Raw genomic sequence first — 122,301 nt, 5'->3', positions numbered from 1 at the left:
TGCCCCAGCCCAGTGCCACACAGCTTCAGGATGCTGCTGATTGCTCATTAAGACTCATTACAGCCCTAACCGGTTTGGCTCAGTGGCTAGAGCATCGGCCTGCAGACTGAAGGGTCCCAGGTTCAATTGCGGTCAAGGGCATGTACCTTGGTTGCGGGCACATCCCCATTGGGGAGTGTGCAGGAGGCAGCCTGTCAATGTTTCTCTCTCATCGATGTTTCTAACTCTCTATCCCTCTCCCTTCCTCCCTGTAGAAAAACAATAAAATATATTTTTTTTTTTAAAAAAAGACTCATTACAGGAACCTGGCCTCCGCTGTGGGCACAACCATCTTGTGTTACGGAATCCCTGCTTCCACTATGGGCCCAGCCATCTTGGCCGCTATGGCATGACAGTCAATTTGCATATTTTCTCTTTATTACATAAGATACCTTCTACCATCTTTTACTTTCAATCTACTTGTGTCTTTTAATATACAGCATGTCTTCTGTGGACAAAATATAGTTGGATCATGGCAGTTTACCCATTGTGCCAATCTGTTTTTTTATTAGCATGTTTAATCCTTGTCTGTTTAACATAATTACCGATAAGATAGGATTTCTGTCTGCCGTTTTTGTATTTGTTTTCTGTGTCTTACGTTTTTTGTCGCTCTATTACCCCAATATTGCCTTCTTCTATGTTAAATAGATATCGTCTAGGGTAGCATTTTCATTATCTTGTCAAATCTTTTATTCTAGCTTTTGAGTTATTTTTTTAGTGGTTCCCTTGAAGAACATATTTAAAATCTCAACTGATAGTAATAGAGTTAGAATTTGTACCAGCCTAATACAAAATTTGGCTCCTATATAGCTGCACTACCACCCTCTCCTTTGTACTACCATTGTCATACATATTGCTTTTTATACATTGTATGCCCATCAACATAGATTTACAATGATTGCCTTATGCAGTTGTCTTTTAAACCATACAGGGGGGAAGAGTTACAAACAAGAAAATGTCTATCTGAACTGTCTTTTATCTCTACCTATACAATTACCTTTACTGCTGATCTTCACTTCTATTGTGGATTGAAGCTACTGTCTAGTGTCTTTTCGTTTCAGCCTGAAGGACTCACTTTCGTATTTTTGTAGGAATATCTGCTAGTGAGAAATTCTTACCATTTTGCTTATCTGCAAATGTCTGTGTTTCTCCTTTATTTTTGAAAGATAGTTTTTCCAGATAGAAACTTCTTGGTTTATAGGCTTTTTCTTCCAGCACTTTGAAGGTCAGCCCACTGTCTTCTGAGGATAAATGGCTGTTAATCTTATTGAGGAAACGTTCTATGTGATAAATGGTTTATCTCTTGCTCTTTCCAATAGTCCCCGTCTTTGATTTTCAATAGTTTCAATATGATGTGTCTAGGATAAGTTCTAAGGTAAGTTCTTATTTTACTTAGAGTTCATTGAACTTCTTGGATGTGTAGATTAATATTTTTATCAAACTTGGGATGTTTGGGGGCATTATTTCTTCAAAGTCTTCCTCTCTCTCTCTCTCTCTCTCTCTCTCTCTCTCTCTTTCTCTCTCTCTCTCTTCAGTGGGACTCAAATTATATTAGAATGCTTGCTGATGTCCAACAGGTATCTAAGGAACTGTATTTTCTTCATTTTTTTTCTTTCTATTCCACAGACTAGATCATCTCAATTGACCTACCCTTAAGTTTGCTGATCCTTTTTTGAGCCAACTCACATCAGCTCTTAAGCTCTTCTGGTGAATTTTTTATTTCACTTATTTTACTTTCAGTTGCAGAATTCCTATTTGAATCTTTTAATTTTTTATTTTTTTATTTTTTTAATCTTCACCCAAGGACATTTTTCCATTGATTTTTAGAGAGAGTGGAAGAGAGAGAGAGAGAAAGACAAATATCAACTGGTTGCCTCCTGCACAAGCCCTGACCAGGGCCCGGGCCGGGAAGGAGCCTGCAACTGTGGCACATGCCCTCTACCAGAATCGAACGCAGGACCCTTCGGTCTGCAGGCGGACACTCTAGCCACTGAGCCAAACCGATTAGGGCTGTTTCTTTTTAAATAATTTCTACCTCTTTGTTGATATTCTCTATCAACGAAGATGGTGAGACATCAGGGTCATACTTTTCTTTAGTTCTTTAGACATGGTTTTCTTTAGTTCTTTAAGCATATATTAAATAACTAGTTTAAAGTCCTTGTCTACTAAGTCCAACGTCTGGGTTTCTTTAGGGATAGTTCCTACTAATTGCTTTTTCTTTTCCTGTAAATGGACCATACTTTCTTGTTTCTTTGCATGTTTCATAGTTTTTATACCCACCTGCATATCTATGATAATAAAAGCATAATATGCTAATTAGACCAGACAACCTTCTGGACGAAGCCGGAGCTGTGAGGGAAGCCCAGGTCCCAAGTGTCTGCCGGTGGCCAGAGGGAAGCCGGTGCCGGCAGCCGGGGGAAGGAAGGCCTACTCTTGCATCCGGCCTCTAGTTTTAAATAATGTGACAACTGTGAAACCAGATCCTTGTGCCCTAGGGGTTACTGTTGTTACTGGGTTTTGTTCCTGCTGCACTTTGTTTAGTGGCCGTCCTAAACTAATGCTATAGAGTTTGTACTTTTTGTTGTGTGTGGCCACTGAAGTCTCTGCTTGGTAGTGGTCAGCTAATAATTGGCAGAGGTTCCCTTAGACGCCTGGAGCCAGTAAGTCTCTCAGTGTTTGCTGAGGGCTTGTGTGTGCACGTTGGGGAAGTCCTTCAATGCGTAGGCAGGCAGGCAGTTTACAACTCTGCCCTAGCCTTCACTTTCTGATTGCACAGAGCCTCAAGGTCAGCCAGGACTGAAAACCTGGAGCTTTTCCGGGTCTTTCCTGGGCATGTGCACCGCTTTATACATGTGAGTGGCCTTTTAGATTCCCAGGAATAGGCCAGAGTTTTTCAAAGCCCACTGTGGACAGCTCCTTCACCAGCTATTCCTTTCAAGATTTTTCCTCCGTGTCTTATTTGCCCCAGAAGTTATCCCTGCCTTAAGCAACTTCCATGTTATACAATTACCATTGATTTTTTTTTTCAACAAATATCTCCCAATAAAAGGCTATTCGCATTATGCAAGCTTCCAGTCAGGTTAAATAAACACAACCTTTAAAATGAGGTCTTCTCGCACTGGCTAGTTTAGCTCAGTGGATAGTGTCGGCCTGCAGACTGAAGGGTCCCGGGTTCAATTCCAGACAAGGGCACGCACCTCGGTTGCAGGCTCGATCTGGGCCTGTGAGGGAGGCAGGCAGTTGATGTGTCACTCTCGCATCCATGTTTCTCTCCCTCTGTCTCTCCCTCTCCCTTCCACTATGATCGGAGACGAATTTGTTACGAAATTGAGTGCAATTTCCTTATCTAACGACACTGTCAGCAGAAGAATAGATGACATGTCTGCTAATATTCTTGATCAGGTAATCCAGGAAATTAAATCTGCTCCACTTCCAATAGTTAGTATCCAGCTTGATGGATCTACAGATGTTGCAAACTGTTCAGTTACTGGTTTACGTGAGGTATATTAATGATGGCGACTTTAAAGATGAGTTTCTTTTTTGCAAACCTCTTGAAACGACAACTACATGATGTATTTGACACAGTTGGTTCATTTCTGAAAGAGCATAAGATCTCTTGGGAAAAGGTTTGTGGTGTTTGCACAGATGGTGCTCCAGCTATGCTAGGATGTCAATCTGGATTTCAACGTTTGGTACTGAGTGAGTCACCAAAAGTCATCAGAACTCACTGTATGATTCATTGGCAAATATTAGCAATGAAGACGCTGCCACAAGAGTTACAAGAAGTAATGAAAAGTGTCATAAGTTGTGTCAATTTTGTAAAGGCGAGCACTTTAAATAGTCGACTGTTTTCGCAACTGTGCAACGAGTTGGATGCACCAAACAATGCTCTGCTATTTCACACTGAAGTGAGATGGTTGTCAAGAGGAAAAATTTTAAAACGTGTTTTTGAGCTTCGTGATGAACTCAAAACATTTTTTAATCAGAAAGCAAGACCGCAGTTCGAAGCACTTTTCGGCAATAAAAGTGAACTGCAGAAAATAGCTTACTTGGTTAACATCTTTGCCATCTTGAATGAGTTAAATTTATCACTGCAAGGACTAAATGCAACATGCCTCCATTTGTCTGAAAAGATCCGATCATTCCAAATGAAACTTCAGCTTTGGCAAAAAAAAAAAAACTGGATGAAAATAAAATGTACATGTTGCCTACCTTATCTGCTTTCTTTGAGGAACATGACATTGAACCAGACAAAAGGATTACGATGATCATTTCTGTGAAAGAACACTTGCACATGCTTGCAGACGAAATTTCATCGTACTTTCCAAATCTAGCTGACACCCCATTTGCACTTGCCAGAAGCCCATTCACAGTCAAAGTTGAAGATGTTCCTGAGACAGCACAAGAGTTCATTGAACTTATTAACAACGATGCAGCGAGAACCGATTTCTCTACAATGCCAGTTACAAAATTCTGGATCAAGTGTTTGCAGTCATAACCTGTTCTGTCTGAGACTGTGTTGCGCCTTCTTCTTCCAGTTCCAACAACATATCTTTGTGAAACAGGGTTTTCCAGCTTGTTGGTTATCAAGTCTAAATACAGAAGTAGACTTGTTGTGGAAGATGATCTTCGTTGTGCTCTTGCAAAGACTGCCCCGAGAATTTCTGATCTGGTGAGAAAGAAGCAATCTCAACCTTCGCACTGACGTTGGCTTTTTTGCATACTGTCGCAAAATGTAGCGATGTGGTTTCCTGTTGTTATATTAAGACTGTTACCCATGCTACACCATGCTTCAAGACAAAATTTCTTTTATTTGTAATTAGAAATAAATATTTCACAATATATAATTACATACTGTTCTTGAGATTAATCACTATGCTTTACTTATGTTCAATTTGTAACAATGAAAATACATCCTGCATATCAGATATCTACATTACGATACATAACAGTAGCAAAATTACAGTTATGAAGTAGCAACGAAAACAATTTTATGGTTGGGGTCACCACCACATGAGGAACTGTATGAAAGGGTCGCGGCGTTAGGAAGGTGGAGAACCATTGGTCTAGGGCCTCAGCGGGTGAGGACACGTCCAAGCCTCCTTCAGTAACTGTTCATTCTGGACTCTGCCTCCTGCCCTGCTTCCGCCATCCCTCCCGGACTGTGGAAGGGGGTGGGTCTCAGGCTGGGGAACTCCAGCTCCATCTGGGGCTCTCATAGGGGCATGTGTGCTAGCGATGGGGCCAGAATAAAGGGAAACATCTCTCAGAGTCTTAAATAAGGGAACCTGAGAGGTCCTTTGTCCAACCCTATGCATTTATTTTATGGATGAACAAATAAAGGACTAGTGGGGTGAGGGGGCACGGTATGGGCCAGGGCTAGAGAGCTAGGATTGGAGGTTCTAGGACCCCCAGCCAGGGCTGTGCCCATTGCCCAACCCCACTAAAGGTGATTTGATGTCCCTGAGCAGACACCTGTTGATCTGTGGTTGTTGAGTGGTTTCACCTGTAAGCTGTCCCCTTTGGCAACTGTTCGTACACGCAGAACCACGGAGGAGCCCCAAGACAGAAAATCTACCTCTGTAAGCGGAGTCTTGGAAGAGAGAGATCAAAGAAAGAAGCAGGCCACTCCAATCTGGGAACTAAGAGTTGATTAAGGGAAACTTACATCCGAGGTGTGTTGGGGATTGCAAGACCAAATGATGTGCCAGCCCCTTCGCAGGTGGCAAAGAATTGTAGGGCAGTGGTTGGCAAACTCATTAGTCAACAGAGCCAAATATCAACAGTACAACGATTGAAATTTCTTTTGAGAGCCAAAGTTTTTAAACTTAAACTATACAGGTAGGTACATTGTTATTAACTTAATTAGGGTACTCCTAAGGCAGTGATGGCGAACCTTTTCAGCATTTTGAAAAACCCTAACTTAACTCTGGTGCCGTGTCACATGTAGAAATTTTTTGATATTTGCAACCATAGTAAAACAAAGATTTATATTTTTGAGATTTGTTTTATATATTTAAATGCCATTTAACAAAGAAAAATCAACCAAAAAAATGAGTTCGTGTGTCACCACTGACATGCGTGTCATATGTTTGCCATCACTGTCCTAAGGCTTAGGAAGAGCCACACTCAAGGGGCCAAAGAGCCGCATGTGGCTCGCGAGCCGCAACTTGCCGACCATGGGTATAGGGTAAAGGGGTACTAGCACCTGAATGCTACCAGGTACGGGAAATTACTCTACCTGTTTCAGGAACCAGCACATTGCAGGAAGCAAGGGAAGGGGTGCTGATTTATGTCAAAATGAAGATCAATTACAGTCAGCCAATCTCTAAGGGAGATCTGCAGAATGCAACCTAAATTCTGGCAGAGTGCAGCTTGTCCCCACCTCACTCTGCCCTGGCCCCACCCTACAATTATAAATTGTACCTCATCTGATCATTTCCCATGCCTGGAGAAGCTCATGTCAACTCATCATGTGATACTCAATTTGTACAATAAATTATGAACTCAAAAAAAAAAGAATATAATAGCAAGAGGTAACCTTCTTGAAAGGTCTGATGATGGATGTTTTAAATAGATATCCCGCCCACAGGCCCGGTCATCCTGATGCCCTCCTCCTTCCCTCCTCCACCCTTTAGTATCATTTGTCTACCTTTCTCTGCACAGATCTGTATGTTTGCCCTCTGCTCCCTGCAGTCTGTATGTCATTCTCTACACACGTCTGTCTGTCCACACACGTCTGTCTGGCTCACTAGCCTCCCGCCTCTCTTGGCCTCCCCAAAACGCCCTGTGGGTGGGTGAGGCTGGCGAGGCGCATAGCCACTTGGGGAGCTTGGCCGGGGGGGGGGGGGGGGGCGGCCTGCGGGCGAGATTGCGGCAAGACTGGGCCAAACAGGGAAGCCCACGCGGCCTCCAGTGGGGAACACCTCCAGCAACTGGTCCACTCTGTCTGGCCCCGCCTCTCTCCCGCCTGTCCCGCCCCTGCACGCCGAGCTGGCCTTAGGAGCCCTGAGCCCAGCGACGCCACAGCGCAGAAGCCTCTGCGCGCGGGAACCAGAGCAGGAAGGAGCCAGAGCGGGAATCCGAGCTGAAGCCCGCGCGCACCAGGAGCCAAGGAAGCAGCCGAGCGAGTAAGGAGCCTGGGGCGGCGCTGCGCAGAGGGGTCCCGGTCCCTTCCTCCCTCCCCCGTGTTCTGCGTGTTCTGCCGCAGCCCCGCGCCCCTACAAACACCTGGGGTAGTTCAGCGCTAGGAGGGCGGGCACAAGGTCTAAGCGGAGCCCAAGCGCGCCCCGAACGCGATCCCCGAGGATCCCAGACTCCTGGCCGGTGCCCCCGTGCACCCGGACCCGCGCGAGTCCACGCTGGTCCTGAGCACGCCATCGGGCCGCGGGAAAGGGGTCTGCCAGGTTCTTGCCCGAGTCCCAGACGGACATCCGCCCCGCGTTCGGAACATAATAGTTTCCCTGGCCCCTTGCCGTTGGTTTGGAGGATCCGTTAACATCCTACCAAGAAGGGGGAACCAGGGTGCACTTGGGGTCGGGCTAGAAGGGAAAAGGGGGTCTGGGCTTTGTGTGGAGTTGGAAGCTAGAACCCACTCCCCACCCTCGAGCCAGGAAGTTTAACCCTCCAACGACGTGCGGGTCACCCAGGCCATGCCCCGGCCTCTGTGCCTGCCGCCTCCGCTGGTGTATCTCGGTACGAAGGGTAGGAGAGGGGGCGTACGCGCGGCACCTTCTCCCGCTCTGGCTGCGCAAAGCCAAACCACGGAGCTGCTCCCCGACCGCCCTCAGGAGCTGAGTAATGCCCACCCCTCCCCCAAGAAGGGGGAACTAGGGTGCACTTGGGGTCGGGCTGGAAGAGAAACGGGGGTCTGGGCTTTGTGTGGAGTTGGAAGCTAGAACCCACTCCCCACCCTTGAGCCAGGAAGTGTAACCCTCCGACGACGTGCGGGTCACTCCCCACCCTTGGGTAAGGGGCAGAGAGGTAACGCTCTGCTCTCGGCCTCGGGAAGGGAGACACTCAAACCTGGAGAGCTTCTGGAACTGGACTACATCATGTGATTCTGGGCAGGAGGTTTATTTACCTCTCGTGCCTGAGTTGCCTCTGGAAAATGGGAACAATATTACCACCTCCCAGTGAAGTTATGAGAACTAAAGGAATATATAGATTTCCCCGCGACCTGATGACGGCCCTCTGATTTAGGTAGTATAACTGTCCCCACTTTACAGATACAGATACTGAGCTTAGAAAGGTTAAGGGCTATCTGACTTGGCGGCTATATTTAAAACAGCCCTGGCTGGTTTGGCTCAGTGGATAGAACATTGGCCGGCGGACTGAAGGGTCCCGGGGTTCGATTCCAGTCAAGGGCGCATGCCTGGGTTTGGGGCTCATCCCCAGTAGGGGGGTGCTGGAGGCAGCCGATCAATGGTTCTCTCTCATCATTGATGTTTCTATCTCTCTCCTCTCCCTTCCTCTCTGAAATCAATAAAATATATATATATATACTTTTAAAAAGAGCTGATTTAAAAATATATATTTAAAACCACTTTGACTCATAATTGAAGAGTTTGTACATATCTTAGATGATATGTAGTTAATTACATGACTGCAGTTGAGTGGGCATCATTGACGAGGCGTCTTCCACAGCTCTCGCCTTGCAGTGAGCTCCCCCCCCCCGCCCCCCGCCCCGCCAATACAAAACCCAGGCTGTCGCTGTCGCTGCCGCACATGCACACGCCGCGGGCGGGGTCGGCGGGGCGTGGGCGGTCTGCCCGGGCTTGCTCGCGCGCGCCGGCAGGCAGGCGCGCACCAGGCTTGCGCACCGGGCTTGCGCACCACCGGGATCGGCGGGCGGGGTCAGCGGGCACGGTTGGGTGCGCACCGGGCTTGCGCACCGCCGGGATCGGCGGGCGGGGTCAGCGGGCACGGTCGGGTGCGCACCGGGCTTGCGCACCGGGATGGGCGGGTTGGGTCGGCGGGCGCGGGCAGTCCGCCCAGGCTTGCGCACCTCCGGGATCGGCGGGCTGGACCGGCGGGCGCAGGCGGGTGTGCACTGGGCTTGCGCACCCGGATTGGGTGGGCCGGGTCGGTAGGCGCGGGTGGGGTCAGCGGGTGCGGGCGGAGTCGGCGGACTCTGGTGAGTCCGCCCAGGCTTGGTGGGTCCGCCGGGGCGTGGCGGCGAAGGCGAAGGCGAAAGCGAAGACGGCCTCAGCGCCCTGCGCCATCAATCACTCATACTGACCACAGGAAACCATACATACACGGGTTCTCGGTGCCGCCTGTCCCGGAAGCCCCTTCCCCCTCTTTCCCACACCCCACAGTCTGGGCCTTCATCTCAGAATCAGAGGACGCTGTGGGAAGAAAGAGGGGGCCTCTAGGTACACACGGATTTTTGGAAAGCATAGATCCCAGACCCTTAGAGAGTCCAAGTGCATTTCTGGCTTGAAGTCACACTTCCCCAAGCAGTCTACACACCAAGTTTCCCTACCAGGCCTGGGAGATGATATCTCCCCCGGATTCCCCCTGCCAAAAAGCCGTGGCTGAAAGGTCCGGCGCCCTCTTAAAGGGCCGACGCACATTCCCTGTGGAGCTAGCCAGCTTGGGCTCCAGCAGAGATAGTGTGAAATGGACTGGATCTGTGAGAGCAGAATCCAGGACAGGGGGTTCTGGGGTTAGAGCTCAGAAGGCAGACACCCCAAGTTTCCTGGGCTGAGTCATTCGCTCACAGCCGAAGACATCTTACACACACACACACACACACACACACACACACACAGACATTTGCCATGCCTGGGGGCAGTGTACCCACCCTGTTGGAAACACCTTGCCCTGAGGCCCCTTGAGAGATTAAAAGTAACAATTAGCCTGCAGGCAGAAGCTATCACCCTACACTGTTGAAAAAAACCTTGGGACACCAGAGGATGATTGGGGGGGGGGGGGGGGGGGATTCAAGTCAGAATCCTATCAGTATGTAAGCAGAAGCCATCTCTGGAGGCTTAAAGTTTTTGCCTGATCTAATTAGTCAGAAACAGCATTTAACACTGTCCTGCACTGGAGATTGAGAGGCATAGAAGATCTAATACACAGTCACAAACCAGAGAGCCAAAATGAGGAGAAAACAAATACCCAAATGAAAGAATTAGAGAATTCTCCAGATGAAGAGATAAATGAAGCAGAGATAAGAAATGTATTTGAAATGGAATTCAGTGTAATGATGATAAAGATGCTCCAACAGCATGAAAAAGGATATAGTAACTATGAAAAACGGAACAATCTGAAATAAAGAATGCCACAACACAAATAAAGAACACATTGGAAGGAATACACAGCAAATTAGGGGAAGTTGAGGATCAAATCAGTGAATTAGAAGACAGAGTTAAAAATATCATTCAATCAGAGAACCAGCTGGGGGGGGGGGGCTCACCCCACCCCATGTCCTTACCCCCCCCCACTGTCCGCATCCATAGGTGTAAGATTTTTTTCCAATCTCTTCCCGCACCCCCTTCCTCTGAAAATTGTCAGTCCACTCCCTTTCTATGCCCCTGATTCTATTATATTCACCAGTTTATTCTGTTCATCAGATTTTTTTATTCACTTGATTTTTAGATTCACTTGTTGATAGATATGTATTTGTTGTCACTTTGTTGTTCATAATTTTTATCTTTACCTTTTTCTTCCTCTTCTTAGAGAATACCCTTCAGCATTTCATATAATACCGGTTTGGTGGTGATGAACTCCTTTAGTTTTTCCTTATCTGTGAAGCTCTTTATCTGACCTTCAATTCTGAATGATAGCTTTGCTGGGTAGAGTAATCTTGGTTGTAGGTTCTTGCTATTCATCACTTTGTATATTTCTTGCCACTCCCATCTGACCTGCATGGTTTCTGTTGAGAAATCAGCTGAGTCGTATGGGTACTCCCTTGTAGGTAACTAACTGTTTTTCTCTTGCTGCTTTTAAGATTCTCTCTTTGTCTTTTGCCCTTGGCATTTTAATTATGATGTGTCTTGGTGTGGTCCTCTTTAGATTCCTCTTGTTTGGGGTTCTCTGCACTTCCTAGACTTGTAAGTCTATTTCTTGCACCAGGTAGGGGAAGTTTTCTGTCATGATTTCTTCAAATAGGTTTTCAATATCTTGCTCTCTCTCTTCTTCTGGCACCCCCATAATTCGGATGTTGGTACACTTGAAGCTGTCCCAGAGGTTCCTTACACTATCTTCATATTTTTGGATACTTTTTTCTTTTTGCTTTTCCGGTTGGGTGTTTTTTGCTTCTTTGCATTTCAAATCTTTGACTTGATTCTTGTGATCCTCTAGTCTGCTGTTGGATCTCTGCATATTATTCTTTATTTCAGTCGGTGGATGCTTAATTTCTGATTGGTCCTTTTTCATATCCTTGAGGGTCTCACTAAATTTCTTGGAGGTTTCTAGAAGATTCTTGAGTAACCTTATAATCATGGTTTTGAACTCTATATCCAGTATTTTTCTTTCCTCCATTTCTTTCATTTTTGACTTGTTTCTTTGTCTCTGTATTTTGGCTGCTTCCCTGTGTTTGTTTCTATGTACCAGGTAGCTGCTAAGACTCCTTGAGTTGATAGAGTAGCCTTGTGTGGTTGGTGTCCTATAGGGCCCAGTGGCTCAGCCTCCCCAGTCACCTGAGGTGGACGCTCTTGGTGCACCCCTTCGTGGGCTGTTTGCACAGTCTTGTGGTTAACTCTTGATTGCTGTTGGTATCACTGGGAGGAATTGACCTCCAGGCCAATTGGCTGTGATGATCAGCTGTGTCTATACTGGACGATCTGTTGCGCAGGAGACACCCTTATGGGGCAAGTCTTGCTTCGGTAGGGCTTTGGTGCTCACTGAGTCTGCGCCTTGAGTGTGTCTCTTATGGATGTGAAGGGTTGTGGTATGGTCTCACTCTGACCACTGGGTACACTGGCTCTTGGATCTCCAAAGAGGTGCAAGATCAGCTGCTGTCTAGGGCCGTCCAGCAGGAGCTACAGAGACATCTGCAGATCTTCCACTTTGTTTGGGGTTTGGAAGTGCCCAGATGAGGCCCAGCTGTGAAGCAAGGCCACTGCTGCTGCCAGGCAGTGGGCCTTCTTTTTGAATCTCTGGGACTCCCTGTGGGAGTGCACTGACCTCCAGAGGGCAGCTCCTGCATTGAGCATCTGCTTCCTGGTGGTCAGTGCGCATCATAGCAACCAGTCATTCCAGGTCATTCTGCCATTAGGGTCAACTTGCATATTGCCCTTTTATTATATAGGACTAGAGGCCCGGTGCATGAAATTCAGGCACCAGGTTGGGGGGGGGTGTCCCTCAGCCCAGCCTGCACCCTTTCCAATCTGGGACCCCTCTCACAATCCAGGACTGCTGGCTCCCAACCGTTCGCCTGCCTGCCTGCCTGATTGCCCCTAACCGCTTCTGCCTGCCAGCCTGGTCACCCCCAACCACTCCCCTGCCAGCCTGATCGATGCCTAACTGCTCCCCTGCCATCCCAATTGTCCCTAACTGCCCTCCCCTGCAGGCCTGGTTCCTCCCTGACTGCCCTCCCCTGCAGGCCTGGTCCCCCCACCCCCACCCCCGCCAGCTGCCCTCCCCTGCTGGCCATCTTGTGGCACCATCTTTTTTTTTTAGAGAATACTTTATTAGTTTCTGTAATTAAACCCATGTAGATTAAGACCTTACATATTTAATACAGTGTGTTACCCCTGTACAAATGGAAAAAAATTATGTTTAACATTTCTAGACCAATATGGCTGTTACTTTCTGTACAATGCCAACCCAACACAGTACAATTGGGATAGTTTTTCCAAAGTTGACAGCACAGCTAAAGTTTCCAAAAATTCAAATTATATATATGTATATATATTTATTTATTTATATAAAAAGACCAATAGCAGTATGTTACGCATCAATAGCAGCAACAGCTTTTCCAGGTTCTGCAGTCATCTGAACAAAATTATAGACATCCAGCACACTCCAATAAAAAAAAAAAAAAAAAAGTAAAAAACAAATCTCCAGAAATCAGCAAAGTTCTGTCACTGTTATGGTACCTGGCACCATTTTTTTTAAGCTTCTCCATCATCATCTGGAAAGAAAACATTCTAGGATAACATCATTAAAAACAGCTCTGATAAAGCACGGTCATTACTCTGTATCGTAAAGCAGGTACAGGTATTTTACATTCACAGAGGTATGATACTGTACTGCCCTACGTCTATAATACTGGAGATACAATTAAAAAGGCATTGTTTGAGACTTGATTCTGTTTTCCCAGCAGAGGCCCCAAGGGTGGGACGGCAGCTGTGGGAAGACGCACCTTCTCCGACAGGTTTTCCTCTCATTAGTGGCACAGTTCTAGGTACGGACTGCTCTTCACGAATATCACCTAAAAACCGTTTCAGAAAGACCAAAACGAACAAACAAAAACAATAATCCCCCTCCACACACCTCATTGGATTCATATAAAGATGACCAAGGGGAGGCAGGCAAGACCCGCCCCAACCAATACTCACCGAACCCGCTGTGTGAGCGGTCAGCGCTCCGCAGGAGAGAAGCCCGGCAACACTTCACAGCTGGGGCCACCCCAAAGCACGGCATCAATTCAAAAAGCAGCAGCCGGGCACTGCCCACCGGGCATGGTCAGGGTGCTGACACCACTATTTCACCACTATTGCGCGCTCATCCCGGAAGAAGGGAGATCAGTTACTATACTTTGTGTTCAACTCAATTACCATGTTATAAAAGCAATTACCAAGGCAGACGCAGGCTCCTCACTTGTGGCACCATCTTGTGTCCACATGAGGGCGGCCATCTTTGACCACATGGGGAGGCCATCTGTGTGGGAGGGATGGTCAATTTGCATATTACCTCTTTATTAGATAGGAGGATAGTACTGGAAATCCTAGCCACGGCACCCACACAAGAAGAAATAAAAGGCATTCAAACTGGAAAGAAGCAAGTAAAATTCTCATTATTTGCAAATGACAAGATATTGTACATAGAAAATCCTAAAGACTCCACCAAAAAGCTACTGGATATAATAAATGAATTTGGCAATGTAGCTAAATCAACACCCAGAAAATGATGGCTCTTTTATACACCAATAAAAGAATTCTTGAAAGCGCCCGCCTCCGGGCCCGCGCCGGTGTCTAAAGTGAGCAGGGAAGAGGCTTTGTAGGCGCTGCCTTCTCGTCTGCGGCACCAGACCCTTCCCAGCCCCTGCAGTGCCGAGGCCACTGCAAGGGGCAAGGAGTTGTAGGGGTTGAACCCTCCCAGAGCCAAGGGCTTGCGCTCTTCCGATCGCCCAGGCCCGCCCCACTTGAAGAAATGAGTGGTGGATTGGCCCCAAGTAAAAGTACAGTGTATGTTATCCAACTTGCCCTTTTCCCTGACCAACAATGACTTATACCAGATATTTTCCAAGTATGGCAACGTTGTAAAGGTTACTATAATTAAAGATACCAGGAAGAGTAAAGGTGTTGCATTTATTTTTAAAAAATATATTTTATTGATTTTTTTTACAGAGAGGAAGGGAGAGGGATAGAGTGAGAAACATCGATGACAGAGAAACATCGGTCAGCTGCCTCCTGCACACCTCCTACTGGGGATGTGCCCGCAACCCAGGTACATGCCCTTGACCGGAATTGAACCCGGGACCCTTCAGTCCGCAGGCCGATGCTGTATCCACTGAGCCAAACTGGTTAGGGCTATTTTATTTTTGGATAAAGAATCTGCACAAAACTGTACCAGGACAATAAACAACAAACAGTTATTTGGTAGAGTGATAAAAGCAAGCATTGCTATTGACAATGGAAGAGCAGCTGAGTTCATCCAAAGACGAAACTACTTTGAAAAATCTAAGTGTTGGGAATGTGGGGAAAGTGGACACTTAAGTTATGCCTGTCCTAAAAATATGCTTGGAGAACCTCCAGAGAAGAAAGAGAAAAAGAAAAAAAAAGAAAATTCCTGAACCAGAAGAAGAAACTGAAGACGTAGAAGAAAGTGAAGATGAAGGAGGAGATCCTGCTCCTGACAGCCTCAGTCAGGCCATCGCTTTCCAGCAAGCCAAAACTGAAGAACAAAAAAAGTGGAAACCCAGTTCAGGGGGTCCTCAACTTCTGATGATTCAAGACACCCAAGGATAAAGAAAAGCACATTATTTCAGTGATGAGGAAGAACTTAGAGATTTAAATTATATTATGTAAATATTTTTAAAAATTTTTTTAATCTTAGAGTACCAAGTTCAGTTGGGACTAAAGATTGTTTTTAGAATTTGATCATAAAAATACTTAATGCCAAGTAATTTTTTACTATAAAATAGTTCACCCTCACCAGATAGATGAGTTGGTTGCAGTGGTCGGCAAACTGCGGCTCACGAGCCACATGCGCCTCTTTGGCCCCTTGAGTGTGGCTCTTCCACAAAATAGCGACTTCTGCGCATAGGCCACAAAGTTTCAATCACACTGTATGTGCACGCCCGCACGTGGTACTTTGTGGAAGAGCCACACTCAAGGGGCCAAAGAGCCACATGTGGCTCGCGAGCCGCAGTTTGCCGATCACTGGGTTAGAGGGTCATCCCAATACACCAAAGCTGCGGGTTCAGTCCCCAATCAGGGCACATATAAGATTCAATCAATATGTGCATAAAAAAGTGGAACAACAGCCCGGCCAGCATGGCTCAGTGGTTGAGCGTCGACCTAGGAACCAAGGAGGTCACGGCATGATTCCAGGTCAGGACACATGCCCAGGATACAGGCTCAGTCCCCAGGGTGAGGCTTGCAAGAGGCAGCCAATCAATGATTCTCTCTCATCATTGATATTTATTTCTCTCTTCCTTTCTCTCTAAAATCAATAAATATTTTTTAAATTACTATAAAATAGTTATTGAAAAGAAATGTTAAAGTATGCTTCTATCTTGCCTTAGCAGAGTATTAATAATAAAGATTTGTTAATAACCATTAACCTTGAAAACAGTATATTTGAATAAAAAAGAAAACAATATATAATAATGCTATTGTCATCCCAAGAAATAAGGTATATATTAAAAAGATTTGTTTGAGGGTTCATTAAAAAAATTTATTAGCCTTGATTAGTTTACATGAGGACTTTTAAAATAAATTTCACCAGCAAGAAAAAAAAACTTCATAAAGACTGTGGGAAAAGTTGAATGATTTACTGTTATTAAATATTTTTAAATTTTTCAAGACAAAAATAAAGAATTCTCAGAAAGAGAAACTAAGCAAACAATCCCATTTACCATGACAACAAAAGAATTAAGATACTGGTGGCGGCCCTGCCTGCGAACTGAAGGGTCCCGGGTTCGATTCCGGTCAAGGGCAGGTACCTGGGTTGCGGGCACATCCCCGGTGGGGAGTGTGCAGGAGGCGGCTGATCGATGTTTCTCTCTCATCGATGTTTCTAACTCTCTATCCCTCTCCCTTCCTCTCTGTAAAAAATCAATAAAATATATTTTTTTAAAAAGATACTGGCAACGGCATGGACGCAGCCTGAGGGAGCTGCCGCGGGGGCCGGAGCGCAGGGCGGGCGGCAGCGGGGACATCCATGAGGGGCAGGTCAAGATCCTGCCGCCGGGCCAGAGCGGCGAGTCCACCTTCCTCAAGCAGATGCGCATCATCCACGGCCACGAGTTCGACCAGAAGGGCTGCTCCAGTTCCGCGACACCATCTCCGACAACATCAAGGTCCTCGTTGACGCGCTGGGCATCCCGCGGCAGCACTCGGAGAACAAGAAGCATGGCATGTTCTCATGCCTTCGAGAACAAGGCCACCTTCCGGCGGTACATGCGGCCCTGCGCGCCCTCTGGGGGCACTCGGGCATCCGGGGGGCCATCAGCCGCAGGAGCGCGTTCCAGCTGGGTGCGTCGGGGAAGTACTTCCCGGACAATCTTCCCCCACTTCACCACCGCCCATCTACACGGAGAAACCCGCTCCGTGTTGCACGCCGTCAGGGACACGAATATCAGGTTGCGGTGAGGGCGCGCCTGGCCCCGCCCACCGGCCCCGCCCTCCTGGGGAGGGGGCGCCAGAAGCGCGCGTGCGCGTGCCTGTGCGTGTGCGTGCGCGTGCGCGTGCGCTTGTACAAGCCTGCAGCAAGCTGCAGAATCCTGGGAGGGTATACTACTGAGACTCCGGCGGCGCGGCGGCGGCAGCTGGTGTGACTCCGACAGTTTTCCACAGAAACGCCATTGCCTTCCGACAGCGTCACCTAGCGGTGTGTGCGCCTGCGTGTCCAGGTGTGTGAACGTGTGCATGTGCGCGCAGGTGCGAGCGCGTTCTCTAATGGCCTGTCCGGCTCTCCCTCCAGTGGTTCTCAACCTTCTGACCCTGTAAATACAGTTCCTCATGCTGTGACCCAACCATAAAATTATTTTCATTGCTACTTCATAACTGTCATGTTGCTACTGTGATGAATCGTCATGTAAATATCTGATATGCAGGATGGTCTTAGGCGACCCCTGTGAAAGGGTCGTTCGACCGCCAAAGGGGTTGCGACCCACAGGTTGAGAACCGCTGGGACCTGCAGGTCTTCCCTGCCACGAACCCAGAGCCGGGAGTGTGTAGGCGGCCCAGTGCGCAGACGCAGGCCAGTGCCGCCCCGGATCGCATGGACAGGGCATGTCCCTTCGGTGGCTGGTGCTCATACCCTGCCCTGCCCTGCCCTGCCATTCCCTCCCCCTCCCCTCTTCCCCCTCCTTCCCCGCAAAGACACACCCGCCGCCTTGCAGGTGACTGTTTGGCGCCCGGGCTTCCCGTGGGCTGGCTTCTGGGAGCTGCCGGGTTAGCACAGCCCGTGTCCGTGTCCAGCACGGCGGCCCGTGCGCCGCAGACACTGACCTTCAGGAAGCCCCGACCCCGCACCCACCTGGGTCCTGCAGGCCGCCGCCACCCCAGTGCCGCTTACAGCCACTGCCCTCCTCAGGCCGCCCTCCGTCCGGGCCCTACCCAGGTCTCTGCCTCTGCAGTTCCACCCAACACTGTACTCCCAGCTCGGGGTGCGGGCGCTGCGGGAGGGACAGCTGCTCGCGGGCCCACTGGAGGCCCGCCCCGCTGGGGCCACGCTGCACGGCGCATTGCATTCCACGGCCCGGCCGCTGCGGGTCACTCCGCGGCTATTCCCGGAGGGGAGGGCTCGCGTGGCACTTGAGAGAAGGAAGAAGGGCTTCCCGGTCGGGAGCTGGCACGGGAATGCACTGGCCCCGTCACGTCCCGGGCCCTGGTCCTAAGGCCGCCCTGGGCCCCTCCTGAGTCCCTTGGCACCTCCCTCGGCTCCAGGTCAGCAGGCCCGGCCCCGAGGGAAGGGAGCACGCCTGCTCCTGAGTCACCTCCGTGCCGGTCCTCGGTGTGCGCTGAGGTCGGACTCTGGTCAGAAAGCAGCTGCCATGCGGGTGCTGACCCCTGCGGCTCTCGGCGAGCTGAGGCTGTGGCCCAGGACCGGCCCACGTGTGGCCCGGAGGGGAGGAGCGCAGCGCAGCTCAGGCAGGCGGTTCTGAGGTCAGGATCGCCTTTGGGGGCTGGGGCGGGGGGGGGGGGGGGCGCCGGGTCTCAGGGTTGTGAGGAGCAGGCTGGTCCGCTCAGAGCGGGGAAACGGGGCTCAGGAGAGGCAGCTGGGGCCCGGCAGGCCCGCTGGGGGCCCTGAGCGCGGATGGCTGGAGGCCAGGACCCGACCAGCTGTTGGGGGGGCTCACCCCTGTGGGCTTCTCGCTGAGCCCCGCGTCCGTGGCCGGTGGAGGAGGGCGGCCTAGGCGCTGCTCTACGTCCTGGGAGGCGCCCTAACCGGAGAAGTTACTATTTGTGAGGCTGAACTACACATTTACAACTTTCTACACGTAGACTAGTCCTTGTCTCTCAAGCCTCAGCTTTTGTAATTTTTTGTCTTCATGTCACTGGTCACCCTGGATTATTGTCTTTTCTATTGAGATGTTGGAGGAGCAGTAGATAGTGGTGTCTCATCTAGTAAAATGTAACAATAGACTTTCTCAAATGAGGGAAAAAAATTAAGATACCTAGGAATAAACTTAACCAAGGAGACAAAAGACCTGTACTTAGAAAACTACAGGACATTAAAAAAAAGATAGAAGAAGATATAAACAAGTGGAAGAATATACCGTGTTCATGCACTGGTAAAAGCCAACATCATTAAAATGTCCATACTACCCAAGGCAATCTATAGATTCAATACAATCCCTATTAAAATACCAATGGCATATTTCACAGATCTAGAACAAAGACTCCAAAAAAGACCCTGAATAGCTGCAACAATTTTGAGAAAGAAAAACAAAGTTGGAGGAATTATAATACCAAATTTCAAGTTATATTAGAAAGCCACCATAATCAAAACAGCCTGGTACTGGCACAAGAATAGGCATATAGATCAATGGAACAGAACAGAGACCCCAGAAATCCACCCAAGCCATTATGCTCAATTAATATTTGACAAAGGAGGCAAGAGCATACAATGGAGCAGGGGTCCTCAAACTACGGCCCACGGGCCACATGCGGCCCGCCGGGTGATTTTGCCGGCGCTGCCTCTCCTGCTTAGCAGCCGACTCGTCCCGGGCCCGCAGTGCGCATGTGTGGAATGTCTGAGGGGCAGTGAACTGGCCCCCTGTTTAAAAAGTTTGAGGACCTCTGCAATGGAGTCAAGAGAGTCTCTTCAATAAATGGTGTTGGGAAAATTGGACAGATACATGCACAAGAAAATGAAACTAGGCCACCAACTTATACCACATACAAGAATAAACTCAAAATGAATAAAAGACTTAAATATAAGTCATGAAACCATAAAAATCCTAGAAGAAACCATAGGCAGCAAAATCTCAGACACCTCTAGTAGCAATATGTTTACAGATACATCTCCTAAGGCAAAGGAAACTAAGGAGAAAATAAACAAATGGCACGACATCAAAATACAAGGCTTCTGCACAGCAAAAGAAACCATCAACAAAAGGAAAAGAGAGCCCACTGTATCAGAGAACATATTTGGCAATGATACACTGATAAAGGGTAAATATCCAAAATATACAAGGAACTCATACAACTTAACAAAAGGAAGACAAAGAATCCAATATAAAAATGGACAAAGGACCTAAACAGACACTTCTCCAAAGAGAACATACAGATGGCCAAGAGACATATGAAAAAATGCTCAAAGTCATGAATCATCTGAGAGATGAAAATCAAAATTACAGTGAGGTACCATCTCACACCTGTCAGAATGGCTACCATCAACAAATCAACAAATGACAAGTGCTGGCGAGGATGTAGAGAAAACGGAACCCTAGTACACTGCTGGTGGGAATGCAGACTGGTGCAACCATTATGGAAACCAGTATGGCGTTTCCTCAAAAAATTAAATATAGATCTGCCATTTGACCCACTGATCCCACTTCTAGGAATATATCCTAAGAAACCCGAAGCACCAATCAGAAAGAATGTATGCACCCCTATCCTATGTTCATAGCAGCACAATTTACAATAGCCAAGATCTGGAAACAGCCCAGGTGCCCATCAGCAGAGGAGTGGATAAAAAAAGCTGTGGTAGCCCTAACTGGTTTGGCTCAGTGGATAAAGTGTCGGCCTGCGGACTGAAAGGTCCCAGGTTCGATTCTGGTCAAGGGCATGTACCTTGGTTGCAGGCACATCCCCAGTAGGGGCTGTGCAGGAGGCAGCTGATCGATGTTTCTCTCTCATCAATGTTTCTAACTCTCTATCCCTCTCCCTTCCTCTCTGTAAAAAATCAATAAAATATATATATTTTTTAAAAGCTGTGGTACATTTATACCATGGAATACTATACAGCAGTTAAAAAAATACCCTTTAAGATCACATGGAGGGACCTGGAGAATATCATACTAAGTGAAATAAGTCAGTCAGCGAAAGACAAGTATCATATGATTGCACTCATATGTGGAATCTAAGTAACAAAATAAACAGATGAACGGAGTGGATCCAGAGGCATGGAACAGAGTGGGGAATCTCAGAGGGAAGGTGGGGGAGGGTGGGTGGGAGGTAATCAACCAATGATCTTGAATGCATAACCCATGGACACAGACAACAGGGTGCTGAAGGCCTGGGGCAGGGGGGTGGATTGGGTCTGGCTGGGGGGAGTCAATGGGGAGGTAAAGGGGACATATGTAATACTTTCAACAATAAAGAATTTTTAAAAAATAATATTAAAAAATGTTTTAAATTAAATTTTTAAAAACAAGGACATTGGGCCGGTCTTTAAGGGTCCTTCTAGTCCCAACAGCTATAAGATGCCCAGGATGCCATGGCCTGTTGCAGTTGACTGAGGCCGTGGGATCTCGCAGATTCATGAGTCAGGAGAACTCCATGACATCTATTCCCAATCAAGGATCCACCCAGGAGAGATATCCACCCACCATGGAGACCCCAGCACAAATTTGCCCTATCCCTGCTCTAGCACCCCATACTCTGCAGCGCAGAGCTCCCCCAGCCCCCAGGCAGAATGGGCACTTGCTCTCAAAGTCACCATCCTCTCCCCTGAGGCTGACAGCCCAGGGAACATGAGCACACAGCCTGTAAGGTCGGTGGGTGCTGTGCGGGCACCCCGTCATCTCTCTGTTTCTGTCTCTGCAGGTGAAGAGTCAGAGCTGTGTGGGCGGATTCTTTCACCCTTCTGCTCCAAGATGGCTTTCAGAGAATTCTGCCCCAGTAAGTTTCCTTCTGCATCCTTCTGTGGCTCATGGACAGGCGAGGGCAGACCTCGGAGTCAGGGTTACAGAGAACAGCCCTAGAATGTTTGGCCAGAGAGCTCCAGGGGTGGATGTGGTATGATGGGTGCAGGGAGGGTAACACATAAGACCCCTGATGTCTGCAAGAGACATCTCATTTTTGTCAATTTGTCTGTATCATTACTTCCCAAAGTGTGGATCGGGGCTCTTCTGAGAAATATTAATGAGGTTACTTTAAAAAATTTTCCACGGCTGTCTGGCCAATGTTGCTCAGTGGTTGAGCATCAACCTATGAACCAGAAGGTCACAGTTTGATTCCCAGTTGGGGCACATGCCCAGGTTATATGCTCAATCGCCAGTGTAGGGCGTGCAGGAGGCCGCCGATCAGTGGTTCTCTCTCATCATTGATGTTTCTATCTCTCCCTCCCTCTTCCTTCTCCAAAATCAATAAAAATCTATATATAGATAAAAGCTTAAGCGACAGGCTAACCATTCAACTGTTCAACCAATAGCTATGACATGCACTGACCACCAGGAGGCAGATGCTCAATTCACAGGCATGGAAACATGGAACAGACTGATGAATCTCAGAGGGAAGAGGGAAGGAGGGAAGGCAAGAAGAGATTAACGAAAGATCTTATATGCATACTAGAGGCTCGGTGCACTGATTCATGCGGGGATCAGGCAGAAACCAGCAGTCTGACATCCCCTGAGGGGTCCTGGATTGCAAGAGAGTGAAGGCCAGGCCAAGGGACCCCACCGGTGCACGAATCCATGCATCAGGCCCCTAGTAAATATATATAAAATGCTGGGTGGCACAAGAAGGTTTTGCTATTGTAGGACTTTTCAGAGCCTTTAAGTCAGCGGTTCTCAACCTGTGGGTCGCGACCCCTTTGGCAATCGAACAACCCTTTCACAGGGGTCGCCTAAGACCATCCTGCATATCAGATATTTACATTACGATTCATCACAGTAGCAACATGACAGTTATGAAGTAGCAATGAAAATAATTTTATGGTTGGGTCACAACATGAGGAACTGTATTTAAAGGGCCAGAGGGTTGAGAACCACTGCTTTAAGTGGTGATGTGTGCTGTAAGGCTTCCATAAGAATGAGAAAGCCCAGTGGTCTTCCCAAATTTAATTGACCTCAAGGAACATCTTACCGGACTGGGGCTGCACAGAACACACTCCTCTGCGTTCACTGTCCTAAGGAAACCCTCCCTGGTGCATCCCCACTGGGAGGCCTCATCTCCTAATTCATCTAATGAAGCACGCCCTCCCGTCCCTTCTCCTGGATGAGTTGGGACTGGGAGTCTGTGTGGAATCAGGGACCCTAGCTTAGCCCCATTTATCTACTTGTCATTGTTCCTCTCCCAGGTTCATCCCCACTCACCACTGTCTGTTCAAATTTCTACCATTCGTTACATGTCACGCTTCTTGGGGTTGCGGTCTTTCTTCCAAATGGTTGAAACCCTAATTATTAAATCTTTGAACATCAAGGGGCTGTAGCAGTAGGGGGCAGGGGAAGCTGGCATAGCCTGTCTGGGTGGGATCACCAGGCATGCCCCAGGGGGATAAGGTGGCAGTGGGGTCACTGCAAAGAGTGGTGCTTGGGGAGGTAGGGGTGCCCAGTCTGGCTGCTGGCCACCAGGGGCACCCAAGGAGGGCTCAGGTCAAGAGCAAAGATCGTTGCTAATACACAGTACAGACTCAACACATTATTGTGTCTGTTGTCACGGCGGCTGTGGTACATTATCAGGAAATCAAAGTCCAAGCCCCATGCCAGGTGGAAAGGCTGCCATTCAGGGGCACGGCTTGAGGGGGTCATGTCCTCGCCCCTATGAGCCACTGGGAGTGGAGATGGGCAGAGTGTGGAGGGCTTTCCAGAGCCTTCTGGGGTCAAGCCAGGCCCTTGAGAGCCCTGCCCGTCTACACTAGCAGAGGCCTCGACAGCCCTCTGCGTGCCCGCTTCTGGAGGACTCCAAGGCTGTGGTGACACTCCTTGGAGGTGAGGGTGAGCCCAGGTGGGCAGAGCCCTGGGCCCTGCACCCCCCATTGCTTCAGCCAGAGCAGTTCTGCTCCCATCTGCCTGCAGGTGGGGGTCCACTCAGATTTCATCTGCAGCAGGTCCCAGGCCAGCACCTGGGGGGCTTTGGGACCATCCCTTCCTCCGTCATCTCTCTCAGTTTCTGCCCAACTCTTCCACATGGTCTAATCCAACTCCTTCCCTTTTCTCCGAACGTGTATACGAAGTGCTCACGGTGCACCCTTTCGGCTCCCCCACCCAGCGCCTCACTGATTTCTGTGTCACCCGGTTCCTCCCAGCATGTCCAGTTCTCAGCTGCCTGTGACCCTGCTGTCACTCCAACTCTGTCGATGACCCTGAACCCCAGGGCTCTCCTCTGGCCGTCTGGGCTCGACCATCCACTCATGGTCTCCTTGATGGGGGCGGGTGGGTCTTCCTGCACCTGCCCCCAGGGCTCCAACCTGGCCCCTAGCCTTCTCACTCACTCCAGACCTCCTCATCCTCACTACTGTAAGCGGCAGCTTCCACCGCCCTCTCCCACCCCAGCTTCTGCCTGAGCTTCTGGTCCCTTCCTTGGCCTGTCTCCCCTGGGAAGCCCCCACCCCCACACCTCAAGCTCAGCCTGCCCCAAACGGAAGTCTTTGTCTTCCCCTCCAAGCCACTGTTGCTTGAGTTTGCTGTCCTGGTTTAGGACACCAGACAGTTCAGTCTCTCGGGCCAGAAATCTGGGGGTGACCCTCAATTCTCCTCCAACACACCCAGCTCTGCCAACTGCCCAAGGAAATCCTGGGGTTTCCAAATTGGGTCTACAGGTTGGCATTTCTAACTTCGCCCCAATCCGGGCCCTTTCTTCAGACCCAACTTGGAAATCACTGCTTCAGTAAGTGCTTATTGAACAACCGACAAGTGAATGAATCAAGATGCAGCCGACGCCCTCGCACATTTCTGGAATGGATGCAGAGCATCCTGGCTGATGCGGGCTCTTTAACGCCTCCCTCCCAGACCTAGACCTGCTCTGGGAATTTAGACACCAAACTGGGAATTGCTTTAACTTTCTTAGCTCACAAATGATCTTGCTCAGTACATGTCAAGATACCAAGATTTCCCATTTAAACCTGGAAGACTTAGGGTAGGGCTCTTCGAGTGTCCACAGCCCTACCCCCTGCCCATTGGGAGAGGCAAAAGGAAAAGTCCCTAGAAGGAAAAACAAGCACCAAAGATTAGGGTCAGAGCTCAGGAAGTCGGGGGTAAGAGAGGGGAAGCTCCTAGGCTGCCCACAGGCTGGCAGCAGTCACAGCCTGGCAGAGCACGTGGGTGGGCTTGGGTCTCCCTCAGAGTCCGTGTGATGAGAGAGACAGATCTTGGGCTCAAGTACAACCTGGCACTGACACCGGCTGTGTAATCTGAAGCAAGCTACCTAACATCCAGAAACCTCAATGTGCTCATCTGTGCAGTGGAAACAGTCATGCCAGCCTTTTCGTTTGATGCCAAGGTTTGACCTACCACAGAGACTGGAGCTTGCTGCCAGGCACTGCGAGGCCACATTTGACAGGTTCTCAGCAGTGCCAGCCTTCTGCCAGACCTCACCACGGGCACAGGATGGGATAACTTCATAAAACAGGTTCTCCCTGCCTTGGAGATTAGATAGAAGAGGTCACCTGCTGGCCCTCTGGGATTTGCCCTGGGACTCTACCCCAGCATCACAGATGCGGAAACTCAGATGCAGAATGGGACTGACCAGGTCACACAACACGTTGTGGCCAACACTCTGAAGCGCCCAGCCTGATGCCACATAAAATGCTCTTTCCACATGGAGCCCACAGTTCTAGGGGAAGATGCAGAGAAGGAGCAGCCCCCCTTTGAAATGAAAACTGTTAACCCGAGAAGAAAGATTGTCATAACCGGCCCCCCTCAGCCTCCCTTGGAGGCAGTGGACAGTCAGACCGACAAACCTTTCCCCTCCTGCCTGCTACACTCTTACCCCCGCCGGGTCCCAAGACACCGGGACGCTCTGAACATCTGCAGTGAGAACCGAGTTCCTTTTCTGGGGATTCTCTAGAGTTGTTTTGTTTGTTTGTTTAGTAGAAATACCAGCTCACAAGAGTCAATAGTTAAATATTCAGGAGTTTCCTGAGCTGTTGTTAAACCATTGGTAGCATGAAATCCACCATGACGGGAGATTTACACCAGGGGTATTGACAAACACTACAAATCAGGGATTTCTCTTCCTTCTTTTCTGAAAGGTGCACAAGTCATCGGTGTACTGAACAAACTAAACTCACAGCTTCCTTGCTCAACATCACATTATGAGATTCACCCATACCACTGAGCATAACTGTGGACCATTTATTCTCATCGCCATATAGTATTCCATTGTGTGAGTATACCACAAATCACGTATCCATTCTACTTTAATGGGCGTTTGAATAGTCTTCAGTTTGGGGCTGTGAATGGGTAGTGCTGCTGTAAGTGTTCTAGTACAGTGCTGTCCAGTAGAGCTTTCTAGGAGGATGAAAATGTTCTACGTCTTCACTGTCCAATATGATAGCCCCCAGCCAGCATGTGTAGCTACTGCGCACTTGATATGTGGCTAGTGCAACTGAATTTTAAATTTCATTTTCTTTTAATTAATGTTACTAGCTACATGTGGCTAGGGCCACCATACTGAACTGCACAGTTTTAGGACACGGCTTTTGGTGAATTATATGGATGCATTTCTGTTGGAGAATGCATTCCATCGAGTACAATTTCTGGGTTAGAAGATATATATATAGCTTTAACAGCTAGAGCTAAACAGTTTTCCAGAGTAACTGCACCAATCCATATCCCCACCAGCCATGTCTGAGAGCTCTAGTTGCTCTACAATCTGCCAACACTTGGTATTGTCTGGATTTTTTCATTTTAGCCATTCTGGTGGAGAGTAGAGATATCACTTTGTGGCTTTCCTTTGAATTCCCCTGGTGATTAAATATAGTTTAGCACCTTAGATATCCTCTTTTGTGAAGCAGTTGTTTGACTCTTTTGCCCATTTTCCTTTTTTAAATATATTTTGTTGATTTTTTACAGAGAGTAAGGGAAAGGGATAGAGTTAGAGACATCGATGAGAGAGAATTATTGATCAGCTGCCTCTTGCACACTCCCCACTGGGGATGTGCCCGCAACCAACGCACATGCCCTTGACCGGAATCGAACCCGGGACCCTTCAGTCCGCAGGCCGACGCTCTATCCACTGAGCCAAACCAGTCAGGGCTCTTTTGCCCATTTTTCTATTAGATCTTATTATTACTGATTTATAGTAATTCTTTCTATATTCTGAATGCAAGTCCTCTGTTGGATACATTTCTGTGGAAATTTTCTCCCTCTTTGGATTGCCTTTTCACTCTCATAATGGTATCTTTGGGTTAACAGATGTCCTTAACTTTTTAGATATAACATTTATTAAATGTTATGTATAATTATTTCCTTTATTCATGTTTAACCTTAAACTTTACAGGCAATAATACAGAAGATAAGATTATGGAACACTCCCTTGGAGTTCCTAAGAAGGAGGGCTTTACTACTTCACCTCCAAGATTAAAATTTTATAACCATGAAAGCCAAGGTGGGCACCTTTCCAGTGGAATGGCAGCCTTGTTAAACAGTTTTTGTCTGTTATTGAAATTTCAGGCTTTAGGTTAAATGAAATTTAAAGGATTGCTCATAAAATAAACATTTTCCAAAATCTCATATTTTTTTCAAGTTAGAAAGGTACCTCCAATGCTTTAAAATATCAACAATGATATCCGCAGTTTAAGGACTCTTATAGTACATGTGACTATATGCGCACAATATGTCAACAACCCTCTCTAAGCAATGAAAATAGTAGCTCTGTGGCACTGCTCCCTTCTTATCCTTATGCAGGAGTAGAATGATCAGTTACACCTGCTTGATACCAGCACATTGGCATTCATACCAAGCGTAAAACCCAATTATTTAAAACAGCACAACTATCACATTCCCAGACAGTATGCAGTGTAGAACAGAATTTGTAGATTCAGAAACCTGTGGCATGTTCTTGGAATGCTTTTAAATAATAAATTACATTGAGCATTAAATAAAAACACTGCACTAAGTTCTATAACCACAATAGTGGCTGAACTTCAGTAGCTGATTTAACTATATCAGTTTCTGCTCAATCCCAGCATATTCTCTCGCAGTAGGATATTTTTAAGTGTGCATGAATGAAAGGCCCAGCTCTGCCCCTGCCTTGTCACAAGAGCGCTGGGGATGGCAAGCTGGTGAAATATGCCGGAAGAGAAAGGTGTGCGCAATTATTTTCCCTTTGTCTAACATTGGCTTTGATTTAGAGTAGAATGCAAAAACCTGATTTAAAAAATAAAAAAAGAAACTGAATGAGGGTCTGTTTCTAAGTTTAATTCAGTAGCCAAGCTATACTTCAACTGCAAAAGTCTTTGCAGGATGGAAAGTACTAAAGCAACACTCACACTGAAAGACAGGTAATCAGAGGTACCAGGGCACGGGGAATGTGAGCCATCGTGAGAAGACAGCCTGGGTAAATACCGCACATTTCCTGTCAGCTGCTGGTAAGACTTGATGTTTTTTTCAAACTGAAAAGGAATCCTGCAGGGCATTCTCCTTATCACTTATTTGAAGAAAGGCTGTTCTAGGCCCCCTCATTGAACATGAGGGCTAGGTTTCAAAATTCATTTCCTGTATCATCCCAAGGCACATGCTACTCTGTTAATACTGTGTGACATTGAATGGCTGTAATGGATGGTGCAACTGCTCTCTGGGGTATTCCCCGAAGAGCAAACCTATTAGCGTGAAACGGCTAATGGAGAAAAATGGATGATTGCGTAGAGAAGTGCAGAAGGACCCTTTTGCGTCTTGGGATCCCTTAACCAGTACCAGACGCCTGTGCAAACAGATACCTCCCTGGTAAGCATCCTCCAGTGATCTGGGGCAGGTGGTAGCTGGTGAATATATTTAGAAAGACTTCTTTCAAAACCTTCCATTGTTCACAGTTAGTACCTTTGTATCCTGTTTAAGAAATCCGAGGTCATGAAGATGTTCTCCAGTGTTTTCCTCTTAAAGCTCTACTGTTCTGCCTTTCACACTGAAGTTTATTTTTATAATTTTCAGGTTTGACCGTTATTTATTGAGCACCTACTGTGTATAGACATCCTGCTAGCCAGTGTGCTTTCATGCACTCATAGCAGAGATCACTGCTCCCGTTTTAGAGATGAAGCGATAGAGGTTCCGAAATGCGAATTACTCAGAGGGCACCACCTGCTGGAGGGAGGGCTAGGGTTTGAACCCAGGACCACCTGTGTCTTACTTCGCCAGAGCCTAAGGTGCAGGTCAGCGCTGATGGGGGAGCTCTGGGATTTCCCCCAAGGAAGGTGGCCAAGGAGGGGCCCTTCTCCCCAGAGGACCCGCGGGCCATTCACCGTCTCAGGATACTGATGTTGGCGAATAAAAGACCTGGGACTGAGGCTGGTTTGGGTCCCAAGACAACTCAGGGCTTCTAAGTAATCTTGGATGTTGAGGAGATAAAGGGCTCGTCCCCAAATACCCCGTAATGTTTTTAGGAATCCACAGTCCATGAATTACATGCTGAGAAGCTGTTCCATGCTCCCACCACTCCACACCCCTTCCTAGGAGTCCCTCCCCACCTCTGGGCCTTTGTCCCAATCTTCCCCTGCCCAGAATGCTTCCTGGCTTCACCTCCTCCGAGAAGCCTTCCCTGATCCAACCCAACCCCCAGCACCGCATGTCTGGGTCAGTTGATGCCCACAGCCAAGTCCTGTCTGACTGCCCCGGAGTCCTCTGGGTAGGTTTCGCCCCTGAGGCAGAAGGCCATGGCTGGAGGCCAGCAAAGTTAGTCCTCATTCTCCATCATCCTGTGCATCCCCCAGCCCTTCCCAAGACCTTGGTAAAGACCTGCTGACCCTTTAACCTTGTGTCTCGGGGAAAGAGAGTCCTTGTCTAGCACTGAGTCTTGGGTTCACTTATTCACTGTGTGACCCTGGGCAAGGCCATTGCCCTCTCTGAGCTTCCCTTTTCCTATCCATGAGTTAGTTGAGCTCCGAGGCCAGAGACTTCAGAGGAGCGGAGGGGAGGTCAGATCCTGCTACCAAAGGCTCCTTCAGGACTCTGCTCCCCTCCTCCCTGGAAGGAGCAGCCAGGAGAGAGTCTCTGGTCCTGACCTGAGTCTCCTCCACTGAGCCAGGGATGCATAACTCCCAGGGCAGCCGGGCTGGAGGAGGAAGGTGTGTGACCAGGTCTGTGCCCCAGCTCAGCATCCTCTCTCTTTGCTCCCAATAGGCTGGCACGGCAACCATACCCACCATTTCTACGCTGAACTAGAGAACTTCGGGAAGGGAAATGTGTATTCGTCTTCTATAATGTTGGTATGTGTAGTCTTAGGCCTGGTCATCACCATCTCTGGCGTCACCATCATCCTAGCCAAGAAGGCCTGGCGGCTCCAGCCCCGCCAGCCCCGCTATCGCTACTGCCGCCGCCGCTACCGTGGAGACGCCGAGGCTGACCAAGGTGAGCTGCTGCCCTTCTCAGAGCCTGGCCCTCCCATCCAATTGTGACTGCAACCCAGGACACATCAAAGAGGCGGCTGCTCTGTCGTGAGAGAGGGAGGGTGGGCAGGGAAGGCATCCTGAGGTCTTGGGGATCGGGAAGAGCTCGCAGATGCTCACCATGATGTCCTCAATGGCGTGGGGAGCCTAGTTGTCTACCCAGGTGGGGCTGCCGGTCAGAGGGAAGACAGCTTGTTATTCCCCAGCCCTGCCCACTGTTGGTCCAGCTGTACTGACAGCTGGTCCAGATGGTGCCAGCATGCCGGGTTGGATGGAGAAAGGCATAGGTGAGTGGGGTGGGAGGGTAATCTGGTAGGGGGATGAAGAGGTGAATAGGTGCGGGGAGGTGTGGGGTGAGTGGGTGGATCAAGGGATTGTTGGAGAAAGGGATGAGGGCTGGGATGAGGGATGGATAGCCAAATGGGAGGATGGAAGAATGGATGAATGGAGAGGTAGATGGATAGCTGGATGGAGGGCAGATGTGTGGGTTGGGTGGGATGTGTGAGTGGATGGGTAGGTGGGTGGGTGGGTGGATGTTTGGAAAGATGGAAGTTAGGGGAATGGATAGGTGCGGTATCGGATGGGGTAAGTGGGTAAATGAGTAAGTGGATGGATAAATGCATGGGCTGAATGACGAGTGAATGAATGACAAGCCTGCAAAGTGCAAGTAGAACTGACTTGAGGCCCTCCCCGTCACAGGGTCACCCTCTCAACAGAGCTGGTGGTGAATGCTTGGGCTGCCCAGTCCCGAAGTGCCCACCTGCCTAGTGTGCTCTCTCTTTCTCGGAAGGGGCCAGGGATTTAAAAGCGGAGGAAGGAACCCCACGGTATTTAATTCTCAGACGACCTTCAAGGGCAGGAAAAAGCCTGCCCTGCGGCCTCAGGGCTTCTCCTAGGACAGGGAAAAAGCAGGCCTGCGGAGTGGTCTGACCCCAGGGGCGCCGTGCACACAGCAGATTAAGTGCTTGGAGGCTCCAGAGCCAGGCAGGGCCAGAGGCTCTTTCCTCCTACAGGACAGAAAAAGCACCGCCTTCGAGCTCCTGCCACCTCTGCACCTTTGCAAATGCCCTTCCCTATGTCCAGGATGCCATTTCCCATACTTCCCCAACCGACAAAAGCTTACTTGTCCTTCCAGACCTGGCTCAAATGCTCTCTCCTTTGGGGAGATTCTCTGGCCCCTCCTCGTCCCTCCCAGATTGAGTTGGACCCTCCTCCCTGTACTATCTTGGCACTGTCCCTCCTCCTCCACCAGTGGCCCTGCCACAGGATGGCTGTGTGGCACCAGGGACAGCAGGGCCTGCACAAAGCTCTCCTCCACGTGGGCCCACAGCCCAGGCAGGACCTGGCCCAAGAAAAGTGCTCTGTGGGCAAGGAAAGGAACCACCTGGTTTCATCCGCGCAGCAAAACTGTGTCTGCCTGTTTAAAGGCCGGAAAACTGGAGCAACTTGTTGAATGGCCTAGAGGTCCCCCAGCCTGAGCCTGGTACTCAGAACATGGGCGAAGGGTCCACAGTAGTTCCCAAGCTGAAGTCTGAGAGGTCAACCGTGGCCTTGAGGAGAGATGGACCGGGGGGCAGACCAGTCCCTCCTACTCTTGGCTGGGGCCCCAGAGCCATTGCCACATGAGTGACACCTAGCCTGACCTCCAGAGCAGGGAGAGTGGCAGGAGGCCACAGCCCGGCCTTCGCTACCCCACCCGACTGTCAGCACCCTGCAGCCTTATTGCTGTGGGAACCCTCTGTGGGGCTCCCACCTCCCTAGCCATTTCTGGTCTCAGCTGCGGCTTTGGCACCTCCCTGATGCCCCCCACACCTTCCTCCAGCCTCCTGGGGGTGCATGGGGATGGGGATGGCACTGCCAGGAGCCTTAGAAAGATGCCAGGGAAGAGAGGAAAAACACACTGGGCGCAGCTGTGGGCAGAGCACCAAGCTTTGACCTATTGGCACTGGGGATCCTTCTGTCCTCAAACACCCCTTCCCTGGCCCCAGGGACAGACTCCCGTCTCTCTCCTTCCACTCCCAGGCTTTTGGGTGGGTTCCTATTGCCTGAGGAGGAAAGCATCAAGGTCCTCAGAGCCGGAGCCAGGGCCCTGGGTCCTCTCTCTATACCCACGGCAGCCTCAGGACCACCCACCATCCTCGCTCCAGACCGTGCACCCAGGCATCCCCAAGACATCTTCCCCTGGGGCCCCACACCCAGGGAGTCCAAAATGGCCCTCATCTTCCGTTCTTGCTGTACAACCTCAGGGAAGTTGCTTGACCTCTGTGTACCTACGTGAGTCATCTGTGAAATGGGTACACCGGACCCACCCCCAAAAGTTATTGCAAGGACTAAACTAGACAGCACCTGGCTAGTGAGTAAGTGCTCAGTAAGCGTTAACTGTTTTCATTATCTTTCCCCTAGAACACCTGCTCCCAGGCCATGTAGGCTGGCGCCCCCACCTGCCAGCCGCCAGCCTGGCAGCTCCGAGGCATTCTCCACAGGCATCCAACCTGACTGAACTGTGACTAAGTGACAGAGCCAAGGGAGCACCACAGAGCAGCCTCAGTTTCCCTGGGAGACCCAAGAAAAGCAGTTCAAGGAGAGAGGTGGACAGCCATGTGGGCGGTCCTGCCCACCAGGGCCCCCCACTCAGGCCGGCGGAACAGCCTTAGCTTTCCCGAGGTTAGGACAGCAGGTGGGATCCTTTCCTGACGACGCTGGCAGGGACGGGACCCTGCACCAGAGCCCAGCGGCCCTGGTTGCCATCATCCTGTTGTTTCCTGCTTATCTCTTTCCTGAGCTCCTTCCCCAAGCTCTTCCAAAAACCCATTCTTCAGCGGAAGCCCTGAAGAGAAACAGATCTCATCTCCGCTCCCTTCCACAGCGCGTCACTGGGCTCCTTTATCCTCGTATAAAAGTACCGTGTTCATGGTAGAAAACCTTTAAAACACAGGGAGTCTAAAGCAGAAGATAAGGGTCCTGGTCCTGTCATCCAGGCGGAGCCACTGTTGACGCCTGTGGAACATTTCCTCCCGGGAGCCTTCTCGCTGCCCTGAGTTTACACCTCCCCACGTGGTATAAATGCAGAGAGAGTTTTGTACCCAGATTTTTCCACTCACCATTGTACCTAGAGTGGGGGAAAGAGCTTAGGGGAGTGGAAAGGGCAGCCTTTAGACTGCAGTGGTTCTCAACCTTGGTTGCACATTAGAATCACCTCATCCTCAAGGATGAGGCAACCTTGGCTGCACATTAGAATCATCCGCATCCTCGAGGATGAGGCCCAGAAATCAGGATTTTAAAAAGATTTTTAGGTGATTCTAATGTGCAGCCAAGGTTGAGAACCACTGGTCTATAGAGTGAGGTCAGAGTGCTGCTGAGCTCAGAGAAAAGTCATAAGCACAACCCCAGACAAGCCCCACCCTGATGCTGAGCCCTACCCTCTGAGGGGAGGAGCCACCTGGGAGGCCATTGGTGTCCTCAAGTGAGTATGCCTGGTCCTCAAGTCTCAGCCATTTTTGCAGCTCCCACTTGCCCCTAGCCACCTTGAGTCTTGTCAGAAACGGGGAGGTGGAGCGCTGCCCTGGCCCTATCAGTAACTTGCTGTGTGGCCTTGGGCAAGTCCCTGGGCCTCTCTGAGCCTCAGCTGTAGAATGTGAAGACTGTGCTCCATCAGCATTTCCCATGCAGTGTTATTAGATAGAAGGAAATACGATCCTGTGGTCCAATGCTGGAGAAGCACAATTGAATGTGTTCCGCAGCTGCAGGACTTTTCAGAGCCTTTGATGTGCTAATACGTAGTCAAAACCCCAGAAGAAATACTTTCAACAATAAAGAATTACTTAAAAAACTAGAGGCCCGGTGCACAAAAATTTGTGCACTGGCAGGGGGTGGTGTCCCTCAGCCCAACCTGTGCCCTCTCACAGTCTGGGACCCCTCGGGAGATAACCACCTGCTGGCTTAGGCCCGCTCCCGGGTGGCAGATGGCAGGCCCTGATGGCAGCAGGGCAGGTGGCGGATCGCGCTGTCCCGCCCCGCCTGCAGTATGCAAATTTAACAGCCATCTTTGTTGGGTTAATTTGCATACTCTTCTGATTGGCTGATGGGCATAGCGAAGGTACAGTCAATTAGCATCTTTGTCTTTTATTAGTGTAGATAATAATACATAATACATAAACAAATACCCAGAAGAGAATGCGGTATACTGAGTCGCTAGGATTCATCACAGAAGACCCATTTCTCCCTGGGATCTTAAGGGAATAGTGTGTGGTTGGGGGCAGGGAGTAGGGTGGCCTGCCCCAGAGACCTCTGTAGCCCTCGTTCCCTGACAGCCTCTTGCCCCCTTTCATGCCCCAGACCTTCTCCACAGCTCAAAGCTTCCTGCTCACACCACACTCTTCTTTTTCTTTCCCTCCTTGGCTCAAGCTGTTCTGTTCCCTCTGCCCAGCCTGCCCCACTTCCCCTGGCTAAATCCTAGACAAGACTCAGCTCTGGGAGCCCCTCCGCCAGGAAGCCCTCCCTGACCCCAGGCTGGGTCCGGCCTGCTCTGTTCCTACAGCCTCAGTACTACGTCTACCAAAGCTCATCACACACTGCTCAGTACAGGGCTGTCACATTCTGGGGTGCCACTGGGGGGAATCTCCCTGACGCCAGCCTGAGGCCCAGGCCGAATGTCTGTTCCCTGCAGACTCCCAGGAGCACTCCTTCTGCCGCCGTGGGATACACTGCGCCTGCAGCCTCAGGGGCTACCGGTTCAGTTCTCTGCACCGGCTGCACATAGACGCTCCACCAAGGTAGGAGGCCTCCTGGGGAGAGGGTGTGAGAGGGGGGGGCTCTGGGCACAATGCCCCCTCATGGGAAACAGCAACGCCTCCCCAAGGGGTAGAAAGGCAGAAAACATCTGCTCAGAGCGTGTGACCATCTCTCACCCTCCTGACCAAGCAGGTCCCAGGGGGCAGGGTCTGACTCAGAGCTGCCACCAGGAGACACTCAAGGAGGAGGAGAAAGCGCAGCCCCTTCAGGCCGGGCCCCAGCTCCTTCGTTTGCGCCCCAAAGCCCAAATCACACCCACTGGGATGGGGTCAGTGCATCCAAACTGCACTCGGCCCTCGGGCGGCCCTGTCCCATTGGCAAGTTCTCCTCTGGGCCTTCAGGTCCACCCTCAGGCAGGTCACCCCCAGCCAGTACTTGCAAAGAGAAGAGGTCTGGGGCTTCCATCACTTTCCTACCAGGGACCCTCGGCTCTCCCTCTTCCCTTCTCCCTCTGCTCTGGGTGCGGGGAGGGCAGTGCACTTGCCCTCTCCCGGGCCGGAGGACACTTTTCAGCCCTGCACCTCTGGCTCAGGGGCCCCAGGGCTGGAAGGGCCACTTTGGAGTGACTTCAGATCAAGGGTGCCTGCAGCTGCTCCAGGCAGCTCTGCCCACACTCGGGGGCCAGCCTGGGAGACGTTTGGTCCACAGCTTCCTGCTGCTCTGAGCCACCTGTGGCCCGCGCTCAGAGACCTGCTCGCTGAGTTCACACAGAACACGTGGCTGGGTCAGGACCAGAATCTAGGTCTCGTGGTTCTGGGGGCAGAGCGGTTCCACTGGAGCCGCATGACAAAGGCCTGGCTGGTCCACGCCAGGCAGCTTGTCACTGAGCACAGGCTCTCAGCTCTTGGGGAAAGACCCACACCTGCCCGAAGGCCAGGCCCCACCGGCCCTGAGGGAGTCCCTTCTCTTGTAGCTACGAAGAGTGCATGGGGCCAGGGGCCACCCAGCTGTACCCCCCCACGGAGGCGCCACCACCCTACTCACTGATAGACCCCGACAGCGGCCACAGCTCCGGCGGACCCCAGCAGGCGCACAGTGACCTCTTCACCGTCTCCATGGATGCCCTGCCCCCTTACGAGGCTGTGTGTGGGCCCTGCCCTCCACCGAGCCTGCTGCCACTGCCAGGCTCAGAACCAGAGCCCAGCAGCCCCCAGGGCCCACCGAGCCCAAAAGGAAGCCTGGCTTCCAGCCCAGAGATGATTGTGTGAATGCCAGCAGGCCACGTCCTGCCGGTCCCTAGGGGCTGAGAAAGACCTTTCGGGAACACAGGGAGCGCGTGCACGCACACATATACACACACACAGACACAAACTCATGCACACACAGAGACACACACATACACATACATGCAAACTAATGCACACAGACACATATGCACACAAACTGATGCACACACACACGCAACACAAACTCTTACGCACACACAGCACTCCTACATGCACACATATAATACAACTTACACACACACAGACATATACACAGTGACATGCCCATGTGTACATACACATCCAAACATGCCCCACACGTGTGAAGACACATACACAGACGCCCCCCTCACATGCACCATGCAAAATCATCTGTGAAGGTTGCATTCAAAAGGAAGCTCTCCCTACCTCCCGTCCCTCCCCAGCCTGCCGGTGATGACTTAGAGACAGCACTGGGCAGAGAGGTGCAGAGGGGACTAAGGCTTGCTCTCGCCTCTCCCGGGCCTGTTTGCCCCTGCCCTCACCTGGCAGGCGGTGCCAAACTGTGATTCTGTCTCGAGAAACAGCCTGACCATTGCAGGTCAGCTGTCTGCCCCCACCCCCTCCAAGGGCAGCCTGTCTCCTGGTTGGTGGACAGGTCTCAGTGTGACTCAGCTACACACTGAACCTCTCTGCCAAGTCCAGGGCAACAAAACCACATCACCACCCTGCCGCTTACGGGGTGCGGACACGGGCCTGAGGGGCTGGGGCACAACCTGGAGGCCCTTACAGCCCTCTCTGCCCTCACCCTTCCCAGAGTGCCCTCAGCCTGGCCCTGCCAGCCGAGTTAATCTCCGAAGCCCCACCCTGAACCACAGGGATGAACAGGGCTCCTGGTGGGTGTGCCATAGTGGTGAGGGTCACAGCTGTGCCCCTATCAGTCCAGCCACTTCCCAGGACTGAGCATCTTCAGAACATAAGGGCTCTGAGCCGCAGGAGCGGCCCCTCACTTAAGTATGGGCCCAAGCCAGGCCCCAGGAGCCGACACTGTCCTCTGGCGGCTGCCCCTTTGGGAATTGAGCTGCCATGCTCTGGCCTCGCCCTCTGGGGAGTTTGCAGAGACAATATAAGGCAATGTGAGCCCCATCGTGCCGCTGCTAGGACCAGCGGTTGCCTCTCAGCCTTGATGCCGGGCACCACGGAAGGGCGTGCGTGGGTTGCCTGGTGGTAGAGAGGCCCCAATCTTGGCCCATGAAACCCAGCAGTTTCCAACAGAGGCCATGCAGGTCACACAGCTGACTCCTGAACGCCCTGCCTGCCAGAGGGGGCACCTGGGAATCCCTGAGGAGGGACCCACCAGCATCACCAGTGGCAGGGAGCAGAGACCTCAAGTCCACTCTGCCTCCCTCGCCCGTCCTTAAACACCCTCTTTCCTCTCCTCCCCCTCCCCACAAAGGGCTAAAACAATTCACCCCTTTCTTAAGAAGGGGGTAGCAAGAATGGCAATTGTGAATTTTATTTTGTATAGAACTAGTATTTTTGTCGGTGCAGGACTGAAAGGAATCCGGTCAAAGGTTCGGCAGCACCTGGAGCTTCTGGCTCCACGTGGAGTAGGGACCTTGTTTACAAGCAGTTCTGTCACCTTGTGGTTTACTTGTACTGTTTTTCAAGCAAAAAATATTTGTCTGTTGTACTGTATTGCTTTAAATACACTCCAGGGGTGAAACCCATCCTGCTTCTGCAACCCTTAAGACTGCTGTAAGGGGGCCGGGGCACCCCTATGTACTCATCAGTGTGGGAAAGTGAACAGCTTTTCTTGCTCCTGGATTAAGCGCTATTTAAGCAACTGTGGATGTTTTCTGTGTTCAAAATAAATACATCATATCCATAAAAAGTGTGGCAAGAAGTATCATTGGGGCGGGGCGGGCTAGAAGAGGTCAATGCAGGGAAAGGGGGGCATATGTCATACTTTCAACAATGAAGATTTATTTTAAAATTCCAAAATAAAAAATAAAAAGAAGTAACACTGTATCAAAGGGGGGCTGGTACCATCTGAAATCTCTAAGGAAAGGAAACAACATCAAACTGAAAACATATTACTTCTCTCAGAATTAGCAGCCATTGAAGCCTTGTCATTTTCCTGTTGAACCAAATATTGAGTATGTGGGGAGTCAGTGACTTTAGAGTCCTGCTTCCATCAGTCCCGCTCCAAGCCCACACTGCCACCTGCTGGCCCCCTGCTGCCACTGTTCAAAAGCAAATGAATCTACACCCGAAGAACCTGCAAATTCCTTAGTCCAGTGATCGGCAAACTGCGGCTGGCGAGCCACATGCGGCTCTTTGGCCCCTTGAGTGTGGCTCTTCCACAAAATACCACGTGCTGGCGCGCATGTACACTGCGACTGAAACTTCGTGGCCCATGCGCCACACTCAAGGGGCCAAAGAGCCGCATGTGGCTCGCCAGCCGCAGTTTGCTGACCACTGCCTAGTCCAGGGGTAGGCAAACTTTTTGACTCGAGGGCCACAATGGGTTCTTAAACTGGACCAGAGGGCCGGAACAAAAGCGTGGATGGAGTGTTTGTGTGAACTAATATAAATTCAAAGTAAACATCATTACATAAAAGGGTACGGTCTTTTTTATTTTTATTTTAGTTTTATTCATTTCAAACGGGCCAGATCCGGCCCGCGGGCCATAGTTTGCCCACGGCTGGCCTAGTCCCGCGTTCAAACCCACTGCGCATGGTCACTCAGAGTTGTAGACGAAACTTGTCTTCTACCCTTGGGGTGTTCCATGAGGTTAACCCAGTCATGAATTCCACTTTCAGGAATAGCCCCTGCCCCTCCCGGCATCTCTCTCTGGGCACAGCCTGATACCTAAGCCCCATCTCTGTATGCGATACAATCACTCCTCTGTCCTCAGCACGAGTGTGCATGGCTCAGGTGCCACCTCCGTGTTCTGGGGACCCTCCTGGGAACGAACGCAGCAGCCTTCGTGGAAGTGGCATCACCACCCTACACTGACACCCCGTCCCAACAACACACACACTCAGGGTGCCACTGGCACCGGGAACTGTTGGGCTCGGCTCTTCCTGCCTCCTCTATCCACGACGCGCCCTGTGGCCACCGTAGGGCACCACATTCAAGGTCCTTCTGCAAACAAGGCTGACCTCTCTCGGCCAGGGGCCTGAGGGGTGAGGGCTGAGGAGGGACCCTTGTGCAGGCTGGGTGGCCTCCTCTTGCTGGAGTCTTAACCCTTTGCGCTCCAATTTTATTTTAAGAATTCAAACAGTCTGGTCCGAATTGGAAGTCCTTCCTCTCTTGGTTGCAGTAGTTCCCTGGCGGAAATTGCCAATCAGCTCAATCACCTACTCGACGTTGGACCTGCTACTAGCGCCTGGTCTGTCGAGTCAGCCTCGACGTTGGAGCGCAAAAGGTTAAGGAAGGGGAGCTGCAACTGATGGCAGATGAGGCTACCACAGTGGGCCGGCGTGTGTGGACACGTGTTCCAAGGTCTTCGGACAGGGCACCAGGAGCACCCCACACGAGAGCGCAAATCACCCGAGAGAAAGAGGAAGGAGGGTCGGTACCGAGTATGGCCGTCCACGGCTTGCACTGGCCAAGCCCCCTGCACAACCACACGTGGGGGTCCCACCCCCTGCTCCTGGAGACACTCTGGCACACACTGAATGCAGCATGGCTCAGCTCACAGCACCTGAGGTTTTGTGAGCGTCTGCTTAGACGGCTTAGGTGCGCGCGCACACACACAAGCGCCCCTTACACACTCAGAGGCCCACACACACACTCCAAGGCCATCCACTCTCATATCAGGGGACTGACCTGATGACTGACCAGGTTCTGGCTGTGAGCCATGGAAGGCCCGGCAGCGTCCTCGTGGGAGAGTGAATCTTCCTGCCTGGGCTCTGCTTGGCTTGACCCCGACGCCTGACCTCACGCTTGACCTCCGACACTTGACCTCACGGCTTGACCTCACGTGGCACCTCCCCAAGCCCACGTGAACTCTATCAGGACCAATTGCCGGGCTGGAGGCGGGGCATGCCTTTGCCCACCGGGCGGCCGCCCAGCTGTGCCTGCTCTCTCCAAGGCAGCGGTTCTCAACCTTGGCTGCACATTAGAATCACTTGGGAATCTTTTTAAAATCCTGATTTCTGGCCCTAACCGGTTTGGCTCAGTGGATAGTGGCGAACCTATGACACGCGTGTCAGAGGTGACACGCGAACTCATTTTTTTGGTCGATTTTTCTTTGTTATATGGCATTTAAATATGTAAAATAAATATCAAAAAACATAAGTCTTTGTTTTACTATGGCTGCAAATATCAAAATTTTTCTATATGTGACACGGCACCAGAGTTAAGTTAGGTTTTTCAAAACGCTGGCACGCCGAGCTCAAAAGGTTCGCCATCACTGGGATAGAGCGTCGGCCTGTGGACTCAAGGGTCCCAGGTTCGATTCCGGTCCAGGGCATGTACCTTGGTTGCAGGCACATCCCCAGTGGGGGATGTGCAGGAGGCAGCTGATTGATGTTTCTAATTCTCTATCCCTCTCCCTTCCTCTCTGTAAAAAAATCAATAAAATATATTTTTTTTAAAAAAAAAAATCCTGATTTCTGGGCCTCATCCTCCAGAAATTCTGTTTCTTTGTTACTAGTGTCGTGGCCCCACCCCATAACAAAGAAACAGAATTTCCGGAGGGTGGGGCCCAGAAATCAGGATTTTAAAAAGATTCCCAGGTGATTCTAACGTGCAGCCAAGGTTGAGAACCACTGCTCCAAGGCATCCCAGGTCTGCCCTACCTTCTGCCCTACGGCTGCTGGCTGCCTGGTCCGTGACCTGCCACAACACTGGCACCTGAAGTACAGGTGGAGGGGGATGGACAGCCCGGGAAATGGGGAGCCCTCCACTCGCTGACAGGCTCTGAGCCTGTTAGTCAATTTTGAGAGGCAGAAACCCAACTGAAACAAGAAAGGGTATTTAGCGGCTCATTCAGTGATGGTGAACCTATGACATGCGTGTCACAGGTGACACGCGAACTCATTTTTTTGATAATTTTTCTTTGTTAAATGGCATTTAAATATATAAAGTAAATATCAAAAATATAAGTCTTTGTTTACTATGGTTGCAAATATCAAAAAATTTCTATATGTGACACGGCACCAGAGTTAAGTCAGGGTTTTTCAAAATGCTGACGCGCCGAGCTCAAAAGGTTTGCCATCACTGTGCTGGCGCCGAGCTCAAAAGGTTCGCCATCACTGTGCTGACGCCGAGCTCAAAAGGTTCGCCATCACTGTGCTGACGCCGAGCTCAAAAGGTTCGCCATCACTGTGCTGACGCGCCGAGCTCAAAAGGTTCGCCATCACTGTGCTGACGCGCAGAGCTCAAAAGGTTCGCCATCACTGCGCTGGCGCCGAGCTCAAAAGGTTCGCCATCACTGTGCTGACGCGCCGAGCTCAAAAGGTTCGCCATCACTGCGCTGGCGCCGAGCTCAAAAGGTTCGCCATCACTGTGCTGACGCGCCGAGCTCAAAAGGTTCGCCATCACTGTGATGGCGAACCTTTTGAGCTTGGCGTGTCAGCATTTTGCAAAACCCTAACTTAACTCTGGTGCTGTGTCACATATAGAAATTTTTTGATATTTGCAACCGTAGTAAAACAAAGATTTATATTTTTGATATTTATTTTATATATTTAAATGCCATTTAACAAAGAAAAATCAACCCAAAAAATGAGTTCGCGTGTCACCTCTGACACGCGTGTCATAGGTTCGCCATCACTGTAGATGACATGCCGAGCTCAAAAGGTTCGCCATCACTGCTCCCATTTTACAGATGAAGCGATAGAGGTTCCGAAATGTGAATTACTCAGAGGGCACCACCTGATGGGGGAAGGGCTAGGGTTTGAACACAGTACAACCAGTGTCTTACTTCGCCAGAGCCTAAGGCAGTGATGGTGAACCTTTTGAGCTCGGCGTGTCAGCATTTTGAAAAACCCTAACTTAACTCTGGTGCCGTGTCACATATAGAAATTTTTTGATATGTGAAACCATAGTAAAACAAAGATTTATATTTTTTATATTTCTTTTCTATATTTAAATGCCATTTAACAAAGAAAAATCAACCAAAAAAATGGGTTCGCCTGTCATCTCTGACACGCGTGTCACCTCTGACACGCGTGTCATAGGTTCACCATCACTGGCTATAGCCTCATATGCCGCTATGGTGCAAGCCACGCCCACAAGCCAATCAGGAGCGAGTATGCAAATTAACCCAAATAAGATGGCTGCGGCCACGGAGCTGTAACGAACAGAAGGCTGGGTTTTGGGGGGATTTTTTTTGTTTTATTGCTTAAGGTATTACAGAGTATTACATATGTCTCCTTTCCCCCCCCTTGACATTCCCCTGGCCTCCCCTACCCCCCAGTGTCTTATATCCACTGGTTATGCTTATATGCATGCATACAAGTCCTTCGATTGATCTCTTACCCCCCCTCCCGCACCCCAACCCTCCCCAGACTTCCCGCTGTAGTTAGACAGCCTGTCTGATGCTGCTCTGCCTCTGTATCTATTTTTGTTCATCAGTTTATAATGGTCTTTATTACCCATAAATGAGTGAGATCATGTGGTATTTTTCCTTCATTGACTGGCTTATTTCACTTAGCATAATGCTCTCCAGTTCCATCCATGCTGTTGCAAATGGCAAGAATTCCTTCTTTTTTACAGCAGCATAGTATTCCATCGTGTAGCTGTACCACAGTTTTCTAATCCATTCATCTACTGATGGGCACTTAGGCTGTTTCCAGATCTTCGCTATGGTAAATTGTGCTGCTATGAACATAGGGCTGCATATATCCTTTCTGATTGGTGTTTCTGGTTTCTTGGGATATATTCCTAGAAGTGGGATCACTGGGTCAAATGGGAGTTCCATTTGTAGTTTTTTGAGGAAACTCCATACTGTCTTCCATAGTGGCTGCACCAGTCTGCATTCCCACCAGCAGTGAAGGAGGGTTCCTTTTTCTCCGCATCCTCTCCAGCACTTGTCGTTTGTGGATTTGTTGATGATAGCCATTCTGACAGGTGTGAGATGGTACCTCATTGTTGTTTTGATTTGCATCTCTCAGATGATTAGTGACTTTGAGCATGTTTTCATATGTCTCTTGGCTTTCTGAATGTCCTCTTTTGAAAAGTGTCTATTTAGGTCCTTTGCCCATTTTTTGATTGGATTGTTTATCTTCCTTTTGTTAAGTTGTATGAGTTCCCTATAAATGTTGGAGATTAAACCCTTACCGGTGGTAACATTGGCAAATATGTTCTCCCATGCAGTGGGCTTTCTTGTTGTTTTGTTGATGGTGCAGAAGCTTTTTGTTTTGATGTAGTCCCACTTTTTTATTTTCTCTTTAGTTTCCAATACTCTAGGACCAATATCAGTGAAGAAATTGCTTCAGCGTATGTCTGAAATTTTGTTGCCTTTGGATTCCTCTAGTATTTTTATGGTTTCCCGTCTTACATTTAGGTCCTTCATCCATTTTGAGTTTATTTTTGTGTATGGTGTAAGTTGGTGGTCTGGTTTCATTTTTTTGCATGTATCTGTCCAATTTTCCCAGCACCATTTATTGAAGAGACTGTCTTGACTCCATTATATGTTCTTGCCTCCTTTGTCAAATATTAATTGAGCATATTGATTCGGGTCGATTTCTGGGTTCTCTATTCTATTCCATTGATCTATATATCTGTTCTTGCTGCTCGTCGGACAGGTGCGGACTGCGTGTGGCTGCAGCTCTTCAGATGTGGTCGGTCTATCTGTTTGTGTGGCTGCTACTCCTCAGACAGGGGCAAGCTGCTCGGGCGGCTGCTGCTCCTCGGACGGGGGATGGGCTGCTGCGTGGTTGCTTCTCTTTGGGTGGCAGAGAGCTGCACATGTGGCTGCTGCTCCTCAGACTGGGGGAAGCTGCTCGGACGGCTACTGCTCCTTGAGTGGGAGCCGGCTGCTTGCGGGGATGCTGTTCCTCATATGGGTATGGGCTGCTCACACCACTGCTGCTCCTCGTATGGGGCAGGCTGCTCGTGCAGCTGCTGCTTCTTGGATGGGGGCAGGTTTCTCACACACCTACTGCTCCTCAGACAGGAGGAGAGTGTGGGCTGCGCAGCTGCTTCTCCTCAGACGAAGGCAGGCTGCGTGGGGCTGCCGCTCCTCAATCGTGGGCAGGCTGCTCACGCGGTTGCTGCTCCTCGGATGAGGGAGCGGGGTGCTCACACAGCTGACAGCTGCTGCTCCTTGGAGAGGGGCAGGCCACGTGAGGTTTCTGCTCTTAGGCCTGGGGCAGGCTGCTCGTGGGGCTGCTGCTCCTTGGACAGGATTGGGCTGCTCATGTGTCTGATGCTTGCGTGGTTGCAGTGCCCTGGGCTAAGGCGTTAGGCCGGTCAGAGGGGAGCACGCTTCAGAACTCATAGGAGCCTGTGCCCAGGGTGGCTGGAGACTCATTGACCATGGGACCACAGCTGAAGTAGCAGGTCTCTGGCAGGGGTGTCTGAGTCCCAGGTGTTATCTGAGGGCACCCTGGTTGGGGGTAAGGCCTGGCTCCCAGTTACAGCAGCTCTCCCCTTAAAAACGCTAGGCTTCTGGGGACGAGTCAGCCTCCTGGAACTGCTTACACGATAGCAGAGGCTGCCTGGTTAGGCGAGCCCATTTAGCCTGACCCCGAAGGCCCTGCGGGATCTATCTGTGCCTCACTCACTCTCTCTCTCTCTCTCACACACACACACACACACACACACACACACACACACACACACACACACACACATATCCCACATGACCACACACTCCTCTTGGCCCCTCACTCACTCACACTCTCTCCCTCACTGCCACCTTCTTCCTGCCTCTGTAGTTGGGTCTGGGGTGTTACTGACCCGTTTGTGGATGGAGTTTCCTCTCCAGGTGTCTGGTTATGAGGCTCACTCTCTAGCACCTGACCAGACAGGATAAAATTCACCTCAACAAGACACAACACAAAGGGACCAAAGCACGAATGTACTCACGACAACAACAGCCCTACTATAAGTGACCACCTGAGAAAAGAGAATTAGGGGCGAGAAAAGAGAGCATAAATGATATCAAAGAGAGCAAAAAAGATAAGAGAGAAAAGAAGAAGAAAAGGAGATTATATAGAAAACACCACAGAACCATTAACAAACAAACAAAACCAACAAATAAAATAATAATAATAAAATTAAAGAAAAAAGAAAAAGGAAAAATTAAAAAAATACAAACACCAAACCCCCAGCAAAAAGGGTGGGGGCAAAATCTGTAGATGCTGAGATTATATATAGAAGATAAGGTTAAGAGTTGGATGAATATGGGGAGGATCTCAGTTCAGTATAGACGAAGTAGAAAGGGGATGGGTGGATAAGAGGAAAGAGAACGAGAAAAAAATAATAAATTTACAAAAAAATTGATTTCAAAAATGGTATAAAAATAGCAAATAAAAATAAAATAAAATAGAGTGATGGAAAAATAATGTGAAAAGAAATAGAAAATAAAGCAACAAACAAAAACAGGAAAACAAAGAAAAAAAGAGATAACAAAGTAATAAAAAAGAAATAAAATAAAAATGAAAATGAAAAAGTGAAGTGTTCCTTTGGCTGGCTTAAGATCCCAGTCTTGCCCTTACCTGTTTTGCTCAGTGGGTAGAGCGTTGGCCTGCGGACTGAAGGGTCCCAGGTTCGATTCCAGTCAAGGGCATGTACCTTGGTTGCGGGCATATCCCCAGTGGGGAGTGTGCAGGAGGCAGCTGATCAATGTTTCTCTCATCGATGTTTCTAGCTCTCTATCCCTCTCCCTTCCTCTCTGTAAAAAATAAATAAAATATATTTAAAAAAAAAAAAAAAGATCCCAGACTTCTGTACTGTAGTGTTTCTCAGGATCCAATTGCTGAAACTGAAAGTCTATAGTCCCAGAAGGCTTGGTTTTTATCTCTCAATTTATTTATGTGATGTATTGCATTTATTGATTTGCAGATATTGTACCATCCTTGCATCCCTGGGATAAATCCTACTTGGTCATGGTGTATGATCTTTCTGATGTACTGCTGGATCCGATTTGCTAAGATTTTGTTGAGGATTTTGGCATCTATGTTCACGAGGGATACTGGCCTGTAATTCTCTTTCATTGTGTTGTCTTTTATCTGTTTTTGGTATTAGGGTGATGCTGGCTTCACAGAATGAGCTTGGAAGTGTTCCTTCCTCTTGAATTTTTTGGAATAGTCTGAGTAGGATAGGTTTTAGTTCTTCCTTGAATGTTTGATATAACTCCCCTGTGAAGCTGTCTGGCCCCAGCCTTTTGTTTGTTGGAAGCTTTTTGATGACTGCTTCAATTTCTTCCATAGTTATTGGCCTGTTGAGATTTTTATATTCTTCCTGATTAAGTTTTGGAAGGTTGTATTTTTCTAGGAATATGTCCATTTCCTCCAAGTTGTCTAGTTTGTTGGAGTAGAGTTGTTCATAGTATTTTTTAACAATCCTTTGTATTTCTGTGGGGTCTGTTGTTATTTCTCCTCTTTCATTTCTGATTTTGTTTATTTGGGTCCTCTCTCTTTGTTTCTTGGTGAGCCTGGCTAGAGGTTCATCAATCTTGTTTATCCTTTCAAAGAACCAGCTCTTGGTTTTGTTGATCTTTTGTATTGTTTTTTTGGTCTCTATCTCATTTATCTCCACTCTGATCTTTATTATTTCCTTCCTTCTGCATACACTGGGCTTTTCTTGTTGCTCTCTTTCTAACTCTTTGAGTTGTAGGGTTAGATAATTTATTATCATTGTTTCTTGTTTTTTTGCAGTAGGCTTGTAGAGCTATGAACTTCCCTCTCAAGACTGCTTTTGCTGTGTCCCATAGGTTTTGGATTGTTGTGTTTTCATTGTCATTTGTTGCCATGATGTTTTTTTATTTCTTCTTTGGTCTCTCTGGTAACCCACTCATTGTTTAATAGCATGCTATCTAGTCTCCATGTGTTTGATTTTTTTGGATTGTTTTTATTGTAGTTGATTTCCAGTTTTATGCCATTGTGATCTGAGAAGATGCTTGATATGATTTCTATCTTCTTGAATTTGAAGAGACTTTGCCTGTGACCCAATATATGGTCTATTTTTGAAAATGACCCATGTGCACTTGAGAAGAATGTATATTCTGTGGCTTTGGGGTGAAATGTCCTGAAGATGTCAATTAATTCCAACTGATCTAGTGAGTCATTTAGGATTGATGTTTCTTTGCTGATTTTTTGTTTAGCGAGCAAAAGGCTTGGGTTGCCCCCAGCAATGGAGGAAGCCAAGCTTTCCCGCCTGCCCTGGCCAGCCCTGGGTTCAGCTCAAGGCTACAAAGTTTCAATTATAAAGGGTGTCCCGCCTTGGCCAGTTTGGCTTGGTGGATGGAGCGTCAGCCTGCGGACTGAAGGGTCCCAGGTTCAATTCCAGTCAAGGGTGCGTGCCCATGTTGCGGGCTCAATCCCCAGTGGGGGGCATGCAGGGGGAGGCCAATCAATGATTCTCTCTCATCACTGATGTTTCTATCTCTCTCTCCCTCTTTCTTCATCTCTGAAATCAATAAAAAAATTTTTTAAACGGGTGTCCCAAAATTCACGCAAGAAGTAATTTTGATAGAAAACACAGGTTTATAATTAAAAATTGTAAATTTTTTATTGATTCATAAAGTATACAGTATAGGATTATGTATGGAATAGCATATCGAGTAAATGGCCTCCACGGCTTTGCTGGCACATACGCACTCTTTTGTTGAAATTTTCCATGACCAAAATGTGGCTGCTCAGACAATAACAGTTAATGGTGCTCACTATCGCGACATGATAATCCAGTTTTTTGTGCTGTGGAGGCCATTTACCCAATATGCTACTCCATACGTAACCCTATACTGTATACTTTATGAATCAATAAAAAATTTACAATTTTTAATTATAAACCTGTGTTTTCTATCAAAATTATTGTGTGAATTTTGGGAAACCCTTAGAAGATAAATAAATCCCAGGAAAAAAAAAGGAAAGAAAAAAAGGAGAGGCTGGGAGCTTGGGTCGCTGGGGGTGAGTGGCCAGCCTGAAAACGGCCCGCAGCCCCTCACCCAGGCTGGCCACAACTCCATGGGGTGAGGGTTCCCACTGGGGGGCTTGGCCAGCCTGCAAACAGCCATCAGCCCCTCACCCAGCCTGGCCAGGCACCCCAGCAGGACCCCTATCCTGATCCAGGACACCCTTCAGGGCAAACCAGCCGGCCCCCACCCATGCACCAGGCCTCTATCCTATATATAAGAGTAATATGCAAATTGACCCTAACAACAGAACTGGGAATGACTGGTCACTATGACACACACTGACCACCAGGGGGCAGATGCTCAACGCAGGAGCTGCCCCCTGGTGGTCAGTGCGCTCCCACAGGGAGAACTCTGCTCAGCCACAAGCCAGGCTGCCAGCTGCCAGCACAGCGGTGGTGGTGGGAGCCTCTCCCGCCCCCTCAGCAGCGCTAAGGCCTGCTCCCCACTGGCAAGTGGACATCCCCCGGGGGCTCCTGGGCTGCCAGAGGGATGTCTGACTGCCAGCTTAGGTCCGATCCCCCGGGGAGTGGGCCTTAGCAGCAGGTGGACATCCCCCAAGGGGTCCCAGATTGCAAGAGGGCACAGGCCAGGCTGAGGGACCACCCCCCCCCCAAGTGCACAAATTTTTGTGCACCAAGCCTCTTGTATATGTATGTGTGTGTATATATATTAGATCCTAGAAAAGGGATTGCTGGCAAATACAAATACCTATGCCATTTGTTAGATGTTATCCAATTTCTCTCCAGATGGGTTGTACAAATTTGCACACACACACACACACACACACCAGTTTATGAGCGTGCTTGTTTTCCCATGGCCTCTCACCAACAGAATGTGGGGTTTTGGTCACTGGGCTTTTGGGGTGAATTTGTTGCTGATGTTTTTGCCAGCTGGTAGGTGAGAAATGGAATCTGTTTAATTTATCTGTCCGGCTGCTATAACAAAATACCACACACTGGGTAGCTTATCAACAACAGAAATTTATTTCCCCCAGTCCTACAGGCTGGCAGTCCGAGGTCATGGTGCCAGCACAGCAGGTTCTGGTGAAGACCCTCTTCCGGGATGCAGGCTGCCGACTTCTCACGGTATCCTCATGTGGTGGACGGGGCTCTCGGGTTTCTTACAAGAGCACTAATCCCACTCATGAGGGCTCCACCCTCATGCTCTACTCACCTCCCAAAGGTCCACCTCCCAATGTCATCACCGTGTGCATTAGGATTTCAACTGTGAACTTGGGGAGGGGGGACACAAATACTCAGACCACAGTATTTGTATTCCTCTAAGTGAGTCAATCTGAGTATTTTTCATGCCTAAGGGCCATTTTTGTAAATTGTTCACGTCTTGTACTCATTTTTCTATTGGGTTTTTGATCCTCTGTCCTTCATGTTTTAAATAATCTTCATGGATAGTTAGGGATATTAGCCCTTTGTCACGTGTGTTGTGATTATGCTTCAAGTTTGTTGATTGCCTTTTGTCTTTGTTGATGGTGTATGTGCTTTTGTCACATGAATTTTTTAATTTTAATTTACTCAAATGTATTCATCTTTTATTGCCCCTGGATTTTGACTCTCAGGTGGACAGCTTTTCCTACACCAAGGTTTTAAAAAAGAATTCATCCGCGTTTCCTGCTAGTGCTTGTATGGTTTTAATGTTTACACTCAGATCCCTCACCAGGGGTTCTTAGGACTAGCGTGAGGTACGGATCTATTTCTGACTTTTTCCAAATGGTTACCAGTCATCTCAGCTATTTATTAAAAAGTCCATCTCCAACCCAGTGATCTGAGATGGCACCTCCATCGGATGCTGTTTCCACGTGTACCTGGGTCCATCTCGGGCTCTCTACTCTATTCCTGGTCCATTTGTCTCTTCCTGCACCAGGACCACATGGCTGTAATTGCAGAGGTTTTACAGTATGTTTGAATGTGTGGTAAGGCTAGTCCTCCATCATCATTTTTCTTTCTCAGTGGTTTCCTGGTTATTTCTACAGGTTTGTGGGGGTTTTTTTACATGAACTTTGGTCAAATGTGACTAACTTCATAAAACAGCCTATGAGGTTTCTAGTGGGATTGCACTGAATGTGTAAACTAACTCAGGGAAACTGGCATCTTTATCATGCTGAGTCCTGCCCTCCCAGAATGGACTGTGCAAGTCCTACCCGGTGCCTTTAACATTGCTCTTGTATAGTTTTGCACATTTCTTGCTAAATTTATTCCAAAGTATTTAATCTTCTTGTTAACATTGTGCATGGGATTTTCACTACCCTCCTAACCTCTGTGGACTGTTTGTATGTTAATTTTGTGCCCTGCTCCGTCACTGAAATCCTATTGTTTGTGCTGGTTTTGTCATTCATCCTTTGGGACAGATCACTGTATTGGAGTGAGGCTGCTGGTGCCCTCCTGCCACCCTGTGGGTTTTCTGGAGGGTATTTCAGGGTGAGAGCAGCTATGATGAGCGAATGTTTCAGGAGTGGATGGCCCGTGTCTGTCCTGTTCACCAGTGTGGGGCTGGCACCCAGCACAGAGCCTGGCACCGGGCCGATGCCCGGGAAGGGCTGTCAGAAGGCAGGGAGAGACCAGAGGCCTGCTTACAGATCGCCTGGGGACGCTGGGGTGGGCAAATGGCTGGCAAGGACACTGAGATAGTACTTCCCTCATAGCCCTGATGGAGAAGCAAGTTTTAAAAACGAAAGTGCAGGATCTCCCCCGCCCTGGCGTGGAGCAGCCCACCAACAGCTTCCCCCTCCAGGAACTTTGCCAGTGAACGTACAAGAAAGTCCAGCCAAGTGGAGAGAGGTGGGCGGACTGGGGAGGAGCGGGAAGTACCCGCTATGTTCATCCCCCAGGTAACCCATCCCTTCCTATCTGTGCAGCCCCTCCCTGTGAGGGAAACACAGAGCCCAGGTCCGGGGGAGGGAACACAGGACCGCAGCGGGGGTGACCTGCCCAAGGCCCTGCAGTCAGTAACTAGGGAAACTGGGGTCCTAGCCCATGTTCTGAACCCAAATCCTAAGCCCCACCCACAGAGCTAAGTGGATCCCAAAGGGTAAGACTCATTTAAAACTTAGCAACTGGTCACTTATTTTTCTGGGCACTTCCAGAGATGAGCCTGGAGAGGACACAATCCCCCCATCCCCGGCGATGACAAATCTAGGCTGTGCCTGAGGGGACAGGGGGGTGGGAGGCCAGCTGGGCCCAGGGAGAAGGTCTGCCCCGACCGAGACAACAGACTGGAAAACCATCAGCTTGGGGTGTGAGGAGCCCCACAGCTGTGCCGCTGGCATAGGAAGCGCTCCAGAACAAACATCGGCTTTTAGGCGCAGGATTTATTGGCTGCTGCAAAGCGAGATTTAAAAAAAAAAAAAAAAAAAAATCACATTTCCCCCAGAGCAGATGCTCAGACTGAGCCGTGGGAAAAGCAGTGGCCCAATCACATACAAATTCTCAGAGATGGCCCCGCAGGTGAAGGGTCCTGGCAGCAGGGGCTCCGCCTCCTCCAGGTTCCCAGTCAATCATTCGGGTTGCTGCCCCTCCTCCCGCCCACACAGCCCAAGCAGCAGTCCAGACAGCGTGCTTGCCCCTTCGCCTCCCTCTGGGACTGGGAGCACCTGCCACCTATTTGGTGCCGGGTGCCACACCCACAGAGGCTGGAACAAGGCCTCCCAACCTTCATTTCCACCAACCGCTTCTCAGGGAGAGAGGGGTCCAGGCCTGCCTCCCCAGAGTTCACAACGGCCCCTCCCTGTGTTTGCAACCACTGCTCTTGAGGCCTCTGCTCTCCTCCACCCTCCAGCGCTCCAAGCGCTCCGCCTGCAAGCCCGGCTTTCCCACCCGGACTGTCCCAGAGAACGCGCTTCCTTCCCCTTGTTCCCGCGTGACTCAAGGGACAGCTGTGCCTCAAGGCACTGTTCCAGCTGAGCGAAGCTAAGATCTTTTCTGAACCCATAAAGATGGTTCATGCTTTATGGTTGAAGGTGTCCCTTGGATTGGAAGACTTAAGACCCCTTGCATGTCTCCCCCCCCACAACCCCCTCTCCCGGGAACAGACTCTCAGTCGCATACAAGGCCACTATGGGGTAAGGGAGCTCGGAAGCCAGGGCTGGAGGCCCCTTGCCTGCTCGGCGCTGGGCAGACCGGCCAGGGGCACAGGCCACTTCCCTGAGAGCGAAGGGCAGCAAGACCTTCATCAGCAGGAGACAACCACCATTCAGAGCCAACGAAGAATCCTCCCACGGATGGACGCCCAGGTGCCCGGGTGTGAATGCCACAGTGGCCTGTGCTGAGAAACCAATGAACGCTGGCCTTGGGCCAAACACGGCACAATTTTGTGAACGTCTAGAAATGCTGATTGTCCTGAGAGCTGCTAAAATCACAAACAAACGATGACCTTTGCCCCAGGCACTGGCCTGGGGCAGGGGAACATTTTTGGAATTGCCAGAAGGCTGGATGATGCCGACTCCCTGGCTGTGAGACCTTGGGGAGTCCCTTAGCCTCTCTGAGCTTCAACTTCTGGGATGTAAGCCCACTCTCACCCTCCTGTGTGGCCTGACGGGTGAGACCAGGAGCCCAGCAGATGTCAGCCAGCCCTTCCTCAGGGCTTCATTAGAGGGGCCCAGCAGGGCTGCGCACACTGAAAGGCATGGCAAACCCAGTGGCCCATTCGTCACTTACCCCCTAGGGCCAGAAACCAGGATAAAGACACCAGCAAAGGAGAAAGACCATTCGGAAAACAAATCTGGCCAGATTCAAAGCCCTCCCAAGAGGAGGTTTTCCACATTGCTCCCAAGGGCTCACTTGGCAGCCGTGGGCATTCTTCTGGCACGATGTTTCCTGTCCTATGGACCATGTGTCCGATTCCCTGGAGTCAATATCCGGTCCCGGTTTTGTTCAAAGAGTTCTAACATTTTCTGCATGTCGTGGTCAGCCTCAATCACCTGGAAATTAAACACACAGTCACAGCCTGCACTCGGCTTCGGCACCCTCCACCCTTCGAAGATGAAGAGAGAGAGCTGGAGGCAGGAGGAGGCAGCGAGAGGCAGGTTAAAGCCAAACCTCGCCCGTTCTAGGTCCATCTAAATTCTCAGCTCTATTTTCACTGAAGAATCCGCTACAGTTGTCCCTGCAGCGAGCTCATAAATGAGGTTCTTCTCATCATTTTATACCGTCTAATTTTCTACAATGAGGGGAAAATTGTACTGTATTTTTAAAACCCACTATAGTAACGTCTCACTTCCCAGCAACCTCACTGCCTGGAAGAGCCATGAGTGGAAGTGTCTGAGCAGCCCAAACAGATGTCCCCAAGGCCAGGCGCAACGTCTGTGCACGGCCCTCCCGCAGGTCCACGCTGCACACGCATTCCTAGCAGTCTTAGGTGGCCAGTGCTGCCTGCAGAGATGCAGCAGCAGCAAATCACAAACAAGGGGACGGAGAAGCAAGGAATCACGGATGGGGCAGGCCCAGCAAGAGTTAGAAACGGCGAGAGCCGGCAGGAGAAAGAGGGGTTGCCGTAAAAAGCAAGCACAGGAGCTCCGAGATATTAGTAACCTGGGGCCAACAGTGCTGCAGCTCAGCACCCGCTACAGGCATCACTGTGCGCCCGCCCAGAACAGCACACGACGGGCCCTCGGACGCCCCGAGTCACCGAGGAAAGGTGCAGCGAGGCTCTGAGTCCACCATCCACTGGAGAAGGGGCTGTTCCATCGGGAAGACCACCATCCCAATGGTTAAGGCCAAAACCCGGGGCTAGGGGCTTTAGCCATCTAGAACATTCCTTCGCTGGTGATGCTGGGTAAGTGAGATGCTGCCGTGGCCACGGTGTAATGACACTGAGTCAAATCACCTTCTCTCGGGTCTGTCCAAGTCACTGAGATCGTCCAGAACGGGGACTGGGAGAGGGAAAGCCACCCTCCCACCCTCCCTGCTTCCTTCCTGCACATTCCCGAGCGCTGCAGGACTCGGCCCCTCCCCAGACTGCAGAGGGGCCGACATTCCCGGGCCACTCTTCCTTCTAGAAAAGTCTCCCGCCCTATCAGGAGGACTTACCAGAACAGGGGCCACTATGGGGAAAAGGCCCCCTTTGGCGAGCCACTCCTCGTAGAGGCGGTGAATAGCATCCAGGTATTCCTGCGGGAACACACACAGGCCGCTGAGGCACGAGGGAGCAGGCACGCCGCTCCCACCCAGGGTCTCGGGCAGGTAGGGTGGACGTCACTGACCACGGGCAGTGGCTTGGACAGAGAAGCCCACGAAAACCAACCTGGCTCAGGCGGGCAGTGAAAGTGCAGCTGCTCACTCCCACGGCCAGCCCAGCCCAGGCCTCCGGTGCACTTCGCTGGGCTTTCCACACACCCTCCCAGCGGGATTCTCTCATTACTGCCTTTTTTTTTTAACAGCGGAGCCACCCGTTCCTTTGGGGGAGGGGGTCCATGGCCCAGCATCCCAGCCCTGGGCAGCCTGAACCTTTCCCTCCCACCAGAGGAGTGTGACCCTCACTGGCCTAGGAGCCCCACTCCCACAGCCCAAACCTACGGAGATTCTAGACCAGGGGTGGGGAACCTTTTTTCTGCCAGGGGCCACTTGGATATTTATAACATCATTCGTGGGCCACACATAATTATCAACTTAAAAATCAGCCTGCTCTGTTTGGTCAAACATTTAATTTACTCGCCCCTCATGCCTTGGCAGGGCCAGGCCAGATGGTTTCTCGGGCCTTATCCTGGGCCTAAACCGTGATGAGCACTGAAGGGTTTGGGCTGGGACTGCACCCGTGGTGTCCTGCACTGGAAACACCACCCGGGCAGCAGGGTGGAGGCTGGATTTCAGAGGCAGATGAGGGGAGAGGGGGGCCAGGGCAAGGAGAGCAGTTAAACAATCCCAACCAGAGTCAATGTGGCCCTGAGCCGGACCCGGAGGCTGAAGCAGTTAAGCAGCCACCAGTGGGTGTCGCCTCCGAGCTGGCACAGCACTAGGCACTGGGGATGCAGCAGTGAGCGAGAGGGCAGGTTCTAGAACGGATCCAGAGGGCACGAAGGCGAGCTGCCTTCAGGAGGCAGCCAGCCAAGCCCTGGTGATGCCTGGGCAGGGATGGGGGAGGGTGCCCACCGCTGAGTCTGGGACACAGGAAGTGAAGCAGATGTGGACTCGGGGTCTCCAACCACAGAGGAAGTCAGAGCTCCCCCTCAGAGACGCTCGGTTCCTGTTTCCCTCTCTATGACAGCAGCCCAGGATCTCCCAGAGGGTGGGGCCAGGCTGGGGTGCTGGTGGCTCCCAGGTCATCTCTAACCAGGTGAAAGGGCTCTTACCAGTGGGATGACCTTCTCCTCGTCCCTGCATCTCATCTTTAACCTCTGATAGCAGGTCTCGGGAGTGGTCCGGAGATACACTGAGATTTAAAAAACACACGTGGCTCTAACGACTGTTCGCGGCTTGGAAGTGAAAGCCAAGGAGAAGGGGAAGAAGGCGGTGGGCGAGGCCTGGAGAGAAACACCTGCCGGCATCTCGGAGCAGGAGACACAGCCAAGGTTGGCTCACAGCTCCACCACTGACCAGCTGTGTGACCTGACAGGCACCCTGACCACATCCCTTCTTTCATTCCCTTTCAATGTCATGAGCCCCATTGGGTCACTGTGAGGCTCAATAAGGCTCCAGACATAGAGCTTAGCACAGGGCCCACCAAGTCACAGGGAGAACAGCTTGAGGAACAAAGGCAGGTGCTTCTCCAGGAGGGACCAGGAGCCCCCCTCTTCCATCTGCCCTTGGGCACAAGGCTGAATTATTGTGGCGGAAGCAGCACCACAGTAAGGGCCCCGCCCCCGCCCCGCTGGCTGGTTGGAAACCTGGACAAGCTCATCCTCACGGAGCCCAGGGGAGGGAGGCCCAGGAGGGAAGTCAGGACGGGCCTGGGCCGTCTCACCTATCAAATCCACGGACACGTCGATGTTCCTGACGATCCAGTCATACCATTCCGACAAAACCACGTAGTCCACTTCGGGCATCTTCCCGCTGCAATGAGGCGTGAGGGCTCTGCTTACCCACAGGGGAGCTTCTGGGAGGTGCCATTCCCCCAAAGTAACTGCAATGGCCTTGGTTGAAGGGCATTGCCAAGGGCACCCCAGTGTGACCCACACGGCAGTGGCGCGTGGTGATGACAAGGACCTTCACACCTCAGCCTCCGCCGTCCGGCGACGGGCTATGGGGGAAGGCAGCACGAGTCGTGGCACTGCCCGATGAAAACCCATTTCGAGTTCGAACTCCGAGCGGAGAAAGGGGCTCTGAAGCCCGTCCCCCGAGAACAGGGACGGTGCTCAAGTCAGGAGGTGGCACAACAAACCGACTTCACCTCTAAAAACTCATTCTGTGGGACTAATCACCGATGTCCGCGTAGCACTGTTTAAAATAATGAAAAACTAAACCTTGGGCCTGGTGGGCATGGCTCAGTGGTTGAGCACTGACCTATGAACCAGGAGGTCACAGTTCAGTTCCCTGTCAGGGCACATGCCCGGGTTGCAGGCTTGATCTCCAGGGTGGAGGCGTACAGGAGGCAGCCGATCGATGATTCTCTCTCATCGTGGATGTTTCTATCTCTACCTCTCCCTTCCTCTCACTGAAATTAATAAAAAAGTATTTTTTTAAAAAAACTAAACCTTGATACATCTATAGAAGAGAAAACCATGCAGTAACCGAAAGATGACGCTGTAAAATAATATTCAATGACGTTCAGATGCTCCTAATTCAATGAAAACAGCAGGATACGAAACTCTGCATGATTTGAATAAAGTTTGTCATAGAAGCAAAAAAACAAAAGCTGTGCATGACCCAACCAAATGTTTTAAAGTTTTCGTCCACACAGTTTGAAAAAAGACTGAAAAGAGAAACACCAAAATGTTCAAAGTGCTTTTCTCTGACCTGGGGGACTCTGTGAGACTTTACTTTTTTCTTTATACTTTGCTGTATTTCCCAAAATTTAACAACAGATTCATTCTCAAATCAGGAGTGGGGGTCAGGGAGACTGCACATACTTAAAGTGTAAACTGGAAAAGAAAGGAAGGAAGGGAAGAGGGGAAGGAAGAAGGAGCCGAGGTGCAGAGAGAGACCCGGCGGCCGCCCGGCTCCTGCGGATTTCCTCGCCCGGAGGACACAAACAGGAAAGGAGAACGGCCGCAGCTGGAGAAACAGACCTCGACAGCTGGTGACCCTCCAGGGCCCCGGGGAGGAATTCCCCCTTTTAACATCCATCTCCGACCCACTCAGAATGGGCTTGGTGAGAGCAACCCCAAGGAGAGTGGGGGGCCCGAGCGGTGTGCAGGGGGCCCCCAAAGGGATGTCAGCCAGTGGGTGCTGTTTTGTGGTTCTCCTCCGGGGAACTCTGCCTGCTCTGCCCCCCCGCCCCCCGCCCCATCTGCCTGGAAAATGGCGTGCCCAGCGCCCCACACAGGCCACTGCTTTGCTCTCCATGGAACACAGATGACAGAGCCTCCACAGAAAATCCAAAGGCCCAGCTCACCAACGGTGGGCTGAGGGCTCTCAGGAACCCTCCCCTAGAGCAAGTGGCACAATCGCGGCCTAGGGTCCCCGTAACCCTGCTGACTGTAACTGTCCGCACAGCTTGTTGCCACCTTCGCCCTGAGGCCCAGAGAGCCCCCAGTTTACACAGCACAAGCCGGGAAAGAAACCTCACCCCCAATGCCAGTCACCTTGCATACGTATTTTCTTCTGTTTTCACAAGACCATGTGAGGCCATTCATAGATGAGGAAAACTGAGGCTCAGAGAAGCTCAACTCTGGGCAGGGATCCAAGCCCGACTCTCTGTGGCCCCCAAACCCAGTGGCTCTTCGTTGTATCACTCGCCCTCCCTGGCCTGTCCACCGAGGGGCTGGTCTGGGTCACGTCCTGGGCTCGAGAGGCCACGAGTCCCCAGTGGGACTACAGCGGGGAGGGGGCCAAGCCCCAGGGCCAGTCGGGGAGGCAGGAGGACCTGCCTGTGTTCCAAACCCAGGGTCATTTTTGTTGTTAATCCTCACCCGAGGGTATTTTTTCCCATTGATTTTTTTTCCCAGAGGAGAGTGGGAACGCAGTCCCCACTACCACAAATCGCACTTGGGGAAGTCGCAGGGGTCAGCACATCTGGGTGCCATGGGTAAGCCTCGCCCTGGGAAGCCACTTTCCTGACCATGGCACCTCCAGGTAAGTACCCATTGATGTTTTAAAGAGCGGAAGGCTGGGGGGAGGAGAGAAAGAGAGAAACATGGATGTGTGAGAGACACACCCATCTTCCTCTTCAGGATAGCACACAGCCCCGGGGGCCTAACTGCACTGACATTCTGCCCACCCCTGACTGGCTGGGGCGGGGAGAGGGGTGGGAGGGGAAGGGCTGGAAGAGGCGGCCTCTCCCTAGGACAGTGATGGCGAACCTTTTGAGCTCGGCATGTCAGCATTTTGAAAAACCCTAACTTAACTCTGGTGCCGTGCCACATATAGAAATTTTTTGATATTTGCAACCATAGTAAAACAAAGACATTTTTGATATTTATTTTATATATTTAAATGCCATTTAACAAAGAAAAATCAACCAAAAAAATGAGTTCACATGTCACCTCTGACACGCGTGTCATAGGTTCACCATCACTGCCCTAGGAGAACTGCTCACTTGTTTGAGACCCAAAAGGCAAGACCATCCTTCAAGAAATCCTGCTTTGGTGGAGGCAGAATGCCAATCTGTGGGCTTTTCTGGGCACCTGAGCCTGCAACCAATGCCAACTGTAAGGCCTGGCTCCCCTGACCCAGATTCTAAGCCAAGGCTGCAAGAGCTTCTGAGAAAGAGAAAAAGGTCAACCCCAATGCCAAAGGGGCAGCGGCCACTGGCCTCCAGCCTTGTGAAAGGACTGTCCCCACACAAGCTCCCAGGTGGGAACCAAAACATCCTCCTCCAGGTCCAGGCAGAGGATCCAGCCAAACCCAGTTCTCAGCCCCATCTGGACCAGGCTCAACACGAAAGCAATCTGTTTGGGGGACAGACACCTCTCGGAACATCTGCTTTCTCAGTCACGCATCACTGTGCATGCCCCGCTGCCTCGAGAGAAGCTAGAGGTGGGAGGAGGGTGACTGAAGAAAGCCCACGGCCTAGTCTTCCTCCCACTTGTCACTTTAGTCCGGCTAAAAGCGCTTTTCACTTTGCCTCCAAAAAGAAAACCTCTGGCTGCCCCATCCTGAGCTGGGAATGAACTCAGAGACCCTGAAACAAAGGTAACACAACAAAACCCCCACAACCAAAACCTGGGGCAACAAATGTGGAATGAAGAGCAGGCAGGAACCCGGGGAAGCCCTGCCCCCCAACGCCTTTCTCCGCTTTCAGGACTAAAGGCCAAGAGGCAGCCCCAGGGACAAAACTCCGGAGGAAAAGGGCCAAGCGTGGGGACAAGGGTTCCTTGAAGGCCACCTGGCTGCCGGTTCCTCTGAGGCCCTACCCCTCCAAGTGTGACCCCAACCAGCAGGATGGTGGCTGCACGGCTCTCGGGCCTCACCCTGGGCGAGGAAACAGCACCTGCATGTTGACCTGAGGCACAGTGATCTATGGGCAATGCCGACTGTAAGGCCTGGCTCCCCTGACCCAGCACTTTGGGGGCTCCAATTGGCCCAATGCTTCTGGCCGTATTAACAAGAGGAGTCTAGATACCCCCCCCACACACACTTCCTCATCGCTGCTGCCTCTCACAGCAGGTGCATGACAGCTCCCCCAGCCAATCAGGAAGGAGCACTGCTCTCCAATCCCATCTCAACTCCTGATCTGCCAAACAGGGCGGTTTGGAGGGTGCCCAGGGGGAGGACAGGTGAAGACGATAACGCAGCTCCTGCCCAGGGTCCCTGCTCCGCCCCTGGCCACTGGGAAGACAGATAAGCTGGCCCAGTTCCCAAGTGAGTCCCGGCACTGGGAACGTGCTTCTCAGCGCTGCGCCCTCGTCCTCTGCCTCCCGGACTTGGGGACTCTGGAGTGTGAGGCTAAAGGTGGGGGAACTCCAGCCACATGCTAAGCAGGATGTTTGTCACAGATACACACCGAAGAGCATGTTATGGGCTAGAAGGCAAAATCCAATGACTTTCTAACGTAAAGAGGAAATGTCACAGAAATGTCCGGTTTGTTAGCAGCCTGCTTGGGGCCACAGGGGCTGGGAGGACAAGTGGGGAGCTGGCGGCCTGCGTGATCTTTCCTCTGCCCTCTGAGGACTCAGGGGAAGGGCTTGAGGAGCACAACCTTCTCACACCTCCCTGGAACCAGAGTGGTGGGTGGCCTGGCCCGCCACAGCGCACGGAGCTCCCAGCAGCCCCTGGAGCACTTGAGCCCACACCCTGACCCACAGCCTCTGGCTTCATCAAGTGAGACCAGAACTGGTCTTGATTGAGGTTCCAACAAGGTCTGCAGGGGAATCCATGCCCTCTGGGGGCCGTATGAGCTTGAAAACATAAGATTCCAAGAACAGAAATAAGGACACTGTACATTTCTCCCATGGTTCTTTGTCCCCAGGAAATTCTAATCACAGATGCCAGGCTTCCTGGGAGGGGCAGTGGGGAATAAATGCGTATAAAACTACCAGGGCAGGAAAGCAGCCCAAAAAGATTAAACACTACAGCCTTTCCCTACCTTCCCCACAAATAACATGCACACTGTGCTGGACTGACTGTTCTGGGCGCTCCAAATCTTCACCTCCCTATATCCTCCCACTTGGCCACATAACCCAGAAAGGCCCCCCATCTCTCAGACTGGGTCAGCTGTGTGACCAGCTTTGACCAACGGGATGTTAGCAAATGTGAAGCTGAGGCCTGGAAAAGCAATCATGCATCTCAGCTGGCGCTGCTGCCTTCTGCCATCACATGAGGAGTGAGTGCCCAGGCTAGCCTGCTGGTCCCAGGAGGAGGACGAGAGGCAAGAGAAAGAGAGATGAGTCACCTCCTCACCCTTCCCAGGGCTATCCTAGACCAGCCATTCCCCAGACATATCAGGGAGTCCAGCCAAGGTCAGCAGAGCCGCCTGGCCGACAACCCTACATGACTGAGCAGTCAGTGTAGACAGCTGCCTGCCACTGAGGTTTTGAGGTTGTTTGTTACACAGCATTACTACGGCAATAGATAGCTGATACAACACAGTAGGTACTCAACATCTGTCATTTGGGTAAACAAGTTCCAATTTCATTTTGAACAAATTAATACAATATCAACAGTGCAAACTATGATACCTTCTATACAGGTTTTCTACAAAAATGTATCTTGCGCTGTGAATCGACCGCTCCATTAACCGTACAGGTGACGTCTAAAATAAAACAAAAAAGTGATTCACTAAGGCAGGCAAAGAGGAGGAGGTCAGGAAGGCTTGAAGCATGCCTGTGCTCCCTGACTGTGCTCTATGCTGAATACAAGAATCGAGAAGCTCACACAGGCCCAGCTGTGCTCCTCCCTCAGCCTGCACCCTCCCCAGACCCGGAAGCTCGGTGGCCAGAGCAGCAGTGCTGGGGCCAGAGCTCGTCAGCAGCAGCCTCCTGCACAGGAGTGGAGAGCCTCGCAGGAGGGTGGGTTTAGGGAAGTGCTGCTCAGCAAAGCGGTGTCGAGTGCAAACTGTGGTGATAACCACGGACCTAAACAGGGTGCCTTTGCTTACGCAGAGGCATCTGACTGCCTGAGGCAGGGCCCAGAGAGGGCCCAGGTGACACTGGGGGACTCTGCCATCAGTGCTTCAGGGTCTGGCTTTCTGGAGCCCCACAGGCTGCGAGCCCTGCCAACTGCTCCCCTTTTCTCAGGCTGTGTGGAGGCCACTGCAGCCTTTGGACACAGGGAAGGACAGTGCCCAGCAGGAAGGAGGGCGCCCTGACTCCGCCCATCTGTGCAGGTTGCTCACACTGTCCACAGATGACCCTTCCCTTTGTCCACAGTGCCCCACAGGGAAGCAGGAAGGGCCCTTACCCTGGATGCCAAGTGGGCAAACACTGCTGTCACTCAGCATGGTACGCATGCATCCACAGCACCCATGGGACCTGAGCCAGCAGGTCTGGGTAAGATTCAAAACCATGGCCCAGGAATTTCCTAACCCTCTCTCCCTGTGCATCTACCTGTCCACCGTCTTCCCTTCTATTTTCCCATTCTCTCCTTCCTCATCACTCTCCACTACCCATCTTCTGCTAGCTCCCCACACATCCATCTCTCTTTCTGTTCATCTTATGGGTCTCCTCCATGGGATGTCCCGTTATACTCAGGTATGATAGATACTTTTCAGGTTTGCAAGTGACTTCCCGCTCAGGAAAAGTAGGGTGAGCACAGAGCAAAGTGCCAACCTCAGATCCTCTAATCGCATCATTTAGACAGACATTTGGGGGGATAGAAATTCAAATTGCTCTGCTCATTATCTACACGGATTTGTAGATTGACAGCTATGGTTGCAAGTGCCCAACCCTTGATCAAATCACCCAAGTGGCTGCATCAGTGTAACTGGCTGTGGGGATCACTTCTTTTTTTTTTTTAGGGTAGGGGCGGGCGATGGGGGAGGGGGGTAAGGGGGTGCCGGAGACAGGCGGGAGCTAGTAGGGTCAGGATGGGAGAAAACCTGGTGTGGGGGTCACTTCTTGGAGAGCCCCCACGGCCAGCCTTTTAGGTTGCACTTGCAGTTCTGAACCACAGGTGCCAGTCGGGATCTCCCCAGCCAGCCTTTCTCCTAAGAGACTCTGCCCTATTCACATTCCCGCTGATGGAAGAGGCCCAAGGAGCGATTTGTGCTCCATGACTTTCCCAACACCTGATTGGACCGGGGCTGGGCCCCTGACCCTAGCTGAGCCAATCAGATTTTTTTTCTCTCAAGAACTGTGAAGTTTAGAGAGAGGTTCTCAAACATGCAAACAAACACAGCGTGCATTAAAATCACCCGGGGAGCTTGACAAAACACAGATTGCTGGGCCTCATCTCCAGAATTTCTCATTTAACAGGTCCAGGATGGGGCCAGAAAATGTGCCTTTCTAACAAGTCCTGGTCCAGGGCCACACTTTGAGAGGAACTGAGTTAAACGGTGGTGAGCCCAGTCATGGTTGGGTCATGAAGACTCAGGCTCACAGTGGTGTCATAGCAACTTCTTGACTAGCTGAGGCTGCTGGGGCAGGGGGCGGGGCGGGGGGGTGCAGGGCCTCAGAGAGCTGCAGAACAGAGACCTCAGCCCAAGACAGAGAAGGCTGAGCAGCGCTGAAGGCCCAGGAGTGAGGCCTCCTTGCGAGGGCCCCTTCCTGGCAGTCACAGAGCCCTCATCGGAAGACAATGTTACGAAGGCTGAACCCAAGCGTCTGAAGGTACCTGCGGACAAGTGCGCTGGTCCAGCATGGTGAGCTGCACGTATGTCTGCAGCGTGAGGCCCCATCGACAGGCATCACGGTACATCAGACCCTGCAGAAAGGAGAACACAGCAACTTACCTCAACGTGCTCTATCTATGGGACTGTGGTCATTCTGGTCACCGATAGCCCTCCCGTAATACCTACGTGGGCTGAAGTGGGGCCAGACATAAACCCAGAGTGGACAGAGATAGACACTGGAGTACCTGTAAGACAGCCCAGCAACAGCAGTAACGGGAGCCTATAGAAGGTCCCCAGGGAACATCCATTCAGTCACTCAACAATGTTCATTGAGCTCCTGGAGTCTGTTCTCCATCCAGCAGCCAACGCGAGCTTCTTAAACCTAAACCAGGTCTCGTCATCCCCTGCTCAGAACCTTCCAGGGGCTTCCCACTGAATTCCGAATGAAACCTGAAGCCCTCACCAAGGCCCACAGTGCCCCCCGACAACCACTTCCCTCTTCTCGCGTCTCCTACCATTCTTCCTCTGGCTCAGGAACTTCCGAGCACACGGGCCTCCCTAGTGTCACCCGGATACCGAGCACATTCCTACCTCGGGGCCTCCGCACCTGCCATGCCCTGTCTGAAGGCACTTCCTCCAGGCATGTGCACTGCTCACTCCCCCACTCTATTTAGGTCTCTGCTCAAATGTCACCTAAGCAGAGACGCCGTCCCCAGCTCTCCCGTCCCCAGCTCTCCCGTGTGAAACGGAAGCCCCACCCCATCACACTCTTCTGCTGTAGATGCAAAACACTTCATGCTGCATATGCCACTTACTAATAGTCTTACTCTTCCACGTTTTTTATTTTATTCCTTGGCGTTAACTAATAAAACTCCATCTCTGTATTCAGAACTGCAGGCTTCTATGAACCAGATCACCGTTTGGTTCCCCGGTCAGGACACATGGCTAGGTTGCAAGCTTGATCCCCAGTAGGGGGCATGCAGGAGGCGGCCAATCAATCATTCTCTCTCATCATTGATCTCTCTCTCTCTCTCTCTCTCTCCCTCTCTTCCTCTCTCAAATCAATAAAAATCTATTTTTAAATAAAAAAGAAAGAACACTACAGGCTCCTAACTTTGGGTAAAAGAAAATCTCAGAGGTTGGGAGAAGCACTCCCTCTACCTTCTACATTAGAAAGCCAACTCAGATAGTGATGGACTGAGGCTTCTCACTAAACTACCAATCTTGGCCTGCCCCCCGGAGTGGAAACTTATGCAAAAATATCTAATTCTGTTATATTTGTTATTACAAAACTGTCACTTGAAATGCTCTTTGAACCAAGGATGCTCCGAGCTCTGAGCCTGGGACTGTGCCCTAGGAAATAGCACCATAATCCCTCAAGCCTGCAACTCTAGCTGTCTCAGTAACCCAGCCCTGGACCCTCCCGGTTTCCTAGAAAATGAGAATGTCTCTGAGGCTTTTCTGTGAGGCCCAGAGAGAAAGACTGGCATGCTGTCTCCTCCCACATGCACAGAGGTGAAAGTCCGTTCCTGTCTCTGGGATTCTTTATTCAAAGGCTCTGAGAGTTTCTGCCTTATTTAAATAATATCCTTTTACCTGCTTTAGATTTCTTCACAGCTCCAATCACTACCTGTCATATCATACATGTAACTGTCTTCCGCCTCCCAGACCAGAATATTAGGGCCAGGAGAGCAGGCGCAGGCAACAACTAGCAGTTGAATGAATAACAGAACAAGCACCTACTAAGTGCTCAGCAGTCTGCTATGTTCTAGCAAACAACAGGGAGCCAAATTAGACACAATCCCTGCCCCAGTGGAACTCAAGAGTCTAAGAACCACACCAGGAGAGTCCACTGTGTTGCTAGAAATGAGGGGACCCTAGAGGCAGACTCCCTCTAGTCCCAGGTTCAAACCTAGGTCTATCATTTACCAGTGTGACACCTTGGCAATGCATTTCAGTTAGTTTCCTTGCCTGAATAAAGAAGGGGGTCATCCCTACGTCAGGGGGCAGGCTCCCAGACCTCTTACAGGACAAGACTCCAGCCTTCACGTGCACGCAGCCAGAGCAGAGCCTCCAGAAGGCGGAAGGAGAACCAGGGGCACAAGCACACTAGAGCCCCTGCTTGCTAGGTCCACCCTTGGGAAAGCAGACAGGAAGCCGCAGGGTGAGCCTGAGGCAGCCCCTGGGGCATTGCCAAGCGCCACTCCAAATCAGAGGTTTACCAAGGAAACTGGTTACTTAGAGAGGATGGGTCCTGGGGAGGCCAGGCCTGAGGGAACCTGGTTTCTAATGGGTTTCTTCCAGGAGAGGGTGGGAGGAGAAGGAGCAGCAGGAGGCAGACACCCCGGTAACCAAGGCTGACACCTGAGATCGTCTGGGATCACTGACAGGAGGTCGCTGGGCTCTGCACCTGCCCAGCCCAGTCTCCAAGATCCCTGACCTCAGAACACCTACATGCGGCCACGGCCACTTTCCATTTGTCTCCTCCTTCTCCGCCCCCAGCCCAGCTAAGAGCGTGGTGATTGCCTGGGCAGGGGGCGGAAGCTGGTGGTTCACACGGAAACAACACACTCACCAGAGGATTGTGGCCACGGACATTTCTCCACTTGTGCACAGGCTCCGGAATCACCTGCAGGGAAAGGAAACATCAAAGGGCTGCCGCTCCTCTGAGCTGAGCTCTGTGAAATGAAAGCGGGTAAGTGTTGTGGTGGAGGGGAGGGAGAAAATGAAGGTGTGGGCATCCAGGTTGAGCTAAAATAGTTGAGCAACCTTCTGTGCGAGGCCATAACTCCATCTAAACATGGCTTCCTCACGTGACTTCCAGAAATGGCTCGAGACAACACTATCCATCCCTGCACACCAGGGTAGGCACATGGCACCTTTGGCTGCCTTGGAGCTCCGGAAGGGCCAGGGAGGTTCTCTCAATCCCTCCTGTGTGCTCCATCCCAGCCCTCACTGCCGGCGTGTCCGGCTGGCAGAGGCGAGAGAAGCCCAGAGAGAAGCTACTTCAGGCGCTCTGGCTGCAAATCGAAGCCCAGCTTCCAGCTTGGGAACTCCCCCGGGACCTTGGCCACTTGCTCTGCCTCCATTTCCTCCCTCTGATCTCTGCACTGAGCACACTGACAGCTAAGAATCTTGTTTCTTCATAGGTCAACGCCCAATCACTGAGCCACACAGGCTGGGCAAACCCTGTTTTAATAGAAGTAAAAACAGAAAAGGAAAGAAGGAAAGCAAATGACCCTAAAGTTTAAAAATTATAGGGTCTGCGGAAAAAAAAAAAAAAAAAAAGCCATACACAGAAGATCACACCACTAAAATCTACAAGGAAAAAGGGTCGTGTCAGGTCAGGGTCTTGGTGTAGAGATTATTCTTAGTGACTGGGCTGTAAATAAACTATAAATTGTGTTAGCTGGCTATGCATGGTGGTACCCCCTGCATGCTCAGGCGTACACTGTAACATCCCAGCCACGCTCAATAGTCTGCCTTCTTTCACATGTAAGCTCTTCCTAACCAGACTGTGCGGAGCTCTGTCTCTGCACTGTCCAATGCTGTGGCCATGAGCCAATGTAGCTATTAAAAAGTTGGAATGGGTCCAGCCGGTGTGGCTCAGCAGTTGAGCATCAACCCAAGAACCAAGAGGTCACTGGTTCGATTCCTGGTCAGAGCACACGCCCAGGTTGAGGCTCAGTCCCCAGTAGGGGGCGTGCAGGAGGCAGCCGATCGATGATGCTCCTCTATTGATGTTTCTATCCTTCTATCCCTCTCCCTTCCTCTCTCTAAAAATCAATAAAAACACATTTAAAAAAGAAAAAGTTGGAATGGGACTAGTTCAAATTGAGATATGCTGGAAATATAAAATACATTCCAGACTTCAAAGACTTAGTATGAAAGACAGAATGCAAAATAGCTCATTAATGATTTTTATACTGATTACCTGTTGGAGTGATAACATCTGGAATACATAATGTTAAATAAAATATTCCTTTTGGGTTTTTTTTTAGCAAGGCTATTAGGAAGTTTACATTCTACATGTGGCTTGCGTTTGTGGCTTGCATTGTATTTCTACTGGGCAGGGCTGGTCCACACCCCCCCCCCCCGTGAATGACTCCGTCAAGCTCGGGAACCTGCTGGGGAGGCCGTACCTCGATGTCTGTTGTGTTGGCGAAGAACTCCAGGCACGTCGTCTTCCCGCTGGCTATATTGCCCTCAACACAGATCTGGCAAAAGACAAATGCATGTTAGAACCAGAAATCAAGCCCCTGGGGGAATATTGGGAAGAATTTCTACAGAGGGGCTCAGGTAAACAGCCTAATTGGTTTAGCGCAAGACTTCAATGCGTACATAAAACTCCCTCCGCAGGAAACCCCCGAGGCCCCTGCTGTTAGTAATGAAGAAACTGAGCCTCCCCTTCTGGGGCAGGCTCCCACCAGACCACTGCCCTCCAGGACAGACCCGCCCTTATGTCAACCCCTGGACCATACACAACTTGCCCCCTGCTACCCTAGCTCAGCCCTTCCCCAGCTCAACCCCTCAGACTATTAGATTTTAGGCCTAAATGTGCTGCCTTCTTAACCCCTGATGGCTTTGGGATTAGAAAGTATGTATGTGTTCTCTAGAGCCTAACTGGCTGCTTCGTGCAGGAACACGTGCTCAGTCAGGGACTGGCAGGCGGGTGCAGCTGGGGCCTCTGGTTCCCGCAGGTCACAAGAGGAAACAGGAAGTCCCGCCTACGAAAGAAGACACACTGGCCCTTGAGAGCATCCCGGGGGCACAGCCAGTGAAGGACCCATCCTGCTGCACAATGACCTTTACACTCGGCTGGAGGCACCCAGAGAAATGTGGACCATGTCAGTGACTTGCACAGGGTCCCCGGCCGTGCAGGGGAAAGAGCTGGAACTCACACCCAGGCCTGGCGGACCCCTTCTCATGACCCCAGTGGAGTCTCAGTCACACCCGACATAAAAGTTATGCCCCACCTCCTGTAAATGCTGTCAGTCAGCAAAGGTTTCCCCCTGCCGTGATTCTAAAAAGTACCCAAGAGAGCTGGGTAATGACACTTCCCTCAGATGCCAGGCCACCCTCCAATCCCAGCTCCCTGCCAGCTCCCTCCTTTGGAACGGGAAACCATAAAATGAACCCAAAGGAGTGCACAAAAGAGCGATTCCATTAGGGGACTAGTGGACTTGATTTTTCATTGTGCTTTTTCTTTTGTTTGTTAATGGAGGATATTTTTTCCATGGATTTTTAGAGAGAGTGGAAGGGAGAGAAAAACATCAATGTGAGAGAAACACATCATTTGGCTGCCTCTCGCATGCACCCCCAACCGGGGCCAGGGATTGAACCTGCAACCCAGGGATGTGCCATTGACTGGGAATCCAATCCACAGCCCTTTGCTGCACAGGCTGACGCTCTAACCACTGAGCACACCAGCCAGAGCTTGTTGTTCTTTATTTATTTTTTTTAATATATTTTATTGATTTTTTTTTACAGAGAGGAAGGGAGAGGGATAGAGAGTTAGAAACATCGATGAGAGAGAAACATCGATCAGCTGCCTCCTGCACACTACCTACTGGGTATGTGCCCGCAACCAAGGTACTTGCCCTTGGCCGGAATCAAACCTGCGACCCTTGAGTCCACAGACCGAGGCTCTATCCACTGAGCCAAACCGGTTAGGGTGCTTGTTGTTCTTTAAAGGAAACTTTTCTTCTTCCTAAATATTTAAAAAGAGCTCAACTAAACATCACTCTATACAGACATTGTTTCTTTCTACAAAGAACATGTTGTTCAGATGAAACCTTCTTCTAAAAATACTTGTTCTAACTCCCACCATGAAATCCTAAAAGTTGGTAAATCTAAGGCCTTCGATTAATGACAGAGCAAGCAAGGCATGAAGAAACCCACAAAGTTCCCCTGTCACCGAGAAAGAAAGAGGAACCAAGCAAAGGAAGTCTTTCATTTTTCTTAAAAGTAGTATCTAAAAGTACTACAGGAGGAGAGCATGCCCATTGAAGAAAACAGAAAAACTTCATAAAGGAGAAAATACCGTCTACACTCCACTACTGAGAGATGAACACCCCAGCATTTCAGCATGCTTCAGACCTGGATTATTTTCTACACACATTTCTCATCTTTGAGTCTTTCAACTGCTCACTGAAGGCCTAGTTTGTGCCAAGCACTGTGGACTCAGGAGCCAGCCCCAGCACCCACACGGCGCACAGTGAGTGTGAAGATGGAAGTAACAGGAGATTAAAAGAGATTACAAGAAAAGACGTTTGCCATGCTGGGGGAGGATGTGGCCAGCCTGGCCCACCTCTCTGTCATGTGCCAAAGTTTACATGTTCCTTGTCAAAGTTCAACTTCCTGTGGTTACAATTAACCACTGCAATGCACCACCTAGCCTAATTTTTCAATAACAACATTTAATCTTTCCTGAATAGAAGCTAAGCATTCCTGCAGTATGAAATACTGAGACCCAAAAGGAGAAAATAAAAAATCACTCGTGATTCCAGAGATAACGGCCATTCCGATGTTTTATCAGAACCAAACAGGCTCAGGCTACGGCTTCGAAGCCCCCGCCGGAACCAAAAGACCCTGAGAAATAGGCAGTAAAAAGGAAACTTGCCCAAATGTCCAACAACTGGTAGGTAAAGTGTGGTACATCCACACAATCGAATACTATTTGGCAATAAAAAGGAATGAAGTACTGATGCATGCTACAACGTGGATGTGCCTCAACACAAGCTAAGTGAGAGGAGCTGGACACAAAAGACTGAATGCTGTATGATTCCCTTTTATCAGAAACTAGTGAACTGGTGCACGGATTCATGCACACTGAAAGGAAATTAATTTGAAGATGGCCAGTAGGGCGGGACTGGGCAAGACGGGCCGGACACACCCTGGAGCCAACCTCTCTCAGTCCCTCCCCAGCGTCTGCGGAGTGAGCAGGGTCTCTCTGGCAACAGGTGGGGTCCCTCCGCCTGGCCTGCAGGGATCGGGCCCAAAACTGGCTTTCCGACATTGCCCACCCCTCCCCCCCGAGGGGTCCCCAAGTGCGAGAGGGCACTCTGCTACGTTACTACCATACAGGGTGTGGAATGCAAACAGGGTGTGCAGTAAACCAGATTCGGGCCCACAGTGCCCCAGCAACAACATAACCCACAGCCAAAGGTGGAATCACAGGGACCCACAAGGAATCAGGCTCCCTCCTCTCTGGTTTCAGGGTGCATCACCCGAGAAATGCCACTGCCAAGGCACTGCAGCTCAGCAGCTCCTGCATTGAGCGTCTGCCCCCTGGTGGTCAGTGCGCATCATAGCGACCAGTCAGATGGTCGGACACTCAGCATATTGGCCTTTTATATAGACAGATGTTCAGAAAAGCAAATCCACAGAGAGGAAGTAGATTAGTGGTTGCCTGAGGCTGGGGAAGTGACTACGAATGGGCAGGACGTTTCTTTTCCTAGGGATAGAAATATTCTAAAATTGGACTGTGGTAATGTTGCACAACTCTGTAAACCTACTAAAATTCACTGAATTGTACACTTAAAATGGGTGAATTTGGGGGTATGTAAATTAAACTCACTAAAGCTGTGTTGCTGTGGGGGGTTTTGTGTGTGTGTGTGTGTGTTTTTAAGGAACCCTGTTTAATTTAAGTCAAATAACTCTGGGAAGACTCCTTACCCCGCAAATTCTCTCCCCCTCTCATTCAAACTCACTGTTAACACTCCCCAATTTTCCCTTAACCAGACTGACACTTTCTGCAACAGTTTGCAATACTTCTTTCTGGGTTTTTTTCCAATGGAAAGTGTATATGTTATTTCATTTGATTCCTACTTCATAGATTTCTATCCCTGGTGTTTTTCTTTTCATCTCTTACATAATGAGTACCTTTCCAGGTCATTAAATATTTTTTCAAAAACACGATTCTGAATGGGTGACTAATATTTCATCGTGTAAGCTGGGGAGGGAGTCTGAGGCCCAGGGATGGAGACAGACCTCCCTCCTATCCCTGGAGATCCTCTGGTATTTCTGTTTTTACACTATCCCTTCATTCCCCTCCTCCAAATGAATTATGTACATGGAGAGTGCACATAAAAGAGGGACTTACCACGGTCTTTTTCTCTTTCTCATTTTCTTTATCTACAAAAGAAAGGAAATCTGTATTGAAGCGCATTTTCAATGATTCTCTTCTTCATCCTAACTAGCTAAACCACCACAAGAACAGAGCTGTTTACGCTTGCTCCCTGACCTAAAAATGCTTTCCAGCGACACCCGGGGCCTCCGTGGCTGCACAGAGGCAGACCCACTGCACCTGTCCACCTGTGTGCCACTGCCACCGGGGCCCCAACAGAGCCGGCTTTTTCACTTGGTTATATCTGACTTTCCATTTTGCACACATTTCATCTCTCTGATCACCACAAGCTGGTGCCCAATAAGTGAGAACGCAGAGCGGGCCCCACTCGCACGCACAGGTAAGAGTTGGCCGTGGGAGATGGGGGGTAATGTGGGGATAAGGACACATATGTAATAATTTAATAAAAAAATTAAAAAAATAAAGTGCCTTAGACAGCTTAAAAAAAAACAAAAAGAGTTGGCCGTGGCCATAGGTTTCCTGCCCAGGACTCGGGTTTCTCTTCTAGGCCCAGGGCTGGCCTCGCCGCCCACCCCACCCGCTCACAGGTGGTTCTGCGGTGCCACCCAACAGCCCGAGCCCAGGGACGAGGGACCGGCTGCTAGCAGCGCCCCCTGCTTTCGAGGGGGAGGGTCTCCACTCGTGGGGGGCTGTCTGTCCGCAGCTCCCAGCCTCCGCCTCCCCCGCGGCCAGAGGAATCGGCCCAGGAGGTGGACTGGGGCCAGGAGCAGCCTCCGCCATGGGGAGTGGGGTTCCTCCTGCCCTTTAGGGGGCTCCCCAACTCCGAACAAGAGAAAGCCCCGAGCCCCCCGGTCCCATCGCATCCGCTCGCAGCCGGCTGGCGTCTGGGGCGCGTGCCAGGGGCTGCCCCGCCCCTTCCCGCCGCCTCCGGGAGTGAACCCCCGCGCCTCCAACTGGGGGTTTGGGGTTCAGGTAGGTCCCGCGAGCCGAGGGAGGGGAGTGGGGCGGACACCGCTGAGCGCGAAGGCGTGGTACCCAGAGACGCGTTACCCCGAGGCCAGGCCCGGCGCTGCGCCCCCCGCAGCCCCGGTCTCCAGGCGGGGCTCCCGGGCCCCTCCCGGCGCAGCGCCCGGGAGGCCCAGCTGCGCAGCGGCCGCAGGAGCATGGCCGGCCGGGCGGGCGGACGGATCCGGAGGCCAGCGCTTCCTTCCGGTGCGGAGTCAGCTGCTGCGCGCAGCCCCACCCGCGCCGGCTCGGCCCTTAAAGGGACCCCGTCCCATTTCCCCCGCCTCCGACGGCGACGATCATTCCAGGCGAGGAGTTTGCCGTCTGCAGACAGAAAGCCTTCCGGCTAAGTGGGCGCTGGCAGAGGAGCCCAGGGCTTGGCAAGCCTCAGTTAACACCAGCGACTGAGTGGTTAACAGCGCCTGTTCCAGCTGGGCACGTGGCACACACGCACCGCGTCGGTTATTCTTGCCAAGAATCGGGCAGATGGATGTGGTCACTCCCATTTTCCCAGCTGAGCTGATCCTCAGAAACTTAGGCAACTTGTTTACATGACCAGAAGCATTCATCATGGAGTGGAGGTGGGATGCAAGCCTAGCTGTGCTGCTTCACAGCCAGCACTCTCTCCTCTGAACTCTGACATGGCCAGTCTGGATTGTAAATGCACTAGATCCCTCAGGAAAGTGGTTTTTTTAAAAAAAAAAAACACACACACACACACACACAAAAACACAAGACAACAACAAAGAGTCCTAAAATTTGTATTGAACTGCAAAAAACTCTGACTAGCCAAAGCAATCTAGAGAAAGAACAAAACTCCCTGATTTCAAACTATACTACAAAGCTATGGTAATCAAAACAGTATGGTGCTGGCATGAAAACAGACACATAGATCAATGGAATAGAATAGAGAGCCCAGAAATAAACCCACGCATATGTGGTCAATTAATCTATGACAAAGAAGGCAAGAATATAAAATGGGGAAAGACAGTCTCTTCAATACTAGGGAAATGCACGTCAAAACCACAATGAGATACCACCTCACACCTGTCAGAATGGACTATTATCAAAAACACAACAAATAACAAGTGTTGGTGAGGATGTAGAGAAAAGGAAACCCTTGTACATTACTGGTGGGGATGTAATACGGTGCAGCCATTATGGAAAACAGCAAGGAGGTTCCTCAAAAAAATTAAAATAGAACTCTATCATCCAGCAATCGACTTCTGGATATTTACATGAAGAAAACAAAAACACTAATTCAAGAAGGTATATGACCCCTATGTTCATTGCAGCATTATTTACAATAGCCAAGATATGGACGCAACCTAAGTGCCTATCGATAAATGAATGGACAAAGATTTTATACACACACACACACACACATACACACAACTGAATATTACTCAGCCATAAAATGAGAATCAAATCTTGCCATTTGTATGAACATAGATGGACCTAGAGGATATTATGCTAAGTGAAGTAAGTTGGACACAGAAAGACAAATATATGAGTTCACTTATAGGTGGAATATAAAATAAATGAACAAACAGAACAGAAACAGACTGGTGGTTTATCAGAGCAGGAAGGAGTTGAAGGGCAGATGAAATAGGTAAAGGGGATTAAGAGGTACAAACTTCATATTATAACATAAACAAGTCATGGGTATGTAATGTACAGCATTGGGAATGCAGTCAATAATATGGTAATGCCATCAATAATATGGCAACCAGAATTACCATGGGGATCATTTCATAATATATTTAAATATCCAGTCACTATTATGTACACCTGAAATGAATAAGATATTATCCCATATAATAAAAGGCTAATATTCAAGTTGTCCCCTGGACCTGGAGTTCGACCAGCGGGCAGAGCTGGCCGCCAACTGCCAGCAGCCCCTCCCCCCGGCCAACCCAATCTGCAGATCAGGGTGGGCTGGCCAGACCCCACCTGTGCACAGATTCGTGCACCAGGCCTCTAGTATGTCAATAAGACAAGAGCAAGACAACAGGCCCCAAATGGAGTCTCTTATGCTAAGCCCACATCTCCAAACCAAGACCTAGCTTAATTATAGTTCCAGCTCTCCTGGAAATGGCATCTGCCAGGAAAGACCCCTGCTATCCCCTAAAAGAAAGTAGCCTACAATAACCAGCCACCTTTTTTGCCTAGTATAACGTCCTTGTTCCTGCTCCCTTCTGCTTATAAAAGTCTTCCATTTTGAACAGCTTTCCAGAGCTCCTATCTGCTACACTGGATGCTGCCTGATTCAAATCGATTTTTGCTCAAATAAATTTTTTACTATGCCTCAGTTTATCTTTTAACAAAGGCACAAGCAACGTTGGACAGACAACTAAGGGGTGGGGAGGAAGCCTGTAAAACCCATCCATAGTCAGGTAGCAAAAAATCAGCCCAGGTGTGAGGTGGACGAGGCCCAGGCCCTGCAGCCCAGGCTGTTGGTAAGGAGCAGTGCCTGTGCGTGCCGCTCCAGGGCTTGGGTGGAGGGGTTTCCCACCTCTCCCAGGAGGGCAAGGTGCTGGAAGTCACCCGGCGGACAGAGAAAAGGAAGTCATTTGTGAGAGGGCTCACTCAGCCTCGACATCTGTTTCCAGCCAGCCGCAAGCCCACCTGGTGCTTCCTGTAATATCTGCCACAGACCTGGCACATACACAGACTTCAAGGCGAAGTTCAAAACTATTGTGATTTGACATGAGGCTGTTGTGATTACAGGCTGATCGGATTTGACTGAACGAGATGGACTAAAGCTGAGATGGGCAGGACCCAAAGAGGTCTGAATGGATGGGGGCGACGGCCAAGTTATCCAGGACAGAACTTAAGTCACATCAAAGGAGCCACACTACTTCACATCCCTAAAAAGAAAGGCTCGGTGATGGTGGAGCGATGGCTTCCTAGGAGCACTAGTGGAAAACACACATTGAACTGAGTGTCTGCAGGGCGACAGGCGGTTCTATGGAAGAACAAGCACCAGTGTGTGAGCGGCCAAAATAAAAACATACAGAGCAAACAAGCTCACATACCAGATAGTGATGCCCTGGGCGCGAGGACAGGGTAGGGAGCCCAGGCCAGGCCTTCAGACAACACAAATTCTGTATCTACCATATGCCAGACCCTGGGGATCCTGCAGGGAGAGGAGCGGACTGGGAGGTCCCTGCTTTTGGGCAATTTATATTATTAAGCCCAGAACCTAACCGGGGCCTCCTGGTTCATAGGTCTATGCTCAACCACTGAGCCACACCAGCCAGGGTCGGTCCCATGTAGTGCAGGCAGCAGGCAGCCGATGAATGATTCCCTCTCATCACTGATGTTTCTGTCTCCCTCCCTTCCTCTCTGAAAGCAATCAAAATATATTTTAAAAAATATCTACAATATCAGGTAATGATAAATGCTATGAGGAGAGGGTGATGGTGGCTGCTCCAGACGATGGCATTTGAGATGTCCAGAGTATGGGGTGGCAGGACAAACATTCCTGGACCCTCCCCTCCCTCCCCTCCCCACCATTCCCTCAGGGAGCGCTTTCTGACAGGGAAATTACTGGGGAGAGCTGGAAAGCAGTTGCCACTGGTACCTGGCAGGGCGGGGCGGTGCTCGCGAGCTCGCGGGGGACTGGCACTTTGCAAGAATGCAGCTTGCCAGGGAGAACCGGCTAGGGCGCATGCGCACTAGCGCGGGCCGTGCAGACACGTGCACGCACGTGAGAGCGGGAAGGGGACCCCTAGCCTGGAGGGGCGGGGGGCGGGGGGGGTGCGAGGCGGCTGCTGCCGTTGCGGCCCCCGCAGGAGGCCCGGTGGAGGGGGCTGAAGGGCCAGGGCTGCTGCTGGGCGCCATGGAGCATCGCCCTTTCTGCTGTAGCGTGAAAGGCTTTGTGAAGAAGCTGCGGCTGGTGAGCGCCGGCTGCGGGGTGGAGGGCGGCGTGCAAGGTGCTCAGGGGCAGTGATGGGTGTCACGTAGGAAGTAGAATGCCCCGTCTTCTCTTCCAGCCTTGTTTCTATCAAGGCCGCCCTAGGGGCGAGGCATCCCAGCGGGAAGGAGAGCGATAAGGCGCTGTCTTTGCACACTCATAAAGCAAAGGCAGCCTACTTACCTGGATGGCCTGCGCTCGGACCCCAAGCCAGGTCCCCAGGCTACCAGGTGAGGCAGCTGCGCTTGCACCACTCGGAAGCCAGCAAGGTAATGGGGGATGCTGTGCTTCTTTCCTGTCGGTCAGAAGTTTGATGTGACCGAGCTCAGGGCTCATTCAGCCCGGAGCCTGGAGGGTGGGGGCCTCCGGGAGCACAGCGGTCAGTTCTGAACAGACACTCGGAGAGAATGAATCCTCAGGGGGAGGAAGGTGATCCGGCCAGTTAGAGAAGTGGAAACTGCCATAGGAGCCTGGGCTGAAGGAGTTCAAGAAAAAGGGGGCAGGGAAAAAAATTAATTTTAAAGCAGTGACCTTATAGGAGAAGGGGTGGAAATAGTTCAAAGTGACTACAGGGAAGCAGTTCTGCTTACGATGAGGAAGAATTTTATGTTGGGGAAGTTCCCCAAATTAAATGGCTACTTGGCCGAAACCGGTTTGGCTCAGTGGATAGGGCGTCCGACTGAAAGGTCCCAGGTTCGATTCCGGTCAAGGGCATGTACTTGGGTTGCGGGCGTATCCCCAGTAGGAGATGTGCAGGAGGCAGCTGATCGATGTTTCTAACTCTCTGTCTCTCTCCTTTCCTCTCTGTAAAAAATCAATAAAATATATTTTAAAAAATAAATAAATAAATGGCCACTCGGGAAGGTAGTACATTCCCAGAAAGCAAAGGTAACAGGCACAGATGAGCACTTGGTGAGTCGCTATCGTGAATGTTGTGAATAGCTAGATAAATGGTTTCTGCCGTATGCCCACACCCATGCGTTTCAGTCGTGCCTTTTAGATGTGTGTTTGGCAGAAACTGGTTTATTTGGGTATTTTAGAAATGATCATTTTTAAGAGCTTGCGCCTGTGTCCAATAATCACTGACAAACCGTTTCTGTGTGTTTTTTCCTTGCAGGCCCTAACTGCGGCGTCTATGACCCTTTTCATCCTCACACAGGCCCCTGAACCATACATTGTCATCACTGGATTTGAAGTCACCATTACTTTGTTTTTCATAATTTTATATATGCTCAGACTTGATCGAATCATTACCTTTCTATTTTGGCCTTTGCTTGTAAGTGTTCAGTTTCATCGTTACAATTAACTACTTTTTCCTGCCCTCGTGAGACATTTTAATAAGCTCTCTTCTTTCGTTTTCTTAAGCCTGTAAGGAATCTCTGATACACGTAGGAAGGAGAAACACTCCCCGGTGCTGAGGTGCCCTGTATTGTCCCTGGGGGAGAATCTCAGGGAGCCAGGGTAGTCACAGCACATAAATTCCCCTCTGAACTCCGTCCAAAGGAGATGTGGCTGACCCTTCTGTCAGGAGAATTCACCTAAGTGTAAATCTTTTCAAAACATTTAAATTAAAGGTCATGGTTAAGTCTGAGAACATTCTTAATCTTTATCTTCCTTTTAAATGCATGCTGCATTTAAAATGGAGGGCGGGTAGAGATGGAGGCAAATACACAGTATCTATATCTTACACATCCCTGGTCACTAAATGGAAAATCAAAATAATTTGGGAGGCTCAATAAAGCACAAAATTATCTTATTTTAAAAGTCTGCAGTCATTAACGCATCTTGTAGAGCCTTATTTAGCAGCATATGGATTTCATCTGCCACATTTGTAACATTACGAATAACTGCCCAGTGGAGTGCCCACATAGTTCTATACACTGTCAAAATAGGCGTGTTGAAGGTATTAGTTAAGGTGTGTCTGGTCCTGCAGTCTGTACTCTAAGCTGGTTCTAGGACAGTGGCTCTCAACCTTCCTAATGCCGAGACCCTTTAATACAGTTCCTCATGTTGTGGTGACCCCCAACCATAAAATTATTTTCGTTCCTACTTCATCACTGTAATTTTGCTACTGTGATGAATCGTCATGTAAATATCTGATATGCAGGATGTATTTTCATTGTTACAAATTGAACATAATTAAAGCATAGTGATTAATCACAAAAACAATATGTAATTATATGTGTGTTTTCCGATGGTCTTAGGTGACCCCTGTGAAAGTCATTCGACCCCCAAAGGGTCGTGACCCACAGGTTGAGAACCGCTGGTCTAGGAGAAAATGAATGACTTCAACTCTGTCTCCTCCCTCAAGTCTTCTCCCCAGCATCCTATCTGCAGAGGTCTCCCTCCTAAGACCCTGCTGCACCTGTCTCCTCCTCCTGAAGCGATCTCCAGGCTGATAACCCCTGTTTAAAAAAGAGGATGTGAGAGCTATTCTCAAACCAGAAGCATGCCTTCAAGTGGTACCTTCTGAAACCACCTTCTAAGGCCAATGATGATCATTTCAGGCTAATTACAAGCTGAGAAATCCCAAAAGGGTGAAGCTTGGAATTAGCTAGGACCTTCCCAGCATCCCTCCAAACGCCTCCTTCAGCCACACTATAGAGCTGGACCTATCTCAAGGGAGGTCTAGGTAGGAGAAGAGATGAAAAGCCTTCATCAGTTGGTCCTCAGGGTACATACCATCATCTAGTGGCAGAAAGGCCTAAGCTAACTGATCCCAAGGATTTCCTCAAGGAGATGATGAACTTGATCCACATCCTTTTAATCTTGTGCTCGAAAAGCTGGACTAGTTGCTCTTCATACTCTGCTTTTCCAGGGTTATTAAAACTTAACACATTTTAGCATTTTTCTCCAAACTAATAATTCTCTGGAGCTTCTTACAGGTAACAAACTTGGAGCCCTACATTTAACAGAATGCACTGAGGGGGAGAGTGGACTATGGGTAGCTTACTGAAAGTGGTCTCTAAATCTCTGAGGATCACACTTTGCTGATACTGTAATCTTTTCAAAATGGTGCTATATGGTCAACTAAGTTAGTACTCCATTATGTTACCCAGATTCCTCTCTGCTCTTGCTCTAACGAATTCATTTAGTCACCAAATGTTCAGTATCTGCTCATCCCAGGTTCTGTGATGGGTTCTTTAATAAGACAAAACACAAATCTTGTACCTGAGAAACTTTCAGTGTTTCCAGGAAGAAAGGTGGATGAGCAATTCAGTGTGACAGGTGCTGTGACAGATGTGCACCCAGGAGGGTGTAGAGGCACCCAGCCAGGGAAGGGGACCAATCATAACAGGCCTGAGCTGAGGGCTGAAGGATGAAAAGTCGTTAGCAGACTGATATGGGGATGGAAGAGCTTTCCAGCTAGAGGGACCCATGTATGTCAGGAGGGGGAAGGGGGAGAGAAAGAGCATGGCCCTCAAAGACCTGCAGGTAGCTCTGAATGGCTGGAGTATGGAGTTGGAAAGAAGAGAGGGGGCAAGAGTAGAGGCTTGGGAGGCAGTAGGAGGTCAGAGCACACAAGGTTTTGTATGCCCTGGGTTTTAACCCAAAGGCCGGTGGAAGCTTTTGAAAGATTAGGTATCAGCCCGGCCGGTTTTGCTCAGCGGTTGAGCATTGACCTATGAACCAGGAGGTCACAGTTCAAGTCCCAGTCAGGGCACATGCCCAGGTTGCAGGCTCCATCCCTAGTAGGGCGTGTGCAGGAGGCGGCTAATCAATGATTCTCTCTCATCACTGACGTTTCTATCTCTCTCTCCCTCTTCCTTCCTCTCTGAAATCAATTAAAAAAAAATTTAAAGAAAGATCAGGTAGCAGAGTGACATGATCAGCTTACATTTTAGGAGATGGCGACAGGATCCATAATGGCTTGAAATGGAACAAAACTAGAGGCAGGCCTGAGAGATAACCAAGAGAGATGACTGAGTAACAAAGGAGAACCAAGGATGCCTGCCCTTTGAATAACTATCTTAAGAGGAAAATGAGATAGGCAGTCTAGGAGGAAGATTAGGTTTGAGGAAGGATCAAGGAGAGTGGTAGGTGGTGAGTTCAGTTGGAAAAATACTAGGTTTTCATTGCGTGTGGGATATTCGGATGGAAACATTTAGGACAGATCTGAAGCTTAGGAGAGAGGAGTTAGAGCTGCGGCTTTGAGAGTCATCACATTCCCTTGGGATAGAAATAAGCTCGGGGACTGGCCTCAATGGCTCTGAGAGTGTAGAGGAAGCTGAAGGTAAAACTGGGAAATACCAACATATGGGGTGAGAAAAAGGAGTGGCCAGAGAGAGATCAGAGAGGACCCAAGGGAGACCCATGTTCCCGGGTAGGTGCACCCTTCTTTTTCCTGTGGTTCTCTGCAGAATCTAGATCACTAACGCCTTTTCATCCAAAGCCTTTCCTACACACATACCCAAGTCACTCCAGGAAGCAGGGCTGCCTGGTCAATTGCCTTGAAGCAGAACAAGGTGTCCGGCACCAAGGGGTGCTGACCTGGGACACTGACCTGGGGCAGGCAGTCTTCGTATCTCCTGCAAACGAGAAGTGTTTTCTTCCTAAGTACATCTCATCTTGACCTGTCCCCACTGACCCTCTTTCTTTCCTGTTTTCTTTGGAATCACTACTTTTTTGAGCTACCAGGGTTTTGAAGTTTGGTATTTCTGTGTTAATTCCTTCCTGTCTCTACTTACCTGTACGCATACATAAGTGATTCCAGAATAGAGATGACTTACCTTTCCCACACTAGCCTCCATTCCAAATGTAAGCTGCAGCCCCATAAAGCCACAGTTCAGAAGTCATGAATGAGCTACCTTTCAAGAAATCATGAATGAGCTACCTCATCAGAAATGAGAGCATAATTGGCCAACCATTGTATACAGATGTGTGGGAGTTTCTTCCTGAAAATTAAGAAATTTCTCCTGCTGAAACCGGTTTGGCTCAGTGGATAGAGCCTCGGCCTGCGGACTGAAAGGTCCCAGGTTCGATTCCGGTCAAGGGCATGTACCAGGGTTGCGGGCACATCCACAGTAGGGGGTGTGCAGGAGGCAGCTGATCGATGTTTCTAACTATCTCTCTCCCTTCCTCTCTGTAAAAAATCAATAAAATATTAAAAAAAAAAAGAAAGAAATTTCTCCTAAGTATGCACTGCTTTTAGTTTTATGAACTGCATTTCAGTAACATTACCAAGTGGTTTGGTTTACAGTGTCGACCACTTCACACTTCTCACATTGTTACAACTGAGCATCCTGACTTCCCAATGCACCTTTCTCCCTTAAACCTCCCACTTGTTAGGTCGTCTACTCCTACCCAGAGGAGTTTCCCTCCAACTACGTTTAAGTAAAAAATAAATAAGCCTGTTAAGTAAACCAATGATTGGTGTATTCTAGGTTAAGCGGACGACTAGACGTCCTTGTAGACCAAACACAATATAGGTGTCATTTTACTGTAGCATTTTGATTTTCTAAACAGATAAACACTAAAAAAATTTGTTTAATAAAATGGAACTATGTCTATCTTTGGGGAGCTCCTTCTTTTTTCCTACTGTGTGTGTGTGTGTGTGTGTGTGTGCGCGCGCGCGCCCGCGCAATCTTCATGCAAAGCTGACCTTTCTATTCTGCGTTTTCAGGATATTCTCAACTCACTGGTAGCAGCAATATTCATGATAATCATATCTGTGTTGGCACTGATACCAGAAACCACGAAATATACGGTCCTTGGAGGGGTAAGTGGAGGCCTTTCTGGTTTCTTCCTTTAGGTTTGGTCAGAATTCAATTTATTTAAAAAACAGATACAGGAACAGAATGCTATACTGTATACATCCTTGGTCCTCCCAGGTCTTACAGCACCCAGTGGCTTAATATTTTTTTGTATGAATATATGCCCTGAAGGAATACGGTGTCACAATAAAAATGAAGTTAACTAAATAACGAGGCTCCTACACATTTCTCATAGATATGTAGGGCTAGACTAGGCTGAGAAAACCTAGACCGAGAAAAGCTACAAGAATCAGTTATAATACTTAGCTTTGAGAAGCTTGATGTCAAGCAAAAACACCATGAATAACTTTCATAGTTCTCCCTTTAAAAATAAAAAAAATAGAAATACATACTGCCCAGCCAGTGTGGCTCGGTGGTTGAGCATTGACCTATGAACCAGAAGGTCACAGTTCGATTCCCAGTCAGGGCACATGCCCAGGTTGCGGCTCGATCCCTAGTGTGGGGCGTGCAGGAGGCAGCCAATCAATGATTCTCTCTCATCATTGATGTTTCTATCTCTCTCTCCCTCTTCCTTCCTCTCCGAAGTCAATGAAAATATATTTATATAAAAAAATAAAACATTTTTAAAAAATCGTACCACTTGTTGAGGTGAGACAGACTATTCTGAGCTCAGTTATTTCTTGTCCAGATCCTTCCTCAGAGGGAATATAATAGATGTCTCGTGATAGGGAATTGTGGTAGGAAGCCTATTAACTAAATAATGATTTTGAACTCTGATGAGACACAAATCAGTGTAATCAGACTTTATCCTGGAAAGCAAGCCAAAATAAAATTTAAAAAATGTCAAAACAGTCCCATCTGATACTCTTCTGAGATTTCTTATAGGAGGTTCAAAATCATTTGGCTTTTCTAGGTTCTGATCTAGAGAAGTGAATTAGAAAGTTATTAAATAAGTCTCCCTCCTACTTCCTTGTCTTTTCATAGAATGGACCGCTTAGGAGAACCGATCGCTCTCAGATAGCCATGTATGTCAGAATCCATGGCTTTTCCTCTCCCTTATTAGGCCCTAAGCAACTTCATGAGGGATGGGGATTGCTCTAGAAATGAAACAGTGCTGGAACAGCAATGTCCCCAGTGGACTTTAAAGATAATCTTACCCTCTACTATGGAGAAAGAGGGGCCACCCAGGCATAGGATTTACTTTCACTCACTTACTTACTCATTCATTCATTCACTCATTATTTTTTTAAATTGATTCCAGAGAGAAAGGGAGAGGGAGATAGAAACATCAATGATGAGAGAGAATCACTGATTGTCTGCCTCCTGCATGCCCTCTACTGAGGATCAAGCCCACAACCTGGGCATGTGCCCTGACCAGGAATCGAACCGTGACCTCCTGGTTCATAGGCTGGTGCTCAACCACCGAGCCACGCTGGCCGGGCTTGGTGACACGTTTTATTTCTTTGGGACGGCACTGGACTAGAACATGAGCCCTTTCCTCAAGTTACTTAGAGCCTAATGCAGGAGACAGAAGTGTGAACAGCTGTATGTGAGCTGTCGACAGAGTGTTTGGGGCACAGAAAAGGGGAAGCTACAACTTTCGGGCCGTGAAATCAAAGTTTGCCAGGAATCAAGGGAGAAAGTGGGGGGAGCGGGGGGATTTCCCAGGGGGAGGAACCAGAAATGTGTGGAGAGTACCAGAGTCATGAAAGCATAGCTAGAAGGTACTTCATGTGGTCAGAACCTAGGAAGCCACGCTTGAGGCTTCCTAGCCTCAGGGTGGAAGTGGAGCGGTGTCCGGAGCCAGAAAGCCAGACTTCCAGGCCTTTAGAAGGAGCTGAGCAAATAGCACGCAGGAGTGCCCCCTCTCCAGCCCAGGCACCAGCTCTCGAATAGCGGTCCGCGTGCTTGAAGACCACGCTCTAGTTCAGCTGTGGGCAAACTACGGCCCACGGGCCGAATGCGGCCCGTTTGAAATGAATAAAACTAAAAAAAAAAAAAAAAAAAAAAAAAAAAAAAAAGACTGTACCCTTTTATGTAATGATGTTTACTTTGAATTTATATTAGTTCACACAAACACTCCATCCATGCTTTTGTTCCGGCCCTCCGGTCCAGTTTAAGAACCCATTGTGGCCCTCGAGTCAAAAAGTTTGCCCACCCCTGTTCTAGTTCATTCCCTTGACCTCAATTTTATTTTCCCACGGCCTAGAGTCCTGCCCCTTAAGTGAACACAGCCAAGCCTTTGAGGGTAATCTTATCACTCCAATTCTCCAGTTTTCATCACAGCTACTAGCCCCACCCTTTCCTCTTGGAGATGGTGTGAACTTTGACACCTTCTCCAGTAGCGTTTGCAGCAGGAAAGGCAAAGAGTGGACCATTGGAGATAGACGTGTTGACTGATGACTGATTATCAGCAATAGGTCTTGAAGCAGTACATTCCTGGAGCAAGTCAAGCGATCCAGACCAGTCTTTATTTCAGGGCCCACACCACTTCAATAGCACTTCTGCTCACTTACATGGTATTTTCCCTTTCTCCCAGCAGGCACTGGGAAAACTAGGGAGAATAAAATAGTCTTGCCCCTAACCGGTTTGGCTCAGTGCATAGAGCGTCGGCCTGCGGACTGAAGGGTCCCAGGTTCGATTCCGGTCAAGGGCATGTACCTTGGTCACTGGCACATACCCAGTGGGGGGTATGCATTAGGCAGCTGATCGATGTTTCTATCTCATGGATGTTTCTAACTCTGTCCCTCTCCTTTCCTCTCTGTAAAAAACAACAACAAAACAATAAAATATATTAAAATGGTTCTGAGTTCTCTTCCCGTCATAGTATCAGCAATGCCCGTGCCCTAGCAGGACGGGAGGCCCGGTGGGCAGACCCCTTGGAGACAGAGTTCGGGTGGCGGCGGCAGTGACGCTGTGTCTCGTCCCCAGGTGTTCGGCCTCCTGGCGGTGGTGTGCTGCATCGCGGACGCGGCTCTCATTTACCGGAAGCTTCTCTTTAACCCAAGCGGTCCCTATCAGAAAAAAGCGATTCACGACGAAATATAAACTGTGTCACTGCATAGCCCTTCCCAGTATTAAACACATCTATTTTCTCCACGTGGTTCCTGCAGTGGCTTTCACCTTCGTCTCCATATGGGAGCCGGAGGAAGAGATGTGCGGCCTCCGCGCCCAGCGCATCACCGGGACTGCGCCCTCCAAGCGCTGCGGGTGCCTGGATGCCATCGGCCAGGCTGTCCGCCCCTGGGGTGGGGGGCGGGGGGGGGGCTGAGAGAAAGCCCCAGGGGCCACCTGGCTGGCTGGCAGCACGGAGGTGGGGGGGTTGCGACCCTGAGGTCCCGCGCCAGGCAAGGGCGCAACCCGGGTGCCCAGGAGGTGGCTGGAGAGTCTGGTTCGCCCTCGGGCAGGGAGAGCTGGGTGCGCGCGAGGGGTGGGCAGCCGGCAGCCGTTGGGGCGCGACGCCGGGGGGCCGGGGGAGAGCCGGGGGCCGCAGAGCAGGGTCAGAGGCGCAGGGCCAACCTAACAGAGCCAGGCCCGGGGCCCACCATGTATACTTCTGAAGCGATGGGACCTGAAGAGAGCGCCTCGGGGCGCCCCGGGCGCAGCGCACCCGCAAAGAATCAACCCAAACGCTCAACGCCGTCCGTACGCTCGGTGCACCCAGGACCCAAAGGGAAACCCGCAGTCCCCAAGAAGGCCCCAGACCAGAAGCCAAGCGAACAGGCGGCCCCCAGCGAGTGGGAGAAGGCGGTGATCCAAAAGCGCGCGGAGGGCCGGACCAAGGTCCCACCCAGGTTCAGGGACAGCATCAAGCGTTTTTTCTTCTCACCCACCGGAGCGTTGAAGATCGTGCGGCTGGTGAGTAGAGAGAGCTGGTGGCTCGGCTGGGCAGAGGCTGGGCACAGGCAGGGCAGACGCAGGCCTCGGCCTTAGGAAACCTTCCCTAGTTCCCTCTGCCAGTCACCCTTGGTTTTGTTGTTGTTTATTGTTGAAAGTATTACAGGTGTCCCCTTTCTTCACCCCGCCCCCACCCTCGCCCCAGGTTGCCTCACCCTTCCTCCTCCTCCCCTCCTGTTCCTTACACACACTCGAACCTTACTACAAAGCTGGCTTCTTTTTTCCCTGTCCTACTTTTCTATTTCTCGGGTTTCCCCTCACAAAGGGAATTAGGGGAGCAATGAAGATGAGAGCAGAAGTGCGTAAATTAGCAAACACAGATAATAGAACTGACCAATAAGGTTGATAAACCTCTGGCCAATATAACGGGCACAGCGGGAGGAGAGGGCCTATATTCAAAGTTAGAAGCTAGAAAGGGAAAACAGTCTCAAACCCTGATAAAACGGAAAAGGTCCAAATCCGTTTGAATAATTGGACGAAATAGTTGATTTTTCTAGGAAAATGCAAATCACCAAAAGTGATCCCAGAGAAGAGAAAAACCTAAACAGCCCAACATGAGCACAGAGCAAAATGCGAAGTATCAAATGAGTGTCTTTCAAAAATACATCCGGCCGGATTGCTGCACAGGTTAACTCTTTCAAGCCGTCAGGGGACGTCATGCTGATACTATTCACAGTTTTTCAAAGAACAGAGAAAAAACACTTCTGAACTATTTTTACAAAGTCAATATAGCAGTGGTAATCAAAACCTGACAAAGTTCAGAAAAAGAAATCAAAGTGGAAATCTCACTTGTATCAAAGCCATAAGTATTCATATATTAGCAGAGAATATTCATCAGAACTTTTGAAAATTACACCACGAAGAAACATAAGATGATTCAATATTAAAATCATATTAAACTAATCCACCATATTATCATAAGTACAAAGAGAAAAAAATAGTACTAGTAACATCCAAAACACATTTGACAAGATTCAACATTCACCTCTGATTGCATGAGAGAGAGAGAGAAGAGACCAGTAGAATAGAAATACATAGGTATTTCACTGACATTGTAAAAACAAACCCAAAAGTCAGCATCATATAAATTAAACATCAGAAGTATTCCCATTAAAATGAGGAACAAAGAGGGTGCCCACTATCAATGCTGTTACTTAATATTTTTCTGGAACCAATAGTCATCACAATTAGGAAAAAGAAATAAAAACATTTTGAAAAGAGAGACAAAATATATCATTTCTTCCAGCTGATATCTAAAAAACTCAAAGTCAACTGGGAAACAGTTTAGAATAAGGTAACTTCTACTAGCTCATTAGTAGAAATGAGCAAACAAGCACTTCAAATAAAAGAAAATAGTTTTGTTTACAACAGTAGTCAAAATAAGAATCTAAGAGTAAATGAAATAAATTTGAAAGACCTATATGAAGAAAACTTTAAAATTCTATTGAGAGATATTTAAAAGCCACTAAAATAACAAAAAAGACACACTTTGTTCTTGAATAGCAAGACCAAATTTTGCAATAACTTTTCCAGATTATAAATTAAATGAAACCCCAATAAAAATACTACCAAAAGGCTTAATTGGGGAACTTGACCAAGACAAGCATGGGAGGCATAAAACAACCTGAGAATGAGTATGGAAAGGTCAGATAGTACGATATAAAACAAATTTCCTGTCATTTCAAAAGTACTAGAAAAGAAATCATCTAATCAATGGAGGAGAACAGTCTCAAAAAAGACCCAATTCACCTGAAAATTTAGTGTATAATAAAACCTGACTATTAAGTCAGTGGGGGAAATAATGGTGTTTCCCAATAAATGATGTTGGGATCATCCGCAGCTATTTGGAGAGAAAGCAAGCTAGACTTCTCCCTTACTCTATCAGAATCAATATCTACTTTATCTGTATATACATACTTCTTTCTGGTAAAAAAAATATATATATATACACTGTTAACAGTGGCTACTTTTAAGAAGACAGACTAGGGTTGGGTTAAGGGAGGTGAAAGGAACTGACATTTTTTTACCCTCCTCTACTGTGTGCGATTTCATTATTTGTGTGTATTATTTCATTTCTTACAAGTACAAACATTTTTAAAAAATAAAGTGTACGTTCAAGACAATACAGGCAATTTCAATATAATCAGATTTGCATTTAACAATTTGTGGTGTGTGTGTGTGTGTGTTTTCATGGTCCATGTGCATTAAAACAAAACCTGTTTCTTTTACTGCAGGGTCTTCTCATAGCAGCCTTAACTTGTTTCATCATCTCTGAAGCCCAAGAGTCATTCATAGCAATCACAGTTCTGGAACTCTTCATCGTTATTTTATTTATTCTAATATATATGCTAACCCTTCACCACTTGCTGACTTATATACACTGGCCCTTACTTGTAAGTGTTCCTTTTCATAATTCAAATATAAGCTTTGCCCTCAGCCCTAGAGCCGAGGCCCTCTTTACGTGAAAACACCCAGAGCTATCTCTCTGGACAAGGACATAGCTGAGCTCTGCCAGGGAGGGTGCTACCTATCCCCGGGGAGAAACTAGCCCTGGGCCCCTCTGTCTACAGGGCAACCAGCACACACACCTGCTTCCACCTCATGATGGTTCTGAACCTGTGGCGCTTCGCAGCTTATCCTAAAGAAATTTTTCATTCATATAGTCAGTCGGCTCACATTTCTTACCTATTGCTTGTAAAACAGACATGCTTCCACTTTTCAAACAGCACCCTCTCTAACAGATTATAAACACGCCCCTTAAAAGCAGGAGCGGACACGGCAGAGGTATAGAAAATGGTCACGCGTGCCCTGAAAGGTTGCAGGAGTCAACCTTTCCGTGTGTGTTAAGGGTCTGTACTCCCCAAAGGGTGCCGGGTGGTAGAGCATTCGGGAAAGGACATTGCACGTTCTAGCTGCTTCGGCATCCCGGAGTCTTTAGCAACTGGAAGTTCCTGAAGCTAATCCCTCCGGTCTCAGATCAACGCTATTTATTGTGGAGCCTGTGTCTGCAACCTCAGACTAGAGAGGGAATTCAGTTTTGTTTGGGTACAGACATGGGCCTAGTTCCTGGCTCTGTGAACGTCAGCCTCAGTTTCCCCATCAGGGAAGGAAAAGTGTGATCATCATCACTGCCTCACAGGCTCCTGTGACACTTAAATGTGTTTAAAGCAACTAGCACAACGCCTGGCACACAGGAAAGATTCATTACGAAGTGTCCAGCAGACCCTAGAAGGTTCTTTTCCCTCAAAGGGTGGCTTTTACCAGTTGAATTTGCACTGTGGACAGTCCTCACTCTGAGCTCAGACCTCGTCCACACCCCGCTCCCTAACAGTACCATTCTCTCGCCTTAAGGTAGGATTGGTTGCTGTGGAGCTAAAACGCAAATGTTTTCTTCAAGTGTCTGAGGGATTCTCTGAAAAGGCTGCTGAGCTCTCTGTCCCCCCGAGTGCTGAGCAACAGGAAGCAGACAAAGCCAGCTCTGAGCAGCTCCCACTGGACACGTGAAGACCCTGTTAGTGGTGGAGAGTTATAACCAGGGAGAGGTTTCCCGGGGGAAACGGAAATCTCTGTCCACGAAAATGTCCGAGAAGGGAAGGTAACTTTCTGAGCACGTGCCATGCGCCAGATACGTTTTCATGTGCGTCACCTTGTTTAATCCTCACAACAGCCCGATGAGGTTGTAGTCGCCCCCCAGGCCACGTTTGACGGGGGAGAACATTGGACTGAAGGGTTGAGTTGCCCATGGTCATGTGTAGGCGTGGGAACTCAGATCTGAACCCAGGTCTGGCAGACTCCGAAGCTCAGATTCTTCGGGGCTTTTTGCCCTGTTGCCTGTGATGGTTTCTCTGTTTCCACCCTCCCTCCATCTTTGTTCTCCCCAGAGTCTCAGAATTGTATGTTCTCTGTATCTTGTCCTGTTTCCTCTTGGTTTCCTTCAGATTTGGAGCCAAGGATGGACTGATTGTCCTAGGGATGTGGTGGGGACAGGCCCTTGGGGGAGTGGTGACTGAGGGCCCCACAGCACCAAGGTCAGAGCCGTGGGCAGGAGGATCCGGTCAACTGCCATGAAGCTGGAGAGAGCCTCAAGGCCCCATGCCTGGCTGCGAGGCCCAGGGCGGGAGTCCAGGGGGTGTCTTAGGCAGAGGCCAGAGGCGGGTCTCCTAAGCATGAACCACGAAGGTCCGGGGAGAGGAGCTGTTCTCGCAGTGGTCACGGGCAGCTCAGACCAGCTCTGTGCCTTTGCAGGCCTTGGTGAACTCTGATCAAGCCAGGCCCCCTTTTGCTACCTCTGCCTGGGTGAGAGCATTCTCTTTTCTGTGGATGGCTCGGGAGCCCCGAGGGCAACTCCGAGCCCCTGCTTTTCCCTCGCTCCTGTCCGCCAGGGTGCAGGCCAGGGCCTGGACCAGCACGTGGATATGTCTGGTGAACTCCCAGGAGCTTCATAGTTGGGAGACTTGGTCTTACCACAACGTTTGCCCAGTTATTCCGATGCTCAGCTACCTAGCAGCCCACATACTAAGCAGCCACATACTAACCAACATAGTTGATCAGGTGGCGAGTGATCTAATTGACTTGGAAGGTTTCTCAATACATCCATCAGAACAAGATCCCAAACTATTCTCTTCTCCTATCCATTCCTTTCCGTCCTAATCGGCCCTTTCAGGTCCCATTAGATGAAGGACATGAATATAGGCGATTGCTCAGAGGGTAAATAGCTCCCACAGGGAGGCCTTGGCCCGATTTAAAATATGCGGGCTTAGGGACAGTACGTACTGGTATCAGCCCAGGAGGTGACTAAGTGAAACTTCAGAGAGCAGGCGGACGTGGAGACAGGTTAGCATCAAGCTGCAGGAGTCACCTGGGACCTTTACGAAGGGTCAGTGCAGCAAGCCAGAGAACACGTGGCGGTTCACACTGTCACTGCTTGAAGCCCCGCCCACACACTAGAGGGGTCCAGCTGGCCCCGCTGCCACTTTCCGCCCTTCCCTCCAGGCAAGATGGTTTAGTGCCCAGCGGGCAAAGGACTAGGGTACAGAGTGCTGACTTTAAATATGTTTTTATTGATTTTTAGAGGGAGAGGAAGGGAGAATAGAGAGATAGAAACATCATCAATCGGCTGCCTCCTGCCGATCTCCTCCTGGGGATCAAGCCCGCAACCGGGGCATGTGCCCTGACCAGGAATCGAACCGGTGACCTCTTGGTTCATGGGTCGACTCTCATACTGAGCCACACCGGCCGGGCAGGAGTACTGATTTTAAGTGTCCGATTCCTTAAAGGCTCACAGGAAGAGAAAGTTCCTGATTCCCTGATTCCCACCCTTGTTCGGTAAAGGGCTAAGGATGAGAGTCCCCAGCAGGGAGGTAGAAAGTCTGAGGAATTAAGCCTTAGACCCTCAGCAGGACAGCACCACAGAGCGCTGGCCTCACCTAGATGACCTACTGAGGTCTGTAGACTCTGGGGCCCGATTTGGGCAGGGTCTCCTTCTCTGGAGATATGATGGAGCCTGGGCTTGGGGACCCACACCCAGGTCTCAAGTGCAGCTTCTCGCTTGGGTGAAGGCTGTGCCAGGGACCCTGACACCCATGGGGAGGGTGCTGATCCAACTCTTAGCTAGCCCCTGACTCGTCAGCGCAGCTCAGAGCGAGTTAGAATACAGCTTCCCTCATACCCCCCTCCCCCAATGTGGAGTCACTCTCTTCATTTCTCAACTTCATTACCAATTTTTGCCACCATCGTCTAGTATCACCTGTCAATATGCCTAAGAAATGTGTTAACCATAATCACTGTCTTCTGAACAGCCTCTATTTTTAACACTTCTACATTGTAAAAAATATTAGCCAGTATGGTCAGAGAAACGGAGTCCTGGTCAAGCAGATGTTTTTGCCAGTAGAAAGCAAATTTTTTTTAAAAGAACATAATAAATATATTTTCAACTAAAGCTCTATAGGAGTGATGATTCCTAAACCGCCAGCAATGTCTTTACATTTAAAAGTGAGAGGCACCCGCTTTAGAATGTCCCCTTCAAGTAAGAGTCATGAAAAACACGGGTTCTGGCGATTTCTGATCAGACGCTGCCACCTGTTTGGAGAACTCCAGACACAAGTGGAACCAAGGGAAGTTGCAGCTAGTTGACCACCACCTGACGTTGACTGTGTACAAAATGCTTGTTACAAATTCCACATTTTGTAAAACAGATGCAAACGTTCGACGCTCTTTCCGATAGCGATATTTAAAAATAAGCATTCGACAGTAGAGCCCCTTTTTCTTTCCCGGTTACAATCTGACACCATTTTGTGTCTCTCAGAGAACAGCCCGAGAGCTTTAAGGAAAATAACTGGCCAGTAGCAAACCCGCCTCTCCTTTCGCTCAGCAGAGGCTACTTGCATCCACAGGGTATTTAGCCACGGCGGGCGGGGGAGAGGGAGAGAACCGGTGGTGAATTAGGATGGCATTTACAGGGAAGCCAGCCAGAAGCCCTCCTGCAGGTGGCAAGGCTCAGCTGCAACGTTACCCGATCAAGGAGAACAAGTACGAGGCAGGCCAATAAGAGGGTGTGTGTCTCGGGCAAAAAAAGGAAGTGGGGTTCGTCAGGAGAAGGCCCTGGGCAATCAAATCGGACGGCTGAGGGTCAGCGCCACTCACTGGCTGAACACCCCCCCCCCCCCGCATGTAAATTGGGGATAAGGGAAGTTTGTTGTGAGAATCGAATGAGATCACGTATTAACACCTTGGCACCGGATGTGACACATAGTAAGTGCTCAAGAAATGTGAGCTACAGGGGAAATGTTGGGTACAAGGCAGAGATGAGCTCCAAGGGACAGTGGAGGAGAGAGCTTCCTTTTGAGGAAGGATCACAGTAAACCCTAACCCCCAGCCGCCCAATGAGGGGAGTGGGATCATGATGGGGAATCCGCGGTTGGCTGGGTGGGGCCAGTCTGCATTCGGTTTATTACCATTATCATTACGGATATACTTCCATCCAAATTCACAATGGCCTATGGCCACGGCTAGTTAATTTTGATCTTAAAAAGTCTACCCTCTGCTTCTTAGTTGTGAGAGTCCTTGTTCACACCTTCGAATACCTCAGTTTGCACAGTCCTCAGGTACAACGCTGCACACCGCCGTACCCGTCCCACCGTAGCCAGACCGATCAGCCAGCCTATAGGATGCACTGGAACTCACTTCCAACCCCTGTTACAGTGTTACCCACCAGGTGCCCAAATAATAGACATGAGTGCCCTTCCGAGAAGCAGGTTCACCTTTGACCCAAAGGCTCCTTGCTTGCCAATCTCAACAGGAAGAACACCTGGCATTTGCTGAAAGTTTACTCTCTATGCACATTTTGAAGACAGATATCACGAATCTAGGTGTTGATGCACTCCCACTACCCACTAGATGCCAGGCACTTGCCTGCTGCTTTCAGATTCCTTATGCCATGTAATCCTCAGATCAACCCAACGAATCCCAATCATCAGCTTCATCTTAAAAATCAGCATGCAGGCACAGGAGGCGTGAAAGAGCACGCCCCAGGTCACACATCTGGGAACTGGCAGGCCAAAAATGAGCTCAACAAATGACATCCGCAAAAAGCACTCTCACCGTTTTTGTCCCATCCATGTTGACCCTCAGTGACCCTTTCCACAGAAAACGACAAAGACGGAGGCTGCACTTCCTTCCTTGGGGGAGTCCCTGATTCCACCCCTTGGCAGATGCTCAATCTTAGGCAATTTAATAAACCCTCTGAGCCTCTGTGACAGCCTCACAATGATACTCGCTGTGCAGGGTGCTTATGAGGGTTAAATGAGATAATGACTGGGAAGAGCTTGGCACCTTGAAGAGCCACTGTGATTCCATACACTGGATGGCAGGCTCCTTGCTCTACCTGGGCAAGTACACCAGATGGGTTGATACTATTAAGTCAGGCCACTTTAAGACTAAACATGTTCAAATTAGCTATCTGGGCCATACCATGATTCTATCGCCCTGGGCTGTTGCCCTCCCCACAAACGGGTGCCACGGACACATGGAGCACCTTCTTCTATTATTCCTCCACCACCAAAGCCCAGCCTCTCCTAATACTCCGGGATGTGCCCCCACCCATTCATCCTCACCCTTTATTTAGCAGTTAAAGAACCCAGTCCTGAAATCCAGAAGGAAGGATGTGGGCACAGATGTCAGGGCAGGCTCAACTGTGGCCATGTCTTAGGGAAGCGCAAAAGTCAACAACAGCACAGGCATTCACTCCAGAATATCAGGCCTGCTCCCCAGAAGGGTTCCTGCCTTCTCAGGGCGTGTGCACCTACAGACTAAATATGACCCAACTTCTAAAGGATCGGTTCTACCTAAAGATTTGGGAATGGAATTAAATCAGTAAAGTCCTAATCCAAAATTTTAATTTTTAAAACATTTTTATTTCTTTCCTAGAGGAAGGGAGAGGGAGAGGGAGAGATAGAAACATCAATGATGAAAGAGAATCACTGACCAGCTGCCTCCTGTGCACCGCCCCCCCCTCCACTGGGGATCAAGCCTGGAACCCGGGCATGTGTCCTGACCGGGAATCGGACGGTGGTTTCATAGGTCAATACTCAACCAGTGAGCCACATCCGCCAGGCCTAAAATTTTATTTTTATATTAAAACAAATGTATTGCAGAATAGAATTCAGAATTAATTTAAAATATAAGACTTCAGAAATCATATTTTTGGAAGACCCATTTGAGCTAGGCCCCCAAGCCTCTAGGTTTTTTCATGCTCACTTTCTGTGGCCTTTAAGAAAAGTCTGATGGAAAAGTTGTCAGCTTTTATTTATTTTTAATGGTCTCCTTTAATGAAATTAAACCCATTTCTGCTGACAAAGTCCTATCCAGGACCTTAAAAATCACATAAACTCGTCTCTCTAGAAGATGTAAGAATTATGCTGCTGGGGGTTCCTTTTAATATTAATCAGAGGGAACGTTTGCAACAGACATCCATCCCTAGATAGGTAACTGACCAATTTAAATATTGTGTGAAATTACATTTTCATGTCAAGGTGATCATTTTCAATTCTGCATTACAGGATCTTATCAACAGTTTCGTTACAACTGTGTTCCTTTTAGTAGTTGCCATCTTGACAATGCAAGAAAAGGAAAGGAGGCATTTATTCTATATCGGAGGGGTAAGTAGGGGCCTCTGCGACTCCGTTGTAGTTGAGTATTTCACGACCCTTGAAAAAGGAGAACTGGCACACCATTATTTCGATTACAGGGCACCCTCACCACCACCCCTTCTCTTTCCCGCACCGAGAGCTTCAGAAGATGTGAAGTTACACAAATTCTCAGCTCGTGAAAACCTTCATTCTAATACCCATTCTCCAAATAGGGATGAAAGCAAGTTGTTGAACCTCTTTTGAGAATTGTATACACCAGTGATGGGAACCTTTTGAGTTCGGCGCGTCAGCATTTTGAAAAACCCTCACTTAACTCTGGTGCCGTGTCACATAATAGAAATTTTTTGATATTTGCAACCATAGTAAAACAAAGACTTATATTTTTGATATTTATTTTATATATTTACATGCCATTTAACAAAGGAAAATCAACCAAAAAAAAAAAATGAGTCCGCGTGTCACCTCTGACACGCGTGTCATAGGTTCGCCATCAGTGGTATACACTATTTTTTAAACCATTGCAACAAGATATTCTTGCCTATAAATAGGACTTTGACTTTTCTGGCTGGACGGGAGAATATTTTAAAAGCACATGAAAAGAATGATTGTAGGGTGAGGGAGGAGGGAGTGCATTGTCAAAAGTGAGTGACCCAGCCTATTCAGGAAGGAAGGAAGGAAAGAAGGAAGGAAGGAAGGAAGGAAGGAAGGAAGGAAGGAAGGAAGGAAGGAAGGAAGGAAGGGAGAAAGGAAGGAAGGGAGGAAGTTAGTTTAAGGGAGGAAATTACTTCCCAGCATCCAGCAAGTGCCCCACACAAAGCTAGGCTTGTTTGTCTGTTTTGTTAATCCTCACCTGAGGATATTTTCTCCATTGCTTTTCAGAGAGAATGGAAGGGAGGGAGGGAGAAGGAGAGAGACACAGAGACACATCCATCAGTTGCCTCCCTCATGTGCCCCAACCCGACCCAGGGACAGGGATTGAACCTGCAATCCAGAGACATGCCCTTGACCAGGAATCGAACCCGAGACCCTTCAGTGGGTGGACTGGCGCTCTAACCATTGAGCAACACAGGCCAGGCCAAGGCTCGGCATGTTTGGACTCAGTCTTTACAACTCTCATTTGTACAGATATGGCACAGGCTGGGATAAACTGCGACTTGGGTCCTCATATGAAGGGCACTCAATATGGCAGAGTAAATGCTTGGAAGATGGTGGGGGTGTGGGGAGGTGAGACTTTGGTTTAAGAGATTAAACCATGGGAAGAGAAATTAATCCCCCCCAAAAAGGTTGAAGTTCTTTGAATTCATTCCATAATCAGTAAACATTTGCCAATCCCATTGGATTGTGCCAGGCCTGAACTCTGTGTTGGGGATAGAATCCTTTCCCCGCAGGGGAACTCGCAGATTAGATGGGGCAAGAGCCACCTGGGAAAAGTTCATTTATGCAGCCAGGGATGACGTGGCCAGAAAGAGAAACATCCAAGGCAGACAGGAGCTGGTCCCCATTTGCTAACTCAGCCACCACGTCTCCTGCCACCTGCCAGCGGCTCCTAGTGCCTGGTCTCCATAAATTCTTACCTGGATGGCAGGAGACCCCACCACCTCCCACTGGTCCCCCTGCCCCCAGCCTGGGTCACTGGCCAGTCACCCCTCCATTCAGCAAGAGGGCTTTCTGAGTCCGACCCCCGCCTCTCCTCCCTCCACCTCTCTAGAGGTCTCAGCCACACCAGGTTCCTCGGAGACCTCAGCCCAGTACCTAGAGTTCTCCTCCCAGCTGGTCCCCTTGGGAACCCTTTCCTGCCCTTTCAAACTTAAACCAGGAGTCCTGTCCACGATGGGCCATCTCAGGACTCCAGCCCCACCGGGGCCTCCTAAATCCAGGGTCCTTCTCTGGTCCTTTCCTAGTGCCTCGTGAATCGGATGAGGTCGTTAGTGTCAGCAAAACCCGCCATTTTCAAAACTCCTTTCTCTGGGAATGACAGAAAGGATCGAAGCCGGTGGTGGAGGGTCAGAGAGAGGACAAGCGGCCACCCGCTTCCCGGGATGGGGAAATGGAAGGCAGGGGGCTCCTGAGCTGCAAACTGACCCCACCTTTCCTTCCCGCATATGGTCTTGTCTCCGACAGTGCCTGTGTCTCTCGGCGGCAATCGTGTGTCTCGTGGATGCGTCCCTGGTCACCAAGATGGTGAGGCAGGCCATGAAAAAAGCCCTGGGCTTGGAAGGCGAAACCACACCCTCTCCCGCACAGGCGGCGGCGACGGCGACAGCGACAGCGACGGCGGAGGCCGGGGAAGAACCAACCCAGCAACCCATCCCCCAACCTGACAAGATGCTCAGCCCTGCAGCCTCGGAGCGACCCACCGGGGGACCCTCGCTGGCCAAAGAGGCTGCCGCCACCCCCTGAGCACGCGCGCTGTCACCCATCTCGGCCCACGTGGGGTCATAAAGTCAGGGCCGCTCGGTCGCGAACACTTCTGCGTCCACGTGTTGCCTTGTGTGAAAGTCCAGTTGCACTTCCCTGCCCAGGGCACCGCGATCTGGGGGGGGGTAGGGGGGGCACCCGAGGCCCTTGACCCTGCCCTGCCCCCAGCCAACCCAAGTGGTGGGCGTGGCGGGGGCGGGGTCTCCTGCGTGGGGGCAGCTGGGCGGGGCGGGCCCTGTGGGGGGAGGGAGGGCAGGTTGGGGGGCGGGGGTGACCTTCCCACGGTGAGACGGGCGCGTGCACAGGGCACCACGCGTTGGCTCCGCTCGTCTTCGGCCGTTGGCTGAGCGAGGCCTCTGAGCAAGTCGGTTGGCGCCCGACTTGGCTCAAGGTCAGGCCTGTCCGGGAACAGCAAGAAGAAGTTGGGCCGGCCCGTGAGAAGCCCAAAGGGTCCCCGCCACGATGGCAGATAAAGGCAAAAAGGGGGACAAGCCGGGGGCACCTCCTCCAGGCGGCAAGAAGGAGGGAGAGCAACCGCCGGGGGAGGGGAAGAAGGGGAAGGACGAGGGGAAGGGGAAGGAGGAGGAAAAGAAGGGGAAGGAGGAGGAAAAGAAGGACGAGCCGCCGCCCAAGCCCAAATCCGTGCAGCCCAAGGACAATGTGGGCACGCGGAAGGGGTGCCGCCGCTACAGGTGGGAGTTGAAGGACAGCAACAAGGAGTTCTGGGCGATGGGGCACGCCGAGGTCAAGCTCCTGAGCGTGGTGAGTCCTCGCCCGCCCGCCCGGAGAGAGGGGGAGCTCGGGAGGGAGCCGGTGAGAGCCCGCCCGCCCTCGGCCATGTCTCCCCCGACAGGGCTGCCTGATCGCTGCGCTCGTCATGTTCACCGGCACCGTGGTGCACCCGCTCCTCTCGCTCATGATCACCATGGAAATGTCCGTCTTCCTCTTCTTCATCGTCGTCTACACCTTCGCCATCAACAGATACATGCCCTTCATCCTGTGGCCCATCACTGTAAGTGCGGGAGCCCGAGCCCGGCCCAGGTGTTCTGAGACCGGCCTCCCCGCCCCCCGCCCCCCTCCCGCCCCCACCCCCCCCACCCCACCCCCCACCCCCGGTCCCCCGCAGGCAGCGGTGCCGGGCATGGACCCAGCGCCTCTGGCCGGGCTCGGGTAGAGGCGGCTGCAAGTAGGTGGAAAAGGCTCTGAAAAAGCCCAGCTTCGGGGAAGGAGGCTCTTACCCACCTGCTGGTCGAACCCGGGGTCTTTGCTCCTGGCCGCGTTTGCTCTCCTTGGGAGGAGGGGAGGTGCAGCCACGACCTGTTCCTCCCAACCCCTGTACCAGCTCACATCCGACTGGGGCGGGCACCCAGAAGATACCCCATCCCCAGAATTCAAAGGGAAAAAAAAGCTTCCCATAAGTTGGTCAAATAAAATGAGAATTTTTTTTTAATTACTTCTAAAACAGCCTCAGATCGCCCAGTGACTATCCCTGTAAAGGGTGTTCCACCCAGAGAGAGGTTCAGGTCAAAGCAGTCGTCTGTTGGACTAGGACTGGGCAAGTTTACCCAACCACTTCTAGCCTTCGCCTGTCATGTGAGGTCAGGGATGCTCACTGCTGCGATCCTCCCCGAGGAGTCGCTGCAAAGAGCTTGGCGGTGTGCCCGGGGATGGTGGGCCTGAATGCCTGGCCCCTGGCCTGTGTAACCACAGAGCACAGACCTCACCCCAACCATACCCACGGCCCTGGCTCACTGCCCACCCACAGCGTGCCTCCGGAGTCCTGGGCTCACCGCTTCTCTCACTTTACACACGAAATGGGCTCAGAATGGCCAAGCAACTTGCCTCCCGGTACCTCAGCCAGTAAGTGGCACCAAGAGAAAAGATTCAACCCAAGCTTTGTCAGTCAAATCTGAGTCCTTAACGGCACTCTGTCCTGCCAACTTGTTGAAAGTTATGAGGGTCCAGGGACCCACGGGTCTCAGGGAGGTGTATATGGGGATTCTCAGTATAGGGAGGGAGGGGAGAGGGCCACGCAAGGCTCTTGGGATGAGCAGAGGACAAAGTAAAGGGACAGGCAGAGGACAAGTTCCCAGCTAAGGAGCTTGAGAGAAGACACTTTTATTTCAGCTCCAGCAAGAGGAAAAATCAGTGAACCCGGAAAATCCTCCTGCTGCACTCACCTAAAGATTAGAGGGGATGTAAGCACTATTGCTTTAACTGAATGGCTGAGCTGGCGAAAGGAAGGAAGGAAGGAAGGAAGGAAGGAGGGAGGCAAGGAGGGAGGCCGGGAGGGAGGCAGGGAGGGGAAGGAAGAGGAAGGAAAAGGAAAGGAAAAGACAGAGGTGCCAGAAATGGAAAACAGGAGCAGTGATCGAATAAGCCACTTGAAGTGTGGGTGGGAATGGCGAGGTGTTACCCTCGGACAGTGATGGCGAACCTATGACACACGTGTCAGAGGTGACACGCGAACTCATTTTTTTGGTTGATTTTTCTTTGTTAAATGGCATTTAAATATATAAAATAAATATAAAAAATGTAAGCCTTTGTTTTACTGTGGTTGCAAATATCAAAAAATTTCTATATGTGACACGGCACCAGAGTTAAGTTAGGGTTTTTCAAAATGCTCACACGCCGAGCTCAAAAGGTTCGCCATCACTGCCCTAGGAGTATGGGTTTTCATCCATTCTTAAGTTAGGTGATGAGGCGCTGGTCCCAAGCAAAGTGGGGATTTAGAACTGCGAGCCCTGCCTGAAGACAGCACCCTGTAAAGACTACAGTACACGCTTAGGGGAAAGACAGAGAAGATACCTTTTCCCACACAGAGAAACAAGAAAGCATGCTTGCCCAGCCAGCAGAGCTCAGTGGTTGAACATCAATCTATGAACCAGGAGGTCAAAGTTCCATTCCTGGTCAGGGCACATCCCGGGTTATATATCTCTCTCCCTCTCCCTTCCTCTCTGAAATCAATAAAAATATATTTAAAAAAAAAAAAAAAAAAAACAAGCAAGAGAGAAACCAAGATGGCATCCTAGGTAAAGACCTGAAATTGCTGCTTTGCACAACCACTTCAAAAATACAACTAAAAGACGAAATGGACATCATCCAGAACTACAGGAAGGCTGGCTGAGTGGAAATTCTACAACTAGAAGGAAAGAGAAAAGCACACTGAGACTCAGAGGAGGTGCAGAAGTAAAGTGCAGAGGTACGGAGGTGCACACATGGAAAGGGCTGGCTACTGAGGATGCTGTTGTCTTTTTCAGTTGGGAGGGAGTCTCAAGCTCCCAATGGCCCTGACTCCAATTCCGGGCGAGTCTCTGGGGACCCAGACTCATATGGGGAGAAACTGGACTGTCTGGCAGCGGGCAGAACTCGAGGGTGGCTTTCTCTCAGAGGTGCTTGCAGCGATTACTGGGACACTGAGACCCAGGACCTCTTAGGGCAGGGCTGAGGATCAGCCATAGCTGTTTGCTCCGCCCTGTTGATTCCTTGAGACCCCGCCCCACCCAAGCTGTGCACAGAGGCTTTTGCATATGAATGGTCTGGCCCTTTGCAATAAAAAATTACCTAACAAACTGCAGCTGGGCCAGAGAGACCCAGAACATCCAAAAGAAGGCCCAAGGCCCCAAAGCAGCTTGCATTACTTTACAGCTGGGCCTCATCTGAGCACCTCCAAATCCCAAACAAAGAAGAGGAAGCTGCAGATCTTCCCGTCGCTCCTGCTGGGTAGCCTCAGGCAGAGGCTAAATTGGTACCTCCTTAGAGATCCAAGTGCCAGTGTACCCAGTGGTCAGAGTGGGACCATCCAATTACAACTCCTCAGATCTATAAGGGACAAACTCAGGGGGCAGACTCAGTGAGCACCAAAGCCCCACTGAAGCAAGTCTTGCCCCATAAGTGTGTCTTCAGCACAGAAGTTCTCCCGCTGTAGACACAGCTGATTCTCACAGTCAATTGGCCTGGAGGTCAATTCCTCCCAGTGTTACCTACAACAATCAAGGCTTAACTACAACAAGACTGTGCACAAAGCCCACAAGGGGGTGCACCAAGAGTGTCTACCTCAGGTAATTGGGGAGGCTGAGCCACTGGGCCCTATAGGACACTTAGCACAGAAAGCCACTCTATCGACACAGCAAAGCATAAAAACTGCCGAGACAAAGAAACAGGACACAAATGACAGAAATGGAGGAAAGCAAACTACTGGATATAGAGTTCAAAACCATACTTTTAAGGTTTTTCAAGAATTTTCTAGAAACCGCTGATAAACTTAATGAGACCCTTGAGAAATCTAATGAGACCCTCGATGTTGTGATAAAGGACCAACTAGAAATTAAGCATACACTGACTGAAATAAAGAATATTATACAGACTCCCAACAGCAGACCAGAGGATCACAAGAATCAAGTCAAAGATTTGAAATACAAAGAAGCAAAAAACACCCAACCCGAAAAGCAAAATGAAAAAAGAATCCAAACATACGAAAATAGTGTAAGGAGCCTCTGGGACAGCTTCAAGTGTACCAACATCTGAATTATAGGGGTGCCAGAAGATGAGAGAGAGCGAGATATTGAAAACCTATTTGAAGAAATAATGACAGAAAACTTCCCCTACCTGGTGAAAGAAATAGACTTACAAGTCCAGGAAGCACAGAGAACCCCAAACAAAAGGAATCCAAAGAGGACCACACCAAGACACATCATAATTAAAATGCCAAGAGCAAAAGACAAAGAGAGAATCCTAAAAGCAGCAAGAGAAAGAAAGTCAGTTACCTACAAGGGAGTACCCATACGACTGTCAGCTAATTCCTCAACAGAAACTTTGCAGGCCAGAAGGGAGTGGCAAGAAATATTCAAAGTGATGAATACCAAGAACCTACAACCAAGATTACTTTATCCAGCAAAGCTATCTTTCAGAATCGAAGGTCAGATAAAGAGCTTCACAGATAAGGAAAAGCTAAAGGAGTTCATCACCACCAAACCAGGATTATATGAAATGCTGAAAGGTATCCTTTAAGAAGAGGAAGAAGAAGAAAAAGGTAAAGATTCAAATTATGAACAACAAATATGCATCTATCAACAAGTGAATCTAAGAATCAAGTGAATAAATAATCTGATGAACAGAATGAACTGGTGATTATAATAGAATCAGGGACATAGAAAGGGAATGGACTGACTATTCTTGGGGGGGAAGGGGTGTGGGGGATGCGGGAAGAGACTGGACAAAAATTGTGCACCTATGGATGAGGACAGTGGGTGGGGAGTGAGGGCAGAGGGTGGGGTGGGAACTGGGAGGAGGGGAGTTATGGGGGGGGAAAAGAGGAACAAATGTAATAATCTGAACAATAAAGATTTAATTTAAAAAAATAAAAAATAAAAAAATAAATGTAGATAAAATATTTGCATAATCTTTAATTAGGCAGAAGTTTGAAACTCATTCCTGCCCGGAAGCTCTGCCAGGCGGGCTGTCAGTGGGGCCTCGGCCGGGTCCCAGGCTGACCGACGCTCCTCTCTCCCGTGCTCTCAGGACCTTCTCAACGACCTGTTCGCCACCGCTTTCCTGGCAGGCGCTGTGGGCTTTGCTGTGCAATCTCGCCAAACCATGCCAGTGAACTACTTTGTTGCTGTGGTGAGTCTCCCTTGTGGGGCTTGTTCATCTGCTTAGAAATCACCTCTTTTTGGAGAACGGGTGTTTTCCCCCCTTCGAAGGCCACAGAACGGCTTTTCACCGAATTGTGCGGTCCAAGCAAAGTTTGAAAGTAAAGCTGATCAATGTTCCCAGTGGAGAAGCCGTTGAAATAAATTTGATGTGTAGGGAGCCCCTCAAGCTGCTGGCTTCCTCCTTTTGCTGCTGACCCAGAGGCCAAAGCTCCCACCCGACCCCCAGGCCGGGTTTAAAGAAAGCAGTGGTGGGTGACAGGGCACTGGGGAGGGGGGGGACTCCGTCTCTGGGGTCTGGCCATTTAAGGGGACAAGGGGGTGTCTTTTACAGCACCTGCTTACTATCAGAAACCAGGAAGGAGCCCAGCGCTGTGCTTTGGTGGTTGAGCGTTGACCTATGAACCAGAAGGTTCAACTCCTGGTCAGGGCACGTGCCCAGGTTTTGGGCTTGATCCCCAGTAGGGAGCATGCGGGAAGCAGCCAATCAATGATTCTCTCTCCTCACTGATGTTTCTTTCTCTCTCTCTCTCTCTCTCTCTCTCTCTCTCTCTCTCCCTCCTCTCTCTGAAATCAATAAAAATATATTTTTTTTACAAAAAAAGAAAAGAAACCAGGAAGGAAATAGGCCAACTTCGGGACGAAAAGCAAAAGTCACGAGGCCCCTCTTGTTTTCCAGATCCTTATCGGTTTGGCCGCATTTTTCCCTTTAATCGATATATGCCTTCAAAGAAAACACTTCAGAGGCAAGAAGGTCAGAAAGAATGTGCTGGTTCCTCCTCAAAAAATGGCAGGTGCTTCAAAGGAAGAGCCAAAAGCGGAGGCAGCAAAGCCAAAGGACGACAAAAAGGGAAAGCCGGCGCCAGCAGCAGCAGCAGCAGCGGGAGGAGCAGCACCAGCAGAAGCAGCAGCAGCAAAGCCAGGCAAGAAATGACACCAAGGAGAAGCCGGTGGTCAGACGTGGCCGTGTATTTTACAACGAAGCAGAGTCCCACCCACTGTCTTCCTTGTCTTCTTTCTCAATGATTTTCTTGTCCACTTAAATAACCACCTCTGCTCGGAAAAGAAACTCTCTTCAAATGGATTTTTTGTTCCTGCAAACAACGTCTACCGAAAGTTTTGGTGCCGTGAGGGGCTTGGGGGACCAGCATGTGGGTGACGCTGGCTGTCAACGCTGACCAGCCGAAGGGGCCAGAGGAAAAGGAGAGAACGGAAAACAAAAGGATGCCTTTTTTTTCACGTTATTTTTTATTTTTATTTATTTTAGAGAGGAAGAGAGAGACTCTAGGTCGGAGCACAAGGGCACATGGTTCACAGGTTGACGCTCAACCATTGAGCCAAGCTGGCCAGGCTCACGTTAATATTTTTATTTTTTATATATTTTTTTATTAATTTCGGAGAGGAAGGAAGAGGGAGAGAGAGAGAGAAACATCAATGATGAGAGAGAATCATTGACTCGCTGCCTCTTGCACACTCCCCACTGAGGATCGAGCCCCCAACCTGGGCATGTGCCCCTGACCGGAATCGAACCCGGGACCCTTTACTCTGCAGATCAACGCTCTATCCACTGAGCCAAACCGGCTAGGACTGAAATTTTTTAAAAGCATCCAGGTGGTTGCTAGGAGAGAAATAAGATTGCTGGCCTTCCTGATTCCTCGAAGTTTGGTATTGGTCCTCATTTGAAGATCCCTCGGGAGGAGGGCAACAGGGGTGGGGGCACCTCCTCAGGGCTCAGGGCCTCTGCGAGCCGGAGCCAGGCTGGAGTGGGCCAAGCAGGATGGGCCCAGAAGGGACTGGGGGGCTGGTTGCTGGGGAGATGGCCAGCGGTCCCTGGGACCTGCAGCATCTCTGTCCAGTAAAGACCTGAGCATAAGCCCTGAACATCAGCCGGGCCCCAGAGCCACAACTCCCACATGCACGCGGCCCCCAACCCCCGCACCCGGGTCAGGGCCTCATTCTCACCAGACAGTCCAGCCACTTGGCAACTTGGCAGGAGAAGAGCCATCCCCATGAAAGAAAAGTGAGGTCCCAAACTGATGCCTGAGGAGCTAGGAGGGGCGGGGGTGGAGGGCGCATGAGCTCAGCCGGGAACCACATGAGAGAGAGGCGGGGAGGGTCAGCTGGGCCTGGGCTGCCGGGGGAGGGTAAAGACTTTGGCCTCTGTCCTAAGGGCCATGGGGACCCCTGAAGACTCAGGGCGCGCGTCCCAGTGGGAGGAGATGACGCAGTCGGCTGCTGCGGAAGAGGAGGAGGCTGCCTGTCAGGCAGGTGGGAAAGATGGGCCGCTGGAGCAGGTCCCTGGGGAAGCAGGAAGAGCTGGTGTCCACCCTTCAAGGGCACCTCTGTAGGCCTCACACCACCCCCTGCTGGCCAGGTAAGGTAAGGCAACCCTACTAAAAGGAGGAAACCCTACAGGGATTCACATTCTAGAGAAAAACTAAAACATGGACACCATCCTGCCGAATGACCCAGAATTACATCCCCCCCACCCCCCCAGATATTTAGCTAAGAGGACTGATATACTAGAACGTTGTAAGAGCCAAAAAGCTAAAAAAAAAAAGAAGCCCAAATGTTTCAAAGGAGGTACACTGTGCTACGTTCACACAATATAATACTACTCAGCAACAGAAAACCAGCTACTGGCACATGACAGAGAATGGCGATAAAAGTAAAAGATAATGATGAGTCTCACTGAGTACTGAGTGGAAGAAACCAGACCCAAAAGGAAGACACACGGCCAGTGTGGCTCAGTGGTTGAGCATCAACCCATGAATCAAGAGGTCACTAGTTTTGATTCCTGGCCAGGGCACAGGCCCAGATTGCAGGATTGATCCCGAGCAGGAGGGTGCAGGAAGCAGCCAATCCACACTTCTCATCATTGATGTTTCTCTCCCTCCTCCTCCCTTCCTCTCTGAAATCAACATTTTTTTTAAATAAAAAGAACATACCATATGATTCTATTTTGAAGTTCAAGAACAGGGGAAAATACAGTGAAAGAAATGGAAACAGTGGTTACCTCAGGAGGTGGAGAACGGGGATTGATTACAGAGCATGAGGGGGTTTGGGGGGCATGAGACAGTTCTATATCTTTATTTGGGGAACTGGTTACACAGGTGAATACATCTGCCAAACCTTTGACTGCATGCTTAAGATCTGTGCATTTCATTATATGCAAATTTTACCTAAAAGCGTGAGGTAACTATGACTGTGCTCAGAATCCAGCAGAAAAGAGTGGAGCTTGTTAAACTCCTCTGTGTGGCCATTCCTCTCACCCCGGGAGGCAGGTATCTGAAACGGAGTTTTTCCACACCCCAACTTTACACATTGAGGAACTAGAAAAAAAAAAAGAGCAAACTAAACCCAAAGCTAGGAAAAAAAGAGGAAACAATAGACCAGAGATAAGTAAAAGAGAGAATAAGGGGGGAAAATAAAATCAACAAAACCAAAGATTAGGTCTGTGAAAATATCAACAAAATTAACAACCTTTAGGTAATGACAAAGAAAAAAGAGAACACAAATAACTAAAATCAGAAATGAAAGCAATGGTTACTACTGACCACACAGAGAAAGGATGCTAAGATAATTCTATGAATGAATATATGCCAACAAGTTGATGAAATGGAAAAATTCCTAGTAATACACAATTACCTAAACTCAGAAGAAAAAATAGAAAATCTCAATACACAACAAGTGAAGAGATTAAATTAGTAGCCAAAAACATTTCCCAACAAAAGTCCAAGACCAGATGACTACACTGGTGAATTCCACCAAACATTTCAAGAATTAGTAATTCTTCTCAAACTCTCCCAAAAACTAGAAGGGAATACTTTTTTTTTTCTTGAGGAAGGGAGAGGGATAGAGAGTTAGAAACATCGATTAGCTGCCTTCTGCACACCCCCTACTGGGGATGTGCCTGCAACCAAGGTACATGCCCTTGACCGGAATCAAACCTGGGACCCTTGAGTCTGCAGGCCGACGCTCTATCCACTGAGCCAAACCGGTCAGGGCAAAGGGAATACTTCTTAACTCATGCTATATGCCAGCATCACCCTGATACCAAAACTAGATAAAGATATCACACAAAAACTAAACACCAGTATCTGTTATGACTGTAGATCCAAAAAATTCTCAACAAAATACTAGCAAACCCAATCTAATAGCATATTAAAAGGAATCTATGCCATGATGAAGTGGGATTTATTCCAGAATAACATTGCAAAGCTTTTAAAAAAATGCCGAGACCGGTTTGGCTCAGTGATAGAGCGTCGGCCTGCGGACTGAAAGGTCCCAGGTTCGATTCCGGTCAGGGGCATGTACCTGGGCTGCGGGCACATCCCCAGTGGGGAGTGTGCAGGAGGCAGCTGATCGATGTTTCTCTCTCATCGATGTTTCTAACTATCTCTCTCCCTTTCTCTCTGTAAAAAATCAATAAAAACATATTTAATAAAAAATAAAATAAAAACTGACCGGACATTGGAACCACAGGCCAATGGTGGGTAGGCCTGAACCTAACCAGATTGACTGTCTGCTTTAACAACAACAAATCTCTATAAAAGTTAAGGAAACCCAGAATTCAAAACATAATGTTCAATATTTGCCAATGTTATTTACAATAAGGGCTTAATTCCAACATTTACAGGAAAACTCATACAGCTTAACAAAAAGAAGATAAACAATCCAATCAAAAAATGGGCAATGGACCTAAATAGACCCTTTTCGAAAGAGGACATACAGAAGGCCAAGAGACATGTGAAACATGCTCAAGGTCACCGATCATCCGAGAGATGCAAATCAAAACAACAATGAGGTACCATCTCACACCTGGCAGAATGGCTATCATCAACAAATCAACAAACGACAAGTGCTGGCGAGGATGCAGAGAAAAAGGAACCCCCCTTCACTGCTGGTGGGAATGCAGACTGGTGCAGCCACTATGGAGAACAGTATGGAGTTTCCTCAAAAAACTAAAAATGGAACTCCCATTTGACCCAGTGATCCCACTTCTAGGAATATATACCAAGAAACTGGAAACACCAATCAGAAAGGATATATGCAGCCCTATGTTCATAGCAGCACAATTCACCATAGCTAAGATTTGGAAACAGCCTAAACGCCCATCAGCAGATGAGTGGATTAGAAAACTGTGGTCCATCTACACAATGGAATACTATGCTGTGGTAAAAAAGAAGGAACTCTTACCATTTGCAACAGCATGGATGGACCTAGAGAGCATTATGCTAAGCGAAATAAGCCAGTCAGAGAAAGATAAATATCACATGATCTCACTCATTTGTGGAATATAATGAACAACATAAACTGATGAACAAAAACAGATCCAGAGACAGAGAAGCATCGATCAGACCATCAAACTTCAGAGGGAAGGCAGGGGAGGGGGAGGCCGAGGGGGAGAGATCAACCAAAGGACTTGTATGCGTGCATATAAGCCTAACCAATGGACACAGACTCTAGGGGGGTGAGGGCACGAGCTCGGGGGGAGGGGCAGTGGGGGGATAAGGACACATATGTAATACTGTAATCAATCAATAAAAAACCATAATGTTCAAAATGTCCGTTATACAATCGATAATTATTTGACATATGAAGGACTAGAAAAAATCTCAACGTCTTATGAGAGAAAAGACAACGAACAATCTCAAGAATGGCACAAATGAAGAAAGAAAAAAAGACAAGAATGGCACAAATTAAGAAAGAAAAAAAGACAAGAATTCCACAAATGTTAGGAGGATCAGAGCAGGACTTTAAAGAAAATATTAGAAGCACGCTCTAAGAATAAATTTTAAAGAATAAATAGAACACATGGAAGGACAGAACGTCTTAGTGGAGAAATAGAAGATATAAAAAATAATCAAATGGAAATTTTTAGAACTGAATATAATAACCACATTTTTAAAACTGGACGGGCTTAGGAGCAGAACGGAGATGACAGAGGAAAGAGTGACCTTGATGATAAATCAGTAGAAATGATCTGATCTCAACAAAAGAGAATAAAAAGATGGAAAGAAATGAACAGAGCCTCAAGGACTTTAGAGACAGTACCAAAAGGTCTAACTACCTGGAATTCCTGTAGGAGAGAAGATAGACTGTAGATTAAAGAGGAAATTAAAATGGAAACCATGCCCACCGGGCATGGCTCAGTGGTTGAGCACTGAGCTATGAACCAGGAGGTCATGGTTCGATTCCTGGCCTGGGGTTGTGGGATGGATCCCCAATGTGGGGCGTGCGGTGGGCAGCCAATCAATGATTCTCTCTCATCAATGATGTTTCTATCTCTCTCTCCCTCTCCGTTCCTCTCTGAAATAAATAAAAGTATAAACTAAAACTACAAGCTATTCAGAAATGGGTAAAAACTAGGGCAATATTTTTGGCATGTGTCTGAAGTGGTCCTCAGAGGAAAAAATGTATAACTGTGAGTGTCTTCATTAGGAAACAGGACTTACATAAAGGATAACACAAATAGAAAAATTAAAAAACAAACAACAACAAAAAAAACCTGCAAGTCCATTCTATTTGTGAAAACAAAGGCAAAAATCCCAAATAAAAATATTACCTAAATGAACCCAGAGATTTAGCAAAAGAGCAAACACCCTGACCAAGAAAGGCACATCCCACAAATGTAAGGATGGCGAGCATTAGGAAAACTGCTACTGTCGTTCACGACATGTATAGATTAAAGGAGAAAACAGCAAGTTCTAAAAGAAAAAAAATCTGTATGGCAAAAACGCAAGGTGATAGATAAGTGACAACTCAGGAAAAAATATTCATAACTCACATGTCAGAAAAAGGACTAATTTCCTGGCAAGTGTGTTCTTATGTGTGTGAAAAGTCAATTCTCAGAAAAGGAAATGCAAATGGCGCTCACACATGTAAAAAAAAAAAAAAAAGTGTTTGTGCCACTCATAACTAGAGAAATGCAAATGAAAACTGCCCAGAGAGACCTTGGTTTCTAAATACCATCCTCCGATAAAGAGCTCCAGGGCTTCTTGGAGAATTGGCGATTCTAGGCCTAAGATGGGGAGAATACAAAATGAGCCTGAAGCATCTCACAGAGGCAGAAAATAAGGAAATGAAAAAAAGAGGGGGAGGGGAGGGCGCATGTTGGGTACACATGAGCCCGCCTACTGGCCAAAGATGGAACAACAACCAATAAAATGAGGTCTGATAGTAGTTCATCATAACCCAAAAAACTAAATAAATAAACTAGTGGAGAAGAACGGAGAATATTCCTTCCACGAGGAAGCCACCCTCCTCCATTCCATAGCAGGTATTTCATGCTGCCACCCTCTGTGACAGGCTCTGGGCTGGGGCTGGTCCCCAGGGAGCTCACAGCCTGGGGTGGGAGGGACAGGGGCCCGGGGTCTCCAGCCACCTCAAGCAAGGGCACCCACCAGGCTCTCCTTGCCCTCTCCTGGGCCCGCTCAGTCATTCTGGGCTGCCACCCTATTTTGTTTTTGGTGCCCTTTCAGTTCATGGAGATGTAAAATAAAACACACCCATGTTAAAAGTACTGTTTGATGCGTTTTGAGAAATGTATGTCCCCGAGTAACCACCACTCCTGTCAAAATAAAGCGCATTTCCAGCACCCAAACAGTTTCCTCAAGCCCCGACCCCGGGTACGGACTGATTTCTGTCACCACAGCTTAGTTTCACGTATTCTAGGATTTCATAAAGGTGGGATCATACAGCATGTACTGTTTTCAGTGTGGCTCCAATCATTCATCATGTCTGCAAAATGCAGCCATATTGTTGCACTCACCAACAATTTATTCCTTTTTATTACTGAGGTGCTTTCCCTGGAAGGGATGTCCCTCAGTTAGCTTATTCCTTCCCCTGCTGATGAACCAACGGGTGATTTCTACGTTAAGCTTTTAAAAATAGAGCTGCGGACGGACATTCGTGTACAAGCCTCTGTAGAGACCCGTGCTTTCCTCTCTCTTGGGTAAATACCTACAAGAAAAATAGCTGGGTCCCATGATAGACCTCTGTTTAACTTTTCTTTTTTTAAATCCTCACCTGAGAATATGTTTATTGATTTCAGAGAGAGGAGAAGGGAGAGTGGGAGGGAGAGAGAGAGAGAAACATTGGTTGTTTCGCCCCAACCAGGGATCGAACTCAAAACCTAGGCATATGCCCTGACTGGGAATCGAACCCACAACCTTTCCGTGTACGGGACGATGCCCAACCAACTGAGCCACACCGGGCAGGGCTGTTTAACTTTTTTTGTTATTGTTTTAATATAATGTTGTTGTTTGATTGGCTGCCTCCTGCACGCCCCCTACTGGGGATCAAGGCCACAACCCAAGCACCGTGCCCTGACTGGGAATCGAACCCTGACCTGCTGATTCTTAGGTCGACCCTCAACCACTGAGCCACGCCAGCTGGGCCTGTTTAACCTTTATATCAGCAGTGAATGAAAGGTCCATCTGCTATACATCCTCACCAGCACTTAAACAGTAGCATCCCTTTCTATGAAGCCATTTTAATAGCTGTAGAGCAGTGTCTCATTGTGCCTTTAATTTGCATTTCTAGATGTCATGGTGTTGAGCATCTTTTCACCCATGTGTTTATTAGATGTCCGTATACCTTTGTTGAATTGTCTGTTTGAATCTTTGGCCCCTTTTAAAATCCAGGTTGTTTTCTCATATTGAGTTGCCATTTTGAGCCACGTTTTAATTAACAGAGATGAGAACCAGGTGGTCCTTTGATCTAACCCCTCCCCTCCCTGGCCTGCTCCCAGGGAATGTGGGTAAATCCCAAACTCCAGGGCCAGGGCCTGCACAATCTGCCTCCTCCCGCTGGTCCCTAGCTCAGTCCTTTCTGCCTGGCCGCCCGCTGAACCTGGCCCACATCTATTACCAGCGACCACCTTGCTCAGGATTCTCCGGGCACAGTTAGTGTTTACCCACACCCCCAAAACCCACAACCAGCGGGCCTTCCCCTCAGGTCGGGCTCCCAGTTCTGCTGCTGAATGAATACATAGGTAAATGAATGCCTCTTACCTTGCTGGAGAGGTCGGCCGAGTCTTCTCTGAGGACGCATTGCTGCTTTTTGGTCACAGAAGACTAAAGGACTGACCGGATAACACGGCGGGGAAAGCACTCCCGGCAGAGGGGATAGCGCGTGCAAAGGCCCGGCTGCAGGAGGGAGAGCCTGGGTTGTGCAAAGGCCCGGCTGCAGGAGGGAGAGCCTGGTTTGTGCAAAGGCCCGGCTGCAGGAGGGAGAGCCTGGTTTGTGTAAGAAACCGCGAGGAAGCAGATGGGTGGAAGAGAAGGGGGGAGAGGGCAGCGAGGGGTGATGTTTTGCCCTATACCGAGGCCCTGAGCGAGATGGGGAGCTCCCACGGTTCCCATCTGCTTCCTCGGAACAGCGCGCGGAGGAGACAGGAGTGGGCTGAGGTCTAGCGGAGGCCTTGGTGGCGGTGAGAAGTGGGCGGGGATGGACGTGTAGGAGGTGAACGTGTGTGGCCGTCGCGGTGAGACAGAGGCTGAGCGAGAACCAGGCCAACCCCGGGGACTCTGGCTCTTGGGTGGAAGGACAGCGGGCAGCACCCCTCGCAGAGGCCCGCGCAGCCAGCATGTCCCGGGCTGGTCTTGGCGACACTGAACAGGCGCCCCAGAAGGAGCGTGTGCGCGGGCGCGCGCGTGTGCCGTGCACGGGGCTTGCATCTTCGCCTCCCGCCCCCGGAATACAAGGGTGCGGCGGGGTGGGGGGTGGGGGTGGGGTGGGGGTGGGCCGAATGGCCGAGAGAGAAACAGCGGGAGTGGGTGGGAGGCAGACAGCACGATCGAAGCCGCGGGAGGACCGGGCAGAGTTTTGCTGTTTGGGCGCCTAGGGTCCTGGGTCCCGGACCTGTGCTCGACGGGAAGCAGCGAGCGGAGGCCACCCTTCTGGGTTGTGGCGAGTACGGCCGGGTGGGAGCTCCGACAGGGCACCCGAGGGTGGCAAACAAGTTCTGCAGCCTCCGGGGCAGGGGTGAGAGGAGAATGGGAGGCGTCTCAGGGAGCCCCAGGCCGGCCCCGCGGCGGGTCCCGGGTCCGAGGGCAGGAAGGGAGGAGAAGGAACGAGGGCGGAAGAGGGGAAGGGAGGTCGGAGCCGAGGAGGGGGCCGGGGAGAGGCGGGGCCGGGGGCGGGGCGGCGGGGGATGCGCCCCTGCGCCGAGCTCGCCCGGCCTCTCTCTCCTTCCGCGCAGCCGGGGTTTCCGCTTCCCTCCCGGGCGCAGGGGGTGAGGGAGCCAGACCGAGCCTTGTCCGTGCAGCCGCCGCCGCCATGTGGCCCCCAGACCCGGACCCCGAGCCGGACCCCGAGCCCGCCCGCCGCTCCGCACCCGGCGCGGGCGTCCCGGGGCTGCGCGCCCTCCTGCCCGCGCGCGCCTTCCTCTGCTCGCTCAAAGGCCGCCTCCTGCTGGCCGAGTCGGTGAGTGCGGCGCGGGCCCCTCGGGGGGCGGGGGGCGGGGGGCGGGGGGCCCTGTCCGGAGCGCCCCGCTGGTCCCGCTCGGAGCCCCGTCGAGTTGGGCAAACTTGCCCGCGTTCAGGACGGACTCGCTGAAGCTCAGCGCGCGGGGCAGAGGCGAGGCGGGGCCCGAACCCGCGCTCTCCCGGGCGTTCCACGCGCGCCTGCCAAGCTGGGGGTGGCAAAGGTCTCCAGCCTCCAGGCCTGGGTGAGAGGAGAATTCGAGGGGCCCGGGGAGCCTGGGGAGAGGCCCCGCGCGCGGCGCTGTGTGACCTCGGGCGCTTCCGCCCTCTCTGGGCCCCGGGAGGGTTCAGCGCGCTCGGCCCTTCTCGCGCCCGGGCGCCCTCGCCCTCGTTCCGGGGCGCAGGGAGGGCCAGCCGGGCCTCGGGCTGCGGGGCGGAGGCTGCGGTGGAGCCCAGCCAGCTGGGATGGGGACAGCACCGGGTGGGAAGGGGACCCCTGGGAATGGGTGAGGCCCCGGCAGCACTCTGGGGGGCGCGCAGGCAGCGGGGCGGGGGCCGGAGCCCAGCGGGGTGACTTCATCCCCCTCCTCCCCTTCCTTGTCGGGATCCAGCCGCCCCGCCCCCGCCGAGCTGCTTCTTCCTTCCCGCTCCCCCCCGCCCGGGCCGGCCAGGCCTTTGTCCTCGGGACACGGCGAAAAGCCCCGCACTGTCCGCGGGTGGGCTGCGGGCTGGCCCTGGACCCCCGTGGAGGGAAGGGGAGGGAGAGACCAGGCAGAGGGGACGCGGGATGAGGGAGGGGCACTGATTACTTAGATCCCCAGCAACTCGGCCTCTGTCTTTATTCCCACTTTGATGACAAGAATGCTGAGGCCGGAGTTTAAGGGGTTTGACAGGTGAGGGCGGGAGCTGCCAGGACCGAGGGGGATGGGGTCAGAAGGAGGATCCTGCCGCCACTTTAGGAGGTGGTCTGTGGTCCTGTCACCTCTGCTGGGCCTGGGGTCAGCCCGGAGGTCAGCCCAGGACCTGCCCAACTCCCAAGTGAGGCCGCAGGACCCCCAGCCCTCACTTCAAGGGGTTGCCTCCTGGTTGGCCACTCCAGCCCCACCCAAGAGATCGATGGGAGCTACTTTCCGGGGAGAAGCCTGAGTCCACCATCCACCGAGGGGACCCCAAACCCACCCCACTCAGGCCCCCCAAATAAGTCAAGGGGTAGTGGGCCGGAGCTTAGAGGAGGCCCGGGGCAGGGGCAGAGCTGGGAGTCAGGAATCTGTCTGGGAGTGTCGGGCGTGGGGAGGAGTGAGGGTGGGCACTGAAGTCGCAAAGGGAGCTGCTCCCCGGCACTCGTGACTCCTGTAGTCACCTCCTGTCTGCCCCAGGCCCACGCAAGTGGGGAGGCTGGCAGGGGCAGGAAGGGGTGAAGTGGCAACTAGGAATCAGAGAATGAGGAAACAGGAATCTAGAGGGGGATCTCCACAGTCAGGCTTGGGGGGGTGGTGGTAATGGGCGGGCAGGAGGGAGAGGGACACAAGAACAGCCCAGCCGAGTGAGTACAGCAGGAGCTGTGGACAGGCCGAGTCCGGGTCCCACACCTTGTCTTCCGGCTGCCTCTGTGCCCTGCTTAACCATCTGTTCAAGTTGGACTCAGCTATCCCCAGGGCCATGTTCAGTACAGATGCGGGTGCCCTGGGGACTTCCTGGGGTTTCTGTAGCTCGTTTGTCTGAAGCAGCCTCAGTGCTTCCTGTGAGGCCCCCTGGGCCCCACTCAGAGCTACTCAGCCGTAGACATGTTCAGACCCAGACACCGTGACAGAAACCAGATAAAAGCCAACACCCCCAGCGCAGGGTTGCTTAAGGAACCACTGCCGGTCAAGCCAGCCCTGGGTTCAAAATCCTGGTATCCTCTTATTCGCTGCATGCCACTGAGCAATCACTCCACCTCCCAGAACCTCAGTCTTCCCGTCTGTAAAGTGGGCTGTAAGCAGCACCTGGCACATGGGTGGTTGCGAGGATCCCAGGAGATCCCACAAACCTCAGCGGGCACTGGCCCAGGGCACCGCCCCATCACCTTGGTCTGCTCGGCAGCACACACAGTCTGCAGAACTATTGGGGGGCTCGGCATCTGGCAGCATCAGTTCCCACACACAGTGCATGGACAGGGCTGCAGAGAACATTTTCACTCTAGTTCCTCAGTGCTCCTCGCCCAGAGACCAGCGGGACCGGGGACATCAGTGTCAACACTCTTCTCCTGGGTGTTTATTTCTTATTAGTAGTAAAATTTGCAAATATATTAAAAAGTCAAAAGAGTTATACTCTTAATACTAATATACCCACCACCTACATTGTACAGTTGTTAACACATTGGTATATTTACTTTATCACATATCTCTCCATCTATCTAGCAATCCATTTAAAAAATATATATGTTTTTTATTGATTTCAGAGAGGAAGAGAGAGAGAGATAGAAACATCAATGAAGAGAGAATCATTAATCAGCCGTTTCTTGCACACCCCACACTGGATCAAGCCCCGCAACCTGGGCACGTGCCCTGATCAAGAATTGAACCGTAGCCGAAACCGGTTTGGCTCAGTGGATAGAGCATCAGCCTGCGGACTGAGAGGTCCCGGGTTCGATTCCGGTCAAAGGCATGTACCTGGGTTGCAGGCACATCCCCAGTGGGGGATGTGCAAGAGGCAGCTGATCAATGTTTCTCTCTCATCGATGTTTCTAACTCTATCTCTCTCTCCTTTCCTCTCTGTGAAAAATCAATAAAATATATTAAAAAAAAAAAAAAGAATTGAACCGTGACCTCCTAGTTCATAGGTCGACGCTCAACCACTGAGCCACACCAGCCGGGCTCCATTTTGTTTTTCAATGAATTTAGAGTAAACTGCAGACATCAGTACATTTCAACTCTAAACACTTCAGCCCCGTATCTTTACTAAGTTTAAGATTTTATTGTTTTCAGGTAGATTGCATTCAGTGAAAAGTGCAGATCTTGTGTGTTGGGAGTGAATTTTTGAAATTGGTTCCTGCTTAGTGGGCTGCCTTTGAGGCTGCTTAGGTCTGACTAGCCCGTTGGACATCATCTGGGTCGGGTGAATTCTGCCATAGAGCCTGTTGGGGTGGGGGCAGAGTGAGCAGCCCCAGAGGGTGGCCTCCTGCGGCTGGACACACATCGGAGGCTGGCACTTTCTGATTGGGTCCTGGCAAGGAGCTGGCACGGGGTCAGGACTAAGGGCGATGCCCAGAAACACTGGGGGCAACACAGGTGTGAGCCTGGGCCGCATGACCAGGTCCTAAGCCTGGCAGCTGCAGAACTGAGGGCAGATCACCTTCCATTCCTGAGCCTCCTCTATTGCTGACTGGCGGGGGCTCAAAGGGGCACTGGGTGAGGGGCTGTGCAAAGGCTCTGACTTCTCCCTCCCCACCCACCCAGGGCCTCTCCTTCATCATCTTTGTCTGCTACGTGGCGTCCACGGCGTCCGCCTTCCTCACCGCGCCCCTCCTGGAGTTCCTGCTGGCCCTCTTCTTCCTCTTTGCTGATGCCATGCAGTTGAATGACAAGTGGCAGGGCTTGTGCTGGCCCATGATGGTGAGGGCTGGGCCCCAGAGGAAGCGGCTGGCTGCCCTTTCTTCGATGCACTGGGACAGCTGTTTGCCGTTGGTTGGAGCCAGGCGGGTAGACCTGGCTTCAGGTGATCTGGGCCCCTCCACTCAGCAGCCATATAACCCCGGTCAGGGCCTCCAGGTCTCTCTGTAAGGCAAGCATGTCAAACTCAAAGGCTAACACGGGCCAAATAAACAAGGTTTAAGTTTATGTGGGCCGCAAAATAACAAAAGCTTCAATTTTCATAGAAATGTAGGTTTATTTTGATAGAGACATGCTGGATACAAAGGGCTGAAATAAATGAGTAATCATTAAAATAAAACAGAACATTTTAATAAAAATTAATAATTTTTCTTGAACATTAACTTACCAGACACTGAGTAACTGCACAAATTAATAAGCATAACGCGAATAAACCTATTTTTTCATGTTCTCCGAAAGCGAAATATTTCCTGTTGCGCACAGCAAACAAGTCAGTACAAGACTAATGACGTGGCAATCAGCTGCTAAAATATTCGCTGCTAGTATTAGTGGAGAGCAATGGTGCGCCGGCGCGTAAGGGAAATGAATGCAAGCACGATTATAGTAAACGTTGTAGTTCGTTATTAATGATTATGTATAACAGGATATTGTAAAAATTAAGTCACGAAATTTTAATTAAAACATTTCTGAGCCACAAAAATATTCCTTGTGTGCAGGGAGTTTGACCTGCTTGCTGTAAGGGAATCCCAGGCTGCATCCTTGCCGCTGGCCACGAGGTGGCGCTGGTGCTCCCTCGTCTCAGCTACAGGAATTCAAGCCATTTCGACAAGGGCCGGGCACGGGAACTGAGGGCTTGCAGGGTCTACCCAGACCCTCACTCAGCCCTCTGGCAATTCGGCCTATCTCCCCGGGGCCCAGAGCCCTGCCTCAGACTTCGCTGTGTGCAGTGGGTCAGTGGGTCAGAGAGAAGGGACAGCAAGCCTGCACTTGACCCCTGGTCTCTCTTTTTTTGTTTAATAAAGTGAATTTAAAAAAAAAAATTTATTATTGATTTGAGAGAGAGGAAGGGAGAGAGAAACATTGATGGGCTGCCCTCTCGCACGTGCCCTAACTGGGGATCGAACCCACAACATTTTTGGAAATTGGTTGAATGATGCTTCAACCAATTGAGCCCCACCGTCAGGGTGAACCCTGGTCTTGTCATTGAAAAAAATTTTTTTTAAATTTTATTGTTGAGAGTATTACATATGTCCCCTTCCTCCTCCCCCACCGCTGTTGTCCCCTCCCAGCCTGCCCCTGCCCCCAACCCCAGCCTGCACCTCCCCGCCCCCACCCCCAAGCCCAGGGGGGTCTTTTCTTGACTTCATCCCCAGCATTCTTCTGGATGGGCTGCACCCTGTGTCCCCATTTTAGGGACAAGTAAACAGAAACCATAATTCATAAATGGACCTGCAACAAGTATGCGGCAACGTGAGGCCCAGGGGCAGGGCAGCCTCAGCTGCTGGCAGCCTGCAAGCGGCACCTGAGCAGCGGGAGGAGTGGCGGTGGGGGGACAGGGTGGGAGCCCCACAGATGCCGGACTCGGGAGCCAGGCATGTGTTCAGGCTGCCAGGCCCGCCCTCCTCTGGGAACAGTGGGCTTCCAGCCCTGTTTCTGCTGCCTGGGGGGGTGTCTTCTGACCCCTCGCCCCTGCCTAAGCTCCCCGCTGGCCCCTCCCCTGCTGTGCCCCACTCCATGTCCCTCTCTCCCCAGGACTTCCTACGCTGTGTCACAGCCGCCCTCATCTACTTTGCCATCTCCATCACAGCTGTCGCCAAATACTCCGATGGGGCTGCCAAAGCAGCCGGGGTGAGTAGCTGCCCTACCCCTGAGAGGGGGGTGGCCAGTGACGCCCCCCTCAAGTTCACCCTAGCCCTCCCAGAGTCCCAGATGCTTCTTAGGACACCTGCTTAGCATGGTGCCTGCTTAGGCCCCCAAGGCCTCTTATTGGAGATCCACTCTGCCCCAGCTTTGAAAGGGTGTTTGCCAGCCAAATTAACAGCTCCTTTTCCCATTTGTCATTAATGGGAGGGGCCTGTGCCTGCCAGTCTGAGCTGCTTATTCAATCAGATAGACACAGGCGGTGAGGCTGGGGCAGGTACCTGTCAGTCTCCTGGACCAGGGACTCCGTCCCACCCACCCGGTCCTCTGTATCCACAGGTGTTTGGCTTCTTTGCCACTGTCGTATTTGCCATTGACTTCTACCTGATCTTCAATGACGTGGCCAAATTCCTCAAACAAGAGGGCTCTGCAGACGAGACCACAGCCAACAAGGAGGAAGGTGGGTGGCCACCCTGCGGGCTGGGGCCCTGCTCTCCCCTGGGGACACTTGACACTCGGCTGGTTTGAGGCTGGAGTAGCAGCGTGCCCCCTCTCCCCATGGGCAGGAAGTGTTTTCACAGCCTGGTTCTCGCATCCCTTCATGCAGCCCTGATCATAAAGCCGGTCCCCTCGGACGAGCACATGGCTCCCCGGGGCCTGAGCCTTTCCAGGAAGGGCAAGCGGAGGGCATGCCTGGCACCTCCATCTCCCTTCAGTGGTCCCTGAGGAGCCTCCGGGGCAGCCAGTCAGTGGCTTCCATTCCTGGGCACCGGGCACTGGGCTGCAAAGTGGCCAGCGCCCCTGCAGTCTGGCCTGCCCCACGGCTTCAGTGCCAGGGAACCAAGCTGGCTCTCAGCCTTACCCGCAGCGCCCAGGCAAGTTCCAGCTTGTTCTGCTTTTTATCCAAGGAGAGTGCAACGGGCCTTCTGGCCCCTCCAGCCAACCTTCAGCTCAGAATGGTTGTGCCATTACCTAATTTAAAAATAAACGGGTTGGGGGGGCTTGTAGATTGGGTGGCTGGTTTTCCACCTGTGACCACACAGCCATGCCCTGTTTCTGATCACAATGGCCAAAAAGAGGTTTCCTGATTTTCGAGTATATTTGAGTTTCTTAGATAAGAAAATGGTTTTCCCCACATTGTCCTGCTACATTGTGGGGTAGGGTTGGGGTACAAATGTCCTGTCCTGACACCCCAGGTGAGAACAGCTCAGGGAGACTGAGGGCGCATGGAGCCCCAGAGGAAGGGCATTGGGGCTCCCGCCTGCATTTGGCTGCACCGTGGAGGTGACAGCGGCTGCCCTCAGGCCGAGCAGACCCCACCAATGGCACCAGCAGCTGCAGGAGGGGCCTGACTGTGCCTCTCCAGAGACGGCTCCCGGGCACCTCCAGCTAGGAGGCTCCTGTCAAGCCTCCTCTTTGCTTTCTTTTCAGAAGAGGATTCCGACTCTGACTCCGACTAAAGGGCTGCCCGGCCCTGGCAGCCCGAGCCCCGTGGCCTTCCCTCCTGCACTTCTCACCGGCCGGCCGGAGCGAGGCCTGGGGACCGGGAGTGTTGGAGGAAGGCTGTCACTTCTCCAGAGGAGCAGGCCTCCTCGCAGCCCCAAGGTGACGTTTCTGAGCCTGTCTAACCGCTCTGCACAGGAGGGCATCGTGAATGTCCCGCCACTCCTCGTTTCTGTCCCACAGACCGTAAGCCCTTTGACCTTTGTGCCGAAAATAAGCACAAAGGGACAAAGCAAATAGAGCCATTTGACCCCTGTCACAGGGATATGCATGCCAAGGGGGGTGGACAGAGGTAACGGGACGACAGAAGGCAGAACCCACCAGGGGCCAACCGCCAGCCCCCCAGCCCCAGGGACCTTCGTCTGCATTTGGTGCCCCTGCCCATGCCAGGCACTTTGTCGAGAATGATCCTTCCAAGGTTCTTTGGTTCAAGGAGCACCACTTCCTTCCTTCTGTAAGCGGGGAGGAAGCTGGCCTTTGCCATGCCTTTCACTGCCTCCTCACACCCCTGGAAACCGTGACTCCTTCAGGGGACAGGACTATTGTGGGTCTAAGACCATTTCAAAGAAAAGCTCGTAAAGTGGCTTACCGGGTCCAAAAGATCAGGGACCACAGGAAGGGACAGCGTCCTGGGTCGCTGGGCAGGCCCAGCCGGAGCCGCTCTGCCCCGGGGTCCGCCAGCAGCCACAGGCTCTTGGACGCTCGGGACCATGTGCTTCCAGACACCAGAGCAGGTCTCCCGACCACTCACAAGAGGTGAGACGTGCCTTCTGTGTTCTCCTGTGTTGTGTATATATCTTCAATGGATTTTGTAACTTTATATAATTTTTTTATACAAAAGCAGCTTCTTAAATAGCATTTCCTGTGACCAAGAGGCCTTACGAAATGAGCCAGAGTTCTGGACCCATTTGGGAGCATTTGTAACTTTTGTTCTTCTCTTGCATGTGAATCTCCTCCCCTGAAAAAAAGCCATAATGAATTAAACCAGACTGACTACCTGCATGGAGTGTGTTTGAAGACCTTCCACCCCCCAGAGCGATGCCATCCAGTATCAGTGTCGGTGTGCGCGCGCGTGCGCGCACGCACAGACACACACACACACACACACACACACACACACACACACACACACACTCCATGCCAGGCACCCACTAAGCTCTCAGGCCTGTGCTCTTACTCCTCACACAATCCTGTTTGTAGGCCAGGAAACTGACAGAAGGTTCGATGACTTGCCCAGGTCACCCAGCCCCTTTGAGGAGGCCCAGGGCCTCAGTATTAGGGCTCGTCCCACCACACCCCTCAGGCAGCCAGACCTCGACC

At 50.2% G+C, this 122,301-nt stretch overlaps 6 protein-coding genes and 2 pseudogenes across 9 annotated transcripts; 6 read left to right on the top strand and 2 right to left on the bottom strand.

The window, feature by feature from the left end:
• The first annotated feature begins 7,061 nt into the window (after nucleotides 1-7,061).
• Nucleotides 7,062-38,222, top strand: BEAN1 (brain expressed associated with NEDD4 1). The gene is made up of 5 exons (XM_059667857.1): nucleotides 7,062-7,169; nucleotides 21,657-21,731; nucleotides 30,107-30,334; nucleotides 35,039-35,144; nucleotides 36,077-38,222. The coding sequence occupies exons 2-5, from the start codon at nucleotides 21,707-21,709 to the stop codon at nucleotides 36,369-36,371; spliced, it is 654 nt and encodes a 217-aa protein (XP_059523840.1). The 5' UTR covers nucleotides 7,062-7,169; nucleotides 21,657-21,706; the 3' UTR covers nucleotides 36,372-38,222.
• LOC132216393 (zinc finger CCHC-type and RNA-binding motif-containing protein 1-like) lies at nucleotides 13,966-15,393 on the top strand (annotated as a pseudogene).
• LOC132217511 (nuclear envelope phosphatase-regulatory subunit 1-like) lies at nucleotides 28,453-29,401 on the bottom strand (annotated as a pseudogene).
• A 13,585-nt stretch (nucleotides 38,223-51,807) lies between the features above and the next one.
• Nucleotides 51,808-112,690, bottom strand: TK2 (thymidine kinase 2). 4 transcript variants are annotated; one of them, XM_059667855.1, is made up of 10 exons: nucleotides 112,616-112,690; nucleotides 71,864-71,895; nucleotides 67,902-67,976; nucleotides 66,335-66,388; nucleotides 63,762-63,851; nucleotides 61,670-61,743; nucleotides 56,356-56,444; nucleotides 55,745-55,824; nucleotides 54,486-54,566; nucleotides 51,808-53,377 (listed from the first exon to the last, which is right to left on the bottom strand). In XM_059667855.1, exons 1-10 carry the CDS (start codon nucleotides 112,653-112,655, stop codon nucleotides 53,279-53,281), a joined length of 714 nt encoding a protein of 237 aa, XP_059523838.1. In that variant the 5' UTR covers nucleotides 112,656-112,690; the 3' UTR covers nucleotides 51,808-53,278. The 4 variants fall into 4 exon arrangements, with proteins under 4 accessions (XP_059523838.1, XP_059523839.1, XP_059523836.1 ...); XM_059667856.1 differs by lacking the exon at nucleotides 112,616-112,690 and adding an exon at nucleotides 73,138-73,187; XM_059667853.1 differs by lacking the exon at nucleotides 112,616-112,690 and adding an exon at nucleotides 72,884-73,072.
• On the top strand, nucleotides 76,698-85,563 carry LOC132217507 (chemokine-like factor). Its single transcript, XM_059667852.1, has 2 exons — nucleotides 76,698-76,754; nucleotides 85,418-85,563. The coding sequence occupies exons 1-2, from the start codon at nucleotides 76,698-76,700 to the stop codon at nucleotides 85,532-85,534; spliced, it is 174 nt and encodes a 57-aa protein (XP_059523835.1). The 3' UTR covers nucleotides 85,535-85,563.
• Nucleotides 85,944-97,929, top strand: CMTM1 (CKLF like MARVEL transmembrane domain containing 1). Its single transcript, XM_059667275.1, has 3 exons — nucleotides 85,944-86,344; nucleotides 95,440-95,538; nucleotides 97,651-97,929. Exons 1-3 carry the CDS (start codon nucleotides 86,033-86,035, stop codon nucleotides 97,927-97,929), a joined length of 690 nt encoding a protein of 229 aa, XP_059523258.1. The 5' UTR covers nucleotides 85,944-86,032.
• On the top strand, nucleotides 98,246-104,653 carry LOC132216392 (CKLF-like MARVEL transmembrane domain-containing protein 2). The gene is made up of 4 exons (XM_059665544.1): nucleotides 98,246-98,709; nucleotides 98,801-98,959; nucleotides 103,468-103,569; nucleotides 104,278-104,653. Exons 1-4 carry the CDS (start codon nucleotides 98,410-98,412, stop codon nucleotides 104,530-104,532), a joined length of 816 nt encoding a protein of 271 aa, XP_059521527.1. The 5' UTR covers nucleotides 98,246-98,409; the 3' UTR covers nucleotides 104,533-104,653.
• A 1,062-nt stretch (nucleotides 112,691-113,752) lies between the features above and the next one.
• On the top strand, nucleotides 113,753-121,983 carry CMTM3 (CKLF like MARVEL transmembrane domain containing 3). Its single transcript, XM_059667863.1, has 5 exons — nucleotides 113,753-114,029; nucleotides 117,466-117,621; nucleotides 119,371-119,466; nucleotides 119,818-119,938; nucleotides 120,910-121,983. The coding sequence occupies exons 1-5, from the start codon at nucleotides 113,883-113,885 to the stop codon at nucleotides 120,936-120,938; spliced, it is 549 nt and encodes a 182-aa protein (XP_059523846.1). The 5' UTR covers nucleotides 113,753-113,882; the 3' UTR covers nucleotides 120,939-121,983.
• Nucleotides 121,984-122,301: the final 318 nt, after the last annotated feature.

Source organism: Myotis daubentonii, chromosome 15 (assembly GCF_963259705.1).
Source record: "Myotis daubentonii chromosome 15, mMyoDau2.1, whole genome shotgun sequence".
NCBI classification, from domain to species: Eukaryota; Metazoa; Chordata; class Mammalia; order Chiroptera; family Vespertilionidae; genus Myotis; species Myotis daubentonii.
The sequence above is the reverse complement of the archived record's forward strand: the minus strand, read 5'-3'. Positions and strand labels throughout refer to the sequence as shown.

What these genes read in the sequence shown, in the direction of transcription:
- BEAN1 (XM_059667857.1), top strand. Translation starts at nt 21,707, where the DNA reads ATGGCTTTCAGAGAATTCTGCCCCA. An exon ending in TTTCAGAGAATTCTGCCCCA is followed by an intron (nt 21,732 to 30,106) that starts GTAAGTTTCCTT and finishes TGCTCCCAATAG; the next exon opens with GCTGGCACGGCAACCATACC. An exon ending in AGACGCCGAGGCTGACCAAG is followed by an intron (nt 30,335 to 35,038) that starts GTGAGCTGCTGC and finishes TGTTCCCTGCAG; the next exon opens with ACTCCCAGGAGCACTCCTTC.
- TK2 (XM_059667853.1), bottom strand. Translation starts at nt 73,013, where the DNA reads ATGCTCCTGCGGCCGCTGCGCAGCTGGGCCTCCCGGGCGCTGCGCCGG. An exon ending in AGGAGAAGGTCATCCCACTG is followed by an intron (nt 54,567 to 55,744) that starts GTAAGAGCCCTT and finishes GTGTTCCCGCAG; the next exon opens with GAATACCTGGATGCTATTCA. An exon ending in CCATAGTGGCCCCTGTTCTG is followed by an intron (nt 53,378 to 54,485) that starts GTAAGTCCTCCT and finishes TTTAATTTCCAG; the next exon opens with GTGATTGAGGCTGACCACGA.
- LOC132217507 (XM_059667852.1), top strand. Translation starts at nt 76,698, where the DNA reads ATGGAGCATCGCCCTTTCTGCTGTAGCGTGAAAGGCTTTGTGAAGAAG. An exon ending in TTGTGAAGAAGCTGCGGCTG is followed by an intron (nt 76,755 to 85,417) that starts GTGAGCGCCGGC and finishes TCTCGTCCCCAG; the next exon opens with GTGTTCGGCCTCCTGGCGGT.
- CMTM1 (XM_059667275.1), top strand. Translation starts at nt 86,033, where the DNA reads ATGTATACTTCTGAAGCGATGGGACCTGAAGAGAGCGCCTCGGGGCGC. An exon ending in CGTTGAAGATCGTGCGGCTG is followed by an intron (nt 86,345 to 95,439) that starts GTGAGTAGAGAG and finishes TCTGCATTACAG; the next exon opens with GATCTTATCAACAGTTTCGT. An exon ending in ATTTATTCTATATCGGAGGG is followed by an intron (nt 95,539 to 97,650) that starts GTAAGTAGGGGC and finishes TGTCTCCGACAG; the next exon opens with TGCCTGTGTCTCTCGGCGGC.
- LOC132216392 (XM_059665544.1), top strand. Translation starts at nt 98,410, where the DNA reads ATGGCAGATAAAGGCAAAAAGGGGGACAAGCCGGGGGCACCTCCTCCA. An exon ending in AGGTCAAGCTCCTGAGCGTG is followed by an intron (nt 98,710 to 98,800) that starts GTGAGTCCTCGC and finishes CTCCCCCGACAG; the next exon opens with GGCTGCCTGATCGCTGCGCT. An exon ending in TGAACTACTTTGTTGCTGTG is followed by an intron (nt 103,570 to 104,277) that starts GTGAGTCTCCCT and finishes CTTGTTTTCCAG; the next exon opens with ATCCTTATCGGTTTGGCCGC.
- CMTM3 (XM_059667863.1), top strand. Translation starts at nt 113,883, where the DNA reads ATGTGGCCCCCAGACCCGGACCCCGAGCCGGACCCCGAGCCCGCCCGC. An exon ending in GCCTCCTGCTGGCCGAGTCG is followed by an intron (nt 114,030 to 117,465) that starts GTGAGTGCGGCG and finishes CCACCCACCCAG; the next exon opens with GGCCTCTCCTTCATCATCTT. An exon ending in GGGCTGCCAAAGCAGCCGGG is followed by an intron (nt 119,467 to 119,817) that starts GTGAGTAGCTGC and finishes CTGTATCCACAG; the next exon opens with GTGTTTGGCTTCTTTGCCAC.